Here is a 144,179-nt window from a genome sequence, read left to right on the forward strand (position 1 = left end):
TCGAGCTGAAGGCTAAGACATCAGTTTACTCCTCCTCCAGACAGAAAATCGGTGAAAACAATCAGGCCAAGCTGTACTAATGACTTTGCCTTTGAGGCAGGTCTATAAGATTTGCCTCATTTTTTTTCATAGAGATGAGTATGTTGTGTTTTTTCGGCGAGTTTGAGGGCGTACTAAACTGCATGCGACATTGTTATGAGACCATTCTGGTTCATTATCATAAAAACATGATTTAGAAAGGATTCATGCAAATGGGCACTCGGCTCATCAAGAGACTTCCGCACTCTCTCTGCAGCTCAATTTCCGTGATTATGTGTGCCTCAGGTTTGCAGCCTTTGAGAATAATTACACATTTATTAGAAACTGACAGTTTTGAGACATGCAACTGTTTCCTAGAGGTATTAAAACAAATGTTGAAGAAATAAGGCTATTGGAAAGTTTTGTCCTTAAGCCTCAGTGTGTGATGAATAAACTTAAATGTATGTAAAGGTTTACCAGCTAGTCTAAAAAACATGATAACATAAAACTAGCTGGTTTGGAGACCACTTAAGCTTCGACTCTGCTTAGCATACGGTTATGAGGAATTAAAAGTCACTGAGCTTTATGTCTGTGTTTCGGACCAGGCCAGAGTTAGGATGTAACACGAACATAAAGGACTGTTGTTTTAGTAGTTTAAATACACACACTGTGTTTATTCACACAGTACAAGGTTGAAGGGTCTTTAGTTTATTACTCATTTGCATGTCTTTTGCATACAATCAACAACCAACGCCAACAACTGATTAAAACATTCTGCTTTTAATTATTTACTGACTTTAATGTTCATTTTCAAGTGTTCTTACACAAGCACTCTCCAGCACAGAATCTGGCTGATGAACATTATCCACTTATTATCCACATCACACGCACAAAAACAGGAACACAGTTCAGCGTACAGTGTAACACCACCGTATAACAGAATGTGGTGGACTGATAAATAATAACTTATAATAATAACACTTGTATGTAAATGTGCATTTTCCCTGACAGGAGTAAATGCATAACTCTATAAATATCAGAATATTTTTGTTAGATAGATGTGTATTTTTGAATGACCATAACCAAGGTATTATTGGTAAGTGACAGTTTTTATAAGATCCAAACCCTGTCATGCCAACAGCAGCACACAAGATTTTATGTATATTCATGTATTGTTTTCATTTGATATTTATGATTAAACTCTGACTCTGTAGCAGATCTGATGATGTTGGACAGACTAGTTTGAAATCCCCTGTTGTCACTCTGATCTTTTCCACTCTAAAAGCTGAACAGCAAATCAACTATACCATCAGTCAAGCCTCCGGCAAATAAAATTGGAACCATTTTCTTTGGTGATGGAAGGAAATGGCAGCCGCCTGCCGTTCTCTATCCTTTTTTCCCCTCCCTTCTTGATCAGCCTCCCGGTGTGCGCCATCAGCCGAAGGAAGTGGAGGCCATTTTTCCTCAGGCCTGCCGACTCGCCGAGGCTCTGCGTCCCGCTGAGGAGTCGCGAATAACAGCCCCCGTCTCAGCGGGAGAGACCACGGCGCCTCCAACAAGGCCTCGCTCTGTTCAGGGCCTTGGCGAGATGCAATTAGACACCCCCACAGGGCCTGAAAGAGAGAGAGGGAGGGACCTCCCTGCTGGCCTGGACAGCCTGAGGGCTTTGAAGTCCTCCGCCATCTCTCTTCTGCTCTGAGAGGGGCGCCGTTAGGGACGAGAAGCCGTGGGCAAACTGCTGCGCATGCAGCTTGCCTTTAATCTTCACCTACGGCCTTTTTTTGGTTGGATGTTATTTGACCACAGGCACATTTCCCTGTGGAGAAACTGGGGGGATATTGTGTGATCATGGCCTACTTTGTGTTTTTATATGCAAAGTCTAGTAGGATGAAGTCCAGAACTTGTGGCCTGATCTGAGAGATTTGCCCATTCATCCGAGGAGTTTCATCAGTTCTGCATAGATGAGTGGTCTCGCGTCTTCAAGGTTACACCTCAAGTCCAATAGAAATTTTAAAAAATGCCTTTTGGATAACTACAACCTTCATTAATATATATATATATATATATATATATATATATATATATATATACATATATATATATATATATATATATATATATATATATATATATATATATATATATATATATATATATGAAATGCCCTTTTCAGCCAGAAGCCACCATCACAAGCCGTACTGCAGTGAGAAGAAAGAGCAGTGTATGTGAAGGCTATATAGGAGTTATATAGGAGTTTATATAGGCTACTCAGCATGCTTGAATGGCTTGGCAGTGGACATAGTGTGTTACCTTTCTCGCTGCCAGCTCAGCACACGGCTATTAATTATAGTGTGACGCTGTGTCACTTGACTGAGAGGTCTCTTTTCTGTGTGAACGAGAACATCCTCATCACCATACTGAGCCTGTGCACACTCCCCTCAGGCCATCACCTCCCTCTAATCAAAGAGGACAAGACCCAGTCTACAGACCTGTTTGTGTACGTGTGTGTGGCCATGTTTTTATATATTGGTGGGGACCAAAAGTCCCCACAAGGATAGGAATATCTGACAGCTTTGACCTTGCGGGGACTTCTGTCCGGTCCTTACAAGTCAAACTGCTTCCTTTTGGTTAGGGTTAGGGTTAGATTCAGGTGTGGACATAGCATTAATTAGCTGCATGTCAAAGCAAGGATAGTAAGCCAAATGTGTGTGTGTGTGTGTGTGTGTGTGTGTGTGTGTTAGGAGAGGGATAAAGGGCATGACTCGGAGCAGGTGTCTGCTGTGCTGCTCGGTGTAGTGCGCTGCCTGCACCCTGCTGGGCGGAGGGACGGAGTGAAAGAGGGAGGGAGTGAAAGAGGAAGGGAGGGAAGAGCACTGCTGAGGGTGGAGATCGAGACGGAAGTGCAGAACAGCACTCGTTTTTCACCGACCGATCGTTCGTCCGCGTGCAGCCTACCTGCCTGGCGGTGACGCGCTTCGGCGGGAAACGCGCTTCCTCGAGCGTTGGACGCACGCGCACGCGCGCCCTCGCGTAAAAGAAGGGCGGCCTCACGCGCTGCTTCTGCTTCTGCCACTGCTGCTGCTTCTTCTTCTTCTTCAGCGGATCCGGATTTAATCTGTTTCACTTGTGAGCGAGCTGAGAGAGAGACCCGACTCTGCGCCACTCCAGGGATTTTTTGTTGTTGTTTTATTAAATGGATACGAGCTTTCCTCACGATGGACGTGGTGATAAACGCCGTTTTCCGGCCACAATGTCCTCGTAAATCCGAGGAATAAACGAGGGGGAAAAGTCGTTTAACGGTCTCGTAGCTCTGCGGAAACTCTTCGACTTCTGAGCGGCTTCTTTTGTCCTTCACACCACACCAACTTTCTTTCTCCACTCGCGGTTACGTGGGTAGCTTAGAGTCAATTCGCCTGAAACACACACACACACACACACACACGGGAAGACACAGCGAAGGATTGAGAAGAAATCTCTACTTTGTTGGAATTTGTTGTGTGTTTGTGGATTATATCGCTGAGGAGGACCAGCCGGAACGTCATGTTCCTCTTTGTGGTGTTTTGGCTGTGAACTGGGTAAGTAAACATCAAAATGGCTTCAGTCAAGTCTCACAAACTAGACGGTGATACATCGGCATTTTAGTATCGAAACAATCATCTGATTCTGAAAGGAATAATGCTGAAAGAAACAGAGGTTTCATAGCTAACATCAGACCTGCAAATCTCCTTCAGTTTACCTGACAGTTCAAGTGCTCAAAACGCTGTCTAACTACTAACCAATAAACACTGAATTGTCCTAATAATAATTATAATAATAATAATAATAATAATAATAATAATAATAAAAACCTATAGATATGTCCTTTGATACTCAACCTACACATGTATTTAATACCACTTCACTGTTTTTACCTGACAATATGCTGTTATTGCTGTTATATATATATATATATATATATATATATATATATATATATATATATATATATATATATATGAGATGTTTTGACGTCAGTGTTTGGTAATAACATGTGTAATAAACACCAGAGAAAGCCAGATATCTTAGTGAAGTGCACCTTGCACACTGGATGCAATAGGAAGCAGTGTATAATCTAATGGCTTATGTTTTACTGATTTAACTGAGACATGCAGGTCATGACCTGGTTTGAGTTTTATTACAGTTTTAATAAATCCATGTACACGTTTCTAAGAATGTTATAAAATTACAACACACCCCAGTTTATTTCCCAAACAGGACATGGTTTGGATTTCACTCTGTGTGACATGCAGTATATTACAATAATATGTGAACTTACTGATCTGTTTATTAGTTTTGTCTCAAATTTTCCAATGTTAAGAAAAAAAACTCCCTTTGCTTCTGAGAGTAAAGAAATCCACACAAACTGTCAAATTGGCTTAGAATATCACAAAAACCCAATTACCTGAAATTGTTATAACCTTTGCAGTCAGTATTAGCAGAGATTTTCACCTAGCACACAAGAGCCCTGAACATCCATTAATTAATGGCAAGGTCATTTTAAGTAGTTCCTCATCATGGTGAGTTCTTTTGATTCTTCTTAACCAAGGACAGAGCTTAGCTGAGATTTAACCGTAAATAAACGGACTAGTTGACTAAGTGCAATCATTTACCCTGTTCCTTTCAGGATGTTCTTTTCAGTGTAATTTATGAGGCCCAGAGCCCTCACTAAAAGCTGTAAACATGGAGCTGCTTAGGATATGTGATGTGTTTTATGGAGATATTTAATATTCCCGTAGATTATGAAACAAGGCCTAGTGATTTGACATTGCTATAACAATGTTTCCATTAGAGTGATTATTCACCAGACAGCTTATTCAAGACAATCTCTCAAAGTACATAAAACATGTGGATTCTTGCACTGACTAAAGAAAAACCAAACTCAGACGCCAGACTTTACTCCATTTGACTCAAAACATCTCAGATCTGTAATGTTATTGTATGCCTGAGTGCTGCTGAAATACAGAAACATCTCCTATTAGCTCTGAGCAGATGGCATGGTGAGAAATCCCCAAGGACCAAGGAGAAGACTGCAAAATGCAATATCTTGTTAACCAATTAGTGTCCTGATAACTTAAGGAAGTGTATGTGGTGAGCCAAGTGTGTGCTAGTAATCGCTAAAATAATTGGATTGGAAGACAGCACCATTACCATGAATCATGTCAACGTTATTGAAGGTTACAGAGACTGTTATTCCTGACATTTTGATAAATGCAGTTACTAAAATGCATTTAATAGACAGTCATAAGAGGTAAAGTACGACCACTGATGTAATACATTAACATTCGCCTTGTGTTGCCTTTGCCCTTTAAGACTGCGAAAACCGAAGCACTTAAGAACGTAAAAAGATTATGGTTATACGGTCTCCAGTGTTAGTTAATGGTATTTAGGTCTTTAAATTAGAGACGGTGCTTTAGAAAAGGTGCTGTCTAGCACATATGTCAGCAGGAGCCAAAGCCTGGCTTGTGACCCCAAACACCGATGGCAAGGCCTGCTGGGATTCCAGGGTCGGGGGTGATCGTCAACCTGCTGAGCCAGGGCTCCAAATGAAATGCTAGTAGATGTGGATACCTTCCTTTAGCAAATGACGCCTCAGAGGCGTGAGGCATTAAAGCCCTTCCTTGTGACTACATGCCACTGTGCACAATTCTAAAATTGGAGGCAGAACCCACACTGATTTTTTATTTTTCATAGATGTATCCAGTTGCATCATATGGCGCATCTGTGTCTTGCAAAGCCTATGGGCCATCGTAGTGCACTTGAGTTAAAGGGCACTTGCTACAATTACAGGCGATTTTCCTCCAAGTAGTTCTTGGAATCCACTTTAATAGGACAGCTGTGACAATTAGCAAGTTTAAAACAGCAATCTATAGATAACTTTCTCAAATATAGTCTTGCATGATGTAACATTTACTGCCAAAGTTATATGACTCCAGTTTGATTATCCCCAGTTTATGATATCTAATATCACATGCCGCAGCCACTGTAACAGCGTAACTGAGCAATGTTAGTCTCTCTGTGACTGATAGCACTGATCTCTAAAGCATGTAAGCTTTAAAAGTTTTAAAAGTCATGGGTTCATGCCCTGGCTGGGGATGGCCTAGTTACATTAGCATGTTGTTGATATGGGATATGTGTCTGTGCTGTTGGTATGGTGCTTCTGCTGAGGTACCATTTAAAGTAAGATAAGGTCCCAGCGGAGCTAAACTGCAGCTCATCCACTTGGCTGAAACCCAGCTGTCAAATGCTGACAGCTTCCCTCAGCGCAGAAGTCTTACCTTGTCACTGCCTGGAATAACTAGAGCAGCTATTTGTGGAACTGTTTTTGGCCCCAGCCTCGGTATTGCTCACATTGTGTTGCAACCGGCCATGGCCGAAGGTTTTTGCACCTTTGTAACTCCTGTGGTCTATGTTTATTAAAAGGACATCCCAGAATGTACACATTCACATAGGAGCACAAGGTCTCTACATGATCTACTGCTTTAGGAGTTAAAATGTTATTGCAGCCTGATTGTAGCTGCTTGTGTATTCTATTTTTATTTTATTACATTGTCAACAGAAAGTCTTTGCAGAGGACTTTTGAAGAGCCTATTAAAAATATGCCTGAAAGCTTTTGATACAAAATCCATTTCCTGCACATTCAGGACTCTAAATTTTCCAAGAACTATTGTGAGGCATTCCAAGAAAGTGAGGCATTTGGCCTCTGCAGATTCATAGCCAGAGCTCTTAATGCGGAAAAACCAACATGCAGTGGAATGTCAAACCTCATTTAAAAGCTATGAATGGCCTACTCATACTGGAATTGGTGCAAATATGTACAGCAGTAAAACTGTTATGTTTGAATGTGTAACCTGGAATATATATATATCCAAATATCTCATGTTTTCAATCTGACTTGGTGGGTACTGTAGCCATTTCAAAAACAACACTGAAAAAAGAAAACACTGTGGCCCACGGCACAAAGCCACAAATGCATTTTTTTAAACCACATCTCTACAATCACATCTATTTTTAATTCATATATTAGGGATTGCTCACAAAAGCTTTCTGTTGCCAGGCCAGGAAGGCAGAGCTTTAAGTGCAGACTTAATTGCAACTGGCTCATAGATGATGCATAGGAAATAACCCATCCAAGGCCACTGCATGATATATTAATTCGCAGTCCAGCAGAGACATAGGTATGAATGTTAGTACAGACGGATCCTGAGAGACTGGAGAGCCTGTACAGGGTTCACATTGTTCTCGTGGTAACCTGAGCTGAGCCAGGCATGAGTGGAGGGAAGGGAGGGATGGTGTGCAGCCAAGGTGGACTCTGTTGAAAGATCAGCAAGACAGCTGCCCATTCGGGAGCTTTCAGCGCGGCTCAAATAAATACTTTGACTACCTAACTTACGAGCGTTAAGATCCCACACACACATTAGAGCCGCAACTGCAGCAGCTCGTCATGTTGGCCCTGTGGAGGCGGCCCAGCCCTTTCTCATTTGTAAGGTCATTCTTTAAAGCCATCCATTATAGGGAAGGAGTGGAGGGAGTCCCTGGGGTCCTCTGGGCTGCAGATTGTTATACTAGCGTGCTAGGGGGATTGGTTTCTAGGAAGCAGGCGGCACGACACATCCCAGAGGCATTGACAGCTATTGTGTGCATGCCCGCCCTACATCACTGCCGCTAATCTCTAACTGAGAGAAACCTGACCGCTAAATAATGGAAGAGCTCAATGCCAGCGCACTCACCTATTTCCTGGCATGGACCGATTTACTTGCCGCAATTCATGTGTTCTTTTCAAAGTCTTCTGTCTTACACGGTACATTGAGAAAGGGATTATCTTCGATGCCAGGGCCGTCTTGCTCAAATAACACAGTATGTTTTATTGAATGCAGCCAGAGTTATCTCAGGGCTACATGTAAGGTTTGGGACTGTAATTACATGTTAGTGTCTTAATAACTACAGTACAAGCTTGTTGAAAATGACGTTTGAAATTTTCTTATTTAAAACATTTTATATAGTGTGGAAGAAGTCAATGCCTTTTATATAGTGATTGATGTTAGTAATGTTCTGTGGTGCATTCACCATCAAACAGGCTTAGTGTTGGGGGGAGTGTGTTTGCTTGCCAGAGAGAGGGAGAGAGAGAGAGAGAGAGAGAGAGAGAGATATAAGGGAAGTCTTCGCTTAGACTGTGTGTTACCCTACACCACAGACGGTGAACTTTCAGACAGAAGTAGAGTATACAGAAAGAGCTCCCTGGTGCCTTTTTTGAGAGCCATAGAAATCCACTGGAGGAAAATTTCATTAACTCAGCTCGTTACACTCTAGCTGGACTGCAGACTTTCCGCACTTAAAGCGGCAGATCTGCAAAGATGTAAAGCTTGCATTGCAGTGGATATCTGCAGAGGACTCAAAGCTGTTGATTTGACAAAATTAAAAACCCAGTGTGACTCATAACACATTCTCCTCTTCACCTTTTGATTTATTTCCTCCTGTTCTATAAATATTTTGAAGTGTAGATCAAAGGTTATTGTATCGCCTTGAAAAAGAAATGCTGGGAAGTGATTATATTGAAGTGTCTGTTGCGCTGGAATGTAGTAACTTCGTGTGATACTCAAACGTTGGGCAAATGTTGCTGTATATGTGAGCACAGTTATGGACCAGATGCCCCTTTAGCTGACTGGGACTCATTCACAGCTAAACTAAAAGCAACATGAGAAACTATCAGTGTGCAAGAACAACTGTTTCTCTGTTTCGGTCATTTGTCAGTTGCACTCAGGCAGTGCTCTCTACAAACCGCCATGTTGCGGCAGAATGTACAGGCTGTCCCTTGTCCTCCATTGCCAGCGTAAACACTTTCTGACTTTCCTCTCTGTCTTTCCGCAAGCTTACCTCAAATCATTCCTGAATCCTCCATCTTTTCTTTTGTGTACACACAAACATCTTCCAGTGGCTCCTTCACAAGATTTTCCTGTCACTCTGAGCAGGACAAAAATGTAGAGAACAAGAGTATTTAACCTTCAGCTAATCTCACCTTTGTGTGATTGGAGGGATTAGGCCATTAGACTCAGCATGCCTGGGAGGTTTAGCTCAGTAATGGGGTTGATGAATGACAAAAACTGCTTGGACAAGAGAGGTGCCGATTGAAATAGGAAGACACATTTGCTGGTGGGCTGACAGCTTGAGAAGCTTAACCCTAATACCTAACCTGCATCAAAGGAACATTAATGTACCATGACTCAAACTGGAAATAAGCACTTAGAGTCACAATCGGGAATTTCAGTAAGGGAAAGTGGCAGCTTTGAATTTTCTAAATCACTAAAATGGCTGTAGTAATATTTCAGTCACACTGCCTGGTGCAGAAATGAATGCATAGAACTGAATTTAAAAGGTTTAAATGGTTTGTAAACAAAGAAAAAACTGCATGATGTTAGCTCAAAATGTATAAAGTAAATGCCATACATTTTTGAAGATGACTTTATAAAAACCCTGATTAGGTTTAATTAATCCATGTTTATAAATAAGAGTGCCAAAATAGAACAATTTTTAATAACTTCTTTATCTGTACAATCAGTTCTTTTAATAAACACAGTGGTAACGCCACAAATCAACCAGCTCCACAATTGCACAAGCACCACAAATCCACCAGCTCCGCAATTACACAAAGGTGCACTGAAGATTATTTTGTGGTCTATATCTCAAGTGCTTTGTAGCACAAAGGCATGTTCCTTGAGGCAGCAGTGCTCTTGTCTGCTGTTCTTCCTGGCGTTACCATGCTCACCCCCCTGTGGTTGCATCACCCCGCTCAATACAAACCGTTCACCGGGGAGAAGCGATGCTCTGCAGAGGAGGAATAAGCTGTTCCTACTACTCCCTCCTCCATGGACCCCTGGTGCTTCCCAAAAGGAGCTTTACTCTAAGAGAGCCTAACCATCCATTATGGACCTCTCAAAAGACCTTTCACTCTAGATACAACAGGCTCCAGGGGGGAAAAAGGCCCGAATTGACAGCCCTACACAAAAGAGATTTACTGCTTATCTTCATGTGCATGAGTGGCATTCAAAAAGAGGTAATTGCAGGTTGTATACATCGGCAATCCTCCTGGGATTTCAGGCCTCCGCCCCATTTGCATTCACTATTGCCGCTCCCCTGGGAAGGTCCAGTAAATGTCAAAGTGACACCAACATTAGCCATTAAATGCTAGGTTTACTTTGAGTGCAGCAGAATTAAAAGAGCACGGCAGCGTAATGTCATGGAAAAGGTGCTGCAATAAAAGCAGAAAGGCTCGCTTTTATTTTCCTTAACCCCTGCTTTATTAGCTCTTTCAAATGACATGGCCCTCCCTGCCATACCCTACTCTCTGTTGCTTTTGTCCTGGCTGCGTTACTGCAATGTGCTCTGCCCTGTTTAACAACATTAAACAGATAGCATTATACTAACGTCCTTTCTTGGAACAACATGCTATCAAATGAAATTAGTGGATTATTAGTGGCCTCATCCTAAATTAGGTTATCGTCCATAATGTAGTCTGACTACACTGGATGTATTTTCGTTCAAATACTAGTCCACAGAGATATGCAGTAAACACTATGAAGGGGAATAAATTCTGATACTTCAGTAAAGTCACATTGACAGTTGTAAAATATTTGCGCTGATGAGATTTCATTTTGTCTCTTGCAGATATCAGTGATGTTAATGATACTACAAATACAAGTCCAGACGAAATTGGGTTTGGAGATTTTACGAGAAGAAGACTAAAGTTCAGTCCTCTTTCCTGGTAGCAAAAGAAGGCACAGGAAAACAAAAAACCATCTCTGCACACTAACTGTGCACGAGAACCTTCCAAGTAAAAGCTGTCGTATAAAAGTCCCTGTGCTCCTGGGATCAACAGGATTGCACCATGTTTTCTCCAACTGCAGCCATAGCTCCTCCTCCACTCCTAACAGGAAATGCTCTAGCCGTGCCTGGTTCTTCTCCTGCAGGTCCCTACACAGGTACATTACTGCATGCTTTTGTTTATGTGTTCTAGACATCAAATATTTAAATATTTGGGAAATATTGCATTTGTGTAAGCTAAGTGTGCGTTATTGTTGAAATTACAGAGCAGGACCTGCTGCGCCAAGAGCTGAACTCACGCTTCCTGGCCTCTCAGAATGTGGATAGAGGAACTCCTCTGGCTGCTCCGTCGTACCTACGCACCGAGTTCCACCAGCACCAGCACCAGCACACACACCAACACACACACCAGCACACCTTCACCCCTTTCCCTCATCCGGCCATCCTGCCAGGCCCTGTAGCACCCCTGGTGCGTACAACCACCAGACATGTGAGGATGAGTTAACGAGGCTGCTTTTTATTCTCCTAATGGTCACATTTGTAAAAGTAACATGTAAATGTAACACTTTTAAACTGTAAACTGATTTCGCTGGAGGACTAATGTGACCATAGTTAGTGGATCTGTAATAGTGACGCTCTAGTGTATTTGTTGTTGCATGTGTATACCAAATACTTTGGATTGAATCTCTTCTGTCTGTAAAATAACATTTTCTTCCTTTCTCTCCAGTTTGACAAATACCCACCAAAGGTCGACTCCTTTCACAGGCACAATGTACGTCTTACGCTTTTCATTCTACATATAGTGGCTTTTCATTCATGCCTAGACCAGTGCATTTTTATGTACATTAATCCCTCCAAATCTTTCTAAACAGCATTTGTAGATCTTTTATGAAAAATTGCATTCTCACTCACCTCATGGACTAATGATCCATTATCCCATCATCTTTTACAGTTACTTCAGTCGTATCCTTCAGTAATGCCGGGAATGTCTCCCATGGTGCCCCCAACAGGGATATTCAGCTCTCTGCAGGGAGCCTTCCAGCCCAAGGTACTGCAGCTCCACATACACAGACCAACTCAACTTACCTTCTTTTTAAAATATTAGAAGATCGTTTTGCTCAAAATTAAGTTTAGCTATATTTAACTTTGGTAGTGCTTATAAAATATTAAAAGAATAAAGTTTGGCAGTTGAATTCATAACCTTTTCTGTGAGAAGTGTTATTGATTGACCTATAGAATAATACCATTATACAGTATGCTTTTTGTGACTTGTGATTTGTTACAATAGGCCTCCAACCCACTTGATGTAGTTCCTGGTCCGGGAGCAATGCCTCGTCCACTCATACAGAAGGAATCCAGAGTAAGCGTTCGGATTAATATTACCATGTATCTAACTATAGCTTCAACGTGCAGTTATTACACACGGCTGTGAAATTGTCTCGTCACCTAACTTAACTTACTCGTGGTACTTTCTGGTCTGAGTACGCATTTAAATGAATAAACCTACTGTTTGCACAGTATAATGTGTCTGTCAAGGAACATTTGGATTTCAGTGAAGTTGATTTAAAGTACACAGGTGGACAGTGAGTAAATATTATTTATGCTTATTCTTTTCTAGTTGTTAGACTCGGCATGTCCTACACCAAAGGTAAGAGCTACACCATGTCCCACAGATTAAGCTTTATTCAGCCATCTGTACAAATCGGAAATACAGTAATTTCCCTGTTTTTTTTTATTTTTTTTTTTATAGAAGCCAGGGAAATGGTGTGCGATGCACGTTCACATTGCATGGCAGGTGTACCACCATCAGCAGAAAATAAAGGTATGTTAGCAGATCAAACACTGGCACTGTAGCATGACTCTTATTATGTTTGTTTTGGACGCTATTGTTCCTTCCGCCTTTCTCCATCTGTGTTTACCAGATCACTGATCTTGGGCTTCTGTCATTGCTACTAGAACGCTAAGCTCCTTTCTTGTCTGTGTGCATTTCAGAAGCAGATGCAAAATGAGCCACACAAGCTAGACTTTGGGTTGAAGCCAGAGTTCCTGAGTCGACCTTCTGGTTCAGGCCTCTTAGGAATGATCCAGCAACCGCGTGACTTACCCCGCCCTTCCACCATCTTTTCCAGTGCTGGTAAGTCATGGGGCTCTGTTATATGCAGTGACACAAGAGCAGACAAGCAATAATGGACATTTACTCTAACAGTATTTAGTAGAGATCTAATAAGTCTATAACATAATTTTCACATTAGCTGTGCAACATTTCTATATACAACATTTCTCAGGATCACTTCTCTACTGCCCAGAATGTTCAGTGAATCAGACATGGAAAATTATTTGGTCAAAATATTAAAATATAATATTTATAGTAAATAGTATATATATATATATATATATATATATATATATATATATATATATATATATATATATATATATATAAATGATGATAGAACAAAATTATTTTTAGTCCATTTTGACAAGTGTTTCTATTATCAGGTTCCACACACCCTTCGGTATCTCCCTATGGATACTTACCCCATCCTCACACCAATCTCCACACACCCCCCTCTCATCATGGTAAGACTGGGTTCCCATGTGATTATTGTGTAATTCTCAGGAATCATTGTAAACACACATTAAAACATTGTATTGTTTTGAATATGTAGACCCTCTGAGCAAGCCACCAGTGTTTGGAGGTTTGGGAATACTAAGCTCCACAGCGTTCGGAGGGCTTGGAAATCCCACAATAAGTAAGTAATCAAAACCTGCTTTTTTTGAGGTTTGATTCTTCTTTTTATAGACCTTTTGAATTGTTGTAAAATGTAAAGCAGAAAAATTTAATCTAAAAATACTCACTCTTTTCTCCAAATAGCACCAAGCTCTGCACATGGCAGTAAAGACAGTAAAGGAGTTTCAGCAGGACCTCAGGAGCCCTGGAACAGGCTGCAGCAGACACCCTCCTCTTTCCCTACACCCCCTGCTTGGCCCCAGCCCCCTGAACTCGAAAGAGTAATGGACAAGAGAGACTTTGTACTTAACAAAGAAGAGCATGAAAGGTCTGAAATTATTTTTTCTTGCTATTTATCTTTAATGGAAATGGACACCAAAGGCACTCGTACGTGCTTGTTGAACATCCCATTCCAGATTTAGTTCCCCTTAACTAAATATAAACATCAGTTATAATAATCTCCACTATTCTGGGAAGGCTTTACGCTAGATTTTGGAGCGTGGCTCTGGGGATTATCCCATTCAGGCACAAGACCATTAGTGAGGTCAGGCGCTGATGTCGGGTGAGAAGGCCTGGGGCACAGTCGGCGTTCCAGTTCATCCCAAAAGGTGCTCAGTGGGGTTGAGGTCAGGGCTCTGTGCAGGCCACTTAAGTTCTTCCACTCCAACCTTCAAAAAACCATGTCTTCATGGGCTTCGCTTTGTGCACAGGTGCACTGTTATTTTGGAACATGTTTGGACCTCTTAGTTCCACTGAAGGGAAATTGTAAAGCTACAGAATACAACGGCATCCTATACAATTGTGTGCTTTTCAACAGTTTGGGGAAGAGCTGCAAATGGGTATGATGATCAGGTGTCCACAAACCTTTGGCCATATAGTTTGTTTCATTTGTTTCCTGTTTTCATTTTGAGACAGAAAAAGAGTGCAGTAATAAATAATATTTATGCGTATAAATAGTTTTATGTAAAATCAGTAGACTTTGACCAACGCATATTTACAGTTTGCTTATATTGCTTTACCTCCTTTTTGCAGGGACACAAAAGAGAAGTTAAATGTGAGACACCTGTCACCTGCTAACACAAGCCCACAGAGTCATAAGCAAACAGTACAGTCTTCAAGAGACACTCCTGAGCCAAAAGACAAGGACAGAGCCAGAGAACGAGTACAATCCCAGGAACCCCCCACTCAGAGTGGAGAGACAGAGGATCAGAGGCACAAGGACAGCCAGCAAGAGAAGAAGGAGAAAACTGCTAAGGGTGACCAGCGTCCTACAGAGGAGAAGGCTACTTCTGAGGACACTTTGTCCCCACAGCAACAAAGGATTCGAGTTGAGAGGCGCAGCAGTGATGGATCACAGTGGGAGCCAGATGCAAAGAGGAGTAGACTGGAAGCTGAGAGTGCAAAGAGTGTCCATGTTAAAGTAAAGGAGGAGAGGAGAGAGAATCAGGACTCTCCTGAAATCAGACCACCTTCTAAAATCTTGGAGAAACCAATGCAAGACCGAAGAACCCCAGGCATGCAGCCTTTGCCCATGTCATCAATTCCTGTACCTCTAGGAATGACAGGATTTCCACATGGCCTGGAAAGGACTCGCTTAATGACACCCCTTGTTGGGATGAACCCACTGTCTGGTGCTGAGCGATTTCCATACTCTCCCCAGCATTGGGATCCGATTCGGAGTATGAGCCGTGGTCTGGACATATCTCAAAAAGACCCTGTTGCCAAGGAGCTGCTGCTGAGGGGCGACCCACTGCAGCGTGTTTACCCACGCGAGCCGCTCCTCCACCCGCTGGCACTGGAACAGCAGCAGAGGTGCCAGCTGGAGGAGCGCCATCGCCTGGCACTGCTGCGTGAGGAGAGTGAGAGGAGCCGCCTGCTGGCACTGCACCACCACGCCACCCTCGAGACCCAGCTGGCACATCCCGGTCTCCTGCCCGCACCCTACGCCAGCCCGCTGTTCCCGCGCCTGGCACTGCCTCACGCTGCACCCTATGGCACTCTGAGCAAGGCTCTGCCTCCTGCAGGCTACATCCATGCCCCTCCGCCCCCTCTGCTGCCTGGAATGCCCATGCGGCCCCCTTCTCCCAGACGGACTATGCCACTGGCGGACAGAAATGTCGAGGCGCCATGAGTGGGACATAATGAGGGCCTCACTGAGGCTGAGCCAAGCACTTCATGTCAAATACGTGATAAATATGGAAATGTACAGGGGCAAAAGCATCTGGGCTGTTGCCTGGATCCAGATTAAGTCTAGATTTTCATTTAATTGCAGTGTCAGTGGTGATTCAGAGTTTTTTTTTTTTCAACTTCCGCTACTCAATTCATTACCAGGAAACTGGCCCATCATTTTTTGTGAAAAAAATTAAAAAGAATTTTAAGAAAAGAGGCTCATTTATTTTATTGTTCGATTAATCTTGACTAGAGTAAACAACATTAGACAGTTGTAACAGTTACAACAAAATTAAAGACAAATAAATAGTGTTGTCAGCAAATGTAAACTGACTACATATTCAATTTCTCTAAAACAGAAACATTTGTTTACAAGTATAATAAACACTATGTAAAACCTGTAAAAACAATGTATCAGCTAAAACAACTGCAAAATGACTTAAAATGCAGATTGATGTAAAGAGGAAAATTTACAATCAGTATTTAGAACCAGAGATTATTTCCAAGCTGAAACATGAATTATTATAAAATCAGATTTATCATTTCCAAGCCGAAATATCATTATAAAATCAAATTTAACAAAGAGCATTTAAAGAGGAATATTTTACCCTAAATTTGATAACCTGCTAACAAAAATCCAGATTTTTTGCTTTGCTTGTGTAAATCAGATGCAGTATAACAGTAATGGTGGTTTGCAGTGTTTTGCGTATGTAATTTCTCCTCACACTACATCCATACCCAGCCCTCGAGCTACAGCAGCCAGAGCTCTCACTGCCCCTGACTCCACCCCTGAGTCTGCTGTGTTCTCTTGATCCCCGTTCATCTCGGTCACTGTGCTCAGTATACAGTACACTGGTGCTCTGTCCTTTAATGCACCATTGTCATCATTCACAAGCACTGTCATAGAAGAGGAGGAGGAGGAGGATGAAGAGGAGGGGTAGGGAGACGGTGTGGGAACGTCATTCATACTCTCTGCTTGTAGCGCTGGTCTCTTAGTCTGAGCACTCGAGCCGGAGAGCTTGCGAGGGGTGCGTTTTTCTGCCATGTTCTTTATCAGCTCTTCTGTCACCTCAACAGTCTCAAAGCGAACCATGTTCAGGCGCAGGTAGCCGTCCTCATCTTCTTTATACCTGCTCATCAAAAAGAGATTATTAGTTAGCTAGAGAACAAAATTAGAATAAGATTTATTACTACATAAAGATTACACAATGCGAATGGGGATGTTTTATTTAATATTTTTATTATAAATTGAATATTCAGTAAACTAGGAGTCAGCAGCTGGCAGACAGTGGTGCAGATGCAGACCCAGAAAGCATTTCAGTGGAGCAAAGTAAGTAATTGGCGGGTGGGGGGGACATACTGTATCAGAGCTGACAGTCTAGTCTTGTCACACAGGGCTACACAAACACAAACAGTCCACATCTGTGCACAGGAACATCTGTACACCTGCTCATTTATGCAGTTATCTAATCAGCCAATCAGGTGGCAGTAGCACAATGTATAAAGTCATGCAGATACAGGTCAAGAGCTTCAGTTAATGTTCACATCAAACAACAGAATGGGGAAAAAATGTGATCTCTGTGACTTTAACCATGGCATGGTTGTTGGTGCCAGATGGGCTGGTTTGAGTCTTTCAGAAACTGATGATCTCCTGGGATTTTGACACACAACAGCCTCTAGAGTTTACACAGAATGGTGCGGGAAAACAACAAACTTCCTGTGTGCTTAGGGTTTGCAGCTTGTTGAGAGAGATCAGAGGAGAATGACCAGACTGGTCTGAGCTGACAGAAAGTCTATAGTAATTCAAATAAGCACTCTTTACAACTGTGTTGAGCAGAAAAGAATCTCATAACACACAACACATCCAACCTTGAGGTGGATAGGCTACAACGGCAGAAGACCACATCAGCTTCCACTCCTGTCAGCCAAGAATAAGAATCTGAGGCTATCATGGGGACAGTTGAAGACCAGGTGATTTTATTTTTCTAATCTTCAACTGTCCAGTTTGGGTGAGTCTGTGCCCATGATAGCCTCAGATTCTTGTTCTTGGCTGACAGGAGTGGAACCTGATGTGGTCTTCTGCTGTTGTAGCCCACACACTTGCATGTGTGTGCTCCCAGCATGAAGAATGACCAATACGGGTCTCTGAGAGGTGGACCTACTGTCTGATCGGCAATGTGTACTGCTTATGCTTTGGATCCAATTTTGACCTACTGTGCAAACTCAGTCAAAATGGCAGCTTTCAATACAACCAAATTTAGGCTTCAAAACCGCATAAAGGGAGTCAATGGTGCCATGTTGTCTACTCATATATACAGCCATTGGGCTAGAAATATTAAGTCAGAAAGGGGAGAGCTTTCGAGCTTTCAGACAGTATTCATAGAGTTTTCATTTTATAAACTTTGGTCTGATTAGCAAACTGATGACATGACTTCCTTAAAAAAACAGTCAACAACGAAAACAGCATATTTAAATGTGAATGGACAGAGAAGTATGCATTCATTCTCCCTGCATTACTACAAAACAAAATATATCCACTTCAAATTGCCTTATTTACAGCAATAAATGAATCATTAATGGTTCAGCATTAAAAGGTAACTGTTGTCACCATTCATTCAGGTTAGTTACTTATATGACCTTTGAAAGCAAAGAGTTTTATGTAACTGAACCTTCACAAATTTTAGTTAAATACTCCTGAAATTTACAAACAACTGAGGCATACAACGATCGTGCAGCATACCTGAAGCGGGAATGTCCTGATGGCCATTTGAGCTGATGTTTCTTTCTAAGGTGAAGGGTCAGGGTGTAACACCATGAAAAGTTCTTGTCACACAGATGACATTTATACCTGGACACCATGTTCCCCTGCTGGAACAGTAATAACAAGCCGCATAAAACTTCTGGCATGAGAAATGGCAGAAAACTTTGGCATGTGAGCATATGGTGCCCCCTGCTGGCTGACCTCATGTACTCTTTTATAGTGTTGTTTCATGGTGTGAGCCATGCGAGAAGAGTAACCGCAGCCCTCCACTGTGCAGCGGTAAGCTGCTCCTTCGTTGTGGGTCTCCATGTGCTTCCGCAGATCATGCTGATTCTTGAAGCTGAAGAGCAAAATACATTTTCACTCCAGTCCCACTCTTTTTTTTTTAAAAAAACTTTACAGAATAAGAAATGTGAGATGTGAGAATAAGATGAACAGAATTCGCTACCTGCTCTCGCAGAAGTCACAGGGGAATGGGCGCTCGTCACAGTGGCGGAATTTGATGTGGATCTTCAGGGTGGAGAGGGATGTACACGTCATGTCACAGAGTGGGCACTTTATGTGATTCACTGAAAAATTATCAAAAAGTTCATATAAGGAATGCCCATATAAATTCATTTTTAATTTCAATAAAATGGTTTAATATAGTGGTTCTCATTTCTGGTCCTGGAGTAACACTTCTCTGCACAATTTATCACTTCCACCTATTACTACCCAGACAAGCAACAGATGTAACACTTACATGTGATTACACAACACTTCTGCAATACCAAGGAGGCTATAATAACAGCAGGAGATAATTACATCTTCAGTTTTTTATATTTGAGTACTTATTAAGCATGTACTGATTTGCCATGTTCAATCACCAGGTTAATCTATGTAGTTGGAGGTGCCATTGTTTAATCTTGAGGTGCGCAATATCATATTTCTACCAAAGACATCTCCAAAACCCGTAAGCTTATATACTGTTACTTTAATCACAGAGAAAGAGTAAAAAACATGATCTGAACTGAAGGTTAACATGCCCTGGGAACACACCGTGCTGCCGAACGTGGTCTCTCAGCAGTCTCTCGTTAGCGAAGCCTTTGTCACAATGGGCACATGTAAGAGAATCTGAAACAGAAGATTATCGTGCAATCAGCACATTAATATCAAAACAATATAAAAAAATGTAAAGTAGTGGACTTCAACAATCTATCTGCATGTTTCAGATAAATAACTTCAAACTTTAATAAAACATATCTATAGCACTTAGAACCTGTCCGAGCCCACTATAACTCCATGTTACCTTGGACTATAATCATTATAGTTAGATCTAAATCTTATTATTTTTACTTTTTCAAATTTTAACATTTCATTCTTGAAACATAATTTTCCATGAAGCATCCATTATAGATGAAAGAAATTTACGTTTTAGTCCGCAACATTTTCACCCCTGTGAAATCTTTGGAATATTCCACAAGTCAAATGTTCAACAAGAGGTTTCATCGTTTCAATTTCCTGAAGATCATGGGAAGAAGAAAAGTAATCAATTTCTTTATTTTATCTGATATTGTGAAATCGACTGATGAGCTGACTTGTTACTCAGACTTGTTACTGAAATTATAGAATGAAAGTAAATTATTAATATAAAAGAATACATTTTAAGTAAATCATTACAATGTCCTTTAGCTTAGATGCTGGTTAACTACATTTTGTGTATTTGGTAATTGTATCCAGAAAAAAAAAAAACAATGCCGTTACTTTCAACCCTGTTATTTAATTAAGAGCAAAATGCAGCAACTGACAGCAAAGAAACTTGAGATAAAAATGAGATATTGTTGCCTGAGATGAGATAACACCTTAATGGATTGGGTTAAATGCATGTTTTCTTAGATTCAATGGTGAAAATGATTTTAAAATAAATTAATTTTTAAGTGTTACAAGGGCTAAATGGCACCCAATTGTGAAATCGCCCGTATACTTTAATTACTGACCCTCTGGCTCGGCCTGTCTCTGAATGTGATCAAAGAACTTAGTGTTGCTGGAGAACATGCAGCCGCAGGTAGGACAGGCCACCAGACGCTCCTGAGTGTGACTGCGCAGATGCTCACGCAGCCGATACTTGATCTTAAAGAAGGCATCACAGCCTGGAATGTACCAAACCTCAGTTAACTTATAACAAAGCAAATATAATAAAATAGTATTATCTATTTTACTTCTCAGAGATATGCACATTACCTTTCCAGCTGCAGAAGAGAGCCTGCTGTTGATCAGGGAGCGGCTGTAACTCCGTGCAGTGTGCATGCATGTCCACATGGCGGTAAAACCACTCCGGATTGTTAAAAGAACTCTGCCGAAAGAGAAAGCAACCGATTTGTTCGAGTACGTAACCAGCCATACTGTTTATCCCATTTCAGAACTCTTAATAAGAAAGATAAACAGGTGTACATGTGTTGAAGTTAACTCATACTAACATCACAGTGTTCCCACTGACACACGAATCCTTCAGAGATGTCTGTGACCAGGTTGTTGCTGTGCAGATCTTGAGTGCAGCTGGGAAGCTCAGGATGGGACTGGAGCAACTGAGTCCCGATGAACTTCAGTTTGCTGTGGAAGTTATGGAAGTGCGCATGTGCAATGAGCTCATTAGGACTTCCCATAGCCAGGAACTCGCAGCCCTGCCACAGACACTGATAATCATCTGAAAGAGACAAAACATCATGTAACACCAGCACACTTAAAGCAAAAGAAGGAAACGCGTTCTGAGATTTTTCCGGCCAAGAATTTTAACTTCTTGGCTGAAATGGATATGCAGGACACAGTGGGACAAAAACCAGAGAGTATAAAATTGCTTTGCTTTTTATTTATGATCTCAAATGAAAAACTAAATAACTATAGCAAGTAGCTTGCTAACCCAGCACTTTGGAATAGGTAGTGCTGCACTCCTATGAACACTTCATACGTGGGCAATAATGTGAATGAAACAGTTATTGCAGACGTTAAATTAAATGAAATTTTACAACAGGGCACTTCACGTGATTCTGAAATTTAAAAACTCCTGTGTGACTTCTTCCTTTTCATTCTGTTGATCAGAGAGCGACCACAGTGTACATATGCATGCATGAGACCTGTGATGAATAATAATTCTTAAAAATCTACTCCTTTATTTAAGCCAAAAAAAGAACAATGCACAAAAATGTTTTTATACATTAAGAGTGCTCTTAAAGGTGCATTAGGTAAGATAAGTCTTTTTTTCTTCAAAATTAGGTCTCTAATGGTTAGTTGGGTTTGACATTTGAATGATTCCTGCCCATGTTCACGAAACTCTGCCCCCAGAATCTACAGTGGCCTGTAGAGTGTCTATAAAATGACTAATAGAAGGCACGTCTAAACACAAACAAGCATTCCAGACCAGAAGTCCACTTTCCAAACGGGTTTTCTCAGCGACTTAATGCACATTTACTAGGACCATGACTTAATCCATTTTTTAATCATGTTCTACATATCTTCCAGATTATTTGTACAAGTAAGAAATAAAAAATAAATAAATAAATAAATAAATAAATAAACTATAGCACCTTTAAATGGGCGAGTCCTTCAGAGGTGTCTCAAGCTGTTAAGAGTGGTTAAAGGTGAGACAGAAGAGACATGCAAACAACTATTTCTGCTCCTGTAAGGATGTACTGCAGTTGGATTTGCATCCAAGTATTAAAAATAATCCCAATATGTATAATTGTTAGTTTGTGTAGTTACTTTTGAGCCTGTGAAAATGGAAGGACTCTGTAAAAATGGCTAAAAGGTTTCCTAAAGGGTTAATGCAAATTTTTTTGTTAAATCCCTTGAATTAAAGCTAAAAGTCTACACTTCAATCACATCTTGATTGTTTAATTTCAAATCCATTGTGGTGGTGTACAGAGTCAAACTTACAAAAATTGTGTCACTGTCCATATACTTATGGAGCTGACAGTAAACGGTAGGTTTATCTACCAAGAAGCACTTTCTGTGTCATTTCTTGACTTTAAAGGACTTACCAAGCTCCTCCATGGTGTCCCCGTCCCCAAGATGCTCCTTCAAATGTAAAGACATGTGATCACTCAGCTCCTCCATACTCCTTCCCTTAAAAGTACACGAGGCCCATTCGCATGTAATCACCATGTTGGAGAGATTTCTTTTTTTCGCCATGATCCCCTAAAGAGGCATGAGGTAACTTAGTAATGAGGCAACAACTCAAAGATTTTCTAGGCATGGAACATTATATATGACCAAAAGTCTGTGGACATCTGACCAGCACAACCATATGTGCTTTCTGAACATCCCATTCCAGATTTAGTTCCCCTTTGCTGTTAAAATAACCTCCATTCTTCAGGGAAGGCTTTCCATTAGATTTGGGGATTTGTACTCATTCAGCTTTAGTGAGCATTAGTGAGGTCAGACGCTGATCTCTCCTGAGGAGGTCTGGGGTGCAGTCAGCCTTCCAATTCATCCCAAAGGTGTTCAGTGGGGTTCAAGTCACGGCTCTGTGCAGGACACTCGAGTTCCTCCACTTCAGCCTTGTCAAATGATGTCTTCATGGAGTTCACTTTGTGCATGGGGCATTGTTATGCTGGAATATTTGGGCCCCTTAGTTTCAGTGAAGGGAAACTGCAATGCTCCTGCATACAAAGACATTGTACACAATTGAGTTCTTTCCTACTTTGTGGCAACAGTTTGGGCAAGGCCCACATATGGGTGTGATGGTCAGGTGTCAACTTTTGGCCATAGGTTTTGTTCATCTGCTACAAATAAGGCAAATACTAAGAAAATAAAACAGAAATGAATGGGATGCTAGGCCATTACAGGGCACCACGCACGTGCACACACACACACACACACACACACACACACACACACACACACGTCCATTTTCTGTACCGCTTATCCTACGCAGGGTCGTGGGGGAGCCTGAAGCCTATCCCAGGGAACTCGGGGCACAGGGCATGGGACACCCTAGACGGGGTGCCAATCCATCGTAGGGCACAATCACACACACAGAAATGTCAATCAGCCTACAACGCATGTCTTTGGACTGGGAAGGAAACTGGAGTACCCAGAGGAAACCCCAGAAGCACAAGCAAACTCTGCACACAAAGGGCAGGTTTCGAACCCCCATCCCCAGTGGTGTGAGGCAACAGTGCTAACCACTAAGCCACCCCCCAAAAAAACTCTACACTCCAGTGATCCTGGAGCTGTGAGGTGGCCAGGCTTAGGACTGTGCCACCCCATTCTAACTTTTAGTACAGAAATCAAATACAGTCACCCTGTGATACCGGTTCCAGATCCTGACACACTTCTAGTGCTGTGGCTCCCCTCATCCTCCAGACATCCCTGATTCATCCTGATGCTCTACTTCTGCTCGGAGCTGTCTGCATTTCTGACTCACCTTCTACTGCTGTCGATGCTCCCACATGGACACTTCCCAAAAACAGTTTATGCTCAAGACTCACTCTTGCTTCAGTGGACAATCTCACCTGGATACAGTAGACTTGTACCTAAGAACTGCTGCTGTAATTCAGAATATGCTCACACTCCACATCCTTTCAACACAGGCAGTACTGCCTCACTTTACAGTACAGCTACTGTTGTGTAAGAGTAATGATTTATAATCCCACCATCTCGTGTCAGCCAGAAGAGGATAAGTTCCCTTTTGACCTCTCAAGGTTTCTTCCTCAAGTCTCCTTGCTTAAACAGAAATCTACATCCGGATTGTCTACATCCAGAACTGAGCTAACTGAGCTAACTTAGCCTGCTAGCCAGCAGTGAGGGAGCTGGAGATTTGTTCACTGCATTATAACAGCTAATAACAAGTCAAACATTTTTATATTTCTATTCACCACACTGACATGTTACAGCTCTGGTTATAACAACATTCTCTCTGTGAGATAATTAAATACGCCAGTGTTTTTTTAAGTTCACTGACCGGAACTGTTGGTTCTTCTTAAGTTCACTGCTAAAAGTCTAACCATATATTAGCTGACTAGACAGATTAAATACTTACTGTTGCCACGCTGAGTTATAAACATTCAAAAAACAATAAGGACAAAGATTTAAAATTGTGTTCTATTGCATGAACCGAATAGGGCAACTGAAGTCTTGTGTACACATCCCTTAAAAGTGAGCTTGGGCGCGGGATAATGGCTGAATCTCAACTCCCCTTGCTTTGGATAAGTAGTGCACTATGTAGAGTGTATATATGTCATTATTCTCTACCTCATGTAGTCCACTTATATAGAGAACCTCGAGAGATATGGGAAACGGATTGGTTTTTCTGTCGCAGTTTGATTATGTCATCGGGCAAGAAAACAAAATAAGAGTCTTTCCTCCCCTGTCCGTGGTTTATACAATGTAAAGAAGGGAAAACGTCTAGAGACAATACAGTTAAAGACAGCAGGGTTTCTCCTGGCGTTTGGCTTCAGCATCGCCATCTTGTGAGGGAACGTTTGGTGTTGGCTTTCCCTTGAGTGCCTCCTTTGTAATGATAAAGAAGTTAATAGAGAAAAAGTACAGGATTTTTTAAAATCTAAATAAGTTAAAGGCAAGTTATACACACACAGAGTCCCAAATGCTACCACTGATCCTGGAGCTGATTAGTTGAATCAGGTATATGAGAGCAGGAAAAACACTATAATATGCAGGTCATGGAGTTCTCCAGGACCAGAGATGGGAATTGGTTGTGTTTTAGCACTTTCTTACCTACCTGTCTATATAAGGTATTGTAGGGTGCATTTACTTTTAGTCTAAACTTTATGCTTATGTTACTTTATTATGGGTTTCAGATTAAGATTATTGAGAAATGTACTTGGGTAATTTCATATTAGAAATGGTTCCAAGTAGAAACCTTTTTGGAGGATAACTGAGGAATAAAACACATGCTGTTATAGGAAAATGATTAACAACAGGGTGGTGTGATGCAGCCTGATGTGAAACAGTGTTACTGTTACAACCCTGAATTTTATTTTACTATTACAGCAAGTCCCTAAGTGTTATATTGCTCTTTTACTACAGCAGTTTGCCAGCAGTTTCTGTTGTCACTTATGTTATAATAAACAGTCTCTCCAACACCAGCTTCTCTTTCCTCTATCTCTTGAAGGTAATAAGACAAACACACCGGGTTTCTGAGCATCCACAAAGCCCTCCATCCTAAAGACTTGTTGGAAAACTCGTTTACTGTTTTACCTTCGAATGTTACAAGCACTGACCCTGGAGAATCCTAAAAGTAGGCCTACTTAAAAAAAAAAGTCTCATTGAAAGTATGAGACAGAATGACTCACCATATTAAAAATGACACATTTTTAATATCTGTTAATGTGGAGCATCCTCCATACGAATCCCTGTAAGTGTAGAAATGATAACATATTATAATGAATGCATTAATATAAAGTTTGCAGCCAGCACTATTGTCAGAGCTGCTGTTATAGAAAGTTAATCAACACCTTCTGGCCAATCAGAATCGAGCATTCAACAGCGCTGTAGTGTAAGAATTTGTAGAACCATTGCTTTTTTTAAAAAAAACTTTTTTATTTTTTAACCTTTTAACCAGGTGTACAAAAAACACAAAAGTGCGCAAACGTAGACTGTGCAGTACAATGCAGTAAACCCCTGGACAGGACACACAGCACACACTGACTATAAAGGACAGCAGAAGCATCATGTGGATGAAGGAGCTATGAAGTAGTACACACTCATTTTTTACATTTTTTACCTATTAAATAATTATTTTTATCAGCACAAATGCAGCACATTAGAGTCCTTTAACTGATGTGCCCTTTAGAATCACTCAGATATCTATATAATATAATATAATATAATATAATATAATATAATATAATATAATATAATATAATATAATATAATATAATATAACATATACAGAAACCTCAAAATTATGATTTTCCAAAGGTGCAGTATTTAAACTGGCCACAAGATGTCCTCGTTTTCAACAGCTTCACAATTTAACTTTTTTAATTTTTGTTAATAATTTTTGGACGTCAGAGGACAAAATAATTCAGCAGGATTTTTTTCTGGCCTGATAAGTGAAAATCAAAAACTATGTCACTAAGCCATTGCAGTGAAACTGCTTGATAGAAGTAACATGACTTAATTCATGTGACATCATATAATGTGTGCCTCTGTGTGTGTGTGTGTGTGTGTGTGTGTGTATGTGCTTCTTGTGCTTCAGGGGTTTCCTCTGTGTATTCCAGTTTCCTCCCCACTCCAAAGATTTGTGTTTTGGGCTAACTGGCATTTCCAGATTGTGCCCTGCAGTGGATTGGCACCCTGTCCAGGGTGTGCCCCACCTTGTACCCTGAGATCCCTGGGATAGGCTCCAGGCTCCCCGCAACCCTGTGTAGGATAAGCCGTACAGAATATGGATGGATGTACCACTGTAACAAAATAAGCATGAAGTTAGTTCAAATCATGTACATATAATTTAATCATTTTTAATATATATCGTAATTACCAAACATGGTTCTGGCTAACTGGGACAGTCTTAAAGAGGTTTTCCAGTGAAGTAAAACACATTAACATTAATGTAATCTGCCGTTTTATAACCCAACCCTAACCACTGTGCATTTATTGCAAATTAGAATGGCACCAAGGAGAAGAGAGAGAGAGACAGAGAGAGAGAGAGAGAGAGAGAGAGAGTGTGTGTGTGTGTACATGGGGAAAACAGTTTGCGGAGATTTTTGATTAGTGTACTGTGTTGTTTATTATTTTTTCAATCCTGTTGTACGCTGCTACTGCAAGAAAAAAATTATAAATTGTTACTTATATTTTAGTGGGGTTTTTACTGTGATATTTACTTTAATATTAATCTGTTCATATAGAATAAGTAGGAAAATATATTTAAGATTTTTGAAAACCTGTTATTGTTGTCAGAAATGAATTATAGAATGTGACTTCACCCAACATCTTAATATGTAATCAGTTTTACAGCTGTGTTCGTATAATATTAGAATATGTTGATGATGAGTTATTCATGATGTCATGAATAAGTCTGCTATATATAAATAACATTTTAAATTTGTCACTGAGTATGAAAGTAAAGACCTAACCCAACTGAATGTGTCCCAAAATATTAAACGTGTTGTCACAAATGATCAAACATGTCAATAAAAATGATTTCAGTCCGTTTTGACAAAAGGCTAAGCCATGCTACTTAAAATATGATATACATTTGTAGACAATCCATATGATATACACTGAGGATTGTAGAAATGTCTTATGCATTGGGGTGTTTTGTTGTACTAATAGCAAGAAAGCTGAATATTTAAAACCTGAACTGATAGATCACCCCAGAACTGATCGATCATTGTCCAGTTGGACGTTTGAGGAACAAGCTCAATTCCTTCATGATTCAGTTTTCATTGATCATGTGATTCCTGGTTTCTTCTTATAAATGAGCCTGTTCTTTTTTTTTAATACACTGATAGAGAAAATGAACAGGCCGAATCAGTTTAATCCACAGTAGATTGACTTTAAGTCAGACAGGGCTTTTTGACATGTTATTTGTTTCTGAAGAGATGTGGTGATTATTCCTTTCAAATCATCCTCATTTTTCATCCAAACGCTATATAAACATTGAGGCAGGCTCTTTCCTGTGGTGAGAACACACAGAACTTTGTGTAAGTGAAAGGAAAACCTGATTATTATAAAACCTTAAAAAAATGAAAGTATACTTAATTCACTTCATATCTAATACCCAGGTTAAATCTACACTAAAAGGCTGTGTTTACTCTCCTGATTATGTGTGTGCTAATATGCACAGAGTAAGAAACCTCTGACATGTTTTCATGAGGATCGTGCAATATTCCTCCCGTACAGTGAAGTATCAGTGGGATTCATTTCTCCGTACCCCTTGGTTTATTTTATTTGAGGTTGAAATGACAGTTAAGCACTCAGTAGTTTAGGCTGCTATTGTGCTACCTGTGCTACTGACTGTTGTGAATGTTGTGAATTCAAATCTCAGAACTGCTAGAAAGCCACTATTGGGTCTTAATCTTCAATGACTCAGCTATATGCTTGGACTGGATTCCACCTCAAAGATGATCGTTCATCTTAAATCACATTAATTAGCAAACGCTAAGATGGAGAGATGTAATTCTGAACTCACCAATGGGCGTTTAGCATGTAAGGGTTTAAAATCAAATAAACGAATATACGAAAGACACTGCTTTAGTGATTTTATTCAAGGCAAGCGAACACCACAAGAACATCACACATACAAATACATTGCAGTTGCAGTGATATCAGGTGGTGTGTTCAGGCACCATATTCTCAAATGGACAGCACAGCTTAAAGATAGCACCCAGTGAAGTATACACAGCATGTTTGGAGGACAGTCCAGCAAGAGTGATGCGCCAAGAAGTCTGCATGTTCTCCCAACTTGTGACTTACATGGCTGGGCTGATAATGACAGAACAATGGATATCAAAAATGAAGACTCGTACTAAAGCCATGCGTCCACCTGTAAGAGTCTTTCAGACATTTTTATGACAATCTCAACAGAAATGGCTTCGTATATCATATTCCTTAAGAGACCAAACAGTGGTGCGGTTAGCAGCATTCTCCCATACAGCTTAACTAACTATAGCAGGCAGCTTCAAGCCTAAAAGAGTTGTTTTCTTCTCATTACATAGCATAACACACAGCAGATCACACTGGCATGTTGACTCTTTTGAGAATTCAGTTTTATGGGATTAATGTTCAACACTACAAGGACACAAACGCACAGCGAGGCTGTTTGAGACTCACAAAGTTATGATGGAAAGGTCTGAAAACAGTGGTGTATGTATTTTATAACACTCATTTATTTTGTTTTCGTGTGTATCCTGAAAGACTATGGGCCTGATTTGTTAATGTTTCAGCAGCACTTTAGATGACATGATGAAAAAGCAGTGCACTGGGCAATGAATTATGATCGTGGAAGTGCATGCACTAATCATTTTATCATGTGCTAAAAGCTATAATTAATCTGGCTCATTGTTAGTGTTTGTTGATGTACTTGCTATATGAAATACCGTTTCAATAATTAGTTAGTGGGATGCTGGGAAGGAAACTACTAGGAGCCAGATACATGTGCAATTCAATTAATACCTCTAATCAGTGCATATTATATGTGATTTAAATCCAGTTGGGGTGTGTAATAATTGTTTGTAAAAATGTCATGTGATCAAAGCCCAATGATAATAACTACAAATTTCTAATAGTACATTTCTAATCACATATTTATGGTAAGGGCAAATTTCATGCAATAAAGCTTAAGGTTTGTGTAAAAAGATTAGAGATCATTATGGATTATGCAATGATGGCACATTCAAGGCAAAGCAAGCTGTCAAATCCCAATCCACAATCCATACTTGAAAGCCTAAAAGACTGAAATTGGGCTTAAATAAAAGTGAGTCTTCTAGCAGCAGAGCACAGACTCCTTTCACCCAAATTCACACACAGAATTGCATCTATTCTTTTCCCTCAGCCAGTCTGTTAATCATTTCTTTACTTTTCTTGGTGACTCCTCCGTCTGGCTTTAACTCCAGCTTGCTCACAGAGCTTTTCTTCTTGGCAGGTTGGGTTCCAGTGTTCGGCCTTGCTTTAGCTTTACTTGCTGTTTTACTATGGCTTGTCGTCTTTTTGGGTTTGGAATGGGACACACTGGGCTTCTCTGGCTACAGGCACAAAAATCAGAAAGTGATTTTGCACATCAGCTCTAAATACAAAGACATCTGGAAGTAATAGCTTAATTAATAACCACATATTGCATGTGTAATATAAATATATTACATGCATTATGCCTTCCAAAATAAATACAAGCAAGTTGTTTTTTTCTTCTATAAACATCTTTGTAATGTGATCATGATTGCACCACAAAAAAAAAACAAAAAAAACAAAAAAAAACAACAACTAAAAATCCATTGTTAAAGATAAAAAGGGTTATAAAAGTATCTTTATGTTAGAGGTGTGCACTGGGACTGGGATTCTATGGGACCAAAAACATCACAAGAGCAGGCAAATTTTACCGTCATGTGCAGGCGGGTGCAGGCGGTCAGATATAAACCTTGCGGGACCAAGAAAAGTCACGTTCATTAACATGAATGCAAATTGGACATGATGGTATTCATTCATTCAGTAACTTATTTATTCTGGTCAGGCTAAGTTTTGTTGTAGTTGAAATGACAAAGTTGCTTATATTTTGGGAAATAGAACCAACTAAATTCATTAGAAAATATCACAGTCGGGTACAAACAAAAATTGTGGGAACAGGCGGGATTGGGATTTAAAAACAGCCCAGCACACACTTCTACCTTGTGTTTAATTAGCTGAATCTCATCCTAAATATATATATATATTTACCAAAACTACATGTGCCACAATTATTGTCACCCCTGCACCCCTACGTCTTCTTATTTTTAATAGTATGTGCAACCTTCCTTTGCCACTAAGTCTTCTCCTATAATGCTTGATGAGACTGGAGAATACAGAGCAAGGAATCTGAGACGATTCCTCAGTACAGAATCTCTCCAGATCCTCCAAGGGTCCTACATCCTGTCTTGTGGACTCTCCTCTTCATCTCACCAGGTTTTAATTAGGGATATAGGTCATGGGACTGGGATGGTCATGTCAAAAGCTTGATTCTGTGGTCATCAAAGCATTTTTGTATGGATTTGGATATTATTTTGGAGGCAGCCATTTTCATTTAAAATCTCTTGGAACATCATGGAGTCCATGATGCCATGTATCCTAACAAGGGTCTTAGAGCCTCTGGAGCAAAATCAGCCCCATATCACAGATCGTCCACCATACTTAATCATGGGGATTAGGTTCTTATCTGTATAACCATCCTTCTTTTTACACTAAATCCACCCTGAGTGTTTGTTGCCAATAAACTATTTTTGTCTCAGCTGAACATAGAGAGTTGCAGGTCAGCTGCACGTTCACAGAACATAGACTACTGGGATTTAACTGAATACATTATCTGATGGTGCTTTAATGGCAGCTAGAGTACAATGAAGTTACTGATCTCAGGAAAGTCAGCAATTATGTGGGAGTCCTTAGGACACACTGATGGACACCAGTTCTGAGAGAAGCCATCAAGTTGAAGAAGGCCTTCTGACTAGTGCGCATGAAGGACTACAGCAAAAACAGTTGCAGAAGTAACAAACTTGAGCATGAGAGGAGTTTGGAGAGGCCATGGAAAAAATCCTTTAGTGGCTAAGGAGAAGGAGTTGAGACCATTCAGAAGCTTTACTAGCACAGCTGGGGAAGTATTGACCTCTACTGAGCATACTGTTGAAAATAACATGAGCACTTTGAGGAATTCCAGTGGACATGCTTTCCCTTCAGGAGGCAGTGTCAGAAATCTCAGGTGTTTTTTTAAATCTATCTAGACTTTAATGTTGCATGAAGATCTTATTACAGGGACCAGATGGTGTGTTCCAAGTATAGGGGAATCACACCCTTAAGCCTGCCTGGACAGGTCTATACCAGGATTCTAAAGGAGACTAGGATTTCAGAGGAACATTGCGGGTCCTACTAAAAATGGACCAGTTCTTAGGACAACTACCAACCAGGGAGGGCAAAGGCTAACACATGCTTCCTCCAAGATGTGAAACCAGCCGACTGCATCTTTTCCACCTGCTGCTCATCACAGGGCAATGTAACACACTCGGAGGAAAGCACTATCTGCCCTCTTCCAGACACCTGAGCTCACAGATGCCCATGAGTCACTGTGCTTGACAAGTGAGAGAGAGTATATCTTCCAGAGTATATCCAGGGAGCCTTGGCTGTGGCCACAGAAGGCTGTGGCATAGTCAGGACTTCCATCTTGGATCCCAGAAGATTCAAGATATTCCCCCAGAGTATCGCCCAGAAGGGCAAACACTTTTCAGTTATGCCACTTTGGAGCCCCATAACAAAACTGTTTAACTGACTTTGTCAAGGGTATGTCTTAATCTATAACCCTATCCTCACCTATGGTCATGAGCTGCGAGTAGTGACTGAAAGACGTAACTACAGGTGGTTGCTGGGTTGCTAGGTTTACTCTCTGTGATAGGATGAGGAGCCCAGTAATTCGGAAGAGCCTAAGAATATAACTGCACTTCCTCCAAATCAAGAGTAGACAGTTGAGTTGGTTCAGGCACCTTGCAAGGATCAGACATGTCCCACTGTATGGAGACCCTGGGGCAGACCCAGAACCTACTGGAGATATTATATCTCACAAATGGTTTAGGAATGTCTGGGGATCCCCAGGAGGAGCTGGAATCTGTGGCTAGGGGTAGAGAAGTCTGGGCTGACCATTACAGCTTGCTGGCACAATGATCCCAACCAGGAAAAGCAAAAGGAAATGAATAAATGAATGAATCAAGGGTTTAACTAATTACCCACAAAAACAATTTTCTTAACCCTTTTTTACCCATCTTTACCAAGGGTGCCAATAATTCTGGAGCTGACTGTAAATGTGGAATAAACACAAAAATCCACACAAAACAGTTCTTTTTAAATCATTATTCTCTTGTTAGTGTAGATATGGCAGTTATTTTAGTTCGGGTACAGGGCCCTATTTCAACATGCATTTGCAGATGACATTTTCATCGCAAGAGAGACTGGCTGTGCTGCATGTGCCGTGTACATACTAATATGAAAAATATCTGAAAAAAAAATTGCAGGATAACATCTGTAAGAATGAATTAACTACTACAGAAAAGCAGTACTGATAAATACTAGTAAATCCATAAATAACATCTCTTTTTAGATGTGCATTATTAAAGTTGTGTGAATGTGCTTAATTAATTCTTGCGCTAGTCATTTGCATGAAAAGTAGGAAAATAGGGCCCATTCGTAGTGAATGTTGCTTTTGTGACGTGCAAATAAAAGAGTGGTCTTTTAACTGTAAAGCTGAGCATTCATAAAGTGTGCATTCAATCCTCCCGCATGAGTGCTGATATTAATTTGGATCAAATTTGACAGCACACATTACTACTTGCACATTCATATCAGTGAGCCAACCATTACATCTAAGTTGACTACTGCTAAAACCATCCATCTGCATACTTTACCATTCATCCATACATCCATCCAACCACCTACTATTAAAAGAATCAATCTATCTATCCATCCACCAAGGAAGGAATAAACTGACTCATTTCTTCATCAATCACTTCTTTTAGTTTTGCGTATAAAACTGTGAGATTGTGCGTTTAAAGCATAAGCAGCATATTTAGCCACTGTAACCAGTTTTGGGTTGTCATATTTGCGGAGGGATTGAATTTGACCCACAGTGAAAGGTCTAATCATCTCAGCCATGGTGTTGGTGTGCTGTGCTGAGATGCCTCATATCCTCCATGCTTTGTGTATGAAACATTTAAAAAAAAAACCCACACCTGACTAGAACAGACTTACAACAGAACGTCTGTCACTGTCTGAACAGCCCTATGAGGATGAAAAGATGGGCTGCATAAACACATCTACACACATATATCAGACCTACGTACTGTAGTCCACGCCTAGTTAGTAGTAATTAAATACAGTGGATATAAAAAGTCTGTACACCCCTGTTAAAATTGCAGGTTTTAGATAGATAGATAGATAGATAGATAGATAGATAGATAGATCATGTCAGATCTTTTTTCCACCTTTAACGTAATGTTGCAACCAGCAAAATTCAAGTCAACCACAAACATTTGAGGAAAAAAAAAAGAAAAAGACAAAAAAATACAATGACCTGGTTGCATAAGTGTGCACGTCCCTTAACTAATACTTTTTTTTTAAAGCACCTTTTGCTTGTAATAAAGCACTCAGTCTTTTTGGGTAACAGTGTATCATCTTAGCTCAAAATTTTCTTCATCTCCAGTTGTCTAACAGTTGTCTAACAAGCCTGTAGGTTTTGTGCCTAGTTGAAGAGAAGCAGCCCCATAGCACGATGCTGCCACCACCATGCTTCACCTTGGATATGGTGTACTTTGGGTGATAAGCTGTCCTTTGCTCCAAACATATCTTTTGGAAAAAAAAATGCCCAAAAAAATTCTACCTTAGTCTCATCAGACACTTTTTGCCATGGTTTCGGCAAAATTTAGGTAGGCTTTGATATATATATATTTTTTTTGTGAGAAAGGGCTTCCACTCTACCCTATAATCCAGAAATGTGAAGCATACTAGAGATTATAGGGAGTGACCAGTACTTGGCAGTATTTGCCAGATATTCCTGCAGCTCCTTTAATGTTGCCGTAGGTCTCTTGGCAGCCTCCCTGATAAGTTTTGTCTTGTCCTTTTGTCAATTATAGAGGGACGTCCTGTTCGTGGTAATGTCACTGTGGTGCTCCATTTCCTCCACTTGTTGATGATGACCTTCACGTTGTTCCATGGTACATCTAATGTTTTGGAAATTCTGTTGTACCTCTCGCCTGATTGATAAATTTTAACACTGAGGTCGTAAATGCTTTGTAAGCCTGTATGGGCCATGTCATCAGCAGTTGGATGAAACCCAGAAGATGTCAAGAAAATCCTACAGAAACAGCTGAACTTATGTATGTATTACTCTCCATATTTGGGATTAATCAGAATCACATCATTGTTGACAGGTGTATGACAATTACTTTTAAACCTGAGTTTGCATCTGATTGGTTAATTCTGAGCACAGTCACATGCGCCATTATAAAAGGGTTGTTGGTTGCTATATCACAGTAGAGGTGGAAAAAGATCTGACATGATTTATTTTGGTTTCATTTTTTACATCACCAAACCCTGCAATTTTAATAGGGGTGTGTAGCCTATTTATATCCACTATATTTGCTAAATCTTAATTATTGGATATGGTGAGCTTTTCACAACAGCAATAATAGAAACTTTGTAACTTCATCATAAAGAATCTGACAGAGATACAAATCTACAACTTTAAAGCAGGTTTTTGGCACAGAGCCTGTAGCATCCCTTCACTCAGAGAATCGCCTTAACTAACTTTAATCATTTAACATCTAACATTTAACCATTAATCATACAGTAATAAAAATAGTCACAGTGCAGTACACATATAATTTGTCATATAATATTTATACCAGGGCTGGCTGGTATAAATACGCTAGCAGGACTAAGACCTCTATCTCGTTCAAGGAAAAAATACACTGTATGGCCACTATAATTTTGTGGACAATCACACCCACATGTGGGTTTTCCCCAATCTGTTGCTGCAAAGTTGGAAGCATGCAATTGTATAGGATGTGTTTGTACCTAAGAGGCCTATCACAAAAATGTTCCAGCATGACAATGCCCCTGTGCACAAAGCAAGGTCCATGAAGACATGGTGTGCCAAGGTTGGAGCGGAAGAACGCCAGTGGCCTGCATAGAGCCCTGACCTCAACGCCACTGAAGACCCCTGGGAGGAACTGGAAATCCCCACGCTCCAAAATCTAGTGGAAAGCCTTCCCAGAAGAGTGGTGGTTATTATAACTGCAAAAAGGGACTAAACCTTGAATGTGATGTTCAAAAAGCACACATGGGTGCGATGGTCAGGTGTCCACAAACTTTCGGCCATACAGTGTGCATAAATATAAGCCTTAATTCTTGGCTTCCACATTCCTTTGTGTCTTATTTCTTGTTAACAAAAAGGCTTAAAGTGGATTAGTTTGTACCTTTGTGGAACCAAGCATCACCCATGTTAGTAAGCAAAAACACTCAGTATGGTGTGAAGAAGTGAGGCTGGGGCTGATTTCTTTCTAGCCCAGTCTGTAGATTTACACAGCCTATCATTGACTGTCATGATAAGTGATTACACAGAGTGAAACACCCCCCTAGATATTGCAGTGGCTATTAAAGGTGTCCTGACTGTTGGACTGACTGTACTACTTGCATACCTTGCTGGGTTCTTTAAGGCTGGGCTCATTGTACAGGCTGCGTATCCTGCGGCGCTCCAGCAGTTTGTTATCCGTGGCCTCTGGTTTTGCCTGCTCTCCTTTATAAGTGGCACTGTAGCTCGTCTCCAAACTAGCCTTCTCCTCCAACGCCAGTTTGTACTGTGACTTGGCTTTGATGGGTTTCACCGGCTTTACATCAGCGTACGCCTTGAACTCCGTCCTGCAAAAGAGCATCGTAATCAGTGTACGTTTTCTGACTTTGACCTTTCCAGAGTAAGAAACACGGCAGTAAGACCGAGAGCAACTGTTGCAGACTGTACTTTGTCAAAATGTGCGCGGTACATGGGAGAGTTTGACACAAAAATAACATGTAACCTTATTATGGTATCATGTATTACTCCCGCATGTACCTCGTATATCTGACAGCTTCCCTTTTTTTCTATTAGGACGTCATTTTTCATCACACAACAAGAGCTTCCTGAAATACAGGAGTGACAGATCAGTTACGACAAGTGAGTACACTGGTTTCTGTTCACTGGAACAGGCCTACGTACTGCGCACGCTAAGAATTTTACAAGAGTACAAGGACAAGTGTATGCGAAGAGGGGTGGTCAAAACTGTTTTAGCTCTAATGTCATAATATATTTAGTTATTATGGCACTGTGATCATAGCTAAGCTGGAGTTAAGCGAACCACGATGGATAATAAAATTACAAAATAATTATTCAGCTGTGATATTCAGATATTCTGTGCTGAATATTACACCCAACAGACCATTAATGGCATTTAAACCACTGATCGTAGGGAACAAAACAAATGATTTGAATCTCAGGTTTTCGGGTTTTACTGACTAGCAAAATGCATGTCAGAGTATATGAGCGTGCTGAAATATTACACATCTTTTATACACCAGTGCTAGGTTCTCACTCTGCAACTTGAGTAGAGAGCCTCACAGGCTTGTGTACAGTGCTATATACTGGCATTAACTCTATTATTTTTGAATCATATGGATGACAACAATGCAGCAGTGATGCAGTGTAAAGCTGCTCAGGAAGACTTTGCAGTCAGGTCAGTGTTTACCTGTAGGAGCTTCCAGAGGTTCCCTCCTGCTTGATCTGCCTGTTCAGAGCATCTGCTACTGATCTTCCTCTGGACCCAGCTTTCTGCACTTTCTTCTTCTCTCCAGTCTCAGCATCCTCCTCTTTCTTCCCAGGTGTCTTCTTCTTCTCCTCCTTTGCATCTTCTTTTTCTTTGACTCTCTCCTCGATCTCGCACTTCTCCACGCCCGTGTCCGGTTCTGAGGTCACGTGCTCCTGCTTCTGGCTCTTGCTCTCGACTTTGGGGATCCACGGGTGATCTCCTCGCTTCTGAACAGGCCACGGTTTATAATCTTTCCGGTACTGCGTCTCGTTATCGAACGGTGTCTGGCACGGGCGGTACTCGTTTTTGGGTTTGCAGCTCGGTTCGGGTTTGACCCTCCAGGCTTTGAAGTCCTGGCGCGTGACGGACGCTCCGCGCGCGGCTGAAGATGCTGCTGCAGCTGCAGCCGACTCCTGAGGCGCGGTGTGGGCGGGCTCTGTTTCTATGGCGACCGCGCTGGGATGATGGGATTGCGCTAACGGGCCCGGTTGGGGTTGCGGATGGAGGTGCCGCACCTCAGCCACTTCCGAGTACTTGGTAAAGACGAGCGGCACGGCGATGTCCGCTTTATCCAGCTCGCTCCAGAAGCGGTTGATGCAGCAGGCGCGGGTGATGCAGGGCCACGCCATGCTGAAGACCTGCAGCAGCGACTCCTAATCAGGACAAATCAGGCATCGGGGTTTTCCCACTCTTCTTCTTTAAACGACTTTTCCTGTTGTGATGGATTTCCCTCAGTGAAATCTTGCAGTAATGTTCCAGTACATAAGGATTTTTTTTTTTTTTGGTCTAATTACCCACAGCCTGTTCCATCAGAAATAACCCCATGTAGTTGTTGTAAGGCCTGATGAGTGCGCGCGCAGCCCCGCCTGGCTGTGGACGATTGCTGCGTAAAATCGCCCGTCACCTGCAGCCGGCTGCGGCTGGACAGCAGCACCCTCAGACCACGCCCCCAATTTAACCACTTCCTGTCCGAGACTGTCTAACACTGTTCAGTCTCATGGAAAATCACGTTTATTGTCTCTTCATTCTGATCTGCACTTTAGTGCATAGTCACATCTCTTAATTATAGTGATTGGATTGCATTGGGCTGTTTTGTTTTTATGTTAATATAATGCTGGCTGTATATAGTAATCTTTATATATACATAAATATAAATGTCATATACAGATGTCGGTTTCTTTCTCATGCAGATTTTACATTTTTTTCTGAAGCAAATTATTCTATAGTGTGTGTTTGTGTGTGTGTGTGTGTGTGTATATATGTATATATATATATATATATATATATATATATATATATATATATATATATATATCCATACATACTATATAATTTGCTATATAATATATTCTATATAAAATAATTTGCTTCAGAAATAAATGTAAAATCTGCATGAGAAAGAAACTGACATCTGTGCAAGCAAAGTGCTTTATACAAGCCTTTATATTACCTTTATAAGTATACTGTACTACACTATATATGTTATATTGTATAGGTCACATGTTCCCTACGCTGGTCCTGCAGTAATCTTTGTCCTGTTGTGCACATTTTAGTGTTTTTCCTGCTGTTAGATCTCAATTAGTTGAATGCAGTGTGTTAGAGCAGGGAAAAGTGTGCTAGAGTCTCTTCTGTTTGAACCATTTGCTAATGAGATATATATAAAAAACAAACAGCTGTCTGTGATTTGTGTTTATCTTCAGAGTACTGCATTCATTAGAAGAAAGTGTGAAAATGATAAAGCTCAGTTCGACACTGAAAGCTCGATTAGACATTGTCAGGTTGTCATGTAAAATGCTGACACACCCTGCATGACCTTCAGTGTAAGTTTGGGGTGTGTGCATTCATCTATTCCCACTCATCCATAAATGCATAATCCAACTAAGTAAAGCAGGGTTTTACAGTTTGGTAATTTTGCAGCTCTAACACATTTACTAAACCTAATAGTTAGCAGATGAGTATAATGAGATGGAATTTCACTGAACTGTGCTGGACTCCATGCTTTAGCACTGCTATTGTGAAACACCGTCCACAGAGAGAGGCTGGTTAAGTTGTTAGAGGACTTGGAGGCTGATGAGTCACACCCATGTTCCTTTGTTTCAATCTTACAAGAGAAACACTAACGATACCATCTAGTGGCAACATGAGAGCAGCAGACTGGAAACTGGAGACAGAGTAAAGATACAAAGTCACGGTTCTTATTCACTCTGTTCACCACAAATGATCGACAAGGACAGGTGGACATTTACATTCAGTTAATTACATTAAATTTACTCTGTCATTTCTGCGTCTGGTTCCTTTCAGTGTTTCTTCATCATGTCTCAGGGAGTCATCTGTATCTGATAGTAAATCTGTATTTCTATAAAGATGCTTTGTGACAATGTCTATTAAAAGCTCTATACAAATAACAACTGAATTGAATTTCTTTTTATGCAAAAATACAACAATATAAGAAATCTGGGAATCGTCAGAATGCCATATTAAAAATCAGTCACATTTATTTACACTGTAAATGAAGTACAGATTTAAAAACAATGCAACATTTGTCATGTTTCAGACTGTTAACTTTTTCACTCTCACATATTAGTCCAGTTTCACACAGGTAAAATTTTTTACACACTAATTTATACCCATTTGATTAAATGCATTTAGGCTCATACGGTCTTTATAAGATAAAACAGTATAAATACATTTAACACTGTAATGACTACTGGACACAAAATATTAAGCCTGCAAAATGTCAAATTATATACACCAGTTAGAAAAATATAAATAATTTAATCTACCCTATGCTCATAACCACAGTGTGATTCAGAGAAGTCTTTCACTGTTAAGTCTCTGTAAAGGCCACTGTTCATTTAATCACTTTCTTCTTCTGGGTAACTTTTGATGTAACATTCAACCATTTCATCTAGATCTATTTTAACATGATAATTGATATTTAGCACAGCCAAACTCTTTGACCTGTGCCTCACTGGTGTGTCTGAAAGGTAAGCCTGTAGGCGTTTCTGTCCAGTGCATCCCTGACCCCCAAACGTCAACACAGGTAAAGAGGCCAGAATTCTCAGGAATGCATTGACGTTTGGGAAGAACTTGACGTCTGAGTGCTGCAATGTTTCATGAATGGTGCATGGCAGGTTGACTTCCTTTCCCCTGTGTTTCCATTTGATCCTCCAGCAGTGAAGCTCTGCAGGCAGTGTGTCTGGCTGAGGAAGATCGCTCCTGAATATGTCCGCATGGGCTTCCTCCGACGTGTTAAATTTCATCTGGCCCATGACTGCTGGAACAAGAGACAGGCACTTAAGAGCCCTGATATGGTTATCCGAAAACATGTCCTTCACTTCCTGAGTGATGTGCTCCATGAGCGGAAGAGTCAAGTATTCTTTGTAAAAGTACTCAGCCTGTATTTCTACTGTTTCCATCGCCCGTTGCTTTCTGAGGAACAGTCTGGGCACTTTGACTGGGATCTCCATCGCTGTGGCCAGATTTACAGCTTCCTCAAACCAGAATTCATGGTAAACTTCAATGTTGTCCAGAACCTCATGCAAAGAATGCAAGACGGCCGTGAGGCTGCTGGCCGCAAAATACACATCAAGAGTCTCTCCTTGCAAGTTTTTACCAAAGGCTCTTGTGAACGAGAGAGCATTCTTCATTACGACCAGAGTAACGACAAACTCAAAGTCAGCCAAAGCCTCCGAGATGGCATACGCATCGCTAGTGAATTGGTCATTCCATTTCAAGTCTTCGTTGTCATGTATGCTGTCCATGCAGAGCAGAAGTGGCTCTAACAAATCAACAGCCATCTCAAACACATTATGCAGCTCTGTCCAGGTGGCACGACAGGTCTCTTTGAGATCGTCTCCTTTCTCTATGTTGCCTTGAGAGAGTATGGAGATGGCGCTGTCTAGTTCAGCCTGCAGAAGTGGAGAAGACTTAAAGAAGGCATCTGTCTTTTTAAGAACCGACATCACGACTTGAACACCAGTCAGCGAAATACTGTTAGCTAGATGTACGTTAAGTGCATAGGTTGCACATGGTGTGTTCATGGCCATTGGGTATTTCTCCATAAGCTGGTTGGCTATGGCTTTCATCTTACTGCCAAAGACACCAGAACCTGCATGTGCTTGACTTCTGCAGTGCTCCATGCTCAGATCCCATTCCTTCATGATGTGAGACTCCAATTTGTCTGCCATAGACTGCTCGTCTCCGTCAAACGAGAGGAACTCTACAAACTCCTCCCTGAGAGTGTTACTTTGGTCCACAAAACGCAAGTACACCGGGATGTGCTGACCTTCTGGAAATTCCACCAGCTCCCCAGTCACCAGCGAAAAGAAACGGCTCTCTCGTACTTCCTGCAGAAGCTCATCGCGAACGCATCTCTCACACACATCCAGCAGTTGCTTCTGCTGTGCTCCTGGCCAAAATTCCTCATTAACAGCTGCTGTTTCAAACCGTGCTCTAAGAACTTCATCGCCAGCATTAATGCGGTTTTCCAGCAAAGCCTGGAATGTGCTCATGACAAACGGCTCGTCTTTTGACTGGTAACTCAATGAGATGTTTTGTTTTCCTATTAAAACAATCACTTCAAACAAAGACCTTAAGAACTCTCTTAGCTCTTTCTGATGAGCAGTCAACTGGGGTACATCATCAACCTCTGCGTCATCCTCACCAGCAGTTTTTTCCTTTTTTGAGAGAAACTGTTCTATTGAAGACTCCACTAAAAAATAATTAAAGCAAAACAAAATTTTATTTGTTAAATGTTTTTAATCCTGACATCCAACAGATAAATTTAGAGATGTAATGAATACTCACATCTTCGCTCTTTGATTTTTCGTACTTCTTCATCGGTCTATAAATATAAAAACAGGAATGAAATGGGATTAAAAAAAAAAGGACTATCATGAAAAAAAAACTAACAGGTTTTGTATAAATAAGGATATCATTGAGTGCTTCATAATGCCAATGTAGACTAAATTTTCCACAATAGACAATTAAAAGAAATATAAACATATTTTTGTTAAATAACGTAATTAACTCCTGTTGTGACTGTATTGTTTGTTACAGAGGTTAAAGAGTATAGAAGACTATAGAAGCATATGTTTCATTAGGCTGCTCTACTCGACTTTCTCTTGCTTCATTAAAAGTTTAATTAATAGTTAATAGTTCATTTTAAATTTATAGTTCACTTTAAATTGAAAAGAGCAGCGTACCAAAATCTTGATGCGTTTCCGATGTCTGCTGTGTGGATTACTGAGGTGGCTGGTTAAATCAAAAATGGTAGGAATAGCAGTATCTCTCAGCACAGTCCTGTAAGGGCTCTGTATTAAGAGAGAAATTCAGCATTCAGCTATATGAGACACTGGCCAACAACGACCATCAAAACATGGCAGTTAATTCCTCAGCATGCAAACTGCAGACAGAGTCAGTCCTGTAGTCACAGAGTGAGTCATACAGTCACACAGAGTGAGTCATACAGTCACACAGAGTCAGGCCTACAATCACAGAGTCAGGCCTACAATCACAGAGTCAGGCCTACAATCACAGAGTCAGGCCTATAATCACAGAGTCAGGCCTACAGTTACACAGACTCAGTCATACAGTCACACAGAGTCAGGCCTACAGTCACACAGAGTCAGGCCTACAGTCACACAGAGTCAGGCCTACAGTCACACAGAGTCAGGCCTACAATCACAGAGTCAGGCCTACAATCACAGAGTCAGGCCTACAGTCACAGAGTCAGGTCTACAGTCACACAGAGTCAGGCCTACAGTCACAGAGTCAGGCCTACAGTCACACAGAGTCAGTCCTACAGTCACACAGAGTCAGTCCTACAGTCACAGAGTCAGGCCTACAGTCACACAGAGTCAGTCCTGTAGTCACAGAGTGAGTCATACAGTCACACAGAGTCAGGCCTACAGTCACACAGAGTCAGGCCTATAATCACAGAGTCAGGCCTATAATCACAGAGTCAGGCCTACAGTTACACAGACTCAGTCATACAGTCACACAGAGTCAGGCCTACAGTCACACAGAGTCAGTCCTACAATCACAGAGTCAGGCCTACAATCACAGAGTCAGGCCTACAATCACAGAGTCAGGCCTACAATCACAGAGTCAGGCCTACAGTCACACAGAGTCAGGCCTACAGTCACACAGAGTCAGGCCTACAATCACAGAGTCAGGCCTACAATCACAGAGTCAGGCCTACAGTCACACAGAGTCAGTCCTACAGTCACACAGAGTCAGTCCTACAGTCACACAGAGTCAGTCCTACAGTCACAGAGTCAGGCCTACAGTCACACAGAGTCAGGCCTACAGTCACAGAGTCAGTCCTACAGTCACAGAGTCAGGCCTACAGTCACAGAGTCAGGCCTACAGTCACACAGAGTCAGTCCTACAATCACAGAGTCAGGCCTACAGTCACAGAGTCAGGCCTACAATCACAGAGTCAGGCCTACAGTCACACAGAGTCAGGCCTACAGTCACAGAGTCAGGCCTACAATCACAGAGTCAGGCCTACAATCACAGAGTCAGGCCTACAGTCACACAGAGTCAGGCCTACAGTCACACAGAGTCAGGCCTACAGTCACACAGAGTCAGGCCTACAGTCACACAGAGTCAGGCCTACAGTCACAGAGTCAGGCCTACAGTCACACAGAGTCAGGCCTACAGTCACAGAGTCAGTCCTACAGTCACAGAGTCAGTCCTACAGTCACAGAGTCAGGCCTACAGTCACACAGAGTCAGTCCTACAATCACAGAGTCAGTCCTACAATCACAGAGTCAGGCCTGCAATCACAGATTCAGTCCTACAATCACAGAGTCAGGCCTACAGTCACACAGAGTCAGTCCTACAATCACAGAGTCAGGCCTACAGTCACACGGAGTCAGGCCTACAGTCACACGGAGTCAGGCCTACAGTCACACAGAGTCAGTAGTACAATCACAGAGTCAGGCCTACAGTCACACGGAGTCAGTAGTACAATCACAGAGTCAGGCCTACAGTCACAGAGTCAGGTCTACAGTCACACAGAGTCAGGCCTACAATCACAGAGTCAGGCCTACAGTCACACAGAGTCAGGCCTACAGTCACACAGAGTCAGGCCTACAGTCACAGAGTCAGTCCTACAGTCACAGAGTCAGGCCTACAGTCACAGAGTCAGGCCTACAGTCACAGAGTCAGGCCTACAGTCACAGAGTCAGGCCTACAGTCACACAGAGTCAGTCCTACAATCACAGAGTCAGGCCTACAGTCACAGAGTCAGGCCTACAGTAACAGAGTCAGGCCTACAGTCACAGAGTCAGGCCTACAGTCACAGAGTCAGGCCTACAGTCACAGAGTCAGGCCTACAATCACAGAGTCAGGCCTACAGTCACACAGAGTCAGTCCTACAATCACAGAGTCAGTCCTACAGTCACACAGAGTCAGTCCTACAGTCACACAGAGTCAGGCCTACAGTCACACAGAGTCAGTCCTACAGTCACAGAGTCAGGCCTACAGTCACACAGAGTCAGTCCTGTAGTCACAGAGTGAGTCATACAGTCACACAGAGTCAGGCCTACAGTCACACAGAGTCAGGCCTATAATCACAGAGTCAGGCCTATAATCACAGAGTCAGGCCTACAGTTACACAGACTCAGTCATACAGTCACACAGAGTCAGGCCTACAGTCACACAGAGTCAGTCCTACAATCACAGAGTCAGGCCTACAATCACAGAGTCAGGCCTACAATCACACAGAGTCAGGCCTACAGTCACAGAGTCAGGCCTACAGTCACAGAGTCAGGCCTACAGTCACACAGAGTCAGGCCTACAGTCACACAGAGTCAGGCCTACAGTCACACAGAGTCAGGCCTACAGTCACAGAGTCAGGCCTACAGTCACACAGAGTCAGGCCTACAGTCACACAGAGTCAGGCCTACAGTCACAGAGTCAGGCCTACAGTCACACAGAGTCAGGCCTACAGTCACAGAGTCAGGCCTACAGTCACAGAGTCAGGCCTATAGTCACACAGAGTCAGGCCTACAATCACACAGAGTCAGGCCTACAGTCACACGGAGTCAGTCCTACAATCACAGAGTCAGTCCTACAATCACAGAGTCAGTCCTACAATCACAGAGTCAGTCCTACAATCACAGAGTCAGGCCTACAGTCACACAGAGTCAGTCCTACAATCACAGAGTCAGGCCTACAGTCACACAGAGTCAGTCCTACAGTCACAGAGTCAGGCCTACAGTCACAGAGTCAGGCCTACAGTCACACAGAGTCAGGCCTACAGTCACACAGAGTCAGGCCTACAGTCACACAGAGTCAGGCCTACAGTCACAGAGTCAGGCCTACAGTCACAGAGTCAGGCCTACAGTCACACAGAGTCAGTCCTACAATCACAGAGTCAGGCCTACAGTCACAGAGTCAGGCCTACAGTCACAGAGTCAGGCCTACAGTCACAGAGTCAGGCCTACAATCACAGAGTCAGGCCTACAGTCACACGGAGTCAGTCCTACAATCACAGAGTCAGGCCTACAGTCACACGGAGTCAGGCCTACAGTCACACGGAGTCAGGCCTACAGTCACACGGAGTCAGGCCTACAGTCACACAGAGTCAGTAGTACAATCACACGGAGTCAGGCCTACAGTCACACGGAGTCAGTAGTACAATCACAGAGTCAGGCCTACAGTCACAGAGTCAGGCCTACAGTCACACGGAGTCAGTCCTACAGTCACAGAGTCAGTAGTACAATCACACAGAGTCAGGCCTACAGTCACACAGAGTCAGGCCTACAATCACACAGAGTCAGACATACAGTCACATAGAGTCAGTCACATAGAGTCTGTCACATAGAGTCAGTCACATAGAGTCAGTCACATAGAGTCTGTCCTGAAGTCACAATTAAGTAAGTAACCACACTCACCGTTTTACAAATCATTGCTGGCTCAAAGTGCTTCGCACATAGTCTGTAATGTTTGTTTAGCTGATCAGGAGTTTTCTCTTCGAGATCTGCACGGCGACAGTTCTCTACCCACAGCCTACATCTGTCCACAAGAAAAAGAAATGACAACTGTGTTATACTCAAATTCATTTCTAGCTGCTGGAAGCGTGTTTGCCAGAAAGTTAAACCCTAATACAGTGACATTCCTGACTTCGGTCTATGGCCCGAAACAGGGGAATAGCCACAGGGTGTTGAGCCCATGTGAATCAACTCCTAGTGCGTTTCACCCTCTGGGCAGGTGAGAATGCAGCAATCACACTCTGATGTGGACCCAAAATAAGTGGTGCACATGAGAGGTGGTCTCGGTCTGCGTGTGAACTATAGCCCTGTTTAGTGAGAACAGAGAACATTTTTTTGATGCATGCAGCACTTTTTGTAGATAGGAGCTGATAAACTGAGCAGCAAAGAGCAAACTGAGCCAAAGCAAGGGGCTGCAGAGAAATGTCATGTCATATAGATATTTGGACTGATAAAAAACCCAGAAAATAAATGTTGGATGTGTCACAAATGTTTTAAACTAGTTATTTATCTAATTAATCTAGTAGTTAATTTAACACTGACTCCATAGTCTCCATGCTTGACTGATTTTTGTGATTTCTACATGCCCTTATTTAGCAACGTTTTTTCCCCCCCTTTATTCCTTTGCCATATTTCTGACCAATGAATGAAAGAGTTTTCACAAGTACATGCAGACCTAGCAAACGTGTTTGTTGTGAAAGCACTCTAAAGCCCATCCATGCTATGCACAGTTGATCAGCCCCCATCTTCCATGTCCATCAGTGAAAAGGGATCACCACAGGACCGCCACTGGGCTGATATTTGGGCACTGGACTACTTTTAGAACAGCAGTGACATGGTGGTGTGTTGCAATGGGTTCATAAAGTTCACAGTGTTGCTACTGATGAGCTGAGAAAAGTCTACTAACCAAAAACATAGAGCAGTGCTGTGATGGAAGGTTTAGAGAGCAAACAATATGCTGTTTGTGTGAAAAGTTGAATAAACGGCTGTTATCACACTGTACACCTACAAGGTGAACCAACAGGGTAAGGGTGTATTACTACTCTTGCTAGCCACACATAGACTGATGTCAGTGTCACTGTGGTGCTGAGAATGTTCCACCAACAGATCACCAAAGGTTTGTGGACACCTCGCCATCTCATCCAGATGTGCTTGTTGAATATGCCATTCCAGATTGATTCCCCCTTTGCTGTTACAATAAGCTCCACTCTTCTGGGAAGGCTTTCCAGTAGATTTTGTAGCATGGCTGTTTGGATTTGTGTTCATTCAGCCACAAGACCACAAGAGGTTGGGCACTGATGTTGGGCGAAGAGGCCTAGAGGGAAACTGGTGGTCCAGTTCATCATCTCAAAGGTGTACAGTGGGGTTGAGGTCAGGGCTCTGTGTTGGACATTCGAGTTCTTCCACTCCAACCCTGGCAAATCATGTCTTCATAGGCTTCGCTTTGTGCACAGACTTCGGCATTGTCATGCTGGAACAGGTTTGTGCCTCTTAATAATGCATAATAAAACATCCTTTTAAGACCCTTGACTTGTTTGAGTCTGGTTTCTCTGTAAGTTTCTTCCTCATGGCATCTCAGGGACTTTGTCTTTGCCATTGCCACCTCTGGCTTGCTCATTAGGGGTTTCTGTAAAGCTGCTTTATAACAGTGTTCATTATTAAAAGTCCTAACTAGTCAGAATCAATCTCAGAGCCACAACTACACTCAATTCAGATAAGTGCTGCTCACTTTCATCACACAATCGCTTAATACTCCAGGAAAACACATCCTATCCACCCGTATTCTCACAGATCCCGCCTCCTGCGCTATGATTGGCTGACAGCATTCACAAAACAAAGCGTACGCCAATTAAGAGACTGCGTGAGAGCGCGATCCGGAAGTGAAGTTTTCGGAGTACAGGTGGTAAAACAAACACGCTAGCTAGGCTTAGCTTCTCTAGCTATCTCGTACTTGTTTTTTGTCTTCCCTGTACCAACCTGCTTGCGGAATAGTGTTGGAAGAGGCTGCAGGGAGCGCTTGTTTGTTTTCTTTTTAGCATGTTGGCATTAGGTTCATTGTTTTAAACGTGTTAGTTTGCTAAGAACAGACACACTTACCTCTCAGGGTCTCTGGGAAACCTAAAGAAAGCCAGATCAGACTGAGTGCTTTTCCGGGTGCAGTTTGGAGCCGCGCAAAAATTTGGCATTGTTTATGAAACTAGTATAAATAACCTCTTACTGTTTACAGTCCAAGCATTATTTTAAGTGTATTAAAACTGAACAGGGTTGTATTTTCCCTCTATATCAGCGCACAGCTACTGCACAGCTAGCTAGCTAAGCAGCTAACAAAGCACGGAACTGCTGTCCCAGAATGCATTTCGACACACGACCCATAATGCTACAGCTTCTGTCGCGAGAAATGTCTTTTAAAAACGAGTCAAAATCAAAGAAACAAGCAATAATATGATTAGACTTCATAGGATCCCTAGAAATAAACACCACAGTGCAGGGTATTGGATTATAAATGAAAAAGCCGCTCAGATTTTCCTACTTTAGTTCTGGTGTCAGGTATTAGCAAGATAACTGATGTTGAATTACAGCGTTTTCGCGGTATATTAACTGTAATGTAAATTTAATTCACGACCGAGCTGTGTCAGTATAACAAATCATACAGCTTAGTGCTTCCATTGTTATCCTGTTTAAACAGAAACCTAAAATTTGTGGGCTCGTCCGGGATTTGAACCCGGGACCTCTCGCACCCGAAGCGAGAATCATACCCCTAGACCAACGAGCCACGTGCTACAGCCACATGTTCTGCCTTAATAAATACCTTCTTAAAACAACCACAACAACTTTCAGCACCACTTTTTGATGCACTGTATGGCCAAAAGTTTGTGGACGCCTGACCATCAGACTTATATATGCTTGCTGAACATCCCATTACAGATTTAGTCCCTGCTTTTATTGTTACGAGAACCTCCACTCTTCTGGGAAGGGTTTCCACTATATTTTAGAGCATGGCTGTGGGGATTTGTGTTCATTCAGCCACAAGAGCATTAGTGAGGTCAGGTACTGATAATCGGGAGGAGGCCTGGGGCCCAGTTGGGGTTCCAGTTCATCCCAAAGATATTCAGTGGGGTTGAGGTCAGGGCTCTGTGAAGGCCACTCGAGTTCTTCCACCTTGGCAAACCATGTCTTCATGAAGCTCACTTTGTGCACAGGGGCATTGTCATGCTGGAACAGGTTTGGGCCGCTTAGTTCCAGTGAAAGAAAATTGTAATGCTAAAGCATACAAAATCATTCTATACAATTGTGTGCTTCCAACTTCGGGGTGACAGTTTGGGGAAGAGCCACATGGTGTGATGGTCAGGTGTCCACATACTTTGGGCCATCTAGTGTATGTAGCTTACAAGTCGAAATGAGTCAATTTACTGTTAAATGATCTAAAACTGTTAAACTCACTACCACCTTATTAGGAACACCTGTACACCTGCTTAAAGCCAATCATGTGTTAGGAGCACAAGGCATAAAATCATGCAGATACAGTTTAAGAGCTTCAGTTAATGTTCACATCAGAATGGGGAGAAAATGTGATCTCAGTGACGTTGCCTGTGGCATGGTCGCTGGTGCCGGATGGGCTGGTTAGAGTATTACAGACACTGCTGATTTTCACAAACAACATTCTCTACGGTTTATGCAGAATGGTGTGAAAAAACACCCAGTGAGTGGTAGTTCCACAGGCAGAAATGCCCTGTTGACGAGAGAGGTCACAGGAGAATGACTGCTTCGAGCTGACAGAAAAGCTATGGTAACTTAAATACCACTCTGTACAAACGTGGTAAGCAGAAAAGCATCTTGGAAAGCACGACACACCGAACGTTGAGGCGGAGGGGCTACAAGAGCAGAAGACCACATCAGGTTCCAAGAACAGGAACTGGAGGCTACAGCGGGTACAGACTCACTGAAACCAGACAGTTGAAGTTGGAAAAAAGACCAGGTGATGTTTTCCCAATCTTCAACTGTCCAGTTTCAGTAAGCTTTGAAAAGAGTGGTTATTTGAGTTACTGTAGCATTCCTGTCAGCTTGAACCAAAACTGCTGTTCACTGGATGTTATTATTATTATTATTATTATTATTATTATTATTATTCGCACCATTCTGTGTAAATACTACAAACTGTTTTGTGTAAAATTCCCAGATGAAGAATAGTTTCTGAAAGGCTCTATCCAAACAACCATACCATGGTCAAAATCACTGATATTTTCCCCCATTACATCACACTTCAAATCACAATTTTCCCCATTCTCATGTTTGAAGCGAACATTAACTAAAGCTCTTGACCTGTATGTGCATGATTTACGCAATGCACTGCTGCCACATGATTTGCTGATTGGATAATTGCATGAAAGGGCAGGTGTAAAATGTTCCTAAATAGTGGCATTGTGTTTATATTTGCACTTCTCTTTATTTGTTATAGCATCACTTCAAGGACCATTAAATAGGATCTGTTTCTCTTAGTTAAAATTACACACCATTTTAAATGGAAAAGTCAACATAATTTACACCTCATTAATACGTAGGGGAAAACACTACTTCACCAAGCTCCGGCAGACTGTAGTGCGACATTCAGAGCTGCGTTTCCAAAAAGCATCACAGCGTGCACACACACGAACCTCATCATTAAATGGTAAGAGTAACATGCTACAGTGGGTTTGGGATCCCCGGCCATCAACACAAAGCATCTACAAGCAGGAGTGTGGAGCTCATACCAAATTTGTTCCTCATTTATAGTCAGATCAGGATTCCTACTTTTTGCTCAGGCAAATCTTTTTAATAAAAGGGCCAATGGTATAAGAAAATAAAACATTTTTCCCCCTCTATACTAGAATATTTCTCATTAAATCTAACGCTTGTTGAAAACGTATTTCTACTTGTGACCCAAGGAAAACTCCTCTTAAAAATGATAGCCATAACAGTTGTAATTATGTACCAGGAGAAATGTAGCGAATTCTGTATTTCCTTTATTAAAAAATATAAATATATATACATCAAGTCTATTTCAGCTATTAAAAAGGGGCTGCATTTCATGAAACGACACTAAATCAGAGAGCTAAAACAGGTAGACACTTAATATCCGTTTAGTTTTTCCAGGTTTATTTTGGAATGTTTTGAGCTCAGCAAATTGCTGTGTTCCCCATTCAAATGGGGTCATTTATAAAAACTATTTTTAAAAGCCATTTAACATTTATATGAACCATTTCTCATCACCATTACTCTTCTCAGAATATGTAAATATATCAAACATTATTTGTTTTATAACAGGGTAAAGATGCCTTCGGCAAAATAAACACCACTTTCATGTACAATAGTGTCCTGTTACTTGATTTAGCAGCAGGACACTAATGATTCATTGGTAATATGCATGGAGTTGGTCTTAGTTAATACCCAATGCAGAGTGTGAGCACGGGTGGAGAACACTTCACAACCTGTTATACTATCATGTGTGGGTGAGATTGCTTATGCAATTAACTAACAATTGCTTCTTTGACTGCAAAGTGATTTTGAAAACACTGAATCTCTTGGAAACATGCATATGCCCATGTGCCCTCAGTGCCATATTTAGATTCTGTTTAAACAGTATATGGGGAAACAAGCACCAAACAAAAATATTGGACAAACTCAACTTGTACTCAAAGTAGCTACAGTAGACTGCCTGAATATTTCAGCTTAAGTATGGTACTTCGGTAAAAATTAGCATGTCATCCAAAGTAAGTAGAAAAAGTAGCATCACCCACCAACTGACAACAAAAAAAAAAAAAAAACATTTTTTTTTTCCTCCTTGTAATCTTTCACAGCTCTGTAGCCTGCAGAGCAGCAGTGTTGTGCCAAGCTATGCTCGTAACTGCTTGATGTTTAAAACAACAACAACAAAAGAAGACAAAAATAATAATAACAGGGTTTTGATGTTTAACCAAACAACAATTCAACCAAGCTCTGCAAAATTTCCACTTTGCAAAAGTAGTTGATAGACATTTGGTATGGACAAAACTGATCATTTAATAAAACACTGTGTTGGAGTGGTGAACTGCTACATTATTGGTTACACAACCATAAAAAAACCAATTACTTTGGTATTTAAAAAAATGTGTAAAGTTCACAGCATAATTCAAGAGGGGAGAAAGGCAGTCACAAATTTCAGCGAATATTTCTGTACTAAAATGTGAATACGCAAATTTAAGTAAACAGTGTTCAATGGAAAGCGTACAATCAAAAGGAGAAGGAACAAATAAATAAAATCAAGCATCTCATATAGGGGTGACTAACTCTGTTGTGAAATCCTACTTTGATAAGAAAGAATTATAGGAAGTCACGATTAAAACACTTGACCCTGTAATTATGAGTCCCTTAAGTCCCTTTGTTAAATAAAGGCCTCTTAATAACCTCTTGATTACTGTTTAACTCTACTCAGCATTCCTCTAAATAATTATCATTTATGTTAAAAGAAGAGGAAAGCATCTTTATCTGAACAGTATTGTCCATGTTCTTTTCATTCAAATGTTCAAAAATCATAAGGCCAACAGGGTTCTTAACAAGAACCCCTAATCTGTATCTGACCCCATTCAGTGCATCTTCTCCATAACTGGAACACATAGTGAGACGCGTCTCAGCCTGAACACTACTGCAGCTCATTCTGCTCCCACGGTCTGAGCACACACTTCTCACAGTTACACAATACAGACAACACCAAAGACCACTGCGAGTACTTCTTCCTGCACACACTACAGGTTTTAAACACAGCTCCTTTGAGAGGTTTCAAATAAAGGGTAAATAAATTATCACGAAAAAGAAATGCTGAATGTTTCACCGTTGGAACGTAAATGGATGTTTTTTTGCATTGCTTTACATGTAGATAGCTGTGTGGCAGTTCTTGGCTCTGAAATACTAAAAACAGATTTTAAAAAATTAACGAACGAGTGGGACATGAGTACTATGTGTAGTGAGTGAACTGGCAGATGCAATCTTATGATGGTCATTTTGCAGAATTACGAATGTGTCTGTTAAGTGGAAAAAAAACAAAAGTTTTGAAATACATATACTTTAAATACTCTTCAGTTGTAGCGTTTCAGTGATATCTCCCCTAAAAAGTGAGCAGCTTTTTGTTCTCTATGCACCATTTAAAAATAGGAGAAAAGGAAAATATCACCTAGAAAAAAAATATTCATAATAACCACATACAGAAAACAAACATTTTCAGATTAGTCACGAACTAGCCATGGAGCTCGGCTGAACACAGACTCCAGTCATCGGAGACTCTTCTCTATCAATGCCTTGTCTCATTCCCAAATGTCCCTCTGTTATGAAGTGCCCGGGTCCCGTGCTGGAGGGAACCGAGTACGGTGGATGTCCAGCGATGCCAGTTTCTTGGCGGGGATTTGAGAAGGCACCCAAACCCATGCTCCCGATTCGGCTGAAGTCCAGGGCTGTGGTGGGCCCCTGGCGGAACTGGTACACCTGGTGGCCATGGTTTCCTGTGGAAGAGGAAGAGGTGGAGGAAGAGGAGGCAGAGGAAGACAGCGATGTCATGGACAGATGGCCATGCCCAACCTCCATGGAGTCCTGTGTGGAGGCGCTGTTGGTGGGCGAGTTGTAGAGCCGTGACCGAGGGAACGCTGTTATGACCTGTCCGTGATGATGATGATGGTGGTGATGGTGGTGGTGGTGGTGATGAGGGTGTAATGCTTTAGGATGCTGGGGAGGCACATGAAAGGTGGTCTCCTGCACTGGATGCGTCTCTACAGTGACAGCTTCTGGGCCAACACCATCAGTCCATACTAGAGGAGGATGGTAAGGCTGTCTTTTCTGTAAGAGAAGGAAATACAGGCATGAGCATTCACATACACACATGCAAAAATAGCAAAGTCAACAGAAAACACGTGCCAACACTGCAAACAAGAAGATCCTAGCACGCAGAAAGAAATAACTGAATTCTACCAAGAATACCCTAGTGTAGTGTATCAAACAATCAGTGATGAGGTGGTGTGACGTGAGCCAATGCAAAGCGGTGTTATCGTTACCACGCTGAAGTTTCTTATTTTCCTAAAGCAGCACATCACAAAGTGTTTCCATTTCCAATAAAAATAAAGATTACAATTTTAAATCGATTAATGGATGGGGGAAAAAAAGCAATCTGTCAAGTTATGGAGAAACTGAAAACTGCAAAGCCCTTTTGGAAAAACCTCACAGTATCAAATATCACACATTTTTCTTTGATAAATAATAAATTTTTAAAATCCATTTATTTTATATATATATATATATATATATATATATATCTTCCACCTGAAAAGTTCCCGTGAATAAGTTGTTACTATAGAAACAATAAGACACTAAAATGAACACATTAATATAAATAATGAATTACAGCCAGCACTATTGTCAGAGCTGCTGTTATAGAAAATTAATCAGCACCTCGTAGGTTTAGAGAATTTGACTCTAGTGCTGTAGAATAAAAATTACCAGCTCATTCATTTTATTTTATCTTAATGTTTTCTATTGATTCTATACATGTGTTTTTCAGTGCAGTCTCCCACATCTCCGTAGCAAGGGGTCAAAAATTGTAAATGTTATGGCTAAACTGTAGACACTGGCACTTCTGTGGACATGTCTCTGCCAAATCCAATAACAGAATAACTGGCTTGGTTTATTTGAAAAATTATTTTATTGTTCAATATACTAGTTGTAGCCACCAATGTTTTTGTGTTTTGTGTGTTCAACATTGTTAAGAGCTGAGTCCTTCTAAAAACTCCACTGACCTGAGGGCGTAGGTTGTCACAGTCTATGCTTGGCATCGCTGTGCTAAAGTGCCCCCCACTGTGCCGATGATGGTGAGTGGGATCAGACCTCGCTCTGCCACTGGTGCTCGTTCCAGATGATCCTCCTGAAATCATGGAAAATGTGCCGTGTTAATTTTTTAACTGCTTTTCACAAATGTTTCACGTAAATCTTGAAATATTAAACTCTTGAATAACGTTTAACTCTGGAACCTTATGCACAAGATAAGGATATGAACAGAAATGGTATTTTTTCAACCTAATTCTACCTACTGCATCAGTAGTGTACATGTGATTGCTATGTACAGGAAATTCTAAACATGTACCAGTACTAGAAAAAAAAAAACCCAAAAAAACCTGTTGACAAGAAACTTCTGAAGCTTATGACGGCAGTCTGTGAGAGGTTGTTAAAGAGATCAATTACATGTTTATTCAAAACTTTTTTTTCTCTTTAGACTGCATTAAACAAATTAATTTTCCAGTCAAAAGTATCTATAAATTACGTTAGAAATCTGGAAAAATTTCTCTGTCATAAATTTTCTGACAGAGGAATTTGTGGGTATGTTTGTGGCATTCGTACCACAAAACCTCAGGGAAAGTAACTTGAGTTATTTTTTCTATATCGCTCCAACTGAATAAAACTAACTAAGAACAGCTTCAGTAAGACAGTCTCTCACTTCTGTCTCATCCTTTTTTTTTTTTAGTGCTGTTGCAGTAAAACAGTTGTAGCTTTTAATTAAATTAATACAGATATTTATTTACATATTTATATTATACATTTGTTTCCATAAAACAGGATCTGTGTTTTTCCCCTCTTGGTACAGGGAACATGCTGAAATACTTGGTAGGCTGGCTTCATAGATCATTGCTCAGTTTTAAAATTAATATATCATTGCTTAATTAAATTAAGAAACAAGAGCTGAACTGACGACAGTTTCTGAACAATTATGTGATTCGTTGCAGCTTGCTAATAAATGAGCCTGTCCTTTCATTTCCATACGTCCACAGAGAAAAGGACACACAGCTTCAGGGAATGTGAGGCGAACTCCTTCTAAATAACGTCAGTGCAATGCTATTTGTTTCCAGGTCAAGTGGATTAAACCTAATTTACAAATACTATACATTTCCAGCAATTACTTTAATAAACAGTCTAATTTTTCAGCAATTTAGCATTCACAGTTCTTCTGTTGTAAATGTTCTGTACTATTCGGAAAAGGTGTGGTCAGTCCTGAATCATTACTCATTGAAAATAAACCCCCCGACAGACTAGGGCGATATGATGATATAATATCAATATCATTATAAATTATAACACAATATGCATTTTGGAGATATTGTGATACCTTTTTGTTTTAAAATACACCACTACTGGGAAAGCACTGTCTGCTCTCTACATGAGCTCACAGATGCCCATGAACGGCTAGTGTTGCTGTGATTTACAGGGAAGAGAGAGAGAATACCATTCCTCCCATGCAGACAGCACGGCTAGTTCTGCTCTCATTGGCCAGTGGCTGTGGCTTTGTTGGGATATGACAACCGATGGGCTTTACAATGTATAGTGTTTGGAAGAGGAAGTATTGATTAACAATACAGATCTATGATTGCGAGGGACTGATTTTTAATCCTAATATATAATTTTATAATAATAATAATAATGCATGTTAATGGCACTGTAGATGGGGTATCACAATTACCCTGCAATACCTGTGCAGTGCACTCTATGCCCAATACAATGCTATTTCAATTTAAGCAGTCTTGTGTTCAGCAGATAAGCTCTTTTAACAGAAGACAAGCTCTATGCTTGTTTTATTCTCTTATTGTGTGTCAGGCAAAACAAAACCAATATGGCTCTAACCTAAACAGTATGTGTGTTACCAAAAAAATCATGCTTTATAATGTTAGCTGCAGTAGCACTTATTTTAGTGTAGGAACAACCTCCTTTTCTTTTCTAAGAAAGAAGTTGAATGAAGATGCATTCTGATGCTCTCATTCACAGATTGAAGTGAAACCTCTTAATAGCACTTATTGAGTCACTTGTTTGCTATAAGTAGGGATTACTGAGTAGGCAAAAGTGGAACTCTATTTGCAGAGCACCTGAGCTTGAGGATGTACTAGAAGTGGTCCCTGAGGACTGCGAATGCTCAAGTGCAGGACTTGTTGAAACACTGCTGCTTGTGTTTGTTCCCTCATCTGCAGTCTTCTTAAAGAAGCTGTGCTGGAGCGCATAGTAGGGTTGGATTCGAGTCTTGGGGTCGTAGTCCAGCATTCTGAGCACAAGGTCCTTGAACTTCAAGTAGTCAGCCACTGCGTGGCCAGATTCGCCGGCTCTTCGACCGCCAGGTCCACCTGCCTCCACCCCCAGAATGGTGTGGAGTTTACGAGAAGCTGGGGGTTTGTACTGTTGGCAGAGAAACAAACAACTTAGTAACGAACATATAAACTCACCATTGCCCACAGAAAGACATCTAGTAATAGACAAACCCTTTTCCCATCTTTGGTCTTCTTAATGCTCCACGTCCCATCTGACAGCTTCTCAAAAAACTTTCGGGCTTTTGGTGCTAGGTCCATTATGTGACTGGGTGGGATACCAAGAACTTCAACTATTTTGTTCATTTGGTCCACCTGTGTAGAAAAAAAACAAAACAAAACAGCTTTCATTTTATTCTCAACACACAGATACTGCATACATTAACAATTAAGCACAAAATAGGAACATGACACGGAACTGGATATACTGTACACTGCCTTTCATAGACTGTACAATTACAATTACCTCCTCAGTATGACACTATGGTTATTTGTTACAAATCTTAGACTTTCTGACACAATCAGATAATCCATGACGGACCTTCAGGCATTTAGTTTACCTCAGCCCAAATTAAACAATTGACACACTATAGCCACACTGTTATAAACACTTTGTACAAAAAAAAAAAAACAATAATCAACAATCATAATCATCTAAGTGTTTATTATCAGATTTGATGAATTGTTTCCTGAACAAATGCAGAATAATTCAATGAATATGCAACAACTAGCAAACGTTCAGTTTGCAAACTCATTTTTTAAAAATCATCTTTTCAACTGTATGCTGCTGCTGTTTTTTTTTATTGCTGCAAATATTGCAGATGGCCAGACAATACAAATTAACACAAAGATTAATTAAAACTGCATTTTACTGACTCAATCATGAAGATGTTTCTCACCTCATTGGCTCCACTGAACAGAGGCTCTCCTGTATGCATCTCCACCAGTATGCACCCCAATGACCACATGTCTATTGCCAGATCATATGGCATTCCTAACAGCACTTCAGGGGAGCGGTAGAATCGACTCTGGATATACTGATATATCTGAAAAGGAATGCAATTACATATAAACAAATTAAGAAAAAAAAAACCCAGCACACACACACACACACACACACACACACACAGTGAGAAATCTGTTCTAACTGTACCCTCTGTCCCAGCTGGCAGGAGCTTCCGAAGTCCACTATTTTAATGGCGCTTCTCTTGGGGTTACATAGTAGGATGTTCTCTGGCTTGAGGTCACAGTGGATGATGCTGAGTTCAGGAGTGGCGAGAAACAGCAGTGCTGTGCAGAGCTGCTGGGCAAATTTCCGTGTCAGGTTTAAAGAAACTCCTCTGAAGTTTGTGTTTCGCAACAAGTCATACAGGTTGTATGACAACATTTCAAACACTAAGCAAAGGTGATTCCGAAACATGAAGTGCCGCTTCAGATGAACTAAATAAAAAAGAGAGAGAAAGTAGTAAAGGATTAATTGAACTGAAAAATTCTTATTTTACTGAAAACAATGTAATACATACATAAACAGAAACAAACAGAAGTACAGTTTATTCACAGTTTGTCTAATCTTGCATTGATAAATTGCGTCATTAACACCCCATGTATCCCAAGATTCAAAATGCAGTATGAATTTTTTAATACCTATGTAATATTTCATTTCTGTATCATGTTTGTTCATGAGCTCCAGCAGCCGCACTTCAATCTGAGCTTGATTCAGAAAAGCCTTCTTGTTCTTGATGATTTTGATTGCTACCCATTCCTGCTCAGCACGGTCATAAGCTTTAACAACCTGCAAGAAGCCAATTAAAAAGACACATCAGTACACAATTAAGTTTCACCAGTGACACTCCAAAGAGGTCTTTGAGACATTACAGAAAAATACTATGTGGTGTGAGGCATGTAAACTACTTGGTCAAAAGTTTGTACACACCTGCCCATCACACCCATATGTGGGCCTTCCCCAAACTGTTGCCACAAAGGGTGATGCACACAACTGTCTAGAATGAATGTATACACTGTATTAAGAGCATTAAGAGTTCCCCTTTACTGGAACTAAGGGGCCCAAACATGTTCCAGCATGACAACGCCCCTGTGCACAAAGTGAGGCCCATGAGGACTGGAGCTGAAGAACTCAAGTGGCCTGCACAGAGCACTGACCTCACTGAACATGTTTGGGATGAACTGGAACCCCTCATCACCTGACATCAGTGTCTGACCTCACAAACATGGCTGAATGAACAAATCCCCCAGCCATGCCCCAAAATCTAGTGTGAAGCCTTCCCAGAAGAGTGGAGGTTATTATAACAGCAAATGGGGGACTAAATTTATAATGGGATGTTCAACAAGCACATATGGGTGCGAATGGGCAAGTGTCCACATATTTTTGGCCATATAGTGTATGTGTGAAAATGTTCACTGCAAATCAGTTAAAAAAAAATAAAAATAAAAAAAGCACATGTGTGGCAGCTTCACATGATGAAATTTTTACATTTTCTACTATATATAGTTTTGAAAACTACAGGCTGCAACATGCAATATTGAACTGCAATACGATTTGTCTTTTCCAAGTACTGTATCTCAGCCACAATTAAAGTTCTAGCACTTTAAAATCCGGTTTCCCCCAAAAGGGAAAGAGGAGAAAATTACATTTAAAGGTTCAATTCAGACTGCAGCACAGGAGCATCAGACAATTTGACAGTCTGTATCTCATTACAAACTGAACTGACTAGGCTTATGTCCATTTAGCTAAGGCATGTATCTAACAACTTCATCAAAGTGTGATTCATTGCATGAGAAAACCACACTTAGCTAGCAAGGTTTTAGGCATCTTTAGGCAGATCAACTGTTTTATCACCGCACTGTTAATCCGGCTCCATATCTGTTGTGATCTTTGCAGGCAGGTAGCTTAAGCAGGATTAAAAAGCAATTAAAAACCTTCCATGTAGTGTTGGTGAAATACTGTATGCCTAAAATTTCTTAAAGTTGAGTTGTCAGTATTATATTAACAGAAAAAAAAAAGATTTTTGATCATTTTTGGCTATTTGGCAGAATTCAGTGACCGCGAAATCTGGCAGGTTTTCCCAGACCACCACATAAATATTCCTATTAATATTAATAAAGTTAAATACTGGATAAATACTGGTAAAAAGGCACACTCAAAAGACAAGGTAAAACATTTAAACCCTGAATTTCAAAAACATGGCCGAGGTTTGGGCCAAATTTATATCTAAATATCGGCAATCAAAACAATGCAATGTGGAATATAATATAATGTCCAGTTGGACCGGACTAGTTCTGTCTGAGCTGTAAGGGCATTAAATACACAAGTAAGACAATAAAAGCAGTGCCTTTGACATTTAGTCATCTGTATATGACATGGCTGTGTGTTGAGGAACCGTACCTGCCCAAATGAACCCTTTCCGATTAAAGAGTCGATTTCATAACGGTCCATCCACTTCTCTCCATTCTTAACAATGTAATCAAAGTTGTCGTCATCATAGCCATCATTGAAGACTTTCTTCTCTTTCTTATGGCTGGAGTCCTCACAATGACCCTGTTGATGCCGTCGTTTCTTTTTTGCATAATACACCTACACAGAACAAAAGATAAAAAAAAACCCCAGCAATTTCTCTCATGTTTGTCTCAAACAAATCAGTCTGTTTTGTATGGGAGTTCATATAATGATTACAAGGTGTCCAAAAAGTCAGGAACCAATGAGAGTAAAACTACACATACTTAATTTTGTATTTATTCCTTACAGTATATGCACTACATGGTCACCCTTATGCTCTACACATTTTCTCAGCCACTGTATATGTTTTTGAGGATTTTGCTCAACATATTCCCCTTGGTTCCTGACCTTTCGGACACCCTGTATTATTTAGTGTGGCATATTGTGACATGGTTGAAAGTGTCAACACTGACAACAAGAAAATACCAACAGGTACAGAATTCAAAAAAAAAAAAAAAAAAAAAAAAAAAAAAAAAAAAAAAAAAAAAACCTGTAGCGCGCCGATTTTTATGTGCTTGCAGCATAAATGAACGTCCGCAAAACAACCGTGCTGTTATCACTTACATGATAGCAGGTCAGGTATAAAAAGTCATTCCCTCAAAGCCTCTCTTATTTTCTCTGTCTTGATGTTATCAAAAGACCTGAAAGCCTAAAATCCTTTCCTGGAGACTCTCCCTGACCAAAAACTTACTGTTACAAAGTGCTGACACGCGAGACTCCTTCCATAAATATTAAACATAATATTATTCCATAAAACATCTCATTAAATAAACAATTACTACAGGTTTTTCTTTGTAACAGCATAGCTTTTCATCTGTTTATTATTAGTCACAGATTATAGATTATATGCCATTCAGGTCACTGTGAATTAGCTGTTACTATAGAAACAGTAACATATTAGAACTTGCATTAACATAACTGCAATTTTGCTTGTAGGCTGTCAGAACAGCTGTTATAGAAAATTAATCAACACCTTCTAACCAAACTGACTGTTCAGCTGTTCAACTGCCTGCAAGTTACTTAAACATGATTCATTGTTTTAGCTTTTTAAATTATGTTCAGAATATTGGCTTTTACACTGCTACAATTTATCACTTCGCATTTTACAATCTTACAAAGTGAGTGAAACAGTGAAATCAGTAACAGTCAAAACTTAGCTCATGTATTGGCAGTTTGAAAGTTCTTGGTTAGAGTTAAAGACAGAAACAAAGCAGCAATAAATATTATAATAATTACATTAAGATTTTGACAAATGCTTCTTAGCATCCTCCCTTAAACTTCCGTCAGTTTTGGCAGCAGATCTTACCTCATTAATGTGTTTGTAGGTTTTGATTAAGTCAACAGAGAGCTTCCTCAAAGGAGCTGCAGTTGGCTCACGAAAACACTGGGGCATGTGCCTCTGTATGAAAACACACACACACACACACACACACACACACACACACACACACACACACACACACACACACACACCCCATTAGGTTGAGGTATACAGCAGTTCACTCTTCATTTTTCTCGGACCTACACATCAGTGAAAATTCAAAGCAAACTTGTAGCCTGCAGGCATGGACCATATGTGGTATTATAGGGTTGTTACGGTGTCATGGTTAGTCATGGGGTCTGATCAGACAGCTGCCTCACTGTCGCCTCACTGAGAGTACAGGAGGGTGCAATAATATCAGCTGCACAGTTGGGAACTGTGGCGATCACCAGTGCTCAGGTGGATGGTGGATTTTTAGGTGATTCTGCAGTAATGCGCAATAAAAAGTAAAAAAATAAATACACAAACAATCCATTTTCAATGTAATTCTGCTACAGATCAGTGTTTGAGCATTCTTTGGTTTAAAAAATTTTTTTTTATCACTTTCTAATTATTATTACCATTAACATTATTTATAATGTGTTAGATTGACACTTTGTTGTACTGACACATCTATTTAATCTTTTTGCGTCAAACTTTTCAATCTTATGACCAAAACCAAAAGTGACAATTTCCAGACACAATTTTTCAGTTTTACATTTTTCATCTCAAATATAAATTAGAAATTATATTTCACTGGGGTTAAATTATAATTAACTGATGTTAAATATATACTTGTCTAAAATATACACTATATGGCCAAAGAGTTAGTGCTCATAGGCCCCCATCCCCTTTGCTGTTATAATAACCTCCACTCTTCTGGGAAGGCTTTCCACTAGATTTTGGAACATGGCTGTGGGGATTTGCCCATTAAGCCACAAGACAATTAGTGAGGTCAGGCTCTCATATCAGGTGAGAAAGTCTGCATCCCAAAGGTGTTTAGTGGGGTTGAGGTCAGGGCTCTGCGAAGGCCACTCGAGTTCTTCCACTCCAACCTTGGCAAATCATGTCTTCATGAAGCTCACTTTGTTCACAGGGATATTTGTCATGCTAGACGGGTTTGGGTGCCTCATTTCCAGTGGAGGGAAGTTGTAATGCTACAGCGTACAAAGACATCCTATACAATTGTGTGCTTCCAACTTTGTGGCAACAGTTTGGGGAAAACCCACATATGGGTGTGATCGTCAGGTGTCCACAAACTTTTGGCCATCTATTGTACACTGATAGAATTTATTTCACATAAATGAACTCAAAATATTCTCCATTTACCTTGACAGAAACCAGTTCGACGGATCCGTCATTCTAATATAATCGTCACTGGGTATCATGGCAGTGTAACATCATGTAGGGATGATAACACTGTTATATCACACAAGCCTAGCCTAATATTGACTTTTTACCAGATTAAATTCCTTACTCCAGTGGTTCCCAGCCCTTCTGTGTGCAGCTCTGACTCCCCAAAACAATTCACACCCCTTTGCCACTGGACTCCCCCTAAATCATACTACATCAACCTCCATTTCTTTGTGCAGGTGACGTGGACTGCACTGAAAACCCTTTGTCTGTATAATCCACTACTGTCGTAAACACGTTACACTGCTACCTCTGCTTCCACTCCTACCATGTTCATAACAAACATGACTGCTATCAGACACATGGCATTGCTGATCATAACTAAACAAAACATCTATTTTTGGCTAAAGAACGCTGCAAACTAGGCTTGTGAGATCATGTGTGATATGCCGTCATCCTGTCGTGCCCCAAACTATTATCAATTGACAAAAGTCACCTGTGACTTTGAGTGAGGATACGAAGGGGTCGTGGCCAGATACATGCAACATGTGTTGTGTACACATTACGTCATTACAGCAGGAAAAATACCAGAAGCTTATTACAAGTCGGCTGTAGCTGTAATCGCTAGCATTAGCATTTGGTCAGGCTTTTTGGATTAATTACCCGTTAACAAGTTCAGGAATGCTTGCATTCTCAGGTTGGGACTGTACATATACATATTACATATAACCAGTTATTAAAAATTTAAATAAAATGATATAAACTATGCATGCGTATGTTCTGTGGTGAACAGCAGCGGAAATACTTATTGAATACTTGCATAGTGTATTAGCCCTGATAAACAACACACTGTTTCATTTTCTTAATTTAAACCTCTCTTCGTGATGTCAGACAGCGGGTCATCGGCGTTCGTCTATGTTAAAGCTGTAGGCATGTCTTCTCACAGGCATCTGATAACCCTTGATTGCCATTACGATAGTTGGAACCTAGCTGCGAATTCCCGTACTATCGTTAATCATCCCAAGCCTATTATATACTGTCAATTTTTTTTTTTGCTCAGTGCTGCCTCCTTTCCTCACAGCTACTCTCCAATAAAAAATACTGACAATCTAAGAATTGAATTTTGGAATTTTATCTTTTTGTTTAATTTTTTTGTATTTTTTCTTGTTATACAGGCCTATACAGAGATGTTCAAACACTGTCTTTTAATTTTTAACCACTGGTTTGTGTGTTTTTAAATGGTTGATTAATACTGTGATACTGTGAAAGTGTATTATATTTAGACTAAACTGTAACACTCCTAGTGGATTACAGATGCTTTGTACATGTGCACAGGAGCACTCAGTTGTACCTGATTGGCAGTGAGTACTTGTGTCTGGTCACTGTATGGTAGTACAGTGCCAGACTGCTCTGTACTCTGCTGGTGACAGTCACTGTGCTGCGGGTGTGAATGAGGCATCGGAGCAGCCATGTGAAACCCAGCAGCATTGAAAGAAAAAGAGCGTGCAAGCCGGCCAGACCAGGGTTGGCATGCTGAGGTCTCTCCCCCTAGAAGAAAAGTTCAGATATATATTAGTGCTTATTAGTACAATCCAAAACACTGTAATTTAAAGGATTCCTTATTTTTAGTCATATTCTATTCACATTTTTTACATTTTCACAGATCACTAAACAGCTTTTATTTCATGCAACCTGTTCCTATATGAATAAAAAACTTTTTATACATATTTTTATATAGAGGTGTCCACATAAGGAAAAGGGGAAAAGGAGATTAGGACAATCTCTCAAAATGTGTTGAATACAGACTTGAATGCCACAGTGCACGCTAAACGAAACACTAATCACTAAATGAAAGAACATTTAACGTTACGTTTCTGAGTAACTCAGTGGTGTATGTAGGACAGGAATATAATAATAATAATAATATAAAAAAATACTGATTCCCCCGTGACAAATTCACCCTCCTTTAAGAGTAAATTCCGATAATTATTAGGAGAATGCTGGTTTATGAGCATCCCTCAGCAGGCAGCACAATGCGCCACAGCCACACTGAACCACACCACTATTCAGAATCCCAGCAACAGCACCCAATTAGCATAGCCTATCACCGCCAAGATACAGTGTGATTTGGCAAGCCCATCAATGTTCAAGCCAATCACAGCAGACTATGCAAATAGACTACTTTTGTTGCCAGGGCAGAGCTTCTGCCATTTGCCAATAAGAAAACAAGAAATAAACAAGAAATTAAATTGAACTTTGGTACACTTTGAGGTAACATCCAGCACATGGGAGGCTGAGAGCAAACTAAAAATCTCAGGGAGTGAGAGAGCGATTTATCTGAGCGAACCGAGATTGTGCGAAGAATTCACCTAAACCAGTAACAGGAGGTGTAATCCCGGCATTATCGCACCATCATTTCCAATCATGCCTAGCACTGAGAGGAATATAACCTAAAAAGGGAAGGCAAGCTTGAATTTATTTTTTTAGCAGATTGATTTACAGAGCAGGCTCAAAATAAATAAATAACTCAAGTGGTACCTAACATTTTGATGAATCACAACACTCACAAAAGGTGCTTTACTATCAACATGTTCAATTTTTATTGCTTTTTTCCCCCCACAATTGATCTAACTGAAGCTAAGCACTTAAATATATCTTTTTTTCTTTCACTTTTTTCACTTGAGTAGAATAAAACCACAAAAACTGAGGTCAAATATAAAGTAGCTCATATAAAGCAAACAAACAAAAAACAACAATGAGCTTGTAGAATAAATTATTAATTCTTTCTTTAATGATTAATATAAGACGCAGTAGCCATGTCTGCGTGATTAAAGACACACATGCACACTCTTAAGCCGTATTCGGACTGGATTAGTTTATCAGGGGGACATCTGTAATAATTTTTTTTTCCCCATGTTTCGTCGGTGCTAAAACTCTCGCATCCGGAGAACAATAAAATTTCCACAGGAGGAGTGAGTTCCTAGCAGGTTGTATTTTTATATGAACCTGTATGTTTGCGTCACATGGTCATACGATCAAGCTCCATTCACAACATGGTGTCTAAACGATCAAAGAGGTACTGGAGTAGAGAAGAGACACTGGCTCTTATTTCAGTTTGAGGCAAACCAAAGTTCAGCAACAATTTAAAAATACAATGTAACAATCTCAAAGTACACAAGAAGCATCCATTTTTCATTTTGTGATTTTGGAAGTGTTTCATATCTGAGGGAGGGTCATTGATAGGTGCATTATGAGACTAAATACAGCAAGTAGCAGCAGTCAGACATCTTTTTCTCCAATGCATGGTGACATCTGCATTGAAAATCACGGAAGTGTATCCGGACGGGAGTAAAATTATCACTAGGTTTGGTGAAAAACAGTAGGTAATTCAGCCTGTTATTTTCTCAGAGGAGGACGGAGAAAAACACTGACATGATCGATCCGGATGGAAATATAATCACAGAGGAGCAGCTGCAAAATAGAAAATTACCCCAAGACCCCATTTACATTTAATCCTGTCCAGATAGGGCTTTAGATAACTTCTAATGTTTGCATACACTGATGAGAAAATGGTCATATCCCTACCAGTTACTACAGTTTCAAGACTTTCTACATTCCAAAATGAACAAAACTAAATTAACATCTGGGGACTTAAAAACAAAAGTTACATCAATATTTATGCGGGGAAATTTATGTGTATTCAGAGCTGGGTTATGCAGCTGCTTGACTTGATTTTCTTGATGCACCATTCAGATTATGCAATAAATTCAGAAGTTGCCAGATTTCTCGAGTAGAAGCATCCGAGATACGGTTTTACAACAGCGACTAGAATACTGTCTTTAAACACAAGCACTTGCCTTTAAGCCTGAAAATTTCAGGGAATACAAAATGTGGCCTGAAGCAGCCACATTGATCACTGCAAATTTGGTTTAATTTAACAATATGGCCCCCACCCTCATTATTCAGAAGCTTATAAAATAATTTGATCCAGCACATCCTATTAGTTTTGAAAAAAACTTGATCCAGCACATCCTATTATTTTGCATTCATTTTCACTTAATGTAGCCATGAGAGAATAAATCGTGTTGATGGTCGTGTGAGTGGGATGTAGGCTATTATAATACACTATTCTGAATTGATTAACACATTGAATATTAATTCGATGTGATCTCCTATAAAGAAAATGTGTCTACGGTTTGAAAGATAGGTTGACCGAGCACCCATCTGCTTGGCTTACGGCTCACTTTAAGTAATTAAATTTAAAGTAAGTAAATTTAAGTAAAAAAATTTTACGTAACTATATCTTACCAATAAAAACTTAAGTCTTCGAGATGAACAATGTCAAAAAAAATTTACTTTACAATTTATTTGAATTCTTACTAGATACATATAACACAGCACCAAATCCCAAACGGTTTTCTAGTCACCGCATGTGCTTTTTAAGCTAAAATGCCATATAAATCAAGTAGCTTGTAAGAAGCTTGCATCCGAGTAGCCAAGCATCACCGATAACTGCTACATTACTCCCTTTTCTTAAAAACCACAACATGTTTTTAATAGATCCTGTTATTTCTTGGCCGAAAGCAGAACTGACTCAATTACTGCTGCTAATGAGTCAAATCTCATATTACTTTACTGATTTGTAATGGGTACAAACTGTCCATAACACTGTGTTTTCTCACTTCGAGCGATCGCTATGTGGATCCAAAAATGTTGATGAGTGCATTTTATTTGTGCACATCTATGATCAGATGGTTACTGTGCATTCAGTAACAACGCACTCACTGGTGCAAGAAGACTAAAAAGAAAGTTTAGCATCCAGGAGTTGACAACGTTATTATTCAAAAATAAACTGCCTTTACAAAATGTGTGGTAGTGGCAAAGTAAGAAAACTCATCACTCATTCTCCATTTTCCATTTTTATTTTGTTTTTCAACTTTTAAAATATCTCTCTCAACCACAGTGTTCAGGTTTTGTGAAGTGTGGCAGAAATGAAACGTGTTAATCTACAAGATAAATGCAAACAGATTCTAATTGACACTGATAGCTACAACCCAAATTTAGGCAGTAAATTCCAGGCGTTTTAGGAATAATGTTTCACATATTAATAAAGTAAAAGAAAAGTAAAGATTTAATCCTCCAGATGTACATAAGACATGCAAGCGAGTATGTGAACAATGCCGCTCGTGTAGCAGCTGTATGTGTGCACGCATGCGTGGTGAAAGTGAAGTACATTTGCATCTTTAAGCTAACCGTTCTACATTCCACTCCTGAATGTATTGAGTAAAACACTGAGGAACAAGACATGTGAGAAGCCAGCACAGCACTGCATGGTTATTCCATGATGATTCAGCTCAACTACATTTTATTTGTATAGTGCTTTTAACAACAGACGTTGTCACAAAGCAGTTTTACAGGAATCTGGATGTAAATTTAGATCTGTGGAAGAAACCTTGAGCAGAACAGGACTCAAAAGGAACCCGGTCCTATCCTGCGTGACACCAGATTGTGGATTAGCAGTCGTAACACTATACAGCTGTAGTAGAGTATAGATAAGTAGTATTATGTGCTGAAAGGATGATCAGCGTGAACAGATCGTGAATGAACACAGGACAGTTTCTATGATTACAGCAGCAGTTCTTGGGTACAAGTCTACTGTATCCAGGTGAGGTTATTCACTGAAGCAAGGGTGAGTTTTGGGTATAAACTGTGTCTGGCACATTTTTAGGACACCTGGAAGCATCGGAAGCAGCAATATTCGAGTCACAAGTGTAGAAAGCTCCAAGCCGAAGTAAAGCATCAGAACAACTACCTGTAGAATTATCATCAACAGTGAAATATGAAAGTCAGGTAATAAGCACTTGAAGTCTACTTCATTAATCTTTCGGAGTTTGTGTGATTTAATAAACATTTACTATTAATTAATTTTAATTTGCCATAATGTTATAGTCTTTTCTGTGCAATAAGCATTATATAGGCTCAGCCTTAACAGTTGCTGAGGGGCAACTTTATACCTTTTAATTCTTTAAACCGCTGCACATTTTCAGTAATTAAGCTTTCTGTGCAATAAGCATAAATATATGTCAACACTATTTTTTTTTTTTTTTTTTTTTAGGATTTTTGTTTAATGACACTGTGTTTAACAAAGATTAGATTTTGCACTTCACTGCAGGGATATTTCATGTTTTTTTTTTCTCCTAGTCAAAATATTTTTTCTCTTTTTCGGACAAAAACCAAACGTGCAGTTTCTGACTATTTTCAGCTGAAATATTTCTGTGGCATCCTTAATAAATATAGTTAACTGATGTTATACACCTAAGAGGTAATGATAGTTAAGTCGTACACACATTGTTAAACTTTATTTCACATGAATGAACTTTAAGGAAGAAGGGAAAAAAAAAGAAAAAAAAAACAACAAAAACAAACAAACAAAAAAAACCCTCCATTTATCTTGACAGCAAGGACGCCACATCAACACGCGTTCTCTGCTAGAAACTCAAAACACCTGCTCAACCCTCCCTCACTACGGCTTCGTATGTCAATTGGCTCCTCTGACGTTTTTATTAGGGAAAGTAGAAGATTGCTCTTTTGGCGTTCTGCTGTTAAAATGTGAAGCTCCTATGCAAAATGTGAAAAAGTTGGCAGGTTTGAAATGGTCATTTAAATATTAATTTTTCATCTCACCTGCACCCCCCTGCAATTCCTTCTGAATACCTCTGCTGTACAGGGATCTTACACACCTCATCATCAGAACATTTCATGCTTCTTTCCTTAGGTTTATGCATATGGACTGCTGAAATCAGTGAATTCTGAAATCAGACCACAGGTTCCAACACAGATTCAGCCGAGACGCTCAAAGTGCACACGGATTTTATAGTCCTGCAACTATTTCCGTGTGGATTTGGGGTTATGTTGTTGAAAGAGCAATCAGTGAACAAGTCTTAGCCACCCGGCAGAGGCAACAAGATTTTGGGCTAAAAATTCCTGGCACTTGTGCACACTACACCATTTTCAAAATCTCAGAATGGCTGACCCTTTCACACTACACACCTTTAATTTCTTGCCGAGCTCCAAACTTAGTCAGCAACTGGAAAACCAGGGCTAAAATTGTGGTAAAGGGTTTGAATCTATTATATTCAGAACCTTTACATGGCAGCGTTAAGCTGACGTTGTATTTGGCCTGCAAGTGAATCGAACTGCGTGCGATAATTTGACTCGGACATTAAAGACACTGACAGTAGTTCCAGCAGCAAGGGCATGGATAACGAAAAATGTCATGCCCTCAACTTGTGGAAAAGAGGGGTTCAACAAGGGAATTTTTTAGCCCAAGCTGATGAAGACGAGCAGCGAACAGACTCAAACAACAAAGCCAGTATGCAAAAGGTGTTGGAAATCCCTCCACTGCAAACCAGCCAACTCAAGCAACTTGAGCTTAATCATTATGAATCATTGTGAGCTTGACTTAGATTTAACATTAAACACTGTAATCATATGAACTGACGCATTTTCAACTGGCATATGCATACCACATATAATGTCTCTCTCCATTCCCCTGACTTTGTACTTATACAATTTTGAGTGTTGGGTGGGTCCATGTGGAAAAAACGATTTCACAGGGACAGACAGAAACCTGAACCCCAAAATCAATGATTGCAAGAACTGCGTGTTCTGCAAAGAGAATGGGGACTGTTACGCTTGTGAGATTGTGTCTAATATGCCATAGTCGTTTAGTGCCCTGATGATGGCCCTGAGCGGCTATCAGTCGTGGTGTAATGCATGTTAAAATTTTTTGGAACTACTCGGCAAGTGTGGACACGGAAAGCACAACTACAAAGGAGAATTCTGAGCACAGAAGCTGGTGGCAGAAATGCAAAAATACATGTCACTTAGCCAAGACAGACTAAAGACAATCAGAAGACATCTATACGGCTCACTGGCACTACAAGAAAATTATGCGCTCCCTTCCTTGGTTCCAGCAGACCATGTGTTTGCCCTATATAAAAAAGGTCACAACATTGGCTAGAGCTCAATTCCAATTCCTCAAGCAATTCCTCAAACTGCAGCTTTGACCCTGCCCTTGCACACAGGGCCTATCGGATAACACAGCCGCAGCATTCAGGAGTGGTGAACTGAGTGTAAAACGCACTCTGATTACGTGGACAGTGCATCCCTTTCTGTCCACGTTTGTGCACCATGAAATGCAGAAAGCATAAATCTGTCTTATCAGCTGCTTGCAGAGTACTATTTTTAAGCTTAATAATAGTTTTGTTTGGCATTGTACAGGATTAGCTGTACCTATAACTTCTACGAATAACCATTTTGTGCATGTTTTTGGGAAGAACATTTGACATTAAAGCTCGGACAACAGACAACTTCAAATATTTCAGAACATATTTAATGGAACAATATTTAAACTATTTAGTTACTAAGGTCTACTTGTTTTTAATCTAAGAAAAACAGGGCATTTTTAAAAAGGAAAAAACTGTAATTTAGCAGCAACAATCTGAATGACTTCAGTGTGTTCAATGATTTCATGGAGTCAATGCCACGAATGCCCGACAAGGTTCCCAGGGTTTCCGTTTCTTTTCCTTCCTTTCTGTAGGACAATCCACCTTTTTGTGCCAAACCCAGCTGACAAAATGCTATGTTTTTGTCTCCTCTGAGCAAAAATCCTGGTTCCAATCAAAGTCCCAGAAACATCTAGCGAACTCCGGGTGCTTATCTTTTTGGTTCGAAAAGGCTTTCTTCTGGCATGCCTTACGAGCAGTTTGAGCAGAGGTGGGATCTAATGGTTGACCCCAAAACGCTACCTAGTTCTGTTAGATCTTCAAGTGTGTTCCTTGAAGAAATTTTTGTCTCTCTAGCCATCTTCCTCACTGTGCCTAGGAGCAAAATACACTTGTGTCCTCTTCCAGGCTCAGGTTCACTACAGCTCCAGTTGTTTTAAAGTTCTTAATTATTGCTCTAACTGTGGATGACCACTTAAGAGTTTCTAAACACTTGGATGTACTTAAAAAGAAAAAAGTAACATATAAAAAAAGAACACAATATATGCTGCACAATTTATGCTCAAACTCATGCATTTTTCAGTAAAAATAAAACAATATTTCCATCCTACAATGGCTCTTCCTCATGTACTGAAGAATGCAGTGATTTATTTGTAATTTGTTGGTTTTATGTTAAATACAACACTCCAAGCCAACATCTGGCTATGATGGTGGGGTTTTCTCTTGCAAATAAAAGCTATTAGCTGAGCCAGCATCATATAATGTTACATTTTGCTCTGGTGTTTTAGTGCAGTAAAAAAGGGATTATGTTCAAAAGTGCTAGAACTTCTAAACAGAAGTCAACGCATCATGTTTATGAAATTAAAAGAGGACTTTGCGGAGGTCTTCAAGTCTTACGTCGATTTTACACTGTGCAGTTCCAGTGGTCTTTTACGATTCTTGCTCCTCACACTGTATGAGATGATCGCGATAACGTGTTCTTCATGTCAGATTCAACAATGAAGGTAGTTACTATGTTCTGCCGTACTGGGTGTGCAGCGACCGGTGTATGTAGCTCTTCATCTGGAAAGCATATAAATAGTTTCACGATGTCATAATAGTAAATAAACTCGAATAGATCGTTTGCAAACTAATTGGCTAGGTACACACCTGGAAACTGTAATTCATCCTCTTTCCATGACGCGTCCCTTTTTGTCCTGTCGTGATACAACTGTGATTATAGACATTCTATCTGCTGCTGCGACTCAACAAACCTCTCTTCTTTTAAATCCCATATGTTTCAAAATTGCCACTACTGTATTTGTAGCTGTCCTGTGAGTTTTGTGTAATCCTATGCTGTCCTCCCATTGGTGGATTATAGACGAGTGTTGTATCAGCGGTCACACTCAGAATTTAATCCAAATTTTCAGACACTGCCAGGACTTTCTCACAGGTTGTCTTTGGTCACAGTGGCACTAAACCGGCCGCTGGTGAGAAGGTCATATTATGAGTTCCAGGACCACTGATCTCAACTCCTTTATGATGTACGATTGTATCTGTGACTGCAACATCAGACCAAATATCATACAGTGTAAAGCCGGCTTTAATAAGCAAAATTTTACTTCAGCGCTGACATAAGAAACTCACTACCTTAGCCCTATCCGGATGTGATTTAATTTACATGGTGTCCCAGGGTAATTTCCTATTTTACAGGTGCTCCTCTGTGACTTTATTTCTGTCCGGATCGACCATGTTGATGTTTTTCTCCGTCCTCCTCTGAGAAAATTACAAGCCATATTACCTACTGTTTTCCTCCAAACTCAGCGGTCGTCTAATCATTTTAGTCCCGCCTGTAAGCACATGTCCAAGATTTTCTATGCAGAGGCCTTCTCGCGTTGGAAAAAAGGTGTTTGTCTGCTGCTATGTGTCATATTCATTCTCTTAGTTTGTGTATCAGTGACCCTCACCCAAATATTAAACACTTCCCAAAAGAAAAATGGATGCTTCTCGTGTACTTTGTGATTGTTTCATTGTATTCTCAAATTGTTGCTGGAACTTTGGTTCAGTCCAAACTGAAATAAGCAAATGAGCCTTCTTCTTTCACTCTTCACTACTCCAGTACCTCTCAGACTGCTTGAAGGCCACATTATGGATGGAGCGTTATCATATGATCGGGTGATGCAAATATCCGGGTTCGTAGAACATACAATCCACAAGAAACTCCATCCTATTATGGAAATGTTATTCCTGTCCGGATGCAAAATTTTTAGCACTGAGGAGACATGTAAAAAAAAAAAAAAAATGTATTACCCACGCCCCTTGACAAACTAAACCAATCTGAATAGAGCTCTTGTTACCAAAATCATCCACCATAAGAGTGATGCCTCACCATACTAATTCACACTCATTCTTCAGTGCTTGATTAAAGTGGAACACTTATGACTATTCTCCAAGTTATCCCATATAACTTTATGCAATTTGAACAATTTAAATTTGAATGAGTAAAAATGTACTTAGCTGTTTATAATCAGTGATTCTGTACAAACAGCTCGACTGTGCTGAAGAGCAGCTTCAACTGACCAACTCCCTAAACAATTTTAATGACTGAATATTGGAGATAATCACTGCTTCATTTCAATTTCATGTAGAATATGTTATGAAAATGAAATAATGTAGTTTCAAAGTTGCTTTAAAGTGAACGGTGCTTCCATCTCACTATGGGGAACAGATTTGCTACAACAAACACTTTGTGAGAGAAGGGCATTTGAGGAGAGGGAGTGAGACTAGCTGTCGGAGCTGTCACCGATTTCTGCCCTCTGTTCATTCACATGTTTCTGCTGACTAATCACAGTGGAGGTGAGCAGGCAGTCTGGATGCTTCGGTATGGAGAGAGACTTTCCCGACATGCCGCACTCCGGCCCAATCGAAATGCCCTTCTGACACTCCGAAGGCACCGGATGCCTGTTTGGGCGCAAGTTTAAGTGGGTCTTACTTCAAGAACTAAATATGGGAAGGAAGCTGTTCTAGAGTGAGAGTGCTGCTCTACACTTTTAACTAAGCTCTGATTCATCTTGTGATTAATGATACATTTAAAATAAGGTGTAAAGAAAGAAATTAATGACTTGGTGCAAAAATAAATAAATAAATAAATCTATGTAAAAAAAAGAAATTCCAGATTGGGTGTATTTACTTAAAATATCACACCGATAGTAACTTTTAATTTCATCTCGCTCTATGCTGGTTACTAGCGGGGGTTCCTGTCTTTTGTTTATTGCCATGGTTTCACTGGTAGCACCAGGCTAGCACATCTGTACAAGCTAGCTACAGCATGTATATATAAAAAAAACACCCATTTGATCACAAGCCTTTAAATTAAAAATAAAAATTGTGGAGGAAAATGCTTGTGTATAACATTTTCTGATCTAGTTGATGCTGGCGCTATTGTAATTTGCATACAAACAATTAATGTCTGTAACAGCACAGCAAATCTCACGGACTGGCTCAATAGCTAGAAAAATATGGAACCCGATAACATAGATGTTTCATAGTTGAAGGGGAAAATACCACCATCCCTCACTTCTACTGGTAGCTGCCAACTCGCTTTGTTTCTCCATTACATAAAGTTCAGCGCTCGACTTTGTTGCATCACTCACCCTGGCGAGTGTATGCTGCTAAAGGTCGCTAGCCTAGGCGCTGGCCGCTTTGAAGGTGTGTTGCTAGAAAGCAAGCGGGTTGAGCTGTCAGGAGTAAAGTGCACGCAGAGTTGTACGTTATCTGTGCTCCAGTGAAATGGAAGTTAAAGCAGACTGGCTTTATGTATTCAGATCTTTGTTTGCGTTTCTTAAATTTAATTATACCACAGTGCAGTTGAATGCTCAAATCTGATTGGCCAGAAGGTGTGCATTATTTTTGTGTAACAGCACGGCACGGCTTGGACAGTCGTTCTGGCTGTAACGTTAATGAAAGGTTAACACTGATGCGCTCATTCTAATACGTTCTTGTTTCTATAGTACAGTGGGATTTGTACAGCGAAATCGCCATATAATCTAGCTTAATAAATACAGATTTTAAAAAAATTTAGTTTAACAAAGTAAAACATTTACGCAATGAATCTCGGTTGTAAGTGCTTTCTGACAGTCTCGATGCTTTGCGGAGTTTATCAGCAGGGGAAAGTCCTCAGAACAGAGGAGTTCATGCTTTCTGGTTTCTCAGTAAAATGACAAGCTGTGTTATTTTATTTATTTATTTATTTATTTATAAATGTGCGACATTTCGTACATTATTCAATTAAACATTATAATTGTTGGCAAATTGCTGTGATGTTCGTTTAGGAATTGCACTGGGAATTTAAGTAACTAATAACTCTCTAGAGCATGCTGATACATGAAAATAATCCACTTTTGCGGGGATTATTACAGCACGGACTGCAGCGTGTTATTCCTTACTTAAATTCCCAATGCACTTAAATCCCACTAAATGTTCTATTCATTATTACCCAATACATTTATCTCCCATTCAAAGTTTACATTCAAATATTGAATACATTTTGGTGGTCATGTTTGCAGGTATACTAGGCTATAAAAAGTGAGTGTCAGTCATCGTGCTACTGTAATTGTGTAGTAGTTGCTAGATCGTTGTGGTTTGTCTCTTGCATCTTGCTCTGCGCTGACGGTGGAGCTGGATCGTGACCGTTTGCGTGACTACGTCAGGAATCTGATTGGCCGGCAGTATTCGCTTCTTATCTGCACGAAGCTGAGAAATTCTCAACTTTTTCTTGCTCTTCTTGCCTGTTTCTCACCACTCGCTCCCACAATCTCCTGCACAGAACTTTCATCTGTCTCCACAGAAAATGCACAGGACGTTGGACGGAAAATGCTTTACGTCTGGCTCTCACTGCAAGTGAAAGACTTCCGGGTGCTTTGACGTGAGGTATAGCCTCATCCTTGTGCACAGTACAAAACTCACAATAAAACCAGAAACAGTTTGACAAGAACCATACAGGCTTGACAGACATACATATTTCCTAACCATTCAGAAAAATTGCATCTTATCACTCCATTTTCATCTCTAATAATCTCTTCTGCATCATGCAGAAACATCTAACATGTCAGGGCCTGAATGTGGCGTCGACTTGTGTCCAATACACTAAACTCATCCATTCATGATCAGTTTCAGTAGCAGGTCAGTCAGACTGTGCTGTAGTTGTTCTCTCTGAGCTAAACCATCCCTGAGCCCTTTACTGGGAGATTTTTAGTGTCAGGTAACATTTGATGAGCTAATATCACATCATCTCATGGGTTTGCCTGACAGGGCCAAAGTCAGAGAGCTACACTAGATGATCTCATATACTGAGTAATCACATTAATGCAACTAACTGTCAGGCTATTAATTCTGCTTTTTCGAAACAATATCAGCTTGAATATAAAAGCTTAAACTACCACTGCTAACAAGTCAACAGCTCGTTTAGTTAAAGGCTTCTGTCTATGTCTTATGCTTTAGAAATAAGTGACAGTATGGAGTACTATCCATACTGATGGATAACTGATGGATTGAAAGAGCAGTTCTGTCAACCCTGAGTAAAATGCTGGTTTGACAGTTAGTTAAAGGCATAGAAGCACTATCCTGTGGTAGCTAAATGTGATTATAATTCAACTAGCAGCCACCAAAGAGCTAATCTTCCAGCACAACACTGGGCGACACTGTAGCTAGCTGTCTGTGCAGTGTGATGAGCTGCTAACGCCGCCACAATGACCTAGCTAGCCTAGCTTAATGCTTCAGTTAGCACACTAGACTGAGCTAGCTAACAGGTTTAACGACTACACAAACACTTCCAGAGTTCAGTGCTGAAACCTGACCAGGAGAACATCTCTATACATGCAGCTAACAGCAGTGTTAGCCTGTAGGCCAGGGCTGGACAGCAAAGCAAGCTAGTGAGAGCGGCTAACCAGCTGCATAACTAACCCCACACACACACACACACACACACACACACACACACACACACACTTAAAGCGTTTAACAGGAAACCATTTCCACCTACCTTTAATGATGTGATCTTCATTTAAAGGCCCAGATCCGGAAAGGTAAAGCCAATGATCCAGCTTCTGTAACGTTGGTTACGACGCGTTCACTGACTGAGGCACTCCGACACACACACACACACACACACACACACACACAGCGCAGCTAACAAGCTAATTGACAGGCGTCAAACTGCAAACCCAAGCTAATGTCCTGCTCCTTGTGAAAACAGCCATAGCAGGTCGGAGCTCGGCTGCTGTGTACAGCGCACTAATGCTAGCCACGTACCGCTCACTAGCGTTGACTTGACAGATGCGGCTAACCAGCTAACGGCTAGCTGCTGCTGCTGCTGCTTCCGCTGCTAGCTTCCCTTCAAAAGTGAGAATGTTTCCCTGGCTTATGCTGGAGCACAGATTATTACACTTTGGGAGGAAAAAAAAAGTGCGCCGTTAACAACGGTAAAACTGCTACGCGTGTATATACATCACGTACCATCAATATGTCTTTATAATAAAAAAAAACAAAAATCACTTTTCCACCAATGTCAATTTTCACAAAATGGCGCGCGCTCCAAACCTGCGCAGCGGACCGGCCCGGCAGCCCCCAGACACGGCTGCTAGCGTTAGCCACCAGAGCTCCGTGCCGCTTAATCCACCCCCAACATATCCACACGTTTGTTCCGAAAATGTCTTACTCCAGAACAGGCGGACAATTTCTTCACACAGAGCTGTCACTCCGAATTACGCGACTGCATTATTCCGGCGGGAAGCGAAAACATTTGAAAGGTTCAAAAAAAAAAAAAAAAAAAAAAAAAAAAACCTGCCGACAAAATGGCGACTGCCTGTACTGTTACTATGGAAACTGTCAATCAAATTGTAAGGTCCCGGATGAAGCAATGACGACAAAAGACAACGTAAGCCTCTGACATAATCTGTCAATCAACACGATGGGGCCTGAACCTGACAGTCCTCTCTTCACATGTCTCTGCTGTAAAAGTAGACATGTCATACTTCATTTTTAATTTAAATGTTATTGATTTTGTTTAATTTAATGTTCTATCTAATTTTGAATAAAATGTTTATGTAATTTAAAAAAAAATTTAATTGTAAGAAATAAATAAAAAAAAAAAATGCAAATAGCTAATGGGAAAAAAATAAGCATATATACTACATGGCTTAAAGTATGTGGACACCTGACTATAACACCCATATGTTACTCTTCCCCAAATTGAAAGTACATAATTGTCTAGAATGTCTTTGTATGCTGTAGCTTTAAGATTTCTCTCCACTGGAACTAAGGGGCCCAAACCTGTTCCAGCATGACAGTGTCCCTGTGCACAAAGTGAGCTCCAAGAAAAGACATGATTTGCCAAGGCTGATGAGGAAGAACTCCAGTGGCCTGCACAGAGCCCTGACCTCAACCCCACTGAACACCTTCAGGATGAAGCGGAACACCGACTGAGTCCCAGGCCTTTTCTCACGATCTCACTAAAGCTTTTGTGGCTTAATGGGAAAATCTAAAAGGCAAAATCTAGCGGAAAGGCTTCTTAAAGGAGTGGAGGCCATTATTGCACCAAAGCATGGGACCAACTCTGGAAGGGAATGTTTAGTATGCACATATATGAATATGATGGTCAGGTGTCCAAATACTTTTGGTCATGTAGTGTATGTAACTTAGAACTACAAATCTGAGAAGTATTTACAATGTAATGATCCATATGTACACTTTAAACTCCTCAAAATATGATAGTGTCATGTTGATATAAAAGGTCAATCCTATGTATATACTTTAGTTCAAATGTAGAAATTATTTATAAATTATTTATAAATTAATTGTTATAAATCTTAAAACAATTAATAGACTTACAAATTACCTTCCAAAAATATGTTGGGCAAGACTTAAAAAGAAATATTTGTTTCATATCATAACAGTCGATCACATTATGTGCTATGTTTATCTTTTTAAAATACATTTCATCAAAAATCAAAGTATGATGGGTTAATGGGAAAACTTGTGAAACTTGTGACCGACAGCCAAGCAGTCTAAATTACCATGGACAGGAACATCCAGCTGTACAGAGTGGGCTAAACTGAGGCTGTCTGGAGTGGCACCCTTCTCTTCAGCACTGTCATTGCAACATGTATAGAATTCCATTCAGTTGATTATAATGTTATATGTGTCTGTTGTAGTGTAAAACTGGACTGACCTTTGTCTTCTTGTGATTTTTTAAGATGTAAATTACCTCATGAAACAGGGTTTGTAACTAACACCCTCAAGCACACACACATAGGTTTAGAAAGCTGAAGATTCTCCACAAGGGGGAGTCATTAACACACAAGTTTTTTTTTTTGGCTCATCCTGGGGGCAAAACTCAAACTAATACTAGTGACCAGTGGCCAGTTTTATTTTAAGCTGTGTCAGGAACTGTGTATGGCTAACTTCTTGATCAGATCAGTAAAATCTATCTATCTATCTAATCTCTCTCTCTCTCTCTCTCTCTCTCTCTCTCTCTCTCTCTATATATATATATATATATATATATATATATATATATATATAGGTTCAGAAGTAGTTGGACACTGACAGAGTTTTTGTGATTTTGCCTTTATACACCACCACAATGGATTTGTAATAAAACAGTCAAGATGTCATTGAAGTGTAGACTTTCAGCCATTTTAATTCAATAGCCTTTCTATTACAGCCATTTTAAGCAAAGTACTTCCATTTTCAGGGGCTCAAAGGTATTTGGACAATTGACTGACAAGAAATTAATTGACCAGGTGCGGTCCATTCCCTCGTTACTTCAAGACAAATGAAGCAGATAAAAGGTTTGGAGTTGATATCAGGTATTGAGTTGGCATTTGGCAGCTGTTCGACTGGAGCTACCAATATGAAGTCCAAGGAGATCGCAATGCACGTAAAGGAGGCCATCATTAGGCTGAAAAAACAACATAAATTTATAATAGAGATAGCAAAAACCTCAGGTGTGGCCAAATCAACTGTTGGGGACATTCTTAAAAAGAAAGAAAGCACTGGTGAGCTCAACAACATCGAAAGGCCTGGAAAACCACGGAAGACAACTAAAGTGGATGATGGCAGAATCCTTTCCTTAGTGAAGAAAAACCCCTTCACCACACCAACAGAAGTCAAGAATACTCTGGAGAAGGTAGGCATATCATTGTCAAAATCTACAATCAAGAGACGCCTTCATGAATGTAAATACAGAGGGTTTACGACAAGGTGCAAACCAATGGTAGCATTCAAGAACAGCAAAGCCAGATTAGACTTTGCCAGAAAACATCTAAAAAAACCTCGCATGTTCTGGAATAAGATTCTTTGGACTCATGAAACCAAGATTAACTTGTACCAGAATGATGGGAAGAGAAAAGTATGGTGAAAGAAAAGAACAGCTCATGATCCAAAGTATACCACATCATGTGTCAAACATGGTGGAGGCAGTGTTATGGCATGGGCATGTATGGCTGCCAATGGAACGGGCTCACTGGTGTTTATTGATGATGTGACTGCTGACAGAAGTAGCAAGATGAATTCTGAGGTGTATAGAGCTATACTCTCTGCTCACATTCAGCCAAATGCTACAAAACTGATAGGATGCCACTTCACAGTGCAGGTGGATAATGACCCTAAACATTCTGCGATAGCAACTCAAGACTTTCTGAAGGCAAAGAAATGGAATATTATTCAATGGCCAAGTCAGTTGCCTGATCTCAACCCAATAGAGCATGCTTTTCACTTACTGAAGACAAGACTGAAGGCAGAAAGACCCACAAACAAGCAGCAACTGAAGGTGGCTGCAGTGAAGGCCTGGCAAAGCATCTCAAGGGAGGAAATTCAGAATTTGGTGATGTCTCCAGACTTCAGGCAGTCATTGACTGCAAAGGATTTTCATCCAACAATCTTGATTGTTTTATTTCAAATCCATTGTGGTGGTGTATAAAGGCAAAATCACAAAAACTCTGTCATTGTCCAAATACTTCCAGACCTAACATATATATATATATATATATATGTATACACACTAACTGGCTTATTAATATAATTTCCTTAGACTTGTTTGTACTGTTAGAGCTCAAATATTCAAAAGTTCAATAGTCTCATCTGGATACAGTAGATTTTTACCTAAGACCTGCTGCTGTACTCATATAGACTGTCCTGTGCTCATCCCAAGATTCTTATTTACAATATGTTCATATTAAACATCCTTTCAACACACTGTTGTCTTTACTCTTCTACACCTGTATACTGTAATGATTTATAATCCCACTATCTGGTAGTACGCAGAAGAGGATGGGTTCCTTTTGCTTCTGGTTCCTCCCAAAGTTTCTTCCTCATGTCGTCTTGGAGTTTTTCCTTACAAATTAAACCCAATACAAATAAAAACGAATTTAATGTTAATCCCAAATATGATAAAAAATTTCTAAATCACTAATCCGCCAAAGATTTCAGTAAAGCACACGCCATAAGTGGTTTTTTTTTTCCTAAAATGTTCACTTTATTTAAGCAAATGCCAAAGAAGAAAAAAAAGTATTTACAATACTTAAACAGCTACCCTCTTTGGTCTCAACCATGACTTAAATGCAGAAAAAGGGAAAAAAGTAGCAGAATCAGGCGTACAAAGCATATACAATATACATAGCAGAAGAACAGCGAACAGAAAATCATGTTACCATTTGACATCTGCTGAACATTACAAATATGAGTCAAACACATAACAACAAAGAACTAGTATGAATCGAATGCATCTATACTAGTTTGTTTTAAACAAATTGTGTATAAGAACACACTGAAAACACAGGATTAGGCTGTAAATCACCTCTCAGCACTGTGATGAGGTTCCAGAGTTTAGCATACCTGTCGTATTCCCATTAACTACCTAAACATGTCAAGTAATTAACATTCTGTGCTCCTACATCAAATTAGACGTATGAAGTCTCACAGCTGCACCTTAAAGCCCTAAAGACTACAACTGAATTAGTAGTACTATTAGAAAGTATGCAGTGGGTATTTTTAAGGACCTTTTTTTTTCTCTTAGTCATACACTAGCAGAGTTGTGATATCTGGGTAGTAGGATTATATGTCAAGGTAAAGCACACTGTTGCACACTGATAAGTGAAATCCTGTCACACAAATAAAATTAATAAAATTTGTTAATCTAAATCAGAGTATGTAAATCTGTAAGAAAATAGGTACTGAATCCAAGTAAATCAGTATTAGGTTTAAATTAAACAAATGTATTACAGGCAACATATCAGTACTGTAGATATGGTTAGTATAGTATTTGCAGTCAATGACAAACTCTTAAAAACAGACCAAACATCCAAACATGGCGCATTCAAAATTTACATTTGTCCTTATTAGCATTTTAATGATTTACTTCATTATAATTTTGCCAAACCATAGAAATATAGATTTTAATTGTTGCGTTCAGCATACTGTTTAACTTTTTAATGGCGCTTTTGATTACCATGCCAAGGAAATCTGGACACTGGAAATGCACATGCAAGCTTATATTAACTTCCAAAATGGTTTATTTCAGAATTACCATCACATCTTGATGAAAATAATCAAGTGCTCAATGAACTGCAAAAGAAAACTGTTACTGTAGTCACAGCTCAGGTACTTTACGTGGAGCGGAGATGTGAAAAAACAAAAACTCAGAACAAACAGCGTGACACACCTCTTATTCCAGAACACATACAGAGTCACAGTTTACAGGCTAGTGTTGAGGTAAATTGACCTGAACTAATTAAATCTGTGTTTAATAAACAATAAGCAACAAAAAAGTAAACTATTCTTTCAAACACACCAAATATTAAACCGCAACGTAATTTACATGTAAGTTTTGAACAGGTTCATTCCACAGTTAATCCTTAGTGCAGGAGATTCACAATTATACAACACACATCATTTATTAAATCTCCCATTTGTAAAGAGGATGCTGATATACATTATACACACTAGATCAGATAAAGTTCGTCAAACAAATAAGATGGACTCCTATCAGCTTCCCAAACGTTTCCGTAGTTTGTAATACAGTCTGCTACAATACTGCCTCCTCTCCTAAAAAACAAAGAAGTTATTTAAACAATGACGCCTCGAGAGCAAACACTGGATTATACTAAAACCAAATCTGCAAAAGCAAATGATTAAGTATTTAATACAGTAACATGAGGCATCTAAAAACTACATCAGTGTGTCAGTTACAGCAAAAGTACCGGGAAGTTAACATGCCTGGAAGAAACACTCACCTTCTTACTCCTTTGGTTTTACACATCAGCTTTCTGACTCTGAGTTTCCTCCAGCTTTTTGCTTTCCTCCAGTGTGCCATTCTCTTTTTCTCCCGTTTTCCAGGTGCCTTCCCTAAGTACAGGACACAAGTTCACATTTGTTAATACAATATTTCAATTATAACATATATCTGAAAATCCCTTATATGTGCGGTGGTCTGGGAAACCCCATCAAATGTCACCATGGCTAAATTACAGAAAACAAGTAGAGATGTCAAATTACAGTGTACAGTGTATAGACTTCTTCTTGAAATTTTGCATATTCAGATGGTCAGAACTGGATTATGTGTCCTGAAGCTACACAAAATAGCCCATAATGCTGTATCAGAGGAAAAGTCAACTTGGTTGGACAAAAAAAAAATGTTTAAAAAGAGTTGTGATTGCATAAGACCCCTAAATTAGTTCTGGTGCTAGCAGTTGCTGTCAGAAGTCATGTAATTAGTTGAATGGATGCACCTTTGGCCTCTCGGTTGCTTCTCTGACTAATGACTGTACCCTCTACCCATTTTGGCGCCTCTTATAGGCAGTGTTAAGGTTGTGCCACATTCTCTGCAAGTTTTAAGGATGGATTCAATGGTGTTCTGCATAATATTTGAGATCGTTTTAATACGCAAAGCCTGATTGATATTTTAATTTTGAAAATGATATTGATTCAATATTATGGGATATTTTGTGTTGAATCGTGACATACAATCCCAATTACATGCAATTCAGTTCCAGGTTGTAACACTACACAATGTGAAAAGGTTTGAGGGGGCAAATACTTATGCAAGGCACGGTATATTCAATTTTGGTCAAAACCCAATTTTTCATCTGTTTTTACATCGGTGGAGAAATCGCTGATTAATTCAGTGATTATTACTGTCCTATTTAGAGTGCTGATATCTGATTACAAACAGAATTTCTTAAGCTGGTTCTACAGTGCAATTCCAGCGGCCTTTTGTGATGATCCCAATATGGATTCTCTAACAGAGTGTGTGATAACGTGTTTTTCATGTCAGATTAAACAATGAAGATAGCTACTATGTTCTGCCGTACTGAGGGCACAGCACAGGGCTGCAGCTCTTTAACTGGCAAGCATAACAATAGCTTCACGTAGTCATAATAGTAAATAAAGGGAGAATCTGCGTGCCAGTTCGCTAGCGACACACCTGGAAGCTGTAATTAATCTCCTATTTCTTCCCATGTTGTGTCCCTCTTTGTCCTGTTATAATATAACTATGACGAGACGTTATACAGACATTCTGTCTGCTGCTGAACTCAATAAACTGCTCTTCTTTTAAATTCCATGAATTTTATTTACATTTTGCCATCACCATTCCAATGTTTATAGCTAGTTTTGAATAATCATACAGTATGCTATCTCCTATTGGTAGATTTTAGACGAGTGTCGTAGCAGTGGTCACACTCTGAGATTTTAAGCAAACTTTCTCGTCAGCTGTCCTTGGTCACAGCTGTGCTACATCAGCCACTGGTGAGCACGTCACATTACACGTCACATGTTCTGATTCCACCGATCTCAACTCCCGACCAAAGATTATCATTTACGATGTGTATTTGTGCCTGCGACAGCAGAATTGGGCCGAAGTCTTTACCTCACAGTGTAAAGCCGGCCTTAGACTTATGTCCATTTCGCTATGGCACGTAGCTACTTCGACAACTTGATCAAAGCATGACATTCACTGCACGAGGAATTCACACTTGGCTAGCAAGGGTTTAGACATCAAGGCTTTAAGCAGACTGACTGTGTTTACCACTGTGTTTTTTAACCAGACACTTTGACTGATGTGATCTTTGCAGGCAGAAAGACAAGGTTAGAAATCCTAATTGAAAAAAGTTTCAGGCTGTTTTGATAAAATACATTTTAGTAGAGAGGTCCAAGTATAATATTTAGCATAAATTTGGTCAAATCCAGTCATTTGGCCAAATTTCTTTTTTGGTTTGTTTTCTTCCCAGAACTTAGTGACAGGTTTTCCCAGGCTGCCACACACATGTACAGTACTGTGCAAAAGTCTGAGGCACATGCAAAGAAATGCTGTAGAGCAAAGATGCCTTCAAAAATAATGAAACTAAATGTTTCTACATTAAAAAAAATACTATAAAGAGCAGTAAACAATAATAAATGAAACAAAGTCAATATTTGGTGTGATGATCCTTTGCTTTAAAAAAAATAGTCGTCTCAGGTAGAATGTTTGCAGTTTTATAAGGAATGAGCTGTAAGTGTTACTGAGCATCTTGCAGAAGCAGCCACAGTTCTTCTGGAGACTTTGACTGTCACATTTGCTTCTTATTTTTGCAGCGAAACCCAGCAGCCTTCATTATGTTTTTTGTTGAAAAAGTGTCTCTTATGTAATATGCTGCTTTCTTTACTGACATACAAACATTTTTTTGTAACATTTAATTTTGTGCTGGAAAACTGAATTCTAAAATGTTTTTGTACTGACTCGATAATGTAGAAGTTATAAAATAAAAATCTATAACAAAGTTTGTACTAAAAAAATAGGGTGCCTAAGACTTTTGCACAGTACTGTATATGTTTTACTACATTCATCTTAATGATTAGTAGTACACATAATATTTATATTAATAGCCACATAGAGCCTTCACATGCTTGGGGATCTTCTTTATGGTAATAATCATAATATACTATATGGTAATATACTGTGATTATAACTACGCTTGAATGAAGTTTCATTTCTGAAAATTTTCAGTACTGTTGTACTTTTAGTACAAAAATCCAGTGGGTCATTTTGAGTCGAGCAGAGCACACTGGGTTAGCTGTTAGCTATGGTGTTACCTGGTTCTCTTCATGTAGATCCAGTAGGCCAGACCGATAGCGACAGCAGCCACGATCAGGCCTATGACGACTCCTACTGCTACTTGTGTCTGATCTTTAGAATCTTCTGGCAGCTCTGAACAGAAAGATACAACCACATGAAAACTCTTTAAGTGATTCAGATAATAAAAAAGAAATAAAAATATTGTTAATAAATCATAATGGTTTTAAAAATCTGCACATTTCAAATAATGCTGTACAAATAATGTTTTTAGCGATTCTCTAAGCTTATATGGTAGTCAATTACACAGATAAAGCTTCGAATGGCTAATATAATCACAATTTCATGATTTTTCTAATTACTGGAAAACTGCTAGAGGTCAATTTGCACAGCTTACACTATTTGCTGACAGGAGAGTATTTACAGTATAAAACTTTGTCAACTCACCCCTTTTGTCCATTGTTGTCTCCTCCAACGCTGTAATCAGATAAAAACATATGATGTGTGGATTTTTAAATGTTTGTGGACAGTAAATTGTAAGTGTAGGCATAATACTCATATTAATATGCAGCCTACTATAAATATTAATTTAATCTAGCAGAACATGCTCCTTCAGTGTGCAGAACCATGTTCAAAATTTTAACAGAGCTGGGCGCTATGAAGATATAATATCAATATACTGATAAATTATACATTTATATGCAATACACTTTTTTGGAGATATTACAGATATAGTCAGCATTTCTAGAACAATTACAAACTCTGACTTGTGGCAGCTGACTAGATGTCAAGGGATCAAACCGGGAACCCTGGAACTGTTAGGTGCCAATGCTACCCACTATGCCACCTGCTGCTGAATTTATTTTAATATACGTTAAATAAAATGATCATTGAACTATTTTTTCACTGTCAGGCATCAAGGATCTATTGACTGTGTATCTATTAAGATTTTATCCAATTTGGCAGTTGTTTTAGGAGTGAAATGGCATTTAAAAAAGTAAAACATCCATAATGCTGTAGAACAGAACTACACTTACATGTGGATATGTCAATGCTCTTTGTGTCGTAGCCCAGCTCATTAGAAACTGTGCAGTTGATTGTGAGATTGCCTGTTGGAATCACTGTGAGATTGTATGTGACTCTTCCATCCACGAAGGAACTCTCAGAGGCCTGTAATTACAAAACACCGACACACATTAACACATAATTTAGCACTAAGATTTAACTAGATTAGGCTAGTGTTATATTACAGCACATTATTCCTTGGTGGCAAGATAGTAATGAACAACTGTCACTGCTTCAGTTTGTTAATGTGTAGCTGTGATTTCGCTAAGCACCACTTAAGGGCAGTATAGTGCTATGTCCTACTCTACTGCCACTCGATCCACTAACACCTTCTCTTCTCTAATACATAGTGTGCTCTAGTGATGATCTCAGAATTTCCAAACTCCATCTGATCAACTGCATAGGTAATAGGTGAACATAAAAAATGTGTCTGTCCATAAAAACATATAATATTGCTACTTTAAGGGCAGTTGCAGTAAAGCTAAGATCACATTTTTTGTAATTGTGTCCTTAATCTATTGTATCTATAAATCACAGTATATAAAAGTAGACATGTTGGAAAACCTACTTTTGGTTACTGTGAGTGAATGAATTACTACTTGACATGTACTTACTCATTAACTACACACTGACTAATTTCCAGAACCCCTAATTTTTTTTTTTTGGCATTGTTTAATATATTGTAATTGTGTACATTATGTCCTTAATTTGTTTGGTCATACATTATGCACGTTGCAATCTCTAAAAAGATTTGTCTCACTGAATCTAAGGTCAGAATCACATATTGAGTGAGGCAGCAGACGACAGGGAGTTTCATGGTTTCATACTTACATTAGTGCCGTTGATGCTCCACTGCACAGTGGGTTTGGGTGAACCTTCAGCCTTGCAGCTCAGAAGCTTGCCTACATTACTGCGCCCTTTAGACAGCTTAGTGATAACCGGAGCACCTACAAGTACAACAAGTCATCAACTATAAAACAGTAGGTTTTATTTACACAACTTTATGTAATACAGCAGGGACTCACAATTCTGATTTGTTGTTACTTTATTACTTAAAAAAAACAAAAACAAAAAGGACTGGTACAATTTTACTCAGTGGATAGTTAATAAAAAAAGCATATTTTTTTATAAATGGATAAAGTCCACTTTTAACTGTTTGAAGAATCTTCTTAGAAAATCAATATATACCTGAATACCCATCAGTAATTGCTTTAAATTGTTTTTTTTTTTTTGCTTTTTTTAATTTAATTGTTTTGAATTATGAAATTGTGATGCAACATAGTGTTTACTGTTGTCACCTGCTTTTAGTTTGGTATCCTTTTATACTGTTAATGAAGAATGAGAAATTGATTGCAACATAATTTCTATTGTATTTTATAATGGTAATTTTGTAATGGTAAATAATAATAAGGTAATCTTTATAATGGGAACATACAGTGGGGTCCAAAAGTCTGAGGCCACTAGTGAAAACTCTTCTGATTGGTATTCTGTTTTTTGTTATAAAGGAGCCGATACAGGCTCCACAAGTTTGTGTAAACCCTGAAGATCCTTGTTAGATCAAATCCATCAGGATGTCACCTGAACACGTGCTTCAATGGAAGGGACAAGACTCACAGAAAACCTGACCTTTTGTACAAAGGAGTTAACATGATCAGTATCACAAATGTGCTTAAATTTAAATAGTGACCTAGAAATTGTGCAACATTGCACATTTCATTTTTTTGTTTTAGAATTTTATTTCCAGTTTTATTTAATGATGAAGTGTGCTAGTAGGGTGGTATTGTAAGATTAATATTAACAAGGCACCCTTACCTTGGACACTCAGCTCAAATGATGCTTTTTTGACAAGTCCAGCCATGGAAACCACACACTCGTACACTCCGGAGTCTGAGTATTTCACCTTGTCAAACTTGGGCTCACCATCCAGTTTGATGTTGTTCTGTAACAGTGTCAGTCATTAGAAATGACAAAGCTGATGACAAATTGAAAAAAATCCTGCAAATCTGTGGTTCTTTATTTTACCTTTGTCCATGAGACTTGCGGAATTTCAGAGGCGTTCACCACTAATTTTGCCTCGAAGCTCTCGGATAAACGTTTAGCAATCTTTCCTTTGGGGACGCTCGTGATATCCAAGTCTATAGCAAAACAAGACATAAAGAAAAACCTCCATCTCTCTGTATTTCATTATCTATTTCACCATGCATCGACCATAGCAGATCTCTGATTGATTTAGTACAGCCCATGAGAGTGGGCTTACACAAGATAACAATCCGTATCCAAACACCAGATATCTCAATTCTGATTCTTTTTTTTTTTTGCACAAATCTGATCTTTCTGGTTTGACTTTCCATATTCCTGTTTGCAAATAACTCATATTTGTGTACAGACTTAAATGCTAAAACAACCCACATGCACACATTTTCCAAATCAGTGAACAAAAACCTTTCTGCCTAGTAGTCCATTCCCGCTGAACAAGCAGCACGAACCTTCATTTAAAAAATGACTTGCAGTCATTACTGGATGTGTGAATGCGGAAGAGGCACCTGCAGGGATATGTGCACGCGCAGTGAAGTGTGGAATAAACACATCTTTCAATCCACCTATTATTAAAACGACTGCTTGCCCATGTAGTAGATATCATATCCACTTACACATAACGGTTAACCGGGTAGAGGCTGTCTTTGCTTCGTCGTCCACCAGGGAGCACTTATATTCTCCACTGTCGGCCCGGGTGACGCCGATGAGTGTGTAAGTGTCCGAGTTTTCCCTGGTCACCTTCTCCTGCACATTTAAATTGAAGCACATTTAGTGGGTTTCAGCACAGAGATCACCTTTCTGCTGCCAGAAGCTTTGCATTATAAGATCTTCGCAATACAGGGTTCTGTCTCACTTTTTGGGCAAAAATGAGTTCATGTTATAAATACATTATTTACACACGAATGAATATATGTGAGAGGTTTTACACCAAAATATTGTTTAATGGTATAAAAAATATTAGCTGAAAAACATCTGCTGTGACCTTACTGAGGGCTGAAGTTTTATGACTGAATATCATAAAATCACAAAAAATTCAGATATAGAACCATATAATTCGATTAACATGCAACAGACATTCAGTCTTTCACTCATACTTAGGATTTTTTTACTTAGAGTGAAGAACAAGAGACTGAGACTGCCTTATTTTTGCAAATAAGCAAATTTGTTGCACAAAATAACATGCCACAATTTTAAGTTCTTAGTGGTATTTGTTCCTATGTGACTCTTTTTCAGCAGAATTTAGATTCCCATCCAGGGTGTGTCTCTGCCTTGTGGCCCAACCAGGAAAATCGGCTACTGGAGATGAATGAATGAATAAAAATGGACATATGGACAACCATTTCTGCCCCTTTTCCAGTGCTAACAGCTGCTGTTGATAAAAGGTAATACTGTAGTATGTATAAATTATGCAGTACCCCTCATGAACCTCAAAAGCAGCTTGACATTAAGAGTGAGCTCCGAATGAAAAGAGCCAGACGTGCTCTACTTACCTTGATATGAAAGTTGTAGCTAGTCGGTGGGGGATTCCCATCAGCTGCACATTTCAGGGTCACGTTGTCTCCCTCCTTTATCGGGACTGCAGACACGACCAGGAGGCTGACCTTTTCACTGGGGTCTGTGGAGGAGAGAGGTGTGAAACCGAGGGATTAGCTCATATGGAAGGCTACAGAAGGGGCAAACAGATAAAGCCACTAAGCAGATGGTCATAATGAGCCATTGAGAGGTTCTCAGTCTCAAGAGCAGAGGTTTTTCCCGAGTGAGGAGCGCTTTTGAGAGTAGCAGCAGGGCTAGGCTGGCTGTAATCACGCCCTGAGGCACCCAACAAAGCCCTATTCAAGCTTCAACATCTCTGCTTCGGGTATTTTTGAAAGCAATTTATCCAGTCACTAAACGCTGATATTCTACTGTAAGTGGAAATTGTTCAAATTATCCAAAATATTTAATTAATCTGAGTAATTTGTTTAATAACAATGACATATATTGTTTCATAGTGACTTAAAGGCTGAGGACAGAGACTTACAATGGATGACAAAGGTCATAGGAGCAGAGACGAGGTCCGAGGAAAGGCTCTTATGCTGGACGGCACAAGTGAACTTGGCATTCATATCTGCCTTCGTAGCTGCGTACTCGAGCTTGGAGGATGTAGTCGAGAGGCCGGTGTCTTTGTCTGTCTGCACAGACGGTGTGATGGTGACCACTGAAACGATAAAGAAAAATGTAATTAGTCATATTTCTTGAGCCTTATTTGTCATTTAAACTTGGACTTGAGATGCTTCAAACCTTTCCCATCAGCTACAAGTGGAACATTGTCCTTCAGCCAGACGATGTTAGCTACTGGATTGGCATCTTTAGTAGAACATTCTGCCAGCTGTAAAAATACAGAAAGAAATGCTAATGATAATATATGCTACCTACGCTAGTATGTCACAAGAGAGCATTTTAAATCTAAAATATATTCTGACTTTTTATATTCAATATATCAAGAGATTCATAGCCCTTTCCTGAACTTTAACATTATTTTGAGTCAAAAAATACAGAGATGTGTTTCGGCTGTACTGTGTACATACTTTAAGCAGACACAGTCATTCATTCAAGGATTTGTTTCTATAATTTGTAATAAAACATGACAGGGAGTCGAGGGAAGACAAAGAGAGACAGACAATGAGCAGCTCTTCCCATTAATTCAGGTTTCTCTCAAATGTAGCAAATGCATTGTCCTGCGTTTGACAACCTCCAATCTATTTGTCTGAATTTCACAATGACATGGACACAGTATGAAAGCTGAGAGTCGATCAGAAACAGTGGAGAAACAAGTTTCTGAGTAAAACTGTGGTTTCTACACAAATAGGCTTAAAATTATAGCTGTTGTTTATATAAAAGCCTTAACCAAGAAAGCTAAAAGCCGCTAGACAGTATTTGAAATGACCAAAAAAATCATCAGTTAGATATAATAAATACTGCCCATTTTTCCCGTATTGAGCTGTGAATGTCTCACATTAATACGTATTTAGCTATCCTCATAAACATACTGACATGTTTCAATACACTGTACTTTATCTGTAGATAAAAATTCAGAAGATAAAAATCTAGTCAGTAGACAAACTCTAGTGCACCACAACAGACAAATATCAAGTACAGAACAAGTGAAGGACTCCACCCTCTTTCACAACCCACAAGAATTATTCTGGTTTTACTGTTTTCAAAAAGAAGTCAAACATCTAATGAAAAGACATGCGCTACTGTAACTCTGCTCCAGGCTTCTGGGTGGATTGCTTTTGATATTTGGTCTATTCGAGTATATCTGTATGAACTCCTAACAAGCCACACCTTCAAAAAAAAAAAACTTTACCGCATGAAGTTTATGACATACCGTTGTTAGCTTGCCCAGCTCTAACACTTTGGCTTGATTTGTGATTGTGGGCGGAGAAGGGGTCTCTGCAGGAAAAGAGCAGATTATATCATTTAACGAACATATGATTACTTCAGGATGCTATGTAGTGCTCCGTGTTATTCGAGGATATACTTACTCTGAATTGTCACTTGCACTGGATACTCCAATATGTCCGTTCCTGCCACCACCATACAGGTGAATGTCTTCTGATCAGCTATTTTTGCCTGGGAAATTTGCAGGCTGAGGTTCTTTGTTAGGTTGATTCTTCCCTGGTACTCCACAATTTGGGAGTATGAGGCATTCTGAGCCTTTGATTTTGTCAGGAGATCGCCGGTGGTGCCGTCCGCTTTGGTCTGGGGAATAGAATTGGGCATTTCTTAAAATAGCTATAACCACCCATGTGCTTATGATCTTGTCACACAGAGGTCATAAACTCACTTGAACACAATGCTGCTACCTGCTAGGTGCAGATCATACTAACGGTATTTACAGGGGGAAAGTTCTTTGTTTTCAGAGTCGAATTACGCAGGAGGTTAACTTCAATTTCTGTCTGGCTCAATGAGAATTATTAAAATATCCTGCAGATCAAGATCTTTTTCAAGAGCTCTAGACCAGATTTTTCTTCCCTTTCTGTCAGTTCGAACATTTAAATCAAAAATGTAATATGATAATGTTCAAATAAGCAGAAGGAAATGATTTAAATAACATCTTAATAGTAGTCAATCTTGTAAACACATTGTCATGAACATGACACGGAAAGGTTCCTGGTTGTGGTAATCATGTTAACGTGTTATCACTGCAAAAGTTCCACCCACATTAGTTGGCTGCCAGCCTGTAAAGTAACATCTGATTTAGCACATCCTTTCTTCTCAATGAACTAGAAATAACCAAACATAAAGTGCCATGCCTGCTTTCCAGGGATGCAGGAGAAGTGACTGAACAGGTTCTAAAGTTCATTCTTTTATTTCTTTATTTTTATTTCAAGTGCTGACATAGCATTAATAATATGACATAATTAATAGTAGACGTAATTAATACTAATGGGTGCACATCAATGTTACAGGGAGATACAAAATTGAGGATGTGTGTGCACACAATTCACTTTTTCATGCTTCCAGTATGCTATTTTGAGTTTTAGAATTAATCATTTGTATTCATGTTTTGGTTTAGTTGTGTTCTCTACAAAAAATGTGCCCATGGTTTAACGGCTAAGCTGACCAAGCAGTCATCTTCTATGTTTATTGCTCACTGATGTAGCGGATTTTACCATTTTATTGTAGGAATGTGCCATATAAAATTTGGTCCTTGAGATTATTACAAGAAAGTATTGTCTCAGATTAGGATGCCATCTTGTCCAAGCTGGGTACACAAAGAAAACAGCCTCAACAGGGACGATTTATGTGATTAATCCATTCATAATGTCATATCTATTTATTTAATATTGACCTAAAATGGCATTCCAACATTTTCTGAATGTATATTGTTAGAAACATGTGCTACGGTGAAAAATTGTGGTTATAATAAATGGTCAGACAGTGGCACTGGACTTAATACAGCTCCATGCTTGAGTCAATAAGAAAAAAAACAAGTTTGGTTCAAGGTCAGATTCGTGTGCAACTGAGATATGCTACTGTTTTGGTAAAACTCCACCCCGCACATATTTTTGCACAATAACTGCAGAACTGTCCAAGCATGCAAGTCTGTAGTTATGTCTGTTGTCTTCAGGACTAATTTCTCACTACACTCACTTAACCCAACTCTGAATAAGGCCCTAAGGCCATATCAGTACAATTTTCCATCTATGACTTCTGGTTTCTTTTTATCTGAAACAACTTACAATTCAAATTTAACTTACAGCCAGGTTACTAGCACATGAGCTCATTTTCTGACGTACCAATACCAAAGATAAAATAAGACTAAATAAGTGGGAATATACTTACATATTTCCATTTAATTATTATGATGTCCTCAAGTTTGATGTCTCCTTTGTTGCAAGGCACCTCAACAGTTTCACCATATTTGCCCCACTATGGTTGTGTGTCCACTCACTGAAATAAAAAAAAAAGAAGAAAAACTTGTGGGATGGTTCCAGTAAGGGACCAATACATTTATTTCAGTTAACAGAACAGAACCATCTGTTATAATAAGTATATAAGTCAGTATTAGATATTTAAAGAGTATTGGGTATTTCAGGAACAGCAGGCATGTGGGTTTAATTTCTACTATCAAATTTGAATCCTGCTGGATCACGCTGAATATCCTCGTCTGCTTGTCAGGCAAAGCAGTCAGAGATTTTGCATATTCAAATAAAGCCAATGCCACCATGGCTTTGAAATAAACGCACAGCTCTTCTTCTCTGCCTAAACAACACCCCAGGGTTGCGGTTCACGTGGCTTTGTATAGATTCGTCAGAGTAAGTAAGCTATATATAGAGGGTGAATATATTCAGTTATACAGTATATTGTGTATGCTACATATTCAGTCAGGATGCTGTATATAATCTAAGCTCAATGGAGATACCTGTTTCATTCCGAATCTGCAAAAATAACCCCACTGATTTATTGTCTATTAACAATATCAGAAAGAAAAATCCAATTTAAACAGCAGGGAAAAGAGTGCAGTCTGGATGATGTGTTTGCTAGCTGCTTGTCGCTTAGGCTACATGTGTAAGACTTTGACCTCTTTCAGTTTCTAATGTTAGCTCTATCTAATTATGAAGACTTTCATTAGCTAAATTAAGACTCAGAAATTAATTGTCTAGTTTATTAAGGTGAACATCTTTAGATGTATTAGTCAACATCAATACATATCAGTAAACTATTGTTATAAAATACTTATTCTACTTTGTGCTTATGTTGTGGTTGTACTGGACCCTTCTGGATGGTGCCATGCCATGAATCCTAGCTGTTAGCATCCACATTCGAATACCGGGTTAACCAGAATTCGAACAAGGATAAGACATAGCTGCGTGCCTCACACTGACAGTTTAATTGCAGTGAAAATATTATACTTCATTACACCTCACTGAAGACTATTTTCCTCTCCATTAGCGGTGAACCAAACATTAACTCTTATAGATAGATATCTTATGGATCTCCTCCCAAACCTTACCCTGTCCTACCTGCATCAATTATATAACAGTAGTTATATAACAGTAGTTAGATAACAGTTGCTGAACTAGACAAACTATACCATAGTAACCAAGGTTTTATGCTAAGATACATGTTTCTTAAAGATTCTGATAATTTTCTAATAATTTCTAATAATTTCTAATAATTATAACATCAGATCCTAAGTTAAATGGTAAATGGTCTGCTCTCATATAGCGCCTTTTAACCTTAGCGGTTGTACAAAGCGCTTTACATTGTTTATTTCATGAAGTAAGCTGAGCTCATGCTTATCTCCCCAAATTATGTTGTTTTTTTGTTTTTTTTCACAACAAGTACAGAGAATGCCTCTGTTTTCAGGATATAAGGGAAATAATTGTACAGAATACTAATATATATATAATCAGACTAAGCCACCCAAAAGTATGCTGGATATTTAAAGGCCCCAGGTTTGACTGTGGGGCGCTTTAAGAAAAATAACTGTCTTGACTTGAGTGACTCATTTTCTTGGTAGTACAAATTATTCATTGCCATTCAATCAACACTAAATTGCTTTATTCATGTAAGTGTCATCCAAATGCATCAAACAAGAATTTAACCAACGAAACATGAATGTATATATTTGTTTTTGTATTTTTTCATAATTTTTTAATCTGATCAAATTTCCTAAACCATTCAGGCCTGGATCTTTGGATACGTGGTAGAACCAGTGCATGAGGTAATGCAACTAGCTGTTGATAGAGTATTGCACAACGCCATACTTAGTCTCATATATTGTCAAAGCAGAAACTTTGGACTGTATATATATACCTACATATGCTACTCAACTTATATAATTACCAATTCTCAAATGTAATATCTTTTAAATTCTAGATATCAGTTGTTTTAATTCTTCACTATTAGAGCTTCAGTAGTTTAAGCTCCAATGCACAGGATTTTTTTTTTTCTTATATAAAAAAAAAAAAGATTGAGTCAAAGGACAAAAAATATGATCTTCCAGAGCTGCTGTGAGTCACCCTGACAATCCTGTAACAGTATGTGTCGGGGGTGTCAGGCAGGAAATGTATACACATATGTCACAGGTCAGATCAGATGCGTCAAACCTCATCACACCCATCAGACACAAAAGAATTCTGACAACCTAGTGACAGACACGAGCCGGCAGCCAATCAGGAGAGAGAGAGAGAGAGAGAGAGAGAGAGAGAGAGAGTGACAGACCATAATACCATAATTAGTAGAAAAATAATTAAAGAACAATGAAACTCTAGCTTTTTTAATTTGTTTATTTGCTCTCTAATTTAGCGGGAAGCAATACATGATTGATGATTATCAGACGATTTCTCCTCATAATGTAGTTTGTATCATGACACAGTTGTGAAGTTGTTTTTGCTAAAGAGATAATGATAGCCAGTTAATTAGTTATCATTAGATAACTAGTTGCACTTGGTGTGTTTCTGTACATTTTTGTACTTCAAACTCAGTTACACCTTTATCAGCATGTGCATTTCATCCACCGATTGGAGCTTTAATCTCTTCCTTATATATTAGTTAGTAAGCTAGAGTTCGAGGGTTAGCTTACTACTGTAGCTGTTTACAGCTTACATTCAGAGCAGTGCGCTGTGAGATTACAGCAGAGCAACCCTTTCCCTTCAACCAGACCTTATACTTCTATACATCCAGCAGCTCTGAGAGAACTGCAGGTACGTAGGCCTCATTTCAAGGCTTTACTTTACCAACTTTAACCTAAAGTCTACATGCCTGTGTTTAAATTCTTCAGTGACTCATTGTCTTGTGAACACAGATGCAGTCGCCTGTCATACCTGTCAAGAGAGGCCTCTGTTGTAGATTTATGACCTGAACAGACTTGTTGCAAGACAGATCTTTGTCTCTACATGTGCATTTTAAAAGAATGCTGCACAAAAAAAGAAAGCGATAAGATCTTTTGTGTCTCATATATTTTACCAGTTAAATCAGCTTGCAAAATAGCATTACAAAAATACAGATTTAAAAAAATGTCCACATAAAGTTTTCCTAAGTTATCACATTTGAATCTACATTGACATTACAAGCCTCTGATGTTTTTGCTCAGATCCGATCGCTCTATCTTGATGGATCATATTTGTAACAGTAAGTGACCCATATCTTTCTTTAATGTGAATACGCTTATTCCCTGAAATGTCCTGCATGCAGACATCAACACCAATCTCGCATGGTTCACATGAATCCCAAACAACTAAGAAAAACATAGTGGAAGCGAAAAATGAATGTGCTAGTAGCCCAAGCCTCCATCACAATGTGCTCTGGAGTTCGGCAAACAGCTGGTCAGCTGTATATGATCAGGTTGAGAAGATGAAAAATGGCCCGATGGATAGTGTTTGCTGTTTTTGCTCCAATCCTCAAAAAATTCAGATCTGAGCGTCACATTATTGTATCACGTCAACCTGCTAATGTGAATGTAACCTAAGATTTAGAAATGATCTTAGTAACTTAGGCAGCACATACACCTGAAACGGTTATCTTCACTGATTTTATTAATCACTTGGGCAGCACATACACTGAAATTTTTTAAATCAGATATACAATGCGCTTTTTAACTTGTTTTAATCTGATCTTTGAAGCAGTTTTCTGTTTTTCTTTCCTTTCAGTTGCCATGGCTTGAATGGATTAGAACAGCATGAGGGCAAAAAAAAAAAAAAAAAGGAATTGCTATGCAACAGCTGTCTATTTTATTCTAAGTGTTTATAATAGCCTTTATGTTCCTTGGATGCCACAGGCAGTGATGCCCTAAAAAAACCTCGTCTCCATCTAATCTCACTCAACAAACAGAACACGCCATAACACCTACATTAGAGAAGTGAGCACCAGATGAGCACACAAAGAGGGATCTGCGAGTGCACTGTGCTGATTCCTCAGAGCTGATGACTGTGGGCCAGGTGAAGTAAACAAATCCATCCCAACCCCCATTTACAATCTTCTTTTGTAAGCAGGTGCTTTGTTTAAACATTACGCTCACCAATCACTCATCTGTTGCCAAAGTGTCACATGATGCTTAATTACTTCTGTCAACTGCACAAATATAACACAAAACCCTTCAGAATAGGAATATACAGAAGCTGTACTATAGATTCATACAGCTGTACCTACATGACACATTAAATTATCTGGAAATATTCACGATTATAACTTTATGTAAGACGATAACAGTATGTCTTTGCACTCTTGGCTTTATTATCTCACCAGTGTATAACTGTACCTTATTGATTTAGTGATTTATTGAAGAGATGGACTGTGTCATGGAGCCTAATATACTAATTTTAGCTAATTAAATGTTTATGATTAGTTTGATTAGATATTGATTAATATATATATTTATGGGGCAGCTGGTATAATATTAATATAATTATAAATTCCTGTCTTTCAAAGATAAAAAGACATCAGAATAAGGTTTCATTTTGGCAAGAACCTCAGATTATTTGCTGTTAATAAATGGCTTAACATGGATTATTTTGGATTTTTGTGGAACCAAGCGCAACAGCACCACAAAGGGTGGTAAGAAAAATACACATAATGGTATGAAGAGGCAAGGCTAGGGCTAGGGCTTGCAGTCAAATCACACAGTCTATCACTGATGGCCTCAGGTGTTAACACAGAGTGAAACGCCCTTGCAGATTTGATCTTCTTTTGGGCTGATATTTTGCATCCCACTTTATTGATACATGAGAAGGCACAAGTATAATACAGTGGCAGGGTAATGAACTATTTATCGTCCTTTTCCCCAAAATGAGAGAGAGAAATGAATAGATATATTTAGCACATGTTGTCCAAGCAAAGTATAAATTACACAAAAGTACAGATGACAGAACCATAAGTTTAATAGTTTTTGGTTTGAAAGAAAAGGGTTACAAGTCATCTGCTTACTACATTTTTCTTAATCTGAGGAAACATGGCATGAACCCAGCTGGGTATTACGGACATGAAACACCTAAACATTAGAAATCATGCAGCTGCCGATCTGTCTTTTATTATGTGTGTGTGTGTGTGTGTAGGTTATTATGCCGTTGACGCCTTTGATATGATGCACTGCTCATCCCTAATAGTTTCAAGGTTGAGCTATTGATACATACATTTTAGCCGTCCCGTCTAATATCATGACCAGCCGCCTCTACATTAAATCATATTTCAATAACATTTTCTTCTAGGCCATAATCAACTCCTACTGAGAGGAAGAAACAGCTTTTAAGAAGAGAGTTTAGAGTTCACGAACCATTGACCATTAACCTTTAGGATGAGGCAGTTCAGTAAGGCTGTGTCTTGAATAAATAGAGGTTACCACTTTCAAGAGCCAACAGGCGGAAATTGATTTTGCGCCCATATTACTTTCCCAAATGTCCTCTTGTCAATCTAATGAGCAAGTGCCATTAAAGCTTCTAGAAACTGCCATAAATTAAGTCAGTGAATGTCTGTGTCAGGCCGATGCTTCATAAAAACAAAAGTCATTTTGCAGGTTAAGAGATAAGTGCACTCCGGAATCATATCCATTAAGTGCTAAATTATGAATTTGATGGGAGATGCCCCTGGGGGCCAGAATGCATTAAAAATCCAGCAATGTCTCCCATTAATGAGCAGTCATTAAAAACCAAAGAGACAGAAGATACACTCAGCTCCTGGTGACTACACGGGCTTGTTCACAACGTCTACTGAATAAAAAAAAACAAAAAAAACCAAGATGTTTGTTTTTTCATCACTGCTCCTTTATCTACAGTACAAATGCATTCGGACATAGCACATTTGAATTTCCAAGGCCTGCAGAGCTGCACGTGTTCGTACTATCAGCATTTGCATGCAGGACGTAGGGAGGCAGTCGCAGCTGCCAATCAGAACTGATGCCAAAACATGAAGGTCAGCTAACTTGTTTTGAGATGCACTTTCTTTGGACTTGATTAAAAGCGAAAGGCGGTAGTGTGAAAGAATAAACCTATGTTAGCTGCACAAACAAAAGCTGTGTAAATACAACAGGACACACAGATCACCTGTGCAGAACGGAAAAGAAATAATGGCATCCAAAATATGGCTTTTTTTTTTTTTTTTGGTTCATGCTATCCCGTCATACCTTTATTGTTACCTTCATTATGCCACGTGCTTCAGTGGTAACACGTAACAAATCATCGTGACTTAAGTAAGTGAACTGAGCACGTCTTGGTTTGCATTCTGCGGATTCATTTCACATTCCTACTTGGTTAGGGGCCTGTCCGGAACAGGAAGTCACGGGGTCATGCAGGTCTTAACCTGCCTACTATACCTTGATCTGCCCTGCCTTGAGGATTCACCCTGTAGTATACAACCCAGCGACAATACTAACACTTATGCACCAAAATCAGGTCTAAGAGGCGCATTATGCACTTTATTTCCTACTGTTTCATTCATAACATTTCATTAAGCCAACAAGAATCAACTTGAGTTAACCTAAATTACTATATTGTAAATGAATAACTTTTTTTAATAGCTGACTCTTCACTTCATGTAAGAGACACATTCAGGAAATATCCTGTTGAAATAGTGCTCTTTGGCCTAACACAGGAGCTAAAAGACAATTGAAATGCTGGAAAAAGAGACTTTCAAACATGCTAAGCTATGGAACCGCACACCTGGAACAGGTGTGTCTGCTCCAAATTGCACAGGCAATCTGTGGTGGCTTGCACACTCAAAGCAAAGCGACATCAAAGTTTGCCCCAATGAAAGATCGCCCCACCTGCAGCCTATTCTCCTCTTTCTTGGCCAACCGCAAGCAACCCGTGTCCCATATTTAGGCTTTTGCTTACAGTTCAGTGTTGATCCTCTATAGAAGCATGCGGCATAGCAATTTATAGTACCATTTACAGCGTGTGTAAAATGCTGTAACATGCTCTACTTAAAAGAACATTGGGAACATGGCTGCGATGCCAAGAGCTACACTTCCAGACCAATTATGGCTATCAATATTGATACCGTAAACTGGGTTGTTTTGGTGAGGGGGATCAAGTTGAATATTTGCCTTTAACTAAAAAGCAAAGTGTTTGTTTCCCCCCAAACCAGTTGAACAGGAAGTAGCTTGCTATTTAAACCCTGTGGAGGCTCATTTTGGTTTTTATCACTGCGGTTTCTAGGCTGAGAGCTCAAGTCGATTGATTTGTAGGTGTTAGTCTACAAAATATTTTTCTCCCAATTTAACTGCCCAGAGACAACAGTGTGGTCAAAATTTTCCAAAACGTCACCAATTATTTAACTGTGACTGCACATGGTAAAAAAATAACTTAATGAGTCTGGAACCAATGACGCAAATGACTTTACAACAGTCTCTCTATGTACAGACTCTGATTCAGCAACTGATGTGTAACATTTAAATGACATACAGCAAAAAAAAAAAAAAAAAAATTACAAATTTTGCTATCAGATTTAGATAAAGTATTCCTTTCCTCATGAAGGGAATTTCTAAAATAAAATGTCAATAGCCAGCAGAAGAGGCTCCTGAAGATTACTGTGGGATAAGAAACACATTCTCTGTACATTTACTTTAAGAATTGGCTTTATTTCCTAAACCCTGACACGCCCTAAGTGGGATTACGAGCTCTCGAAATCGTAGTGAAGCTCCTTTGTGCTCAGCAGCTGAATAAAGCTGTTAAATAAAGTTGTTTTAAGATGATAACATGAAAGACAACGGGCACTCACTCTCTTTCTCCGGCTAATCAGAATAAAGCACAGTGAGCCTCATGGAGCAGGTACTTAATGGATGACACCAAATTACTGTAAATCAAAATGGACAAAGCTGCTCCGGTCACTCCACTCTCACAAAATGTAAATGGACCTGATGGCATATTTCAGACTAAGAGCCTGCAGCTGCATGAGGTGCAGTCATTCATATGAGACCCGGGATCCTCAAATAAAGGAAATAAAGGACACAGAACAGATAAGACCCTCTCCATGGGGGTGTATGCACTTGTGTTAAATTCAAGAGAAGAACTCCTCACTTGGAGATATATGCACCAGTTAAGAAAAACCCATCGGACAATGCGGCCCACAGGGGTAAAGTGCATAACAAAAGGAGGGGAACAACTTGACTCATTGTCCAAAGCAGGGTGGACCTCCAGGAGCACTGGAGCTTCTAGAAAGCACCTTACGCGCATTTCAATAGGAGCCATTCCTGCACTGCAAGAGAGGCAGAGCTGCCCTTCTGTCGGCCGTAAAAAGCAACGCGTCTCCTCCTTTTTGAATGCAGAAACAATTGTTCTCTTGTTTTGCCTGATAACAGATAAAGTAGCTCTTATGAATAGGTGCACTCCCAGGAAAGAACTCAGAGATATTGCTGTTAGGGGGCTGGGGAGGTAGAAGAAATTATTATTCACTTGCTTTCTGTCAATTTATTTGTCAGTGATACTGTTTGTACAATGGATACTGGACAATTTTATGAAAAAATATCATTCATCAATAACTGAAAATGCTCGACACTGATTTCTTTTAACGCAGCCTATTTTTAATTTTGTGCTGTTGGCCATAATTGTTTTAAGAAATGAAATTGATTGAACCAAGCAAAAGAGTATAACGTGATCTACTCATGAAAGAAAACTGTAAAAAAAAAAAAAAAAAAAAAGCTCTACAAAGACCTGATAAAAAACAGAAGGATTTTTAATCACCAACACAATGAATGTTACAGACTATTTGAACATTTTAGAAGATTCACGGCAATGCCTGATGATGTGTACATAAGACTTGGTTTCAGAAGGGGATGTTCAAATGAAAACAAACCAGGAGAATCCCACAAGCTAAACAAGTTAGACCAGGTGTGACTCTGCCAGCGGTGTGTATGTCTGTGCCTCACATTTGTGTATGTGTGTGTGTGTGTGTGGGTGTGTGCGCGCGCGTGTGTGTGTGTGAGACCCGAGGGGGTGGGGGAGGACAGAAGTGCAACGAGAACAAAAAACAGATGCCTCACTAAGCCCACTTTACTGTGACTCCTTCAATGGCCATTAAGCCCTATTTGGTCTGGCAAAAGTGTTACAGTCTTAAACAAGAAGTTACTCAGGGCCAAAATAATTAAAACCAGCTCCTCAGTTGATACGCAAATGTGAATAAGCAGATAAGCAGAGTATATGCCGGACTGCAAAATGATAATAGAATAGTATTTAGTCTTTACCAGATACCAGCACCTGCTTATCAGATTAAAGTTCAATGCATTGTCTTCTTCTTCACCGCTCTGGAGAAGCTGCGGGCCACAGGATTAAAAACGGCACAGAGGTCACGCTACACGTTCACACTGTGCCCTTGCAGGACAAGCTGTCAATCTTTCAGCACAAGACACACTGTTATCAAACAGACATCTTCCTGCGCCTGTATGTGTCCATGAAACAGCACTGACTGAGCAACAGGCCTGTCCTTTCAGATACATGGTATGTGCTATCTTTCCTGACACAGAATACTGATGATCAAGATGTATAACTGAATATTCAGAACACAGGCTATTCTCAGCATGAGCCATTTCATCACCTGGTGAAGGCTGCATTCACATGCAAGCCTGAGGGAAAGAAACCAACGCCTCTCACCCCCAACCCCCTCTTCACACTATCTCACTGTCTTACTCTCACGCACATATACACACATTCCTAAAAAAAAAAACTTATCAATGGTACAAAATAACAGCGTGTTAGACAAAGTAAACTCTGCCCTGCAACAGGTGCAGACTTTTCCTCCGATTTTAAAGAATGTGTGTACATGCCCCACACCCAAACTCCACATGAAGACGGTTTTCAGTTAAGCTGTATCACCTAACTTTATCTCTTATCAGAAAGAACAAAGCCATAAATAGCCTGGAACCCCCAGGCCACAGAGCACATCTTTTACATTTCTTCGGTTTTCACATATACAGGAAACTCAAACTTGTGTGAGTCCAGTTATCTAAAACAGCACTGTAAAAGCTAATTCAGTACTCTAAGGAATAATTCAGTACTGTAAGAACTAACTAATTACTGAGTTAATTCAAGAGGTAATGCAGTAGTACTGTAAGGACTACTGCATTAGTCCTAAAAGTTAATTCAGAGTTGTAAGAGTTAATTCAATACTATAAGGACTACTTCATTAGTACTAAGAGTTAAATCGGAATTCTAGGAGTTAATTCAGTAGTGTAAAGACTAAAAGTTGATTCGATATTTTGCTAATTCAAAATTCTAAGCGTTAATTCATTACTGTAAGAAATAATTAATTATTGAGTTCATTCAGAATTACAAGCGTTAATTCAGTACTGTAAGGACTACTTCATTGGTCCTAAGAGTTAATTCAGAATTCTAAGAATTAATTCAGTACTGTAAGAGTTAACTCAGTATTGTAAGGACTACTTCATTAGCACTAAGAGTTAAATCAGAATTCTAAGAGTTAATTCAGTATTGTAAGAGTTAATTCAGTACTGTGAGGACTACTTCATTAGCACTAAGAGTTAAATCAGAATTCTAAGAGTTAAATCAGTATTGTAAGAGTTAATTCAGTACTGTGAGGACTACTTCATTAACACTAAGAGTTAAATCAGAATTCTAAGAGTTAATTTAGTACTGTAAGAGTTAACTCAGTATTGTAAGAGTTAACTCAGTATTGTAAGGACTACTTCATTGGCACTAAGAGTTAAATCAGAATTCTAAGAGTTAATTCAGTATTGTAAGAGTTAATTCAGTATTGTAAGAGTTAACTCAGTATTGTAAGAGTTAATTCAGTATTGTAAGGACTACTTCATTGGCACTAAGAGTTAAATCAGAATTCTAAGAGTTAAATCAGTACTGTAAACACTAAAAGTTAACTCAACATTTTGCTGTGGTAGTTTCTGCTTAAGCTTTTTGTTTACTGATTCAGCAGCAGACTGTTAACTGCACTCTGATCACAGCTGTTAAAAGGCGTACATATCTTTGTTGGTAATAAACAGTAAAATTAATACTGCATTAATGGACATTACCTTGCTCCAGCAGGGACACGATGAGGACGCACGCAGAAAACGCAGTCACACGCATTCTTGAAAATCAGTTTTCCGCCTCGTCTTGAACAAAAAGAAACCTCAACTTTCTGAAATAAATCCTGGGTTTGTGAAGCGTCTGCACTCTGCACGAGCAGCACGATACACAGCGCGCGCTCAATTCACACTGCTCCAGGCGTTAGCGCGTGCGCCTCCCGTTCAAGCCTCAGCAGCCCGGAGCGCGCGCCACACAAACAACGCCATAGGTCTGTTTCGGAAGCCCCACCCGAAAATCCTTGTCGCCCCGCCCACTCGATGGAAAGCGTTTTCAAACTAGCTGGCTGTAGAGCACTCAGCATGGCTGCTGTGGAAGTGTTTTTGTTTGAGTAACTCTTCATGTTGAATTAGCAGCTTCAGCTTTAGATTCACTTTTAAAGTCTTCAGACTGTTCTACTGAACTCAAAACAGTGTAGGCTAGGCCTTAACACTAGGTTGTTGCTGTCTATAAGGTCTACAGAAAATTTGGTCATTGTTTAATTTCATTAAATAGCAAGCCACCCTGACTGAAACATCTATCACACTTACATACTATCATAACTGATGTATCATGCATGCAAATAATCTTCATGTTCATAAAATAGTGACATTATTTATGTGATCTACATATTTATCCCTATACCAAATCTAGATATCTCTATCTCTGTATATATATATTATATCTATATTAGTATCTATCTATCTATCTATCTATCTATCTATCATAAGGCATTGCATCATTGTATCTGTTGGTTCTTATCACAGTATAATGTTATACCTGTATATAATCACCTCCCTGGTGTAATAAACTATAATTACATTGACCTAAGATCAAAGAATCTTAATATCTCACCAGGGATTATGTCCTTTCTCTCTTGCTCACTCTCTCCTTTGAATTTACATTTTATAGCCGTTATTACCCGAAGGAGTCCCTGCTGCTGCACTATTCTCTCACCTCATTCACATTTGCATTGTCCTTCCTAACACCTCCTATGGGCCTGATGGTGAGCCTGAAAGCCCTTCCTTTTAAACAGAATGAGAAACCACAGCAGTGCTGCGAGATATGAGAATCTTTACTTGGTTTTAAAGCATTGATATAAGGTACATCTTAGATTTTATAAATCCAACATTCAACACAGACACCTGCTTACCTTCACTTGGCATGCATTTGTGATGAGTGTGGTTTGAATAGATATTACAGTCAGAGCAGTCAGACTAACTCTAACTAGATTTTATAATTAGTCTTTAAAAACTTTACAAGTTGGACATGAGCTGTCACATGTTTTGAGAAGAGGCAGAGCCAAAATTGCACTTCGTATCAATTTAATAACAAAACACAAAGAAGACCTTCAACAATCCTGCAGAGATTTAATCTGTGCTCTATTAAGTCTTAAAAGCCAAGATGACAAGCTGTGAAGTTTCATTTGTAATACTGGTATTGCAACAACAGAGATTTTGAACTACAATATTTTTGCAATTTACCATTAGACATTGTAGAATATCGAACTGCTATTCACTATTCACCATCCAGAAAGTGAACCAATATACCAGTACAATTGAATCATTCATGCATGAAATATTTCACTGGTGCCTAATAATTGTTGACCACACTGGGTATTATTTACAAGTCTAAATACAAGTTTTTCTCTTAAAAAAAAAAAAAATCCAACTAATAACTTGTGTAGAGTAGCACCAAATCTGAACATCTCTTCCTATAAACAGTGCAATTAGAGCAATTACATTCAAAAAATTAAGGAACATAAGGATTCTAAAGAATATTAAATACTCCAAAGAGTTTCTAAAGAAATATGTGGAGATTCTGTCTTCCAGCATGCTCTGGAGGACATGAAATGACTCACTCCACAGAGAATGAATGGTGAGGCTTGGCTACACAGAAGGCAGCAGAGACCTCATTATGTTCAATGTAGAATAGAAAAGGGCAAAGAGCAGAGGAGGAATCTAACATACTGTCATGCTCTAGACTGGCAGGAGGTGCAAATGTCCTTAATGGCTTGCCCAGTGTCAGTCAATGGCCAAATCTCCAATGTATGAGTGCTTCATTAGTTCATGTAACCACTAAGTCTGAGGGTTTACTTTTAACATGAAATTGTAAATACACTACATTTCTAATTTATACAGTTATGGTGCAGTATGACAATTTTTCTAATGTGCATTATATTTTGTATGTAGCATTTAAAGATATAAAGCATTTTTCTCACATGTCTACATTTGCATTTACATTATATTTGCCTCATTTGGCTGACACCATTGTCTAAAATGACATACAATTGAGATGGTAGCTCAATTCAGTGGCAGCTTGGTGGTGCTGGGATTTGAACTCCTAACCTTCTGATCAGTAGCTCAGTGGTTAAGGCATTGGGCAACTGATTGGAAGGCCGGTACGTATAAGAATTAGGTCATCTAAATGTCATATGAAAATGTTAGTACTCTGACTAGTCTAACTGGGTGGCACAGAGGCGCAGCTGGTAGAGTTGCTGCCTCACAGCTCCAATCCTGAACTCAGGTTACTGTCTTTGTGGTGTTTTATATCTTCTCCCTGTGTTCACGTAGGTTTCTTCTGGGTTCTCCAGTTTCTCCCACTGCTCAAAAACATGCAGGTAGGGGGACTGGCTAAGTTCCAGTTAAATTGCCTGTAGGTGTGAACGAGTGGACCATCGCATGTGCATGATGTTCTGTGGTGGACTGGCTTACAATCCAGAGTGTTCTTGTGCGCAGTGTTCCAGGATAAGCTTCAGATCCACTGTGATCCATCCTGATCAGGATAAAGCAGTTAAAGATGAATGAATGAATGAATGAATAGTTTAATTTATTCCAAAATACTTTTCTGGTTATGAATATTTTGGCCACACATTGACTGTCTTTGTGATCACATAATCATTTCTGGTGACTGAGGCATATCAAAAAGTTATGCTAATGGAATTCAGTATAAGAGGAGATGCTCTTCATCAAGTTAGGCAAACTTTTGAAGTTATATATCTAAGAGTTTTCATGAACCAAAGTTTGCAACCAAGTCTGTAATGCTTGCTGCCTAGGTTTTGTTATTTGTTTGAAATGGACACTCAATCAATCAGCCTCACAGCTGATACTTTTTGAATTAATTTTCAAAGGATCAATTTTCATGGGTTTGCCTGTGTGAGATTCTCACATCTGTCCTCATTAGCGCTTCTCAAATGTACAATTATATAAATTAAATTGTTGGAGGTGCTTATAGTGTTGGGTGAGTAGATGTCATACAGTCAGGATATGATGAAATATCCCACTGGGACCTTATTACATCAGTGTAGTGAAACTGCAATCCAAGCCTTCTCTCTGCCTACACTCCTGTAAAATATCTGTCAGTCTCTTGGCTGTACTCCTGAACATGAAGATTCTTTGGGTTCTTTGAGTTCTTTGGGTTTTTGATTCTTCATTGATTATTATATCATTACAATTCAATTAAACATTCAAGTAATTGAGCTGACTAATTACATAAAGTACTGATACAAACCCTGTTTTATTTGAACATGACCACACATGCCATGGTTTTTATTCAGTGTAAGTTGAGATCACAGGGTATTATTAGCAGAACCTTTTACAACAGTGATATATGAAATAAGGCTTTGCTAGGCTGATTATCCATGTACACCCTGAAGGATCAGAAAAAAAAAACGAATGTCTTATTCATGAACTGTTCATCTTTATGTAAAGTCACTGTAGATGTATTCAGTTCTTTGTGTGCTAATTGATATTAGTATTTCAGTGTGCAATGTGTTCCGAGAGACAGACATGGCAGGCTTTAAATGACTGTCAGCACCAATGATGAGTTCACTAATTAATAATTAATCATATCAATAATTAATCAAACTAATATGGATCACAATGCTTATAGCAAGCACAGGCTAATAAAGGATTCATGACTGCACTTACTGTTTACCATTAATTCAACTCAAATTCATTGTCATTATACATATACAGTGGTGTACTATATATTGAAATTGTGAGCTGATAGACAGTGGAGTTACACAACCTGAGCAAAAGAATGACATTAAGTACAGCAGACCTGACAATAAATAAAAAGGTATGTGGCAGTCAGTCACAGGAGTGACATTTTATTGCAATCCAGATGATATGGAGTAGAAGTTACAGTGCACAGGTATGGACTGGTTTTGTGAATTATATAACCTGAGACCCAACATGAGATGACAGTGTCATATGCATTCTATGTCAAATGAGCCTTTCTCATGTTAATGGGTTGTTAAACCTTTATTTAAGAGTTCATATTTGCTATATTTACTCTGAGATAATAGGTTATGTTTAACAGAGGGTGGCACAGTGGTGCAGTTGGTAGTACTGCCTCTTTACAGCTCCAGGGTTCCATGATTTCCTTGTATCCACCTGTGTTTCCTCTGGGTTCTTCGGTTTCCTCCCAAAAACATGTACATACGTGAACTGATTAATAATTAATAAAAAAAAACTGATTAGTAATTTGCCTCAGGTGGGAATGTGTGTGTGGATGGTGTACTCTGATTGGGCTGGTGTCCCATCCAGGGTGTATTCCCAATTCAAACCCATTGCTCCCAGGATAGGCTCCAGATACTACAACACCCTGACCAGGAAAAAGCAGCTACTGAAGATGAATGAATGTAATATTCTTTTCCAATCTTGAAGTTTATTGCTTTTAAGACTTTTCATAACTTTGTATTCTTTGTACACTTTGATAAAAGGACCAAATGTCAGTCCTTAATTTCATTCACATCTCTGCAGATATTCATTCATAGTAAAATACAACAAGTTCTGTCTAAATGCCAGTTAAAATATGACACCCCTCAGCCCCCAGGTGGTATGACTGTCTACTTTGCATGAGCAAGATTTGCTTTCATATGTATGTGTGTATCTTAGCTCAAATGTAGACATTTTCCATCAATTTGACACTTTCTAGCTTGTTGCCGCTTGTTCTTGCCTCCAAGCGATGGTATAGCACCAGATCAAACCACAATGAGAACAGCTGAATCAGTGGGAAAAAGGTACTACATATTTCAAGCAAAAAAGGACAAACGGCTCAAACTGTGGATCCTTTGAAATCCAATATACAGAAATTGAGCTATAATAAAGAAAAAATATAATTCATTTACCTTTTAAAGCTAAAACAGCCTAGAGGAATGATTAGGTTTAAGAAAAACTGACTCTTCTTCTTGCTCAGCTGGCCTGTGGCTAAGCAATGGTTAAACTTTAGTTAACTCTTAATATATTTCCATGCAATGTAGGAAGTCATACTGGTTTGCTCAGAGCGGGAAGCCTTGTGTAATGTGCAAAAGTGAGGCCAAAATTTTGCATACATCAAGGCTAAAGATATTCAGTCTCAGGTTTTCACAACTCCACACATTTCATATTACCATATATTTCTTTTAGCAAGCCAGTTAGGGCATTTTCTTTGTTCACACCAGAGGTAATTTTAAACCAATCAATTTGAGACAGATTTATTGACAGTCTCTTTAAATAGTCTGGAAAATTTCAGAAATGGACTTTTAGAAGCTTCTGATTGGCCAGGAGTTAATGGGAATACACCTGTTTTTTGCCGTTGATACCAGTCAAGACTTCAGAAAAAAACTGTGGACTTCCAGAAGTCTGGTTCCTCCACAGGAGCAATTTCCAAGCAAACGAAGGTACCGCAAGCATCTGTATAAACAATTGTATGCACACAGACACTGCATCAATTAGGAAAGAGGCACAAATTAACTCCCAGGGATGAACATTGGTTTGAAAGGCTCAACTGAACCCTAAGACAACAACAAAGGAATTGGTGAAAGAGCTGCAGGCAACAGGTACAAAAAAATATGTACAGTCACAGTTAAGAGAGTCCTATATGGCCTGTAAGGCTGTCATGTAAGGAAGAAGCCTCTGTTCTAAGACTGGCATTTAAAAAAAGCCAGACTGAAGTTTGCAGATGATCACAAGTCTTTTGGAGGATGGCTCTCTGTACAGAGATCTGTTTGGCCATAATCATAATTGCAATGTATAGAGTAAAAAGAGTGAGGCTTTTATTCTGAAGAACACTGTCCCAACTGTGAAGCATGGGAGTGGCAGCATCATGTTGTGGGGATATTTTACTGGAATAGGAACTGGTGCACTTGAAGGTTTCATGAGAAAGGAGGATTATCTAGAAATACTGAAACAAACCCTCAAGTCATCAGCCAGAAAGATTGGTCTTCAAGCAGGATGATGATCCTAAACACACTTCCTAATTAGTAACAAAATGTCTTAAAGACAACAAAGTGAAAGTATGGGAATGGCCATGACAAAGCCCTGACCCCACAGAAAATTTGTGGACTGAACTGATTAAGCATGTCTGAGCAAGGAGGCCCACAAACATGACTGAGTTACACCAGTTCTGTCAAGAAGAATCAGCAAAAACTCCAGCAAAGTATCGTGAGAAGCTTGTGGACACTTGTACCCAAGCAATTAAAAGGCAATTCCAAAAAATACTAATCCAGATACTAATACATATGTGTATGTAAACTTTTGACCCACTGGAAATCTGACGTAGTAAATAAAAGCTGAAATAAATCTGTCTTTTAGCAATTATTCTGAAATGACCTCTTCTGGAAATGAAGTAGATACCCTAACTGAATTAACAAAGGAAATCTACAAATTAACTACAAATCGTCCTTATTAGTTTCAATATAGTTACTGAGTAATATGGCTGGGTTGTTACAAGGTTAAGAGAATACTCAGAAACAAAAGAAAAAACACGCAACACACCAAAAATGCACACATGATCTGACTGATATAACCAATTTCATTCATATGCTTTCTGAGGAACCTTCATGTTGATTGAGAATCAGTCAGAAACAGAAAGCAGGACTGTGATTTGAGAGACACAAAAGACAAAAGCAAAGGGCAGCCGTAAAAAGACTCCACCTAAGATGTTGCAATAGAGCATATGCATTAGAATGGTGAAAGCTCCAATAAAATCAGGGGATAGATGATTCTCTAATGATACTGATACTGCTACTTAGAGGAGACATTAGCACTAAGCAGTGAAATACTTTGGGACTATAGTGCAAGTGTGCCAAAAACCAATCCAAACAACCAACCGAAACATTAAACAGTTAGGAAATTTTAAAAAGGATCTGAATTTTAACCCAGATCTGTGAAACACTCCCAAAGCCGAATCCAGCAATATCTTTGTATATGAGACAGTTTGTTCATTCATATTCAGTATCTGCTTTATCCTGGTCAGGGTTGCAGTGGATCCGAAGGCTATCTGGGGAACACCGAATGTGAGTCTGGAATACACCCTGAATGAAATGTCAGTCGCAGAGCACCATGTACACACACATTCACATATTCGTTCACATCCTGGGGCATTTTAGAATAGCCAATTTGTCTACCTGCATGTTTTTGGGAGGTGGGCGGAAACCTAGACAAAATTCAGATGGACATGGGAAAAATTTGACAAAACTCTACCCAGCAAATAACCTGAACCTGAAATGTGGAACTAGGAGCTGTGAGGCAGCAACATGACCTGCTGCACCACTGCGCTGCCCTACAGCTTATTCACTTCATTCATACAAATCTGAGCCACAAATGTATAGTGTCATGAATAGTACTATACTATATCTAGCTCAAATAGACCAAACCATAAGATTGATAATACGACAATATTAGTTAGACAAAGTTATCATATTTATTTTTTGTAAGATATTTGTATTATTTTTAACAATATTTAACACATTTTAAAATATTTTTATTACACAAGGAGTGATTTTGAATGCTGGTGAATTGTTTAGCAGTGCATACACTCCCGGGCATATTGGCAAAATATTAAGCTTTTAATGGTCTTATCAACAAATCAAATGGTTAAGAAATTAACAAGAATTAAACAAATAGATAAAGAAACTTATGAGATGAGATGACTTTTCCCTTTGATTTCTTTAAACGTTTAAACCTTGTGGCTCTTGATGGGCTGTATCCGGTGTGGCAGATAACCAAATAATAACTAATCTTTTAAGAAAAAAACATCCCAGAAGATATTGTAGGAACATTTTGTACACCCAGACATGTGTTAGTTTGACTTTTACATCAAACATTTTAATCATTATCATAATTTTACCTTTGCGTACAAGAAGACTATATAAGTAAATTTCCCTGTTTCTAGCTTTTCCCCAAACTTTTCACTGCAGCAAAAGGAAACCAGCAAATGTTGGCACTGGAGCTCTCAGGAGTGCATTTGTTTCATTCTTGCTAATTTTCTTACCAATGATTTGTTATTAAGACCATTAAAAGTTTAATATTTGCCAATTTGGGCTTGGCACATTTTTTTTTTTTGCCCAGGAGTGTACATATAGTAAATGCAAATCTTTTAAAGCTCTGTTGTAGAACCACAAAGAGCATTTTATTTAAGAGCATAAATAAGCCCCTGGCAGTTTCTTAGAGACAAAACTGTGCGATTGCCCTTTCCAGTGACGCTCACATTCCAAACCAAGGTCAATACCCAACCTCCCCGAATGTCTACATTCAAAACAAGTTCTCATCTAGAGCCCCCACCACCATCACCACCCCCACTACCACTAAAAGAAGACACACACACACACATTCTTCTGATCCTTTCCCTGATACCCCCAAACACTTGTAGTATTCCAATGGCCTAAAGAAATACTACTTTTGTATTTAATACATGAAGGAAACACAAACTCAGGACAAAGAACAAAATTGTGTTTGTGGAAGTGTAAGGATTCTGCAACACCCTGAAACTTTGTTGTATTTTACATAATTTATTAATATTGCCATTACATTCAAGTTGACATTAACCTACTAGTTTTACGAGTTATTTAGTCTGGGATTAAACTTATTCAGTTCATGTGACTAGTCAAACAGGCTAATGAATATAAGAACTCAATAATATACATATTTAATAGCTTTGATAATGGTGGGTATGTTTTCCACCTGCTTGTGCTTCACTCAATTTATAGTATTATTGCACATACTGTATAGTATTTCTGACTATGAAAAAAAAAAAATAAATAAAATTACTAACCCCTTAAAGTCCCAGTTCAACAAATAGTATGATCATGGGAAAACTATTGGTGAACATCTATTTTCAGTATTGCTCAGTATCGCTCTCAGTGCTTATATTTTAAAAAGGTTGAGATATCTCGTGATATCTGGAAAATATCAGTGCACTCTTATATCCATCAATAGGCAGAACACAACACAGACCAGTTTAGTATCAAAAGCTTGGTGAGTATTGCCTCTCCTGGCACTCCAGCCTCTATAAGTCTGTCATATTTTCCTTTAGCTAACACTCACTGACCTCATAATGGATGGACGTACATAGGAAAATGCTGCATTTGCTTTCTTGTCAGTTGATGTCAATAGATATCACACCTACACATTGTGCTTATCGGATTAGTTTCCTGTAAATCAGGTGTCAGGTTTGGGAACGAACTCCTTAGCTCTATGATACATAATTCTTGCCTTACACGCTTTACTTCTTTTATTAATAATGCTACCTATCTGGCCTCTGACCTTTTGTGGAATTAGAAAATGGCAACAACTTTTCAATACATCACACACAGGGTGCTTGAGGAGAAATTTCACATAATTCAAAACAGGTGGAGTTTACTTTTTCGTGTTCAATCTTTCAAAGGGCAGACCTTTGCTCTGCTGGAACACAACCTGCCCCATGCATAATGTAACACTTTGGTTTTTACTCTCAGCAGAGCCTGAAGGGAGTCTACGTTGTGTTTTGGGATGTCTGATCCCTGTTATGAATTATAAAAGGGAGTGTTCTCCCCAGGCTCCAGGCAAGCAGTGAGGGTCAAGCACTCTAGACTCACTCAGAGCAGTAACAGCTGCAGGGCTGCCAAAAGCCCTCGAACCACCATTAACAGGGCAATGGGCCACACATTTTTAGGAAGCCCTCCTGTTCACTTCCTGTTTTCCTAACCACTGCCCTGAATCCCTTTATCAATCTCACCTGTGTCTAGTTTGTTTTAGCTGCTTCTTGGTGTTTGTTGGCATTTGTTTGCAATTTCTGCACATGCATACTCTGTTGTTTTGTGATATTTTTCTGATTTTTGATGGAGCATGAATATGGCTACAGAAAAATCACACAAACGTCACATATGAACAATCACATGATTCACATGTGAGATTTACATATGGGGTTTTTAGACACTTCATGTTATGTTTCTCTCATTTTTCACATGTGGATGTTTCGCATGTAATGCATGTGTGCTTCTTCACATGTGATTTTTACATGATTCATTTATTTTCACATGATTTTTTTTACACATTAAAAAATTCTTTCTTTCTTTCTTTTTTTATCACATGTTTACATGCATTCACATGTGCAATTTCAGGGCATAACATGGTGCAAATCATATGAACACATGAACTATATATGATTTTTCCGTAAGGGTTGCTTCTGATAACCCCTGCTAGACTGTCTGATAAAGATATTGAAAATAGACTAAACAGACTGCACTGCTTTTAATATATAGTGAGACATGTAAATTCAGTGGAGCCAACACGAGTCAGTGAATCCTGAGGCAGCATGCTTCCTGCTCTTTGCTCTGGAATTTCTCCTAAAATATTTCCCTGATGGAGGCTGCATTACTGCAATAATGATGCGCTCAGCCTAGTCTAAAATGAACTGAAATACATGCAGTGAATTATTGATGGGAATGCTCTTTCTTCCTGAGTTGTACATAATGAGAGGAGTGTGTATTTTCATTGCGCACAGTATTAACAATCCATTGTTTCCACTCATCACACAAGTCAGCCAATATGAATTATTCAGTAGATCTAATATATGATGGAATTAACTAACAAACAAGATACTTAAGAGCTTAGTAACAGCTTGGACTAAAAGCCCTTTATTTGTGAGTGTAAAGTTTTTTACTGTCAAATAAAATGATGATTCAGTAGAGTTAATCTGAGAGTAAGTAAATCAGTACTTAGTTCAGGTGCTTCTTTTCAATGGAATTGGGTGGATCTGAGAGTGACAACTGTAAAAAAAACCATGAGGGTCGATTGGATTATACCTGTAGAAGGTTCCGCTGGTGTTTTCCTCTTTTCATGCTGAAAGAGAAATATAGACTTGTTTTTGAAACATATGGTGTCACAGTTCCACCATACACTCATTGGCCACTTTAATAGGAACACCTGTACATTCATGCTCATTCATGCAATTATCCAATCGGTAGACAGGACTTGGTGCTGGAGCTTGTAGACACACTTCGTGTGGACACAGAAGAACTTGTAGACACACTCTGGGTGGAGACAGAGCTGGTGCTGTCTGCACCAGGGTTCTGGAGCTTATAAAGCTTAGTTCCTTTTTTTTGAGAAGTTGTTTCTTATAAAATATCAAAGACTTTGGTCTTGGCTTCTATTTCTGATCCTTCATGAGTCTCCAGTGAAGATAGCACATCTGTTGGAGAGGTATGTAGGTAAATATAGGTGAACCACCACTTAATGAAACAGTTACATCCATGAACCAGGTTCGAGCCAAATACCTTTATTTATACACTCTCTGACCACTTTATTAGGAACACCCGTTCATTTATGCAATTATCTATTCAGCCAATCATGTGGCAGCAGCTCTGTGCATAAAAATCATGCAGATACAGGTCAAGAGCTTGAATTAATGTTCACATCAAACATCAGAATGAGGCAAAATGTGATCTCAGCAACTTTGACCATGGCATGGTTGTTGGCGCCAGACAGGCTAGTTTTAGTATTTCAGGAACTGCTGGTCTCCTGGGATTTTCATGCACAACAGTCTCTAGAGTTTACACAGAATGGTGCGGAAAACAAGCAAAAAAACATCTAGTGAATGGCAGTTCTGTAGGTGAAAATGCTTTGAGAGATCAGTTTGAGCTGACAGGAAGTCTTTAGTAACTCAAATAACCACTCATTGCAACCACGGTTAGCAGGAACGGGTTGCACTTCTATCACCTAATAACAGGAATTCTCTAGTTAAAGTCATCGAGATCATATTTTTTCCCATTCTGATGTTCGATGTGAACACTAACTGAAGCTCATGACTTGTTTCTGCACAATTCCATGCACTGCACTGCTGCCACATTATTAGCTGATCGGATAATTGCATGATTATGCAGGTGTTCATAATAAAGTGGCCAGTGATTATAAATCCGTTAATAATAAACTTCCATATGTCTCCTTTGTAATTTACAGATTTTTGCCACGGCTCCTAAATGTACCAGAGAAAATTAATCCCATGATTTATGAATTTGAGAAAACCGCTGTTTATGTAAGTTCATATGAATATTGCTCACATGTAGGCCAATTTATTTGAAGTGATCTCATTTGATTTGTAGCTGCCCATTCCTTGTGTGGTGGGTCTGTTAATGGTTATGGCTTCAGGGCTTTATATGTGTTTCCCATCATGTCTTTGCTTTTATTGACGTTTAGATGGAGGAAGTGGTCTTTGCAACAAAGAACAAAGCTGTTGATTGTGGACTAGAGTTCACCCCTGACACAGACATGTCTACAAAGAGCACATCATCTGAATATTTGAAGAAAAGCATTTGGCCTGTGGGTGCTACTGCATGTAGGAGACAGGAGATTTTTTTTTTTAAATTTGACATTGAAGCAAGGAAAATCAATGAAATGTGGTTTGTGTTGCTAAACTGAGTAGTCCATCCTGACTAGCATTTGACCTTCTGTACACGTGGTAGAACCAACGCATGTACCGCACATTTGTTGTGTACGTTGGTTAGAACAACAGTGTACACAAACAACACAGGGTCCGTTAAGTGCCAAATTATGACGTACTAATGGTTCAGCGTCAGGTGCTCTTTAAGGAACTGGCTGATCGTTATCACCCTGAAGTTGATTATTTGCTTGTAATAGCACGTCTCAGAGTATTTTATTTCTCTTATACCACAGCAATTTTCCAAAAATTATATATTTTAAAAATTAATTAAAAAGGACACAATTAAAACCTATTATTAATTAATTAAAAATGTAATTGCACTGATTTTTGTAAATACGTAGCTTGAAGTCATTTGACATACATTTTGTTTATACAAATGTTATGAAAAAGCTCTGAGTAGATTACTGTTCATTGCATTCCAGCATATTTTAAAGAAAATGTAATGTTCTTAACATACTGCTTTTCAATACATTATGTTCGTCCTAATCATAATCCATTTCTTCAAATACACATGTTCAGAAGTTCCATAAGTGACACTCTGTTTAGTCCTGACTATTGTGATTAAGGTGCAAATCCAGTTTTCTTTAAAACACAAACATTTAGAGATAATAAATGTTGAAGCTGTTTACATGGGTCACTGGTAGTACCTCAGAGTGCACGGAAAAAACTCAGGGAAAAAATTACATAATTAAAAACTAATTAAAACTCTTCTGGCTAGTTGTGAACATTGCCAGTTAGCAACTGCAAGCATGTTTATTAAGGTGTTGGCTCATACTGATATGATTTATGGGCTTTTACTCATTAATGGCATAAACATTGCTTAATGCCAAAACTGATTATTTGGTTTATTTTGTTTATATATATATATATATATATATATATATATATATATATATATATATATATATATATATAAATGGGTAGTTCATCTTGAATAATGTATTAAATAATGTCAGTTAAGGGAACTTCTATTCTAAAGTGTTATGATAGGAATTATAGGAACATTTGCTCTTATTATGGTTGTAAAGCATTCAGAGATACATGACAAGTACATCTTTGATTCTTGATTTAAAAAAAAATTCACACTCTCAAAATCATCTTTCATCATGCATTAAAGTTCACTGCCAGCCAACATGACAGGTCAGTGCTGAGTAAAATTTAATAAAGAAGAGATGTTCCATTCAGTGCTGATATTTGCACTTCGTTCTCCTGAGCAGACAAGAGCCTTCTTCTGGACACCACTTCAATTTCTGATGCTATTCCCTGCTTGTGTGAGGGTTTCATTATATCTTGCAAACTCCACTCACTTGTATGTTCTGTTCATAAATCTGCTTAACCATGTCCTACTATGTAACTAGTCATCAAAGTCCCATACAATCATATAATTTACAGTCAATCCCCTTTCTCACATTAAGCCAGGTTTTTATGTTGCACATAAAAAAGCTTTTTACCCCTTTAAATAATAAGTCTATCACAGCAGCCTCAGCTACAAATAACCCTTTATTAATCAATACTGTCTGTTTCATAAACAAGGTTTTTTTTTTCATTAAAAAAAAAAATCATTCAGGGGCCACGGTGATTTAGTGGTTAGCACTGTTGCCTCGCACCCCTGGGGTTAAGGGTTGGTATCACCTCCACCCTGTGCTTCGGGGGTTTCCACCTCAGTCCAAAGACATGCGTTGTAGGCTGACTGGCATTTCCAAATTGTCCGTAGTGTGTGAATGGGTGTGCGATTGTACCCTGAGATGGGATGGCATCCTGTCCAGGGTGTCCCCCATGTTGTGCCCCGAGTTCCCTGGGATAGACTCTAGGCTCATCCGCTACCCTGTGTAAGATAAGCAGTACAGAAAATGGATGGAAATTCATTCATTCATCTTCAGTGACTGCTTTATCCTGGTGAAGGTCATAATGGGGGCAATTTAATGTAACCAATCCACCTCCAGGATGCTTTTAGGCGGTGGGAGGAAACCAGAGAAACAAGAGGAAACCCACACAGAGCTGCAAGGTGGCTTATAGATGCCCTCCATTAAACCTATGAATGAATAAGTAAGTAAGTAAGTAAGTAAATAAATAAATAAATCAGTTGAATCTCAGGATCTCTAGATATAATTATGACCTTTTTAAGAAAAGGCTTAATGATCCAATTGTAAGTTACACTTACAGCATCATGTCTAATTATACAATTCATCAGGAATTAATAAGCTTCAGGTCATTCCCTTCATTCATTTTTCTTGGCTTCATTAATACACTCTAAATTTTTAATCAGCCATATTTCAAATATGATAGTAGATGTTACTGTAGAGTTTGTAGTTGATGATAATGATGATAATCATGAGCATCATTACTATAGTGATATATAGACCTTTATCTATGTGCATGTTGATAAGAAATTCATAATAAAGTACCATATAAGCCACCTCAGTAGGCAAGTAGTTTCTTTTTTGCTATGTTACTAATTAAACAAATAAATAAAACATAGCACATGAAATTTAATTTAATTCAATTACAGTAAAAATATTCATGATAACTATGGAAAATATGTATGCCCATTATTATAAATAACTGAATAGTCTATATTTTATTTATAGTACCCAATTGCTATTCCTTCAGCTAAGACTGATAAAGCCTTGAACATATGTGATGAAAATTCTGAAGCTCCATTATTGCTCATATTTCTAGAAAATCAGCCTGATATAATTAATTCCAGCTCTAAACTGTAGATAGACTGAACAGAAATAAACATCTATAGCTAAACAGATGAAGTAAAGTCATTCTGTCTCTTTAATGAGATTTTAATAAACACAATACATACAGATATGAAGACACAGTAAAAATAAACAATTTCATTCTTGATAACCTGTTTTCAAATGAACCGTCTCTCTATTTTTTTTTTTTTTTACATTTTTAATAATTCAGAATATCCAGCATGTCTACCATCATTTTCACCCTGCAGCCACTGCCTCTGCCTCAGAATAACAGAAATAAGAACAATAAACATTTCGGTGCAGTTTGAAACATATATAGTTAGAAGTATTTTCCCTCAGGACGGTTAGACAAAGAAAAAATTCTTGCATAAGCATATGCATAAGCATAACGGCATAACAGGCATAACATTTTCGAGTTTTTATTTGCAATGGCAGAATAAGCAAAGAAAAACATTCACCTATCAGCAGTCTTATAAATAACCATACTGTGTGGCCCGTGCTGTTTCATCCAGTTGTACACAATGGACACAATAGACACACTAAAAAAACAAACAAAAAACAAACAAAAAAGCCTCAAGACAACCAACCAACCAAAAAAAAGCCTAAACAGGTTTATCTGTTTGGCACCGTTTTGGCAATTACAAAGTAACACACTTACTAAACCAACCCATGAACTGAGTTTAATTGATTTCCGCCCTACAGGACTGGATTTATCTGTGTAAATTTAGTGAAGTGACTTGTGGCTAGGTATGGTGACCCATACTCAGAATTTGTGCTCTGCATTTAACCCATCCAAGTGCACACACACACACCGTGAACACACACGCGGAGCAGTGGGCAGCCTTTTTTGCAGTTGGGGGTTCGGTACCTTGCTCAGGGGTCTCGCCGCAGCCGTGGTATTGAGGGTGGGAGAGAGCGCTGGTCATTCACTCCCCCCACCTACAATCCCTGCCGGACCTGAGACTCGAACCCACAACCTTCAGGTTCACCTTCGGGTTGCAAGTCGACTCTCTATCCATTAGGCCACGACTGCCCCCAATATACTATAGTCCATTGCTTGTGAGTTCTGTTCAGCCGTTTTGCTATTAGATTTTGTCCAATCATCTGCATTTTGTCTGGAAATGCTTTCTTAGTTTTGCTTTTTCTTTATTATCTAAATGAGTCCATGTAGCCATGTAGCCTGTGTAACTCTTAAAATTAAACTTCATTTTTTAAATTGGGACCCTGTACAGGCTTTGTAAGCTCTTTGCAGACCACGGCTTCAGCAGATGCAACCAGGAAGATGTGAAGAAAATCCTACAGAAACAGCTGGTCTTTATTTGGGGTTAATCAGAATAATTTCATTGATGACAGCTGTATGATAATTACTTTTGAACATGAGATTGAATGTGATTGGTTCATTCTGAACACAACCATATCCTCAATTATAAAAGGGTGTGCATACTTATGCAACCAGGTTTATTGTAACTTTTTAAATTTTATTTCTATTTTTCGCTAAAATGTTTCTGATTGTTTTTCACATAATTTTTATACGTCGTTTATCTTGGTTTCGCTTTTTTTTTTTTTTACATCACAAAAACCTGCCATTCTAACAGGGGTGTGTAGACTTTTTATATCCACTGTAAATATTACCATTTCAGGCAATAATATAATTTTACAAGGTTATTTTACTTACACTGGCTGTATTTTGCTCTTAAATGAGCAACAGGTTTGAAAGTAACATAATGCCATGAGAACATTAAAGACTTTCTACTGAATTATTTAAATTTTAAAATTTCATAAATTTGTTTCAGACTATCATTTCGGTAACATGGTTGTACATTCAAAGCAACCCCATCAGTCAAAATATCAATGAAAATAAAGAAACAAGAATGAGAGAAATTACTTTTTTTCTTCCCATGATCTTCAGGAAATATGGATGATGCAACATCCTTCTGAACATGTGACTTGTGGAATATTCCAAATATTTCATAGAAGTGAATGTAATCATCTCTATGAGATATATGTAATCAGGTAACACAGATGAGTGAAACTAAAATTTACATTTACAATTTTCATAACCTGGAATAGATGAGTCAGAGAAAAGGATGACTGAGATGTTGAAGTATTTTAATAATTAAAGTCCAAGGTAAAATGCAGTTATAATGGGCTCTGATAGGCTGTAATGGTTTTTATTAAGATTTAAAATAGTTTATCTGAAACATTATTATAATGCTTGGTTCTGTTCTATTCTATTCCAGTAAAGCTGTTGTTTTTAAGTCCACATTTGATATTTTGGAAAGTACATTTTGTTCTCTTCAGAAAAACACTTCACTCCATCACGTAACCTGATTTGACATGCAAATATTTATAATGCTTCATGAATATGCAAATAAGCAATTGGCGTCCCTTTGGCTTTGGGCGTGGTTCAAATTTTTGCAGGACCAAAAAAAAAATAAAATAAATAAATAAATTTAAGTGGCAAAGCCATAGCGCCATCTCCTGGTATAAGTTAAATATAGCAGGCTTGTTCATCCTTATAATAATGAGATTTTGGTAGCACTTTCTATGAAGCAGATAATGAATTATAGCCCTATTTATAATTATTTATAAGCAATTATTACTGTTCTATAAATACATTTATAAAGACACATCAAGACCTATACTTCATTATAATAACAGTTATAGTTACATTTATAATATTGTCATAACTACCTATAAATGATGCACTTGCTTTTTCAATGGCCATCCTCATAATGCATTATACACCGATTTATAAGTATTAATTAGTCAGTCTTATGGTTGCATGAATGTATTTATGATGCAGTCTTCTGAAGCCATTCTACTGTTGGCTTGGATTTGTGCTTTGGGTTGTTGTTTTCCTAGAAGGAAAGGTGAAAATGTTCTTCATTTTCAGCTGTCTAACAGAGGCCTGCAGGTTTTTTGCCAAAATAGATTGGTGTTTGGAGCTATCCATGATTTCTGCTATGTTGACTAGAGTCCCAGGCCCAGCTGAAGAGAAGCAGCCCCATGCTGTGGTGTGATAAACTGTCTTGTTCACGCCATGAGTGATAAGCTGTCTTGTTTTTGCACATATCTTTAAGAATTATGCCCAAAAAGTTGTACCTTGGTCTCATCAGACCATAACATGTTTTGCCACATGGCTTGGGTTGATGTAGGTGGACTTGGATTTTTACTTTGTGAGAAAGGGTTGCCGTCTAGCCTCTCTTCCTCATAGTCCAGACATGAAGCGTACAAGTGATTGTTGCCCTATGCAGAGAGTGACCACTACTTGCCAGCTATTCCTGCAGCTCCTTTACTGTTGCCACAGGTCTCTTGGCAGCCTCCCTGATATGTTTTCCTTTCGTCGTTTCATTAATTATTGAGGGATGATCTGTTCTTGGTAATGTCACTGTGGTGCTCCATTTCCTCCACTTGCCAGTGATGGCCTTCATGGTGTTCCATGGTACATCTAATGTTTTGGAAATTCTTTTGTATCCCTCTCCTGATCGGGACCTTTCCACAGTGAGGTCAAGTACATGCTTCGTAAGCTATGTGTGGACCATGGCTTCATGGATGAAACCAAGAAGATATAGAAAAAATCCTACAGAAACAGCTGATCATTATTTGGGATTAATCAGAATCACTTTGCTGATGACAGCTGCATGATAATTACTTCTGAACATGAGTTTGAATGTGACTTATTCTAAACACAGTCACAAGAACCATTATTAAAGAGTGTGAGCAGCTGTGCAACCAGGTTATTTTAATTTTTTTAAAAAAACTTTCCCCCTAAAATACTATTTATTTTTCACTTGAGTTTTGTTGGTTGAATTTTGTCACATTAAAGGTGGAAAAAAATCTGACATGATTTATCTTGGTTTCATTTTTTTTACATCACAAAAACCCACCATTCTAACAGGGGTGTGCAGACTTTTTAGAACGACCATATATGCTTCACCACAAGGTGTCAGTGAGAACTTAATGCAGGGGAGTAGACAGAAGAAAGTAAAATAACAAGTAAAGGAAGATAGCTTGGTGTAACTGGAGTTCTTGTTTTCTTCGCTGAACATACAACATATTTTGGTGACGAGAATGATGGTATCAATTATACCTGCTCCCGATTTATATTTTTTCATGCCCGGGCCTTCTCTACTTTTTGAGGCGTTTGAGAATTACTGACAGTGGGTGCTGTTGTGGAACAGCATAAATCCCAACAACAAGCTAAAAGAGCAGATGAATCAACTAAGGATTTTGTTGCTGCATTGCACAAACTGACTTCGTATTGTATCTTTGGAGCCCAAACAGATGAGGGACCAGTTAAGTGAAAAGGCAACAGCTGTGCACATACGAGAGAGGCTTTTGTTTATAGCCCACTCTCACACCTACACAAACATAAACAGCCATGCAACATGCATGAACTCTTGCCCCAGCAGCATCACTGGTGCAACAGGTCACTCCAACGAAACGGAAATATCATACATCAACAAATGCGGCCCACATCCTAAATGAAATTGTTACCATTGCGGATCAGATTCACACATACAAAATGCTACTAAGTGTTCTCCTGCCTGAGTCAGATGCAAGGACTGAGGTAAGACAGGACACTTAGCATGGGCTTGCCGCTCAGAAGGTAGTAGTAGAAGCACCAGAAATGGAACTACCAGAGATTGTACATGTGCTTGAGTTCAACAGTGAATTTATAAATGATATGGTTGATACATGTTCATCTGTGTCCATACTCCCAGAAAGCCTCTACAATGCTGTTTTCACATTATCTCCACTGAAGCCACCTAGAGTGAAGCTGGTGACGTACTCCAGGGTGGATTTGACAGAGCACCGGAATGGTTTGAGAGACTTAAGTGTCTCATTGTGAACAGCCCGGCCCTGGCAATCTATGACTTCTTACTTGTGCTGACACAAATTCATCGTGATGGTTCTGAGCATGCAGTTGCATTTGCTTCATGCACTCTATCTGCTACAGAAAGAAAATATGCTGTTGTAGAGAAAGAAGCACTGGCCAGTAGAACAGCTGTGGACAGTAGAATGTTGGTGAACATCCCTGTGGGACTGTCATTTTACACTGACCCTGAATACGCGGCCCTTCTTGCCACTGAGATGAGTTTTCAAAGGAGTGTGCTGCCTTCCCTGAACTTTGTGCTTTATGTCAGGAGCTGGAATCTGGCTGATCCAAGAATAGAAAAAGTGTTTGACCTGGGCTTATTATTAGAGCTGAACTTTCTGTGCAAGACAGTCTGATTTATAGAAGGTCACACCATTTGCTTGTACCATTACCCTGTGTGCCACCCTGACCAAGCTGGCACATGAAGGCTACCAAGGACCTTATTAAAATCAAGCAATGTCTCTGTGATTTGTAGAGGTGGCCAGGAATGGATGCCATGGTTTATTCTCATATCTCCATATGCCAGCTCAAGAGTACATAGACCTACACTACCCCTCTCCAGCCTGTACCACTTCCTTCTGCACCAGGGGAGAAACGTTGGGGTTGGACATTGTAGGACCTATTGAGTCTGGAAGTTGAGACTGCAGGTATGCCCTCACTCTTGTGGACTATTACAGAAAATGGCCTGAAATTGTTTTTACCTATAATGTGACCACAACAACAGTCACTACTTTCCTGGCTGTTGTGTTTAGCCGCTTTGGAAGTCCTATAGAACTGGTGATTGATAATGGGGTACAGTTCACATCCTTGGCTTTCAATTACTAGGAAAATCAAACACACCCGTGAGATAGGAACATCACAGGAACACATCTGTGTCCTTCTGTACTTATCGTGTAGTGGAACATGATAATCATGTTCTCAAGGACTGTGTCCAGAGAGCAATCCTGGAAAGTAAACTGTGGAAAGCCTATGTCACAGACTTTCTGCTCCAGTATCGCATCACACCACATGTTACCACAGTTATTGCACCAAGTGAACTTCTGCTCAGCTGCAAGCTGAGGACAAAACTACATGTGTCACATGCCAGAATATCAACTTTGGAGTGATGCATCATTGTGCAACTGATTTGGAACTTGAGAATAGGAGATAAGATTACTGCTAGATTCAGTTGATTGGCTCATGTGTACCAGGATGGCAGGCCACCCAAGACAAAGCCACATTGTGCCACTTGGCCTCATGGTTAAAGGCAAGAAAATTTCCCTAGTACAGAGACAGGTTGCACAGTTTATTGGTGTGGAGCTAGATTCTGTAAGAAGGCTAGCTACCCTGACACCCAAATGCATAGAGAGTGAATTACATTGAGTTTCTCGCAAGAAACCAATGCTCATATTTTTGTGTTCTGTTTCATTTGTTATGTATTGGTTGTCTTTTTGTTATCCATTATGTTAGTATTGTCAGTAATGTCTGCTTCTACTGCTACACGCAACTGCCATGTCATGTGATGCAAACCACAGGAGGACAAACAGTTGTGTGCGCATACATATCCTTCACATTAGTATTTCTATCTCTGTCTAGGCACACTAGGTAATAGTGCGGATAACACCCACGGTATTTTGATTTAGGCTCAGAATAGTGTAGTTGCTAGTGTTATTTCATGACTTAGGATAATACATACGCACATGAGAGCATATTCATGTGTCAAACACTTCTCCTGGAAGTGAGGATGTGTGAAATAGAACTGAGGGTTTGGTGTCCACACTTGGATTGAAAAGATCTTAACACAGTGGGACACAAACAGTTGATTGTACTTTGCTCAACATCTCCAGGATTGAAGGACATGCCTCAACTATGGTAAAATAATGATCTATATCAAAAATATTACAAGAAATACACTATAAACTGGAGTTTGATTCAATAATAATGGATCTTTGCAGACAAAAATAAGTCAAATGTAATGTGTTTATGGGAATCGGCAATGCAAAATAACTTTTTACAAAATCAGTATACAACCAACCAAACAAAGATCAACCAGGTTATAATGGCATATGGCATTTAAACAATGTTCACTGACTAAGAACATCAATTACTTCTAAAGTCTAATGTTTCTTACAGATACATACAGTGCATTTTCACATCGTAAACATTTTGCTACTCATACACAATGACATACACAGATGCATATCGAATTATTGGCACCCTTCATAAAAATGAGCAAAAATGATGGTATAAAATAAACACTAACCACAATAATTCACATTGTTCCACTCAAACAATTGCAGGCACTATTTAATCACTTAAAAAAAGTATTTTCTCTCAAACATGTAGGTACCAAAATTATTGACACCCCTAAAAATATTTTAAATGCATGCAAATTGTCAATCTTGAAAAACATTATTATCATTTTTCAGGTTTTTCATTATTCCCAGTATTATTTTCGTTATTATTTTACAGTTTTAGAATTGTATTGTTGATTCTTGTGTTTTTTTTTTTGTTTTTTTTTTCATAATCAGCCTTTTGGAAGCACTGCATGAAAGAAGCCCATCCAGAGAGCATCTCCACATGCAGTGGCTGAGCTTCATGGAGCAGGGACTGCATACAAGGAAAAGTACCTCTGACAATGTTTTGTGGCTGGTGTTTATAAGCACTAGAATATTTCAGCCCAAAACCTGGTTACCTCTGTCAGACTGAAGATTATACTTGGTCATAGTTAGAGCTTGATGATGAGTCAACATGTAATTAATCAACACAAACTGTTAAGTAAAAACCAAATCAGTGTTTTGGAATGAACATCTGAGTCTCCAAGATCCCTCTAAAAGTGTCTCCAATATTGTCAGACATTGCAGACAGAGACTCAATGCTGTTATTCTCTCGAGGGCAGGCATCACAAAATATTAACTGTAAGGGTGTTGATAATTTTGAACCCAGTGTTTTGGAGAAATGCACTACTTAAAAAACTTTTTGTGCTTGAAAAACATGATTAAATAAAACCATACAAAGTCCCTGTAAGTTTGAGCTCAAAGAATCACGTATTGCATATGTTATTCTTTCTACTATATTACTTTCTCCTCATTTTCATGAAGGGTGTATAATTCCAACTAGGTGAGGTAATAAACAAAAACTTTGGCTGTCTGTGTCTACGTTTTTACACAAGTACAATAAGAGTAAATTGTAAATCAAAACCAAAGACTGTATGAAGTAGAAGAAGATATAAAGAAGCTGAAAGGAATAACATAGCACAATAATAAGAAAAAAATAGATGGCGGACAATGGCCTGAATTCTGGCCCTGCCAATACATCATTTCTGTAATTGGCAGTGACTCAGGTGGAAAAAGATTCAGAAAGCAGTGATGTTGCAATAGGGTTGTGTGTTTTATTTGAAGCTGGGGTTCCCTATGCCAGTCAGAGGTGTGGGACTGGACCTGCGCAGAAGCCTGATGGAAAGGATGAAGAAGCTCAGGCTCATCAGGCCCAACACTGCCACCCCGGCAACAAGAGCACTTGTCACTGTGTCCAGTGGTGAGGAGGGGTCGTTAGATGGAGCTATTATTGAGACAGGAATAGAGAAAACGGCTTTCTATAAGAAACTTTTTTCATTAAATTTTTTTACCAAATGACACTTGATGCACAGAAGTACTTTGTTACTTGTCATGTCAATGGTGTCACACTACACAGAACTCCCAGAACACAAGGCAGACTACAAAGATGGCTGCTTCAAACTACAATATTCAGCACTCACTAACTCTGTCATGTTCAAGCGCACTGTCATTCTGATCACACACACCTGAATCCAAATCAAACACAATCACATTCACAGTATATAAAGACTCCTAGTTCACACAATCCCTGCAAAGTTTACACTCTGTGTCTTACTAGTGTTACCAGTCATTACCAAGCCTTTGTATTTTGTGATTCTAACACTCTGGTTTTGATCTTGTTTCTGGTTCTCCTGGTTTTTGATTCCTGTTTTGCCTAGTCAATGCTATTTGTCGATCACCTGACCATTGCCTGGTTTTTGATACTGAGTTTGTATTACGATTTCAATTTGTCTGCCAGCTTTGTAAATAAAGCATTTGACCACACTCCAGATGGCAAGGAGATTGGAGAGAGACTCCTACCCTCAAGCAGGGTAACCTAAGCGCGGCCGAGTTCACTCTCGACTTTTGCACATTAGCTGCTGGCAGTGGCTGGAACAAGCCGGCACTCAAAGCCGCTTATTGTCAAGAGTTGAACATTAACATCCTCACTGAGCATGTCGAGACGATCTGGCATCCCTCGACTCACTCATTGACCTGTCCAGACCTTGTCTAGACCTCCTGCTAAGGTACCTAGGGGAGGCTAAAGTGGAAGTGAACCCTGCCCAAGAACCCCACACCACAGAACCTGTGCAACTAGGTCAAGTCAACAAGGGGTGGAGTTCCATCACCCATTGTACCAAGTTCACGTCACTGTCAGGACCAAGTCCCCCAGAGTGCTGGGATTCCCCTGGATGCATGCACACAATCCTCAAATCTGCTGCACAGAAAGAGAAATTGCATGCTGGTCATCACGTTGTCTCTCCCACTGTTTCAATGTCCCTTCTGTGTGCATAGCCTTAACCACAGTCGAGAGCCCTGAAACCAAGTCCAAAGTGGAAAGTGGAGTATCATGACTTTTAGCAAAACCAAGCCTGTGGAATGCCACCTCACTGCACCATTGAGCTTATGGTGTGCCTCACCCTCATCTAACCACATTAACCCCTTGTCCACTAAAGAGACCCAGGCCATGGACGTATACATCAACGAGGCCCTGAAACAGGGGTACATTTTCTCCCTCATCTTCACCAGCATCTGCAGGCTTCTTTTTATGGAGAAGAAAGGGAGCAGCCTGCTTCTGTGCACAGATTACTGAGGACTAGTCCCCTTCTGCTCTGGAACAGCTATGAGAGACCAAAATATTCATGAACTTGGACCTATGCAGTGCCTAAACTTGCTTCGTATCCATGGGGAAATGGAAAACAGCCTTCAGCACCCCTCCTGTCACATTGAGTACTGTGTAATGCCATATGGGCTCTCTTTAGTACATTCTTTTCAGTGACGTTCTCCGTGACATGATGGGCAAATTCATAATAATTTGTACCTGTCCCTTTGACAATATCTTGCGGTACTTCCCAAGTAAAGAAACACATATCCACCATATCAGAAAGGAGAACCAACTCTTTGTTAAAGGAGAAATTCAAGTTTCAGAGATCTTGTTCTTAGGATATATCATCAGCCCATATATATCATTGGCCTGTTCCAACCAATGTTAAAGCGCTACAATGATTCCTAGGGTTTGAAAACTTTAATAGGAGGTTCATCAGGGATTTTGGCACCATTGCCTCACCCCTAACCTCCATGCTTAAGAAAGGACCCAGGACACTTAATTGGAACCTCTCAGCAAACCAGGCATTTGAGTGCCTCAAGGAAGCCTTCACCTCAGCCCCATTCTTAAACATCCTGATTCTTCCAAGCCTTTCATAGTGGAGTTGGATGCCTCTGGAACAGGGGCCTGGGGCTGTCCTGTCACAGAGGTTTGGAGAGAAGCCCAAGCTCCACCCCATGGCCTTCTTTTCCAGGAAGCTATCTCCAACTGAACGCACCTATGAAATTGGCAAAAGACAACTCAGTGCCATGAAATTAGCCCTGGAGAAATGGTGCCACTGGTTGGAGGAGGCACTTCATCCCTTCACAATTTTCACAGACCACAAGAACTTAGAGTATATTAAATCATTTAAAAGGCTGAACTCTCGCCAAGTACACTGGCCCTATTCTTTGCACAGTTTCAATTCACTATCTCCTACAGACCCAGCTCCAGGAACAAAAAGGCTGACTTCCATCTCTATCCAGCTACTCCCCAAGAAATCACAGAGGAATGTATCCTACTACAACCATTTGTAGGGGCTATAACCTGGGACATTGATTGGAAGATAGTGAACACACCAAAAGTGACAGTTCCTGCACAATGCCCAGCAGACAAGAAATACCTGCCTTCTCACCTCAGACACAAACTGATAATGTGGACTTACACCTCCCCAGCTACTGAACTCCCTGGTCTTCCTTCCACCTTTGAGATGCAGAGCTTTAACCATATGTTCAGGTACTTTGGCATCCCAGAGGACATTGTGAGTAACCTGGAAGCCCAATTTACATCCCAAGTATGGAGATGATTCATGGAAAAACTGTGGGTTTCCATCAGCCTATCTTCTGGATAACAACCCCCCCTCCCCTAAGCCAACGACCAAGTGGAGGGAGCTGACCAGCATGCCAACAATCAGGATGCCAATAAACAGAATGAGTGGGCATGATTCCTTCCATGGGCAGAGTACTCCCAAAACTCTCTCTGGCACTCTGCTACTAAGCTCAGCCCATTCCAATGTCTCCTCGGCTATCAGCACCCTCTGTTCCCGTGGAACGCCAACCCAACCGACTCAGCAGACAGCATTACTGTACTTAAGTCTGGTTTTTAAGTATCTGTTCCTTTTTTATCATCAGCACTATCAAGATTTGAGAGATTAGGAATAAAGCTGTCGTTAGTTAGCCTTAGCTAATGTTTCATCATGTTCCTTGATTAATTTACCATCAGTAACTAAAACTGGTGTGATTTGAAGTAAACATCTTTTTTTTTAAACTTTAATCTTAGTACACCACTGTATACCAATAAAGCTTGATGAACTGAATTCCGAGAGAGAGAGAGAGAGAGAGAGAGAGAGAGAGATGCACTGAGTACTGAGTAACACTGATCCTTGTTTCAACATCGGCATCATATATGTGATATGTGTTAACACAGGCACCATGCAATTATATATCTGGCAAAATGTTGGGGAAGACAACAGGATCTTTGCATGGGACAAAATACTGGATACACAGTAATGATACACAGTGAACAAAAAAAGAAGACCTTACCAAGCTGTGAGTTGGTGGTTGAGGTTTCATCTACAAAAGAAAAAGAAATTAACAGGTTATGGTAAAATGGAAGATTGTATATGCAAAAATTTAATTGTCAAACGTTCTTTTTGATGGTTGTAGTGCCCCTGAAATTGAAATTGGTCTTTCAGAGCTATTTGTACCTGTCCCTTTGAGTTATAGACACCAATACAATAGTAAATCTAGAGCAAATATATTAAAAAAATATTTTTGCTAATATTTTCATTTTAATACCACAGTTCCGGGAAAATGAGTAAACTTTTTTGATGAATCATCCTGTATTAGTGGTGTGTTCATCCAATTAAATGCTCTCTAGATAATATGAGTCCCGTATGCTATGCTCTACAGTAGCAGCACTTTAGCAGCAAACATGGTTTGTTGGTGTGTTTTTGTCTGTATGTCTTCCTGCACGCTATTTCCTTTTCCAGCTGTCCACTGCTTGAGGAAAAAATATTTTATTCTTGAACGCTATTGGCTGTTGTGTAAATCAGCCAAACACTTCAACACACCGTCAGTTTGACTTCCTGTTTCAAAAGGAAATACGTTAACATACAGAATAAAATCTTTAAGATTTAGTTTAAGTGTGATTTGGATGTATGTAAATACTGATATGTAAATACTGAGCACCAAATCCCCAGGATATACCATAATCCATGGTTGTTACTGAGTAATATGCATTAAGACAAATAACTGAATAAGCCAGAGGGGCAAACTGGAGAACATTTTAGGGTTCTACATTTAACTATTCTCTCACCACCTCTGGTGATTATAGGGCCTGCAGTTATGATAGCATCTTCAGCGGAAGCATGAGGAGCTGTGGTGTCCTCCCTCTTTCTTCTTATTCCACAGATCTGAGATTAAAAAATAGCATTCACCAGACAGACATTACGTACTAAGATTACTCCTTGCTTAAAATGTCTTTATTTGGTGTCAAAATAGTAATACAATAAGCTTAACAATACTCAAACAAACAAAACAGAAATTTACCGGCATCAGCAATGCGCAGTCATCTACCCGACACAACTTTGTGACACAGTGCAAGAAGACAGTGGACATCTTCTGGTTTTTGTGTTTCACAAACCGGAAAACTTCAAAGGCAAAGCGGCCCATTTGGCTTTTCCCATTCTCAAAAACTGTGGTCTGTGGGTCTTTGTGACATCTATTAGGAAAATGAAACTAAGAATCAGACTATCACTGAGTACATGCACACACACACACACACACACACACACACACACGCACACACACACAGATAAAAGGCCATTGTAAGAGATTTGTATAGTGAGTGGTTGGTTTAAGCAGGTAATGACCTCTCTGCTGGTTAATGTGCACCGTTTAACGCACCACTTTAGATAATGTGAAATTACCCGAAGAAAAGATCGTAGCGTATCTCATCATTAGGATTCCCAGAGGGGGTGGTGTAACAGTAATCCATCAGTATATTCCACCTGGGGGAGTGGGGGGAGTGAAACAACCATTTGTGTTACTGAAACCAATCAAATCTCTGATCTTAGACATTTTTAAATAAATGTAGATGCTCTATATGTTTTAAATGAGAGAACTGTAACATATTAAACATGTAATTAGTATTCGCATGTTTTGTTGTAATAACTGTATTTATTCATGTTAACTTATTCCTCATTTAAAGAATGAGTATTCACAAGGAGAAAACAAAAAAACAAGTGACTAATTCATGCTACTCTATTTCTATTTCTCTATTTCTGTTTCTACTCATTTCATACCAAAGTTCATCTTATAGTATGGAGATTGATGGAGATTTTTTTTTTTTTAACAATACCTCCTATCTAGATTAGTGGCCTTGACACCAGCAAACACTCTAGTCTTCAGAGCCAGACCAGCCATGGGAACAGACAACTGCTGACTGAAGGATGAATCCTGAGAAATAATTAAATTATGGATTAAAATTCAGTAAAATTAATTTACCCTTCTAGGAAACAATGCCCATGAACAAGCATGCATTTAGTAAAACAAGGAAAAGGAGACTGTTTCTGTTGTATGTAATGTTTCATTTTCACTAAGTCTTGTGGTTAGATATTTTTCTATCATATTATATACAGTATCATTAACACAAACTCTGTAAATATTATATGTACTAAACTAGGCAACCGTGTATGATGCAAAAGTTCACACTGACTGCTCTCTCCATAAAGCAAAATCAACTATAATATCAAATTCACTCACATTGTATAGAATGAAGCTCAAGGTGCTCACAAAGGTGCCATTGTTGTCTTTTACTGCTATTGCTGCTGATGAACTTGAAAAAGTACAGATAAGATGTACAAAATTTACAACACAGTGCACTGAGGTATCAAAAATGTTTTAAAGCATGTATAAAAATGTATCAAATATTTAATTGATCTAAAATTATCTAAAAAAAATTATGGGGAGCAAATAGCACACTTCTTAACTTCCCAACACCCTTAGGTTTAACTAATTGATGATTTGGAATTAAAAACAGCCATACAGAGGAGAAGACTTACGATGCCAGCTGAGAGTTGTTAACCAGATACTCCAGAGGATAACTGCAGCTGAATTTATAAAGCAAACCAGGCAGGTAGCTAATGATGGTTGGAGGGTCAGGAGTATCGATGTAGCCTGATACATTCCCTATCTGTACCAGGGATATATTCCCAAAAGCGTTGTAGCCCTGAGCTGCAGAAACCTGCCAAAGGATGCATTTTTATAACTGTTCTTTTTTTCCCCAGATATTATTGTATCATTTAAAGGGTCACCAGTACTAGCACTAAAAGTGTTAATTTATTTAACATTAACACTATTTGCTTGGAGCACACAACTATGCACCACAAATAGTTTAAATACAGTAAAGTGTACTAGGGGCTTGGCTTCTCCTGACCAAGCAGTCACATTAGTATTTAACAGTTCAGCATGTCTCACCACCAGCATGTTTCCACAGGCCTCCAGTGTGCTGAGGCTGATGCTGAACAGCACTGCAGTGGGGAACGTGTTGTTGTTGATGAAGCCACGGCATTGAGCATCGCCGTGATGCCCATTCAGGGCCAGGTCAGTATCAGTGTAGCCTGAGTAGAGCACTGGACAGAAGTTGATCTTCAGTGTGATGGTCTGCACACCACAGTACACAGTGATATCCCGCTCGGCTTCAGGTAAAGATGAAGTAGGGAAAAAGGACAGCAAAGTTTCAAAAGCAGCACTTAGTCCAGAAAGAGAAACTGCAATGCTCAGGTGTTTATATCTCCTTACCTGGGAATCTACTGTGTAAGGCAGGATCACAGTTGTAGCCATTAAACTGAGTAAAAGCCAAAGGCATTCCATGTATTAAAAAAAGGAAAAGGCATATTAGCTCCATTTCAGCACCTGGAAAGATGGTGATTGGGAGACATGTCAAAAATTTCATCTAGGACAACATAAACAGCTGAAAGGTTTGTTTTGAAAAAAAAAAAAAAAGAATGGTAGAAGTTTGCGTCACTTACTGATATCCCCTGAAGCAGGTGAGTTTAGCCCATGTGCTCTGGCCTGCTGCCTGCAAGCGAGTGGCTAAGCAAGCTCCAAGAAGATGGCATCTGCAATCCAGCAGCCTGCTTAGGGCCAAGACACGGAGTCATTATCAGAACTCTTCAACAATACGAGCTGTCCTGCACAACATGGGAAAATGCATCAAATTGGAGTGCCTTGAACAAATCTTTTCACAGGCCTGGAAACATGAAACTCTTTTACAATTTCCCACTCATATCCTCATGCCTTGATCTGCTTCTCTCATCAGGCACTAATGTCTGCACTCAGCAGGGGGCTAAATCAGGGAATTATGTTTTCATCGGCCACTGAAGGGACTAAACGGGCTTTTCTCTGGGTCTGTCTATCAGGGAAGGATGGAAGGGCAGGCAGCTGACTTTGACGCATTGGGCCTCTGGTTCATCTACTACATCAGGCCACTTATCTGCTGCTAATGTTGAGCAGTATGCTAACTTCTAATTCTTGTTTATTACAGTAAATGGACAGCTGGAAAGTTTAGACGAATAGGAGTCTTTTGGTGCCAACGTATGCCATTGCTGTTGATCACTTGTGAATATGCATAAAATGTCCCTTATTCTAATTATGCTTCAGGTGCACAGTATCCAGTGCAGATGCTTGGAGATTGCTTACAAAATTACAGCAAAGGGTGTGGAGTGCAGCAATGAAATAACGTATGTTGTTTATAGGTCGTAAAAAGAAAACAAAACAAAAAAAAAATGTTATTCACGCTCCAAAAAATGACGTACAATGACTGGTCATTCAATTCAATTCAATTCAGTTTTGTCTGTATAGCACTTTTCACTATGGACATTGTCACAAAGCAGCTTTACAGAAATAAATACATTCAGTATATAAATTTTAAATGTATGAATTTAGCCTTGAGTTTCATGAGACATGAAATTACAACAGCTTCAGTTAAATGAATTTAAAACTCACAAAAAAAAGAAACACTCGTAACTTGTCGAAAAGTCACGGTAGTCACAGTTTACTGTAATAAAATGTGCATTCACTGTATATATCATATTTAGAATACAGTGTATGTACACATGCCAATCTTTGGTATGAAAACATTCTTCTAATTTTGCTTACTTTATGTCACAGCCAGCTCAACTTCTGGAGCTTAAAGACAGAAAGAAGAGCAACCTTTTCAAAATCAGTAAAATCTTTTCAAAGTAATCAGTTAGAACTAAAATATCAAATACCATCAAAAAGTTTAACAGTGTCAGCCGGGTCCTTCATTTCCTACTGGGCCTTTAGACTTGCTATAAAACAAATGAGGTTATATAGAACTATCTCAGTTATTTTAAATCAGTTTTATTGGTACAGTGCTTTGAAGAATAAACGCTGTCAGCATGCAGCTCAAATATTTATGAAGATTTATTTGTAGATCATTAATGAACAAATCAGTGATGACAGTGACAAGTAAGACTAACAGCTGCGTGTGGATAAGACTAATTGCTGTGTTGCTGTGCGTGGATAAAGACCCTAAAAGCAGTGTTTGAACAAAGACACTAACAAAGGTGTAAAATGCTTCAATAAAGGCAATGTTTGTATAAAGACTCTTTCAATAGTGGATAAAGGCTCTAACAACAGCGTTTGGGTAAAGACTAACAGCAGTGTTTGGGTGAAGACTAACAACAGTGTTTGAATAAAGCCACTAACAACAGTGTTTGGATGAAGACTGACAGCAGTGTTTGGATAAAGCCACTAACAACAGTATTTGGATGAAGACTGACAGCAGTGTTTGGATAAAGCCACTAACAACAGTATTTGGATGAAGACTGACAGCAGTGTTTGGATAAAGACTGACAGCAGTGTTTGGATAAAGACACTAAAAGAAGTCTTTGGGTAAATACTCTTACAACAGTGTTTGGACTGTAAAGACTGATAGCCTGTGCTGTGACGGGCTTGTGGAGCTGTGCACTGTGTTTGGATTTGCTTGTGAAGGAGTGCACTGTGTAGTGACTGACTCATGGACCTGTGCACTGTGTTGTGATTGGCTTGTGGAGCTGTGCACTGTGTCATGATTGGCTTGTGGAGCTGTGCACTGTGTTGTGATTGCCTTATGGAGCTGTGCACTGTGTTGGGATTTATTTGTGGACCTGTGCACTGTGTTGGGATTTGCTTGTGGTGCTGTGCACTGTGTTGGGATTTGCTTGTGAAGGAGTCCACTATGTTGTGATTGACTTATGTACCTGTGCACTGTATTGTGATTGCCACTTTGCTGGAACTAGATTATGGAGCTGTGCACTGCATTGTGGTTGGCTTGTGGAGCTGTGCACTGTGTTGGGACTGGCTTGTGGAGCTGTGCACTGTGTTGGGACTGGCTTGTGGAGCTGTGCACTGTGTTGGGACTGGCTTGTGGAGCTGTGCACTGTGCACTGTAATTCCCCTCCAACTTCATACGTTTTTGGTCTTCTTCCTTTGTTGTCCAGCTCACTTCCTGTGTTTGTGCACACCTGTTTTGTGTTCTCCCTGATTAGCTCCCCTATATAAGTTCTTCCATTTGTCTCCCTTGCAGCTGAGCATTGTCGTTGTTCTGTTGTTAGGTTGTGGTTATATTTTTGTGAGTCATGCGGCTCTATTAAAATTGCCTTGGCTTTGTTATTGTTTAGCTAGTTTTCCTTGTCTTGTCTTGTCTTGTCTTAGTTTCTTTGATTTGTGTATTAGTTAAATTAAAGTATGTCTGTACTTGCATCTGCCTCCAGGGGAAATCATTACAATTGCTCATTCATTTGAGGAACTTTTCATTACACTAACTCCCAAACACTTACAGATTTATAGTACTGCTACTAGTTTTTAAATCACTGAATTTATTAGCACCATCGCACATTATAGCTGTCTGACTCCATATACCCCAAATCAACAATGGAATGCTTTACCAACTGACTGACAGGCAACTACAGTACATCATTTGAAAAACTCTTTTTACTCTATTTTATTCTACTCTATTTTTATTTGCTGATGATGATAATGATTAAAGATATTATAAAACTACTTGATTCTTGTTATTATCTCTTTTTATTGGCTTTTTAGCAAACATATATTTTCTTTTGTTTACTATAATCCAGGCCTAGATGTGGTGGTGTCCATAGACCTGGTAAACTGCTTTTAATTCAGTTTTTAAGATAAAATGAAAGTCTTTTATTTTGCATTGTTGTTTCAGTTTTTCCTTCTGCAGGTCTTACAGGTGAAGTGGGGGTCTAGCAGAGTAATTTATTCTGAAAGAGAAAAGCAGAATGGTGTCACTACATAGCATTAGGCTGTTTTTAGTTGGGGTCATGTTCTCAATATGGCAGTACCCACAGATGTAGTACAAGTTTAATCACTAGGAGTCATTTCGTAGTAATATACCAACACATCTGAGGGAAATGTTGATATTGATGTTGATGTTGATGTTGATGGTTCTGTCTTGTTTGCAGTTTTCCATATAAAATATTTTGCAGTTACATGATACCTACCTAAATTGTTAACCTCATTTCACTTTTGGACACAAGGAATGGCTATATCTGAATAGGGTGATATATTAAATAGTGAACATAGTTAGAGCTATAAAACAACAAATATGCAAGTTCTCATTATACCGAATTGCACTGTGTGATGTCAGTGATACACAATATCACATAACCAATTATCCTAACATGTACCCAATTATTGATACATGGCCAATTTTCACTAATCATCATTTATTGCTAAGCTAGATTTGTATGGAGTTGAGGTTTTTAGTGGTGACAAAGAAAAGAAATCTCAACAAATAAGTTGCAAAAATATAACAGTTGAGGAATTACGACACGTTTTCCAGTGTTTTTGCTTTTGTTCCCCTGTTTGTGCTTGTATTTTAGCGTTTTACCTCTTATTAAGTGTTTCATGTTATTGTGATCATAACTCAAGTCATGCTATCCTTCTATATTCTACTGTAATAGTAGAACCTATTACATACATCATCACACTTTTAAAGCCAACAATGCCACTCAACTTCTAAAGGCAGCCTTATAATAAAAGTTGTGTGTGTGTGTGTGTATTTTTACCTGGGAGTATAACTAGTGGTATCTGTTTTCCCAGGTTCCGTGGGTGTCGTAGACTACTTGTGTATTTGTACTTTGGCACAGCTCTGACAGGCACTATAGCTGTAAATGTAGCCACTCCTGCTCCGACTGGGCACCAGTAAGATGCTATACACACACACACACACACACACACCACTATCAAAAAGCACTTGCTAGCTGGCTGTGTGCTATATGTGGCTGGGTTGTAGCTTACTAGTAGGTGGTATCTACCTTTAACACTCTATATAACACAGTACCATGTAGTTTGGGAGACTCTGCCACAGGCAGTGATCAGAAAAACACTTATCTAAGTGGTGGGCTAATTGATTGTAAAAAGATGTTTAGTATAGATGTGTTTTTCATGCATGCAGTTTCACGTTACCACGAATAGGGATAAAGCATAGTAACCTGGCTTCCAAAAGATATGCTAACAAAATAATTCTTGTTAAAGGATATTTATCACTGGTATAGAATGCTGTCTGTTCTAACACACACTGTAGTATGGAAGTATGCAATCTGGAAAGCCATGCAGCCATGAAGAGTGTGAAATACACACAAACAAATTAAAAATTGTTATAAAATTAAATGGCCATGACTTACACTGTGGGATAACACTCTGTGTGACCCAGTCCTGTTGGCTACTTGCATAATAAGGAGTTTGGTTCTGAGCCTGTAAAACACACACACACACACACATACACACAGACATTAACATATACACTATATGGCCAAAAGTATGTGAACACCTGTCCATCACACCCATATGTGTTTGTTAGATATTCCAATTCCAAAACCATGGGCATTAATATGGTCCTCCCTCAGCCTCCACTCTTCTGGGAAGGCTTTCTGCTAGTTTTTGAAATTTGGCTATGGAGATTTGTGCCCATTCAGCCGCAAGAGCTTTAGTGAAGTCAGGCACTGATGTCAGGCGAGAAGGCCTGGCATGTAGTTGGTGCTCCAGTTCATCCCAAAGGTGTTCAGTGGGGTTGAAGTCAGGGCTCTGTGCAGGACACCCGAGTTCTTCCACGCCACGCTTCCTTAGCAAACCATGTCTTTATGGAGTCTGCTTGGTGCACAGGGACATTGTCATGCTGGAACATGTTTGGGCCCCGTAATTCCATGAAGGGAAAATGCTTTAATGTTAAAGCATACAAAGACATTCTAGACAATTGTGTGTGCTTCTAATGTTCAGGCAACAGTGTGGGTGAAGGTCCATATATGGGTGTGATGTCTAGAAATGTTTGGCCATATAGTGTATATATATTTTTACTTTGCGTTGCCTTTCTGTGTAAACTTTAACTGGCTAGAGATTGTTGATTCTGTAGCTAGATACTGAAGCTAAAGCCTTAAATATCATTTAGTAAGTAAGGACAGCAAGTGAAGTGCACCAACTAATCATGTCTGTGCATGTTTATGTGCGTGTACCTCCTGGATGACAGCCAAAAAGTATCCGGAATGTGGTTCGGGTTGGTAGGGGTTCCATCCATAGTTGGGTACAGCATTCACTCTCTCCAGCCCCTGCATGTGATGATGGGTGAAGTGAGCCAGGCACTTCAGTTTGCAATTAGCTGGCGCCACGTACAATGGCTTTGTGCCAAGCATCCTTCCATTCATCTCCATTATAGCATTTTCAGCCTCCTCCGGACATGAGTAACATACAAAACCAAAACCTTTGGAGCGGCCATCCTCCATTATCACCTATAGGGGCAGAAAGGAGAAATGTGCCTAACCTTGTCACATTGTTTTTTTTACTTCCACCTTGATAATACGATTCAAGCTAGTGTGCTAAGGGTATTTCAATGTAATGTTATCAGCAGGGTAACAGTACTGTAGCCCACATTCAGAAAATATGAAAGAAATCAGTGTCAGTAGTGGAATTGAATGCTGCTAAGAGGGAAACCATAGAAAAATATTATTGTATATACATATTATTAGTTCATTTGTAATAAATGACCTTTACACTGATGATGGTGCCAAAGGGTGAGAACTCCTTATGTAGGTGCTCATCATCCACCCAGGGATACAGGTTCTTCACATACAGGTTCATTGCCTACAGATCGGAGTATCAGTATCCTGTGTAAGTATGCGTGTCAGCTAATGTAAGGCTCCAGTTGATGGTCAACCACTTGAATCTGATTAAATTTGTTCTAATGAGAACTAATGATAGTGTTGATTTTACGTTCAAGCATTTACACTCAATCAGGATCACTGTATTGCACTATACTAAGACAGCTCAAATCAAATAACTGACTCTTTTAAATGCATCTGCCACACATCCCAGACATCAGAATGTTAATCATGTATTATCATATCCATTGTATTGGCACCACAATTATTTCAGTCAATTTGAAACTGATTGAAATACTGTAATATTATCAGACATACAGATTGCAGTAAA

The 144,179-nt window shown here is 39.3% G+C and overlaps 7 protein-coding genes and 1 non-coding gene across 17 annotated transcripts; 1 reads left to right on the forward strand and 7 right to left on the reverse strand.

Annotated features, from left to right (window-relative positions):
• The first annotated feature begins 2,944 nt into the window (after positions 1-2,944).
• On the forward strand, positions 2,945-15,986 carry auts2b (activator of transcription and developmental regulator AUTS2 b). Of its 2 annotated transcripts, none has more exons than XM_026924330.3 (13): positions 2,945-3,593; positions 10,717-11,030; positions 11,139-11,362; positions 11,600-11,644; positions 11,825-11,920; positions 12,161-12,232; positions 12,491-12,520; positions 12,623-12,694; positions 12,865-13,006; positions 13,372-13,452; positions 13,542-13,625; positions 13,748-13,931; positions 14,636-15,986. In XM_026924330.3, exons 2-13 carry the CDS (start codon positions 10,937-10,939, stop codon positions 15,732-15,734), a joined length of 2,223 nt encoding a protein of 740 aa, XP_026780131.3. In that variant the 5' UTR covers positions 2,945-3,593; positions 10,717-10,936; the 3' UTR covers positions 15,735-15,986. The 2 variants fall into 2 exon arrangements, with proteins under 2 accessions (XP_026780131.3, XP_053095761.1); XM_053239786.1 differs by having other exon boundaries at positions 11,139-11,341.
• Positions 15,987-15,995: 9 nt separating this feature from the next.
• zgc:112083 lies at positions 15,996-24,889 on the reverse strand. Of its 7 annotated transcripts, XM_034310681.2 has the most exons (11): positions 24,550-24,745; positions 23,935-24,022; positions 22,547-22,703; positions 20,990-21,216; positions 20,754-20,865; positions 20,510-20,662; positions 19,572-19,646; positions 18,982-19,102; positions 18,735-18,873; positions 18,513-18,640; positions 15,996-16,902 (listed from the first exon to the last, which is right to left on the reverse strand). In XM_034310681.2, exons 3-11 carry the CDS (start codon positions 22,695-22,697, stop codon positions 16,494-16,496), a joined length of 1,515 nt encoding a protein of 504 aa, XP_034166572.1. In that variant the 5' UTR covers positions 22,698-22,703; positions 23,935-24,022; positions 24,550-24,745; the 3' UTR covers positions 15,996-16,493. The 7 variants fall into 7 exon arrangements, with proteins under 7 accessions (XP_034166572.1, XP_026780138.1, XP_026780136.1 ...); XM_026924337.3 differs by lacking the exons at positions 23,935-24,022; positions 24,550-24,745 and adding an exon at positions 24,762-24,889; XM_026924335.3 differs by lacking the exon at positions 23,935-24,022 and having other exon boundaries at positions 24,550-24,744.
• Positions 24,890-28,722: 3,833 nt separating this feature from the next.
• Positions 28,723-38,445, reverse strand: map6b (microtubule-associated protein 6b). Of its 3 annotated transcripts, none has more exons than XM_026923919.3 (4): positions 37,475-38,445; positions 36,395-36,614; positions 33,929-33,977; positions 30,081-30,217 (listed from the first exon to the last, which is right to left on the reverse strand). In XM_026923919.3, exons 1-3 carry the CDS (start codon positions 38,161-38,163, stop codon positions 33,933-33,935), a joined length of 954 nt encoding a protein of 317 aa, XP_026779720.3. In that variant the 5' UTR covers positions 38,164-38,445; the 3' UTR covers positions 30,081-30,217; positions 33,929-33,932. The 3 variants fall into 3 exon arrangements, with proteins under 3 accessions (XP_026779719.3, XP_026779720.3, XP_034166263.2); XM_034310372.2 differs by lacking the exon at positions 33,929-33,977 and adding an exon at positions 30,569-30,606 and having other exon boundaries at positions 30,085-30,217; XM_026923918.3 differs by lacking the exon at positions 33,929-33,977 and having other exon boundaries at positions 28,723-30,217; positions 37,475-38,441.
• A 1,566-nt stretch (positions 38,446-40,011) lies between these two features.
• thap12b (THAP domain containing 12b) lies at positions 40,012-49,304 on the reverse strand. Its single transcript, XM_026923930.3, has 5 exons — positions 48,637-49,304; positions 46,444-46,564; positions 42,742-42,849; positions 42,344-42,380; positions 40,012-42,248 (listed from the first exon to the last, which is right to left on the reverse strand). Exons 1-5 carry the CDS (start codon positions 48,723-48,725, stop codon positions 40,390-40,392), a joined length of 2,214 nt encoding a protein of 737 aa, XP_026779731.3. The 5' UTR covers positions 48,726-49,304; the 3' UTR covers positions 40,012-40,389.
• Positions 49,241-49,312, reverse strand: trnap-cgg (transfer RNA proline (anticodon CGG)). Its single transcript has one exon. It is a non-coding gene; the product is annotated as a tRNA-Pro (tRNA).
• Positions 49,313-51,521: 2,209 nt separating this feature from the next.
• On the reverse strand, positions 51,522-79,125 carry dyrk1ab (dual-specificity tyrosine-(Y)-phosphorylation regulated kinase 1A, b). Its single transcript, XM_034310678.2, has 11 exons — positions 78,350-79,125; positions 65,175-65,371; positions 62,477-62,569; positions 61,060-61,248; positions 59,301-59,448; positions 58,810-59,096; positions 58,556-58,702; positions 57,831-57,971; positions 57,444-57,747; positions 55,332-55,456; positions 51,522-54,378 (listed from the first exon to the last, which is right to left on the reverse strand). The coding sequence occupies exons 2-11, from the start codon at positions 65,292-65,294 to the stop codon at positions 53,779-53,781; spliced, it is 2,154 nt and encodes a 717-aa protein (XP_034166569.2). The 5' UTR covers positions 65,295-65,371; positions 78,350-79,125; the 3' UTR covers positions 51,522-53,778.
• Positions 79,126-83,555: 4,430 nt separating this feature from the next.
• Positions 83,556-107,198, reverse strand: alcamb (activated leukocyte cell adhesion molecule b). The gene is made up of 16 exons (XM_026924862.3): positions 106,983-107,198; positions 95,849-95,956; positions 94,045-94,261; positions 93,888-93,952; positions 92,798-92,885; positions 92,538-92,714; positions 92,008-92,132; positions 91,132-91,261; positions 90,503-90,615; positions 90,293-90,419; positions 89,312-89,427; positions 88,453-88,585; positions 87,863-87,892; positions 87,436-87,550; positions 84,600-84,711; positions 83,556-84,411 (listed from the first exon to the last, which is right to left on the reverse strand). Exons 3-15 carry the CDS (start codon positions 94,097-94,099, stop codon positions 84,618-84,620), a joined length of 1,368 nt encoding a protein of 455 aa, XP_026780663.2. The 5' UTR covers positions 94,100-94,261; positions 95,849-95,956; positions 106,983-107,198; the 3' UTR covers positions 83,556-84,411; positions 84,600-84,617.
• Positions 107,199-130,278: 23,080 nt separating this feature from the next.
• On the reverse strand, positions 130,279-137,775 carry zpld1b (zona pellucida-like domain containing 1b). Its single transcript, XM_026924739.3, has 11 exons — positions 137,696-137,775; positions 137,466-137,579; positions 137,142-137,362; positions 136,727-136,908; positions 136,428-136,500; positions 136,024-136,121; positions 135,593-135,673; positions 135,213-135,384; positions 134,980-135,076; positions 134,205-134,234; positions 130,279-130,824 (listed from the first exon to the last, which is right to left on the reverse strand). The coding sequence occupies exons 2-11, from the start codon at positions 137,569-137,571 to the stop codon at positions 130,655-130,657; spliced, it is 1,230 nt and encodes a 409-aa protein (XP_026780540.2). The 5' UTR covers positions 137,572-137,579; positions 137,696-137,775; the 3' UTR covers positions 130,279-130,654.
• Between the last annotated feature and the right edge of the window lie 6,404 nt (positions 137,776-144,179).

The sequence above is a fragment of the Pangasianodon hypophthalmus genome, chromosome 14 (genome assembly GCF_027358585.1).
Source record: "Pangasianodon hypophthalmus isolate fPanHyp1 chromosome 14, fPanHyp1.pri, whole genome shotgun sequence".
Lineage (NCBI taxonomy): Eukaryota > Metazoa > Chordata > Actinopteri > Siluriformes > Pangasiidae > Pangasianodon > Pangasianodon hypophthalmus.

Excerpts from the sequence above, each read along its gene's own strand:
- auts2b (XM_026924330.3), top strand. The coding sequence starts at position 10,937 with ATGTTTTCTCCAACTGCAGCCATAGCTCCTCCTCCACTCCTAACAGGA. Across the intron at positions 11,363-11,599 it reads TGCGTACAACCACCAGACAT|TTTGACAAATACCCACCAAA; the intron begins GTGAGGATGAGT and ends CTTTCTCTCCAG. Across the intron at positions 13,007-13,371 it reads CACCATCTTTTCCAGTGCTG|GTTCCACACACCCTTCGGTA; the intron begins GTAAGTCATGGG and ends TTCTATTATCAG.
- zgc:112083 (XM_026924333.3), bottom strand. Across the intron at positions 21,217-22,546 it reads GGACACCATGGAGGAGCTTG|ATGATTATCAGTGTCTGTGG; the intron begins GTAAGTCCTTTA and ends TGTCTCTTTCAG. Across the intron at positions 20,866-20,989 it reads GTCAGTGGGAACACTGTGAT|AGTTCTTTTAACAATCCGGA; the intron begins GTTAGTATGAGT and ends CTCTTTCGGCAG.
- map6b (XM_026923918.3), bottom strand. The coding sequence starts at position 38,163 with ATGGCGTGGCCCTGCATCACCCGCGCCTGCTGCATCAACCGCTTCTGG. Across the intron at positions 36,615-37,474 it reads ACCTCTGGAAGCTCCTACAG|GACGGAGTTCAAGGCGTACG; the intron begins GTAAACACTGAC and ends GCTCTTTTGCAG. Across the intron at positions 30,218-36,394 it reads GCCTTAAAGAACCCAGCAAG|CCAGAGAAGCCCAGTGTGTC; the intron begins GTATGCAAGTAG and ends TTGTGCCTGTAG.
- thap12b (XM_026923930.3), bottom strand. The coding sequence starts at position 48,725 with ATGCCAAATTTTTGCGCGGCTCCAAACTGCACCCGGAAAAGCACTCAG. Across the intron at positions 46,565-48,636 it reads TTTCCCAGAGACCCTGAGAG|ATGTAGGCTGTGGGTAGAGA; the intron begins GTAAGTGTGTCT and ends TCTTGTGGACAG. Across the intron at positions 42,249-42,343 it reads AAAAATCAAAGAGCGAAGAT|TGGAGTCTTCAATAGAACAG; the intron begins GTGAGTATTCAT and ends ATTATTTTTTAG.
- dyrk1ab (XM_034310678.2), bottom strand. The coding sequence starts at position 65,294 with ATGGCTGCTCCGATGCCTCATTCACACCCGCAGCACAGTGACTGTCAC. Across the intron at positions 62,570-65,174 it reads AAGTACTCACTGCCAATCAG|AGGCACATGCCCCAGTGTTT; the intron begins GTACAACTGAGT and ends GTTTTCATACAG. Across the intron at positions 57,748-57,830 it reads AGACCAAAGATGGGAAAAGG|TACAAACCCCCAGCTTCTCG; the intron begins GTTTGTCTATTA and ends CTCTGCCAACAG.
- alcamb (XM_026924862.3), bottom strand. The coding sequence starts at position 94,099 with ATGGTGGTGGCAGGAACGGACATATTGGAGTATCCAGTGCAAGTGACA. Across the intron at positions 90,616-91,131 it reads TACCCGGTTAACCGTTATGT|ACTTGGATATCACGAGCGTC; the intron begins GTAAGTGGATAT and ends GTTTTGCTATAG. Across the intron at positions 84,712-87,435 it reads ATCTACATGAAGAGAACCAG|GGAAGGCACCTGGAAAACGG; the intron begins GTAACACCATAG and ends TCCTGTACTTAG.
- zpld1b (XM_026924739.3), bottom strand. The coding sequence starts at position 137,571 with ATGGAGCTAATATGCCTTTTCCTTTTTTTAATACATGGAATGCCTTTG. Across the intron at positions 137,363-137,465 it reads CTTACACAGTAGATTCCCAG|CCGAGCGGGATATCACTGTG; the intron begins GTAAGGAGATAT and ends CTTTACCTGAAG. Across the intron at positions 136,909-137,141 it reads CCTGTGGAAACATGCTGGTG|GTTTCTGCAGCTCAGGGCTA; the intron begins GTGAGACATGCT and ends ATCCTTTGGCAG.